Source organism: Peromyscus californicus, unplaced genomic scaffold (assembly GCF_007827085.1).
Source record: "Peromyscus californicus insignis strain IS unplaced genomic scaffold, ASM782708v3 Scaffold_11__1_contigs__length_118956290, whole genome shotgun sequence".
Classification (NCBI taxonomy): Eukaryota; Metazoa; Chordata; class Mammalia; order Rodentia; family Cricetidae; genus Peromyscus; species Peromyscus californicus.
Window position 1 is genome coordinate 91,205,433 of NW_026294402.1, and position 119,060 is coordinate 91,324,492.

The window sequence follows — 119,060 nt, forward strand, 5'->3', positions numbered from 1 at the left end:
GCTGTCCCTCACTCCGCAGCCCAGCCGTCCCTCACTCCGCAGCCCAGCCGTCCCTCACTCCGCAGCGGTCTGCACCGCTCCCTGGTAGCCACATGCATTCAGCCCCAGCTCCAGGTCTGCTTGCCCTGGCTAGCCTTCATCACCTTGACGATCTAAGCTCCAGCCTCAGGGGATATGGCCGTCTTTCCAGAACCTGGGGACAGAGTGTCTTCTTCCAGATCAGGTCTCTGAAACATCTCTGGGGTTGGGGCTCAAATGGGGACTGTGGACAGCCGAGGGAAAATGTGTATGGAGAGGCACTCCCGGGTGTGATGACTGTGGATCTCAGGACAGACCGGCCAGGTTGATGGTGCTGTCTCCACACCCCTGAAAGAACACTTTACACACAGCTCAAGGACAGAATGACAAACTTTATTAGAAATGTTCCTTGCTTGTAGGTCACATTCACATTAAAGTGGAGGCTGCGCTGTCTGGCTCTGGTATCCCATGCTGTGACGATTTCCAGTTAAAAAACGAGCCTGGGTGGAGAGTATCTGGAACCCATGAAAGTTGCTGAATGATGGTGCTGGCGGCGGCGGTGGCGGCGGCGGCGGCGGCAGCAGCAGCAACATTCTGTGAGAGGATGGGTCTCAGGGCCTCAGACTGTGTGTCACACCCACCCTTCCTTTCCCAAGGCCACACCGCGGGCCCCAGCTGATAAATAAACAGCATGTCGCACACATAATTGGAAACGAGAAATGAACTGTGGAAGTCTCCTAAAGTGAAAAAATAATTTGCTCCAAGAAAGCTCTGTGACAGCCAGGCTTCACCCTGAATGATGGCGGCCAGAGCCCTGGACACTCATGGTGTCTCAGACTTGGTGTCCCGAGGCCCCCATCCTCCTTAGCACCTTTGGGAGAAAGCCATCTTCACCACACTCCTCTTTCAAAATGCAAACGCTACCTAAAAAACGATCATACCAAGAATGAGCTCTGTCCCCAGGGCAAGTCATCAGACTAATGTCCCTGAATAGAGGGGTGGGGACAGCCAAAGGACTGGATCCACGATGGAAGAGGGCAGGAAGGGGCGAGGAAGCCGGCTCAGAGAGGAAAGCCCAGATTCTTTGCACTGCTGTGGTCCCTGGTGACTTGTCTCTCAAAGTGGTACTAAGTCTTAAAATGGAAGGACAAACTCCCTGCCCTGGCCAGGGGCAGGCAGAGAGGGGACCATCAAGGACTTGCCTCCCTCCGTCATTCATTATTCAGAAGCTATTTTCTCTCCACTGGCCAATTTTCCTGGGCCTGTCTGCAGTGAGGAACAGGACGCCGTCTCCTGTCAAATGTTTTATTCATTCTCTTGAGGAAGACATGGTCTCTATATTCTGGTTGACTAGGTGGCCTCCTGGTCCCGGTTGAGGGCAGCAATTTGGCCCTGGCAGCCACAGTAGCAACAGGTATTCCTTTTCCAAGTCAGTGACACATCCCGATGCTCTGGAGCTGGGCGCCATGTGACCAGATGCCAGCAGGCCTTCAGCACCGCTCACTGGTACTGCAGATAGTTTTTGAGAGACTGAGGCAGGGGCAGGGAGCCGATGTCCCGCAGGCGCTGTCTGCCCAGGGCTGAGCGGATGGATCTCCTGCACAGGTCCATCAGTGGCAGGGGTTCAGCTGCAAAGACAGCAAAGTGTGAGTGCCCACACCTCCTTACTCCGCCCAGGTTGCCCGCCACCTACCCTTGGCCCTGACCTAGCTCAGGGCCCCCTGTTCCTAAAGAGCCAACCCTGCTTGCAGTAAGAAGTCCTCAGCAATGTTTATGAAAGGGGGATGATAGCTGGTCAGAACAGAAGATTTGGAATAACCAATGGCAAACAGTGGCATTAAAGGATTAACCGTGGTATTCAACTTATCTATAGCAAGGATAAGTTCTGGTGTGGAGTGTGTGGTTCGAAAGTGTTTGAAAGGGATATCCTTTTAGAAACAGAATAATTTGTCCCAGCCACTCAGGAGGCTGAGGCAGGAGGATCATTCGAGCCCAGAAGTTCAAGGCCTGCCTGGGCAACAGAGCCAGACCCTATCTCAAAACAAGCAAGCAAACAGGTTAGATTCCACCAGCTTTTACAGTTCTTTCAAACCCTCACACTTTCCCTGTAGTGTCTATGATGGACAGTGGAAGGACACGTTTTCTCACAGCACTCGGGTTCTAGAAAAATCCATAAGTTAAAATCCGCCAGGGGCCTGGAAGGCGGCTCAGGGGGTAAAGGTGCTTTCCACACAAGCCTGATGACCTGATACGGATCCTCAGGAGCGACTTAAAAAGCCGGATGCAGCGGCAGTCATCTGTAAGACCAGCACTCCCACATCGAGATGGAAAACAGACGAGAGACCCCAACTCAACGTGGTGGAGGGAGGGAACCCACTCTCCGAAGTCGCCCTCTGACCTTCGCATGCACACCATGGTGCACCTACCCAACCCTGAAGAGTAAAAACCAAAGCACTGCAGCAGCACCTCTGGGTACAGGACAGTCTACTGAGTTACAGACTCACTGAGGGTACTCAGACTAACATTCATCTCCTCCAGGTTCTGTGGGTAACTGTCGGGGTACAGAGACAACTAAGCCGGGCCAGAGCCAGCCCTGGCGTGAGCCTGTAGGCTGGGATTTTTAAGTTGTTGGGATTTTTGTTGTTGTTTTTAATTTTGAATATATGGGTGTTCTGCCTGCATGCATATCTGTGTACCACATGTAAGTGAATTATTCTAAAAGTGTTATCCATGAGAGAGCTCCTGGGTGCACAGGGACAGAAACTGGCAGCTGCTGGAAAGCTCTGAGGACAGACCTCTGAATGGAATTCCAAGGATGAGCAGGAGTGTTCTAGGCACATGAGGCTGGGCAGTATGGTAAGCAGGGAGAACAGGCAAGGACCAGGAAGATGGGGAAGCTGAGCGGAACAGGGCTGGCAGCTCACACAGGCCAGCGGAGAATGAGGAGGACAGTGGTCCCATGTTACCCCATGTGGCTGACATGGGGCCGAGATGCTCTCATTGCAAATGAGTGTTCTTTTGGTAATGGAGCAGGTAGGATTTTTGAAGGCATGGTTAAATCCTAAGTAACAAACACAAATATGTCAGCTGTATATGGGAATGGTATCAGGAGCGATGGGGACGATAGCAGCTGGCATTTCCAGGGAACTTCTGCTAGAGATGCAGTGCTGATGGGCCGCCATCAGAATCCAAGTGGGACTCACATGAGCGTCAGAGGCTTTGTCCAAGGACAGCTCTTGCTATCCTTCGGTGAGGCCAGATTCCGGCACTAGTACCTTTACTTCTTCCTTGTCTTTTGATCCCCACACAAAACGAGGCTAGCCAGGGGACTCTGGCCATGCGTCCTGACCTGAGCTGCCCCTCACAGGGTTCCCACCTCTATTGCAGCAGCACCTCCAACTCTCCCTGCCCCTCGTCCTTCACAGCACCAGTCTACATGGTGCCCTGCCCTGTCAATCAAGCCCCTGCTCTAATCCCTCTGCCTTTCAACCCTGGCTGGTCACTTAGCAGGGACTGTGAGGTATAAGATATGCATGTAGCTGCTTTCTCCTGAAGGATTAGTATGTGGCCATACACATACTAAGCTCTTGTGGGGGCAGGGACTCAATTCACGTGAACCCCTGGGGGCAATAAATATTATTATGATTATCGTCTCTATTTTAAGGAGGCAGAAGCTGAAACAGAGTACACAAGCCCTTTACCTAAACATATTCAGCTGGTAAGTGGCAAAATCAGGAATCAAACTCACGGAACCACAAGTGGGAACTTGCCTTCTATCTTATCCACATTTACCGCACATCTGCTTGACCTATTGCTAGGCTGAGCGTATCTCACTGAGGTCCTAAAGCAGCCTTCTGAAGTCAATGCGGCTACTCATTCCTGTCTGAGAGAAGAGGAAACTGAGGTTGGGAGAGGAGAGACTTATCTAGAGTTGCAAAGCTTGCACATGAGTGTCATACTGCCCCTCCCCCAAACAACACTAAAAAAGGTGGACTTGAGGGGACAGTGAAGGTGACATCACCTGTCTTCTAGACCCCTGGCAGACTGTGCCATAGCCTCAGGCTCTTACTGTGCCCCCCATGGCCACTTTCCAGGTTACTGCTGCCCACCTCTCCCACATTACTGTAACAGTGCCGCTTGGAAGCAGCCAGGTTACTGCCGCTCACCAGTCGGGTGCCAAAATGCACCGCACCTGTTCACAGAATAGAAAACAAATCAGCTCTAGTCATGGAGGGGCCCCAAGTTCACGTGACTGCAGGGATGAGCCTCTCAAGCAGAGTATTAAGTGAAAGAAAAGTGTGTTGTGTGTCCCTCCTGAAAACCCTCTAAGTCTAAAAGTAGCTGATGATGTCCAGGGTGTAGTGACCGGGGTGGTGGTGACAGCGGAGGGGTTACTTTGAGGCTTGTGTTCGGCTCTCCTAGCCAGCTTGCCTTGACGCCAGCAGGCAGCAGCTTGAGATCCGGACATTTTTACTTCACCTATTACTCTTCAAAAAGAAGTTAGATCTGAAATAAAGGAGCTACTCACTGAGTCAGGCCTTAGTCCACCTGGGGTAGCAGGCAGCGTAAACACACACAAGTGCTGTGGGATGTTTTTCTGTATGCTATGAATAATGTGTTGCTCTGGTTGGTTGATAAATAAAGCTGCATTGGCCTATGGCAGGGCAGGATGGAGCCAGGCGGGAAAATCCAAGAGAGACAGTGAGAGAAGAAAGGAGAGTGGGGCAGACGCTGCTAGCCACCGCCAGGAGAAGCAAGATGTAAAAGTACGGGTAAGCCACAAATCACCTGGCAAGGTATAGATTTATAGAAATGGGTTAATTTAAGATATAAGCGCTAGCTACCAAAAGCCTGCCATGGCCATAGTTTGAAAATAATATAAGCCTCTGTGTGTTTATTTGGGTCTGAACGGCTGTGGGACAGGGCAGAACACAGAACTTCCAGCTACACACATGCCAAGCTGAAAAGGATAAAAGGGGTAGCTTGGAAGACCAGCTCACACTCAGCCCTGCCAGCCAGAGGCAGCTGGCTCCTCTTCTCCCAGTCCCACATTTCTCATCTGTAAAATGGGATGGGATGATAACATCACATCATGGACTATACGGTGATGATGCCATGCCATAGCCTGCCCTATGCCTTAGCATGGTCTTTGCTGAAACACACCTTCAAGCCATCAGCTCAAGAGGTATCTTTGAAAACAGTCACATTGTTGTTTGCACAGCATCCTTGAAAGCTGAACTTTAGAAGACCTGAGCGCTGTTTCTTTTTCATAAAGGAAATGAGGAGATACACAGGTGTCATGCCTGTGTGTATGGGCTTGTGTACCACTTGTACCACTGGTGCCCGTGGAGACCAGAAGGCACTGGGTACCCTAGAACTGGAGTTACAGACAACTGTGAGCCACCATGTGGGTGCTGGGATTTGAACCCGGGTCCTCTGGAAGAGCAGTCCGTGCTCTTAATTGCTGAGCCATCTTTCCAGCCCCATCCACTAGTGTTATTCAAGGGTGAGGATGCTGAGAGGAGAGGAGTAAGCTCTAGGGGGCAGCCTGGGCTCCATGTTGGTGCCCTTCCCAGCTGAAATGACAGAAAAGATGTGCACATGCTCCCTGTGTGTGTCTGAAGGACACCACATCAGAGCCGGAAACTAAGAGAGAGGCAGTGGCTGGCTAGACAGCTGGGCAGACTCTAGGAAGATGATAACGAGTGTGACAGGATGGAGAGGGTCAAGAAGAAAACCCGACAGCACTGTCCACTAAGGGTGGAGGAACGTTCAGGGAAGCCACGAGCTGTAGCCCAACACTTGGGGCAATGGTACCCCCATCACTGCCCCAGCAGAAGCCTGAGCCTGCTGTCTGTCTCAAGGGAAGTAGCCTTTAGGGAAAGCCCTGCTCAGTGTGCAGGGTCAGCTGAATGGAGCATGAGCAGACCCTTCACAGTGGATGGAGGAAAGGAAGGCCATTTCTACGCAGGTAAGAACCCAAGGGCCTGGGCTCTGTCCCCAGAGTGGCAGAGCAGCCTCGGTTTTCTCCCCCAGCTCTGCTGTCACTGTCAGAGCAGCAGGTGGCCTGGTATGACAGCCGAGGTGCCTTGACATGGGTGCAGTTTGGCAGGATGGAACCCACACTTGATTCCTGGCGGTGGAAAGCTTGACGGTACCGCATCAAGCTAGGTTTCAGGGGAACAAATGCACAGGACGGAGTAAGGCGGGGAATACCTGGGAGAGAAATGTGGGGTGGGCCTTGGAGACCAGGGCTGTGGTCACCAAGCCTCTAACAGAGAAGAGGCAGATATCCGAAGCAGGCCCCAGGGACAAGCTGGCTCGAGGCGGCACTCATCAAAGGCGAGGCTGCTCAGAGGACACACTCACCTTTCCACCCAAGGAAGACGCTAGCCACTGGTCTACAGTAGCATCCACAGAGGAGCAGGGATCTGTCTGCAGACCTGACCGTGCACCCCAGACCTCCTATCTGCAGACCTGACCCTACACTCCAGCTCCCATCTGCAGACCTGACCCTGTACCCCAGGCCTCCCACCAGCAGACCTGACGGTGCACCCCAGGCCTCCCATCTACAGACCTGACCCTGTACCCCAGGCTCCTATCTGCAGACCTGACCGAGTACCCCAGGCCTCCCACCAGCAGACCTGACCGAGTACCCCAGGCTCCTATCTGCAGACCTGACCCTGTACCCCAGGCTCCCATCCACAGACCCGACCCTGTACCCCAGGCCTCCCATCTACAGACCTGTGTACCCCAGGCCTCCCATCTACAGACCCGACCCTGTACCCCAGGCCTGCCATCTGCAGACCCGACTGTGTACCCCAGGCCTCCCATCAGCAGACCTGACCCCTATACTCCAGGCCTCTGTCCACAGGCCTTCTCTGCCTCCTGGCCAGGCTCTTGGGTGTTTGTCCACTGCTGGCTTTGCTGCATACCCAGCCCTGATGGAGTCAGATGCTGGGTAGCTACTGAGCCCTCTGCCAGCTCTAAGGAAGAATGAACTGCTCTGTGGGCTCTGGGGACTGCAGCCATACCCTGCTGGCTGTGAGCTTAGCCCTGATGGGCCTTTGCAATAAGCAGACCTGTGTGTTTGGGTTGGGGCGGGGAGAGACAGGGAGGAATGCCTCATTGCTTGTCTAGCCTCAGAGAGCTGGGCTGGGTATAGAGACCTATACTAGAGGCAAACCCCAGCTTAGCCTGACCTTGGTTCACAGCCAAAGACAGACTCTTTCTACAGCCAACTTGAAATGTCCCAATAACAAAAGATGCCATATATAACCCATGAAGAGACAGAAAAAGCAGTTCTTGAAATGAAGAAAAATTCTAAACACATATATTTTCCCTTCTACCTTTCTATTTCTAAATTCTGATCATAATGATCAATGCTGGCATTTCTGATGCTTGAGATGTTTCTGTCCTGGGAGGAATGGTGTCACATGTCTGTGGACGTTATCAGAATCTAAGGGAAGTCACCTTTGCCAAGTGGATCCCTGACCCACACCTTCAGACATGCTCTTCATGTTCTTGTCTTTGAATGGCGCCCACTCCTACGCCCCTTACCACCCACTTTCTAAGCACCTGGGCTCTCTGTTAGCTTCTGTGTTCACTCTGAGCCCTTCCGTCTCTTCCTGACTCCACCATGAAGCAGGCTCAGGTGTCCTTCTACCCTCTCAAACAGCTCCAACCTTCTCCCTGACCTCCTCATGTCAGTCCTCAGCAAGGCCAGCATCATTATGGTGACCGAACCCAAGAATTCAGAGACAAAACTCATTTGAAGAACTTAGTCGTACCCTCAGATCTTGTCCTAAGGAGGAGGTTTGGGGAAGGGGAATCCGTGGTCCCTGTCCCAGGCTCCCAGCAAGTCCTGAGCTCTTGAGTCGCTATCAAATCTCCTCCCCTGGGGACTGTGGCTCCCAAAGGAATGGGTGTCATCCCTGCCACTTAGTCCTTCCTGGAGATTACAGGGTCAATGGGATGGAGAAGTCCAGGTTCTGGGAGACAGAAGCAGCTGAAGTGAGCCCTCCTCTCTACAGAAGGCACTGAAGCACTTCGAGGCAGCGAATGAGTACTAATAATAGAAGGGAGTCCTTTCCTGGGAGATGCTCAGTGGGGAAAGCACGTGACACACACAAGAGGCAGGGCCTGGGTCCAGATGCGCAGAACCCATGTAAAGCTGGAGGTGGGAGGCTGCATCTGCCATCCCGGCACTCCTACCGGGAAGCAGACACAGAAAGACGGCCAAAAGCTCACAGGCTCCTTAGAGATCCTGTCTCAAACGAGATGGAACATAGGCACATGTGCATGCGTGTGTGTGTGTGTGTGTGTGTGTGTGTGTGTGTGTGTGTGTATGTGCGCACACACACACACACACACACATACAGAGGTGCGGGGAGAAGAGGGCGGGTGGGAAGGAGATAGAGACAGAAAGAGAGACACCAGAGAGATATAGAGATAGAGACAGAGATAGATAGATAGATAGATAGACAGACAGACAGACAGACAGAGAGAATAAGTGTAGGCCCTTTCATTCAGCCGTAAGCTGGCCGAAGAGCCTCTGGCAGAGCCGTTCCCCCTGACAAGCAGAATGGTACTGTACTGTGTTATGCCAGTTCTACAAACCAATACAGAAATGATCCTGACTCAGATGAAACAGTTAAACTTGGGTCCTGCCCCAGGAGCTGCAGGGTAGCTGGATGTGCTGGCCTTGGGCAAGGACATCCCTAGCCATACAAGGCAGGGAAACTGCCCTCCTGGTTTCCTTTCTGATACAGCCCTGGGGCTACCTGCTGCTCAGCAGATACTAAGATAAATATGCCCATTATGGGGCAGGGAGTCAAGGCTGTGTTTACAGAGCCAGCTGGTATTCAGGGGAGCACCTCAGGAATAGGGTTCCTATTCCCAGGATATGTCTTCTTCTAAAGATGAAGGGTGAGGTAGGTATGTGGGGCGGCCAGACTTTCCACTAAATGGCAGGCTAGTCAATGAATCCAGGGTGGTCCTGGTTCAGGAAGAGACACATAGGCCAACCAACTTGTAGGTGTGCTCATGAATGCTGAAAATCAGTATGGAAAAAAGAGATAGGAATCGGTACAGAGGCACTTGGTTGTCAATGTTCTGGTCTTCCAGATGGGTGGTGGATTCAGGCATGTGCATTAAACCTCAAACAAGTTAGCAAACAAACAAATAAATAAGCAAGTTAGAACAAAAGAGAGCTGGGCAGGGGACTGGTGATGACTGTGTCATTAGGAAGGTCACAGCTAAGTGGTGGAGACGGCCCTACTGCTATCAGGAGTTGTTAAAAATAGAGAGGAGGCAAGAGCAAAAGCACAGAAGAGAATTGGAGTCCCAGTCTCACTCAAACAAGAGCTTGGCCAGGAGATGAATGACAGCTAATTCTAGCTAATGAGTAATAATGAAGTCACTGGAGCCTGCACAGAACTCAGTGCTGTCTCCGAGAGGCGTTACTACAACGGAGAAACAGCCCTGACCTGGAGTCCAAGACCTAAGTTCAGGTCTGCCTTAATAAAACTGGCTGCTTTTGTTTGGTAAAACAGGGAGACTCCCTGCTTCGTGAAGAACAGTGGGAGGATCAGGTATGGGACAGAGTTCTTAGCTAAGGTCCTGGCCTTGGTGGCACTCAACCAGTGACAGCTACTATTAATATTCCAGAGCAGCCGGTGTCCTTGGGAACAAAGAGAAAATGAGGCAACTGGTGTAGAAGGCAGGCCATGCCTGGGAGGCTATGCCTGTGTTGAGAACCAGAGACGACTCTAAACACATCCGAGCAGGCCAGAGCAGCTAATGTGCGGGAGACCCAGGACTCAGCAGCCCTGTGACGGGAACCTCCTGCCCTATCCACCAGCCTGTTGGGGTTTAGGATCCACCTTCCAGTTTTTCCATCAGATACAGAAGCATGGAGAAGCCCTGATTGTTGACATCTTTAGGGCCACTGTGTGGACTCTCGAACTAAATTTCTGGCCACAGTTACAATGAGAAGAGCTGTACTAGGACTCACCCAGCACTTCCCATGTTACGGAACATTCTAGTGTTTTCTATTCCTTGCTGTTTTTTCACTCTCACAACAACCCGATGAGGCAGTTGTTTACGTATGCCCATCTACAGGTGTGGGGAGACTGAGGCAGAGAGGGGCCGTGTAACTAGCTCAAGGCCGCGGCTGAGGGATGACAGTGGGATTGGCACTCAGGGTCTGATCTGGGATGTGTGTGTGTGTGTGTGTGTGTGTGTGTGTGTGTGTGTGTGTGTGTGTGTGTGTGTGAATACAGCCTGCCTACCAGCTCTGAGGAGTCTGCTAACTGGTCAAGAGACTCCTCTGTCTTGCCTCTTCAACACCGCTTCATGCGGTGACATCATCTAGTGTGTTGTGTGTGCATGAGAGACCCCTGAAAGGACTGACCGTGGACCCTGACCCAGGCAAGCCCAGTCACAGGCTGGCAGGAGAGCTGGGAGTTTTGGGCCCTACTAAAGGATTTTGCCCAGTGTTAGACAGTTCAATGGGTCCAGTTTGCCAGGGTTCCACATGGGATTTGGATGCCATCTGTGGCATTGTTTCCACCAGGAGACCCAGCGGCCAGAATCTCCACCTTTAGTCTTCCTTCTGGAAGCAACCTGGGTGCTGCTGCTCACAGCCACTAGGCTAGCTGGCACTGCTACCTTCTGTTTTCAAACAGCCAAGGTCAGACAAACTTCCTTCCACTTGGGAAATGTTGCCATGTTAGCCTCTTACTAATCAGCCTAAACCCCGGGGGCTTAATACGAAGGCCTTCTAATGGATTCGCTGTGTTTATTTGACCTTTCCAAGTGTGAACTCAGAAACGGGCCCAGAGGAGATGGAGAGGTTTGTTTCCCTTACGTTCTGCAAAAGTGACGAGTAAATTGAATTCCTGGATACGGGCCGCTTCATTCTCTCACCCTCCTCCCCTCCCCAGCCAAAGGATTCAATTAGGCTCAGGAGGAACCGGTATTTATGGGACAGATAGAGCCAGAGGAGAAAGCGGGGTCTGCTCAGAAGTGGTGAGTGGTGAAGTCTGTGCGTAAGTGTATGCACCGCACAAGCACCACGATGCAGAACAAGAATCACCAAATTTGGAAGCGCTGACTCTGTTTCCCCTTCTGGCTTCAAGGCAGGTGATGTCCTGAGTTACTAATTTTAAAAATGTTAATGCCCAATGCATGGATGAGAACAAACTCCAGTGGCACAAACACTGTAGACTGGAGGCTGCAGACTCCCACCCTCTGGGGCCCGGGAAGTGCACCCTGAAGAGCAGGTGTGGAGAACAGCAGCCAGCCCAGCAGACCAGGAGCAGACACCAGGGGCCAGCGCTGGGTTCCAAGCAGGACTGTGGGTCCTATGTTACCACCAGGTTCCTTCCAAATGGAGCTAAGGACTTTCAAACAGAGGGGTCATGTGATTTCCAGGCTTACCCAGTCTTAGAAAGGGCAGACAGAGAGCTTTTGGGCTCTGGGACCTGAACTCTACAAGACACCACTCAATGCTGAGAAAGATGATATATTTGATGTAAAATGCCTGCAACATCTGTTTTCCCACAGTCCCAAACATCTTATTTCTTATTTTACTACAGACTAGGTATGGCAGACATTAAGGGTTTATGAGCCAAAATGTATTGGCAGGAAAAAAAAATTGACAGAGAAAATCAACTTTCTTTTTTTTTAAAATGTACTAATTAGGTAGTGGCAAAACCAGTTTCCCAAAGTTACACAGAATCCCGTTGACGTTGGTTAATCGTTGCCCAGGGCCTACAGCAGCTGCCCTTGAACCCTGCCAGCATACCACCTGGCCTGCCTTGCCTTATACTCTGCCTCTTCCTGGGTCCCACAGCTGTCCCTGACCCAGTACCACAGCCCTACCTGACCACTCAGAGGACTGAGGGGAACAGAATCTGGCACCTCCTAAGCCCATGCAGGGTCACTGACAGGATGCTCAGGTGAGTGGGCGGAGGACACATTTGGGAATTTAGTTGCACAGTTCAGTGGTGAGAGACAGGGATACCGGCTGTACCACAAACTCTCTGAGAGAAATACAGCAGGAGTCAGCTCCTCTAGTATATCTGCCGCAGCAGGGGCCACTCTAACCCTCTAGAAATGAACTTTTCTACTCTTCACACACCTTAGCATCTTCAGTTCGGGTAAGGAAGGTCCTGTCCTGCCTCCACACCTAAGGAACCTCTGGGCTGCAGAGGAGTCCCTGGGATGGTCATCCAGGAGGAAGTCTTAGCCCAGGTCCTGGTGGCCACACCCTGTGGAAGTTCTGGACTATGATTCTCCACCAGTGGAAAGGCTGGTGAGTCTCTTCTTCCAAGGGAGAAAAAGAAAGCCTTCTTGACAATTTTAAGAGTCCAGAGCAGTGTAGCATCTAAGGAGGAAGTGGCTTTGGACAGTAGAGTCCTAAGTTCCCACCATAAGGAAGGACCCCAAGGTCTTCCAAGGAACAAGACGTTGGCTCTGCCTTACCAGCTCCATGATGTGAGAAGTGAACGGAGACAGAGCTGAAGACTTGCCGATGGGAAGACCACACTCTTGGTTTAGGTTTAATCAGTGTGAGAACACCGGCAGTACTTATCCTTACAAAGCACTGTCTTTTCCAAGGACCTTTATAAACACTCCATTTACTGCGGGAGTGAATCATTCCAAAAACTCACTCAAGGAATAATGAGGCCCCAAAGAACCTCTCTACCCGAGGAAGGGACACTCAGGAAACTGGGCGAGCTGCTGACTGGGGTTTGCATGGGCATCCACACGCCTCTTTGCTCTGGCTGCAGTCCCCACAGCAACCTCCTGCAGCTGGTGCTCCTTCCAGGCTCATCGGCTCAGCCTGGGAGTCAAGGAGAACCATGTTTTGAGCATTCACCATGCAATGGACACAATGTTCAGAAACTCTGACACAGCATTTTCCTTAATCTTGTTACAGAGAAGTCGTGTAAAGACCGAAGTGAATACCACATACAAACTTCCAAAATAGCACATGATAATAGATGTCTGCTGACTTTCCTGGTCCCAGGCTCAGTTCCTCCAGTCATAGGAAATTATTTAACTTGCTTTGTTTTAATGGGTAGACCGCGTTAACCCTTCAAGTGTTAATGGAAAGGACTTTAAACAATCACAAAGATGCTGATGTTTCTTTAATATATTCAAGCATATACGTGTCTCATTCCACCCTGGTTTTGATGGGGTAATCTGAGGAGAGGTGGTGGAGACCGGAAATAGAATTCTGGCCCTTAGGTGGACAGCCTCCTGAGAACTGATTCCCGATAGACCTGTGACAGGGCAGAACAAATATTCCCAAAGGCTGCACTGCAGAGGGCAGGAAGGTTGGGGAGGTTACTGACAGCCAGTAGCCAAAAAGGAGGTGCTTCCCCTCAAGCAGGGAGATGCGGGAGTGAGGTTGGGGGAGGAGTCTCTGTGATGAAAATGTTCGATGCCATGGGAGCTTGCATTAAGACCCCATTTAGCAACACCGATTAAGGAGCTATAAATACCACCCGGCTTGTCTCGAAGGCCATAAAACCCACTTCCTTGCATTGCTCCCAGCCTTCAGCCTGCTCTGCTTAATTGAGGCTCAAAATAAAATACCTGGAAGGCCACTTTCTGACAGGGCGCCCTTGTTGTCATAGTGACCAGTCATGGGGACCAAGATGAGCTAAGGCTTGATGAAGGGCTGCTGGGGTTTGGGGGTGGGGCGGCAGAGGAGGAGGAAGAAAGGGTTGTTTAAAAAAAAATCACCAAGGAAGCCTGAAATAACAACTCTACAAAGAAAACTGTTGAGACATCAGACTACTGCCTGTAATGCTTACAAAAAACAGCAGCCTCACCTACCACCTTTTCCAATCCATGGCTTGACACACTGTGCTCAAGGAGGCAGGACATGGACCTGCCAGGCCTTTGAGGGGAGTTTGAGTTCTGGCTAAGTCCTTGAATTGCCAGGTGACCTTGGGTGCGTGCCCCACCAGCTCCGCCCCTTCTACTGTGCAAGAGTGACCTTCCGGTACAAATGAGAGGCTGAGTGAGGTCTCTGAGCTCCTGAGGCACAGTTCAGGCTCCTAAACCGAAGGAACCGCTGCGGGCAAAAGACAGTAGGCAGTCTCCGGGTGCTGAGTCACTTCCACATCAGGGTGTGCTGTGGACCCCGCTGCCTGGGTCTTTGGGAAATACCTGAGAGGAATTTTCAAGAATCCAACCGCCTCAGTGGTCTCTGGGGAGGGTGGCTGGACACAGAAGTGGGCAGACTTACCACTGTCGTGTTTTAATTAAACCTTATGGGTGCATTTAAGTAAGGAAATTTTGTTTTGTTTTGGGTTGGTTTTAGTTTTTCGAGACAAGGTTTCATTGTGTAGTTTTGGTGCCTGTCCTGGATCTCGCTCTGTAGACCAGGCTGGCCTCGAACTCACAGAGATCTGCCTGGCTCTGCCTCCCGAGTACTGGGATTAAAGGTGTGCGCCACCACTGCCTGGCCTTAAATAAGGAACATTTTAAAAATTAAAAAAAGCGCCGGGCGGTGGTGGCGCACGCCTTTAATCCTAGCACTCGGGAGGCAGAGCCAGGTGGATCTCTGTGAGTTCGAGGCCAGCCTGGGCTACCAAGCGAGTCCCAGGAAAGGCGCAAAGCTACACAGAGAAACCCTGTCTCGAAAAAAAAAAAACAAATTAAAAAAAGCAAAACAAAACGAAATCAAACCCCCGGCCGATTCCAAATTCCCAGGTTTCGGTGAGTAGAGTCGGTTACATCAGCAAGCTGGGCTTCTCTGAACTCCGGAGAGGTCTTGCTGGGCTCTCCCTCCCACTCCAAGCCCTGGCTCAGATCTCTTGCGCTCTGCAGTGTCTCTTTAAAGCCTCTACGCCTTTGTCGGCCTCTGCGCCTCTGCACACTCTGACCCCTCCTCTGACATGCCTTTCACGGCTTGCCCCACCTAGCAATCTCGTTAATGCTCACTCCGACATTCCTGCTGTGTGCCCCTCCACAATTCCCTCTCCCTCCCGGGCCCAAACGGCCATTCTCTCTCCACTGTACTTCCGACCCCTTATTAATGCTCACCTGACCAGTCCTAATCTGGTGGCTGCCCCAGTGATCTGGAGACACTTTGAGGCAGTCGTCAGTGTGAGTATTAGTGGCCTCTGGACAGAAAGCTGCTCTCTACCATCTTCTGCACAGACAGGCCATTGTTAGTTGGTTTTCTTGTCAATTGTCCACCAAAGCTCCGGGGTTCCTGCACTCATCCGACCTCTGGCCTCATTGGCACGCCAGCCTAGTTGATTATTAACATCTGGAGCCAAGCGCAGGGAAGAAGGGATACCCCCTCAGCAGGAAATAAACCCAGTGGATGCATGTGTGGGCTTCTCACTGCTCTGCCACCGGGGGCTAGCTCATTCTGTAGAATGCCCATGGAAAGGTGGAGTGTGGGTTCGCTTTGTGAATTCTAGGCATCTCTCCATCTAGTCAGGTTGACCATCCCGATCAGCCATCACAGGACTCGAAGTGATCTGAGGGGCCTAGGGTCAGAGGATAGCAGAGAACCAGCCCAAGTGCACTGTAGGAGGAGGAAGTGTGACTTTTAGGAAGGGCTTGGGGACTCGGGAAGACCCTCCACTGCCTTCATCCCCTGTGCCTCAAAACCCATCTGAGCATTTTTGTGTATGTTCACTGCAACATGTTTAAAGGAAGACTCCAGAAAGATCAGTCTTCAAAGAGCTGTAGAACTAAGGATCTGCCACGCAGGAAGCTGAAGGGGTAGGGTAGCCCCTCTCTGCTACTGTGGCTGGGGCACAACATTGTCTGGAACTCTGGGCTCCCACTTTCAAAGTGGAGTCTCTCAGTGGCCCAAGGCTGATGTCTAGCTGCCTTTGCTCTTATTTACATTCCCTGTTGAGCAAAAGTAGAGCCACCAGGGGGCAATGAGGAGTTACCTGGTGTGGTGTGGAATTCTGAGAGGACATCGTGGATTTGCTTTCACGCAAATGTAGTTTGACTTTAGCTCAAAAGGTAATTAGAATATACAGCTACGATCAATTTGATTATCACTTCAGTAGCAAACCACTGAATTATAATTGGGACTACAAACATGGTCTCTTCATCACTAATCCTCCTCTCCTGCTTTGGTGCTGGGGACCAAACCTAGGCTACTGCACATGCTAGGCAAGCTAGGCACCAAGCTGCATTCCCAGTCCCTGCCTGGTGTCCCTCTTTCTGATCCTGCCAATGAGTGACCAGACTCTGCCAGATACTAGCTGGGTGTCCTTGGCAAGTCAGTTATCTCTGAGCTCAAAGTATACATCTGTCATGGCAGACGCCACACACTCTGCACAGGGTTCTCAGGAAGCATCAGGAGGTGTCCAGTAAACCTCAGAAGAATTAATGCAATGAGGTGCCTAGTGAAATACTCGGCATAATATTGAAAGCAATCAACAAATGACAGGTAAAGGTAAAAAGGGAACAGATCTCACCAATAGAATGATAGGCCACAGGCAGTAAGAAAGGGGACTTGGCAGGAGATGATGGGACTCCCTGGGAGGCCAGAAATCACAGTGCATGGGTGGCTGGCCACAGACTCACTGCAGGGGACTAATCCTTTTCAATTTCAGGTTAAAACACGCCTTCCCTGCTGGGTATTTTTTGTGTCAAAGCCCTTCTAGAATGCTCTCTACCTTGTGGCAAAATTTGCAGGAGCATTCCCACTCAGCCCTCTGTGGGCCTCGTTAACGGACCTCATCCATGGGAAAGCGGGCCTTGACAATGTGATGCTAAAGTCGGCAGTTCCGCATTGGATGTCGCCTCCAGCCTCATGGCCTCATTCTCTGTTCTCCATCAGCCGACTTGGACAGCAGTGTCCCTCCAGGGGTGGAATCATGAGTCTGCCCTTCCCCCTAGAGCCACAAGGCCTGGTCAAGGGGCGCAGAATTCTCTGCAAGGGAGCGTTGGTTCACTTCAGACCTCCTCAACTGTAGCAGTACAAATTATGTGACGCTTTATTTTCCCCAGCTTGCAGGGGTAGAACTAGCACCTCATAAAGTGACGCGGAAATATGTGGCTGGTTTCGTAAACCAGGGCTACAAAGGCTTGCTTGTGCTGGGCCAGCCACGCAGCCTGTGTCGGCTCCAAAGATGCTTCACAGGCCTGCCCAGGTCTGGGCAGTGAGGTCCACAGACAGCATGGCCCGCCCGACACCGGCCACCTGTGTGCAGGCCACGGGACCTGGCAGCCCCTCAACCCTGCCACGCCATCTCCTCTAATGGACCTGCGGAACCTCTGTTGCCAAAAGCAACAGCCACCAGGGCCGGGCAGAGGGATCCTTGGGCTGTGCTTGGGAGGCCTCAAAGAAGCTTTGGTGGCTGGTCAGAGGGAGCCACCCAGGAGCTGTCCACAGAGTGGCAGTGTCCGGGTCACCGGCCAGCTTGAGCAGGCTCCCCTCAAAGAATCCACCCACAACTTCCCTCCTGCCAGACTCCTATATTTCTTCCTCTCCCCCAAGAAGTGAAGGCTGTCTGGCCTCACAGCCATTGCTCCTGCCTGGCGTGCCTAGAGCATCTTCTCTGTGGCCCACTCTTGCCTGTACGTACCAGCTCTGCACAAGGCCCACCCCTGTAACTCTGTACCACAGGGACTGATCTCACCCGTGAGCTGACAGCCCTCACTGCCTGTACCCCTCATTCAGCAGCTAATCATCCCCTTCTGGGTGAGGCTTATTATTTAATGCCAGGATTACTTATTTCATTGACACCTCACTTACTTAAAACTGCTGGAGAAAGAGGTCTTTCAAACATTGGTGAATTTTCCTGATCAGCTCTCATCTTAAGTGAACGGTGTATTTTTAGTTTGATCTCTCTGGGTGGGAATTTGCTAAAATGCCTATGCCCTTGTCTTAGACCGATCACTCTGAATAACTGAATCCATTTGGGATGGCTCAGAATTAGAAAAGAAGAAGGGTCACTTTGGTACTGTGTCTTGCTCTGTGTGGCTTCTGAGGTTGGGGCAGTGTGCTGCTTCTCCGGAAGGGCCTTCCATGACGATTCTCAGAGGGTCCTTGCTGTCTGTCACTGCCCTTCCTGGAGGCAGGTAGTCAGACCGTGGGGCGGCAGCAGTGGCCGGGCCCGCCTCTGGCTTCCCTTCTCACCTTCTGGTCAGAGGGAACCACCCAGGAGCTGTCCACAGAGTGGCAGTGTCCGGGTCACTGGCCACCTCAAGCAGGCTCCCCTCAAAGAATCCACCCACAAGTTCACGGACAAGCTGCTTCTACTCTGAGTACGAGAGGGAGGCAGCTTGTCCGTGAACTTCAGACTGCCTCTGGGAAGACCTTCCATAGACTGCAGAGTGGAAGCACGCTCTTTTCAAGGCCCGGAGGAACTCTCCCAGCCCTTCTAGTAGGCACCAGTAAATAAATCTGTTCCTGTGTCCACACTTTCTTAGTTAGGGCCCTGCTGTGACCACTCATGTCTGGACCTGAATAGCTCAGGAATCTGTCCTGAGTGACTTGCTTCAGGGGGTGTGGCTTCCACGGAGCCCTCTACTGTGGCATCCTGCTTAGGATTGATTGCATTTTGGAAGGGCACGCTGGACCAAGACTAGGTGGGATCAAAGCATGCGCGCCCTGGCTCCATCTGCCAGCTGCTGTCTTCAGAGGATGCCCTTTGACACCTGTGGGGACTCTAAAGCTCGTAGCAGAGTGTTGCAGTCCCTGATCATGGAAAGACAGAGATGTCAAGGAGACTTAGGTAACACGTAGGACAGGCACGGCCACTTGGGGTCATTTCTGGGTTTTGTAAGTGACCACATCTGATACAGGTTGAGATGGAGTCCTCCTTCTATGTCCCAGTTGAGGGGCTAGGCCAAGAGTGGGGCTGAGGACAATGAGCACCAGGCAGACAGGGTGCAGGGGCTTTGGGGAACCCCGCAGCTCCGTTGAGAGTCCTGTGGCAGGAGATGGATGAGCTGTGCCTTTTGGAGCGCTCCTTGGCGGTGCTCTCCTTGGGCAGTCACTCTGACTACGAGACACTCAGAGGTGCCGTGCCTGGTTCTAAGCAGCAATAATGACTACAATCCCATTCCTCCCCCAAAGCATCCTCACTGAAAATTCCTCCAAGCTGAAGGTTTTACTTCCTGCATGCTTGCTTTGACGTTTGGGAAGCAATGACTGTCTCCTCGGCCTCGCGTCCTGCCATGTCCCCTGCATGCCGCCCACCGCCGCCACTTCGGCTCTTCCACTGTATGGGCCCTTTCTCACCCCAGGGCCTTTGCCCATGCTCATCTTTCTACTGTGAATACCTTGTCTCTTCCCCTCCCCCTCACCAGACTCTTACTAGCTGAATCCTCCACTGTGTCTCCCAGGGTCCCTCCGCTAGCCTTCTATGACCCTCAGGATAGATCCGCTTCTGTCACCCTCCCCTCCCAGGCCGCTATTTCTCCCACGTGCTACCCACCATAGAAGTAACTACACGATAATTTCTGCAACGAGTTAAGGGATTTCGGTCCTCTGCTCAGTTTCCTCCTGGAGCTAGCATCCCTCTCTCTGTTCCCTGCATCTTCATCAGTGACAGCAGGGCCTGACACCAAGCATGCACTCAGTGACATGTCCTCTGCCAGCCAGTGACCGTACTTCTCACTTGGCTGGGCCACTGTTACCTGTGCGCAAGCCTTCTCCTAACTCTGATCCCGTGGTCTTTCTACCTAGACATGCCTTTTGTATTAGTTACTTTCCTATTACTGTGGTAAAACACCATGACCAAGGTGACTTAGAGAGAGGGTTGTTTGGGGTTTACAGTTCGAGAGGGATAAGAGGCCATCACTGTCACCAGCAGGCAGGCAGAGCAACTGGCACAGAAAGCTGAGAGCTCACGTCTTAAACTGCCAGCAGGAAGCAGACTCCCGAACAAAGCCTGCCTCTAGTAACATGACTCCTCCACCCAGGCCACACTGCCTAAGCTCCCCAAACAGAGCCACTAACTGGAGACTATGGCGGACACCCATTCAAATCACTACACATTCCCTGCCCAACTCTTGCCCTTTGAGGAAGGAATAAGTCCAATGAAAGCATAGAAGAGTTAGAACGCCAGGTCGTCCATGTGAAAGCCACAGGTGTCCTGCTGCCCAGCTGGCAAGACTCCAAGACACGCCTAGAAGAGTATCCATGGACCCCAAGGCTCAGGGGTAGGCAGGTTGCCCGCCACAGTACAGCGAGTTGGCGAGCATCCTCCTAAACACTGGGGGAGATCCTGAAGTGTCTCTGGTGAGCCACGGCCAATGAGAGAAATGAAGTCATCAGGGCTGACTGAAGACACACAACGCACTATTGACGTATTCCATGTTTAGCAAGTTTAGCTTTTCTAGAAAAGTGAAGAATATTCATATATTGCAAAGAACCTAGGTGTCCATCATTTGGGGAAATAGCAAGCAAGTTACAACAAGAGCCCTTAGCAGAGATCTCGTCCATGTGTTTGGTGGCCCTGGGCTGGCAGTTTATACCTGTTATATTATTTGTGCCTCAGGAGAACTTGGGCAGGTGTAAGTTGTTGTTGCTACTTTAGAAGTGAGACAGGGGCCTGGGATGGCTGAGAACGGGTCTAGGGTCCCAGAGCTAGCATGGCTCAACTAGGCAGTTGGACTCTCAAGCCTCTGTCACAGCTGCTAAATGAGATGTCGGGCATCTAGCCTCAAGTCTGAAGGTGCACGTGCTGCCATAGAAACTAGGAGGCCAGTCTCTGGTCCTGCCAAGTGCATTCCTCAGAGTCCTGGGTCAAATCTTCCCCAATGTCCCTGACCAGGGGTCTAGAGTGTTGAGGGGAGACAAGGAAGGGTGGTCCCTTGGGCTACTTGGCCCTGGGTATTCCAGAACAGCAGGGGCAGCCAGGAGGGGATGTGGCCATCTCCAAGGGACAAGGACTGTGCTATCAGGTTCACCTTCCCATCTACAAAGGAGCTCTTCTGGGTAGGATTTCTCTGGGTCAGTGCCCTTGACCTATAGGAAGCTGTTATAGTCAAAGGCTTTGGAGGAAGATACTCTTCACCCCCTGCTTGGCTAAGCAGGATCTCCTCAGCTCAGTGGAAAGAGGGCCCAGACCACTTCCCAGGGGCTTCCTATTGGGCTTGTACCAAAGTGTTCAGGGGCAGGCTACTATTGGCCGCTCTCCAAGTACCATGAGTACCCAGGCTACTTTCCCTTATCTCTTTATCCACTTATCCCCTTACCCACTGGCCACACTCAGGGCTACCAAGCCCCAGAACTTGAGGGACCCAGTCCACAGACTCTCCTTCTTCTCCACCCATACCCAACCCCAGGTCTCACCTATTCTAGCCATCTTGTCCACCTATCTAACCCTTTTGCTTATAAGGTTGAGTGCCCCACAGGCCAGTTTCCTGACAATGTCAAAACAGTGTCACAGGCTGGTACACATGAACATGAAACAACAGAAGTTTGTTCTGTTCCAGCTTTGGAGGCCCAAAGCCTAAGGTGAAAGCATGGCCAGGGGTGGCATCTTCTAAGGGCTGTGAGGGAGACTCTACAGTGCCTGGTCCCTGACTTCCAGTGCCTTAACAAACATGTTTAGTATAGCTTGGCTGGTGTATGCAAACTGTTGGTCTCTGGCCCCAGCCTTCAAGTTCACATGCATTACCCATGTGTGCCCAAGTTTCCCTGTCTCCTAAGGACACCAGTCACAGAAATTAAAGCCCTCCCAAGTGATCTTATCTTAACTCACTACAACTACAATGACTTCATTTCTAAGGAAGGCCATCTTTTTCGATACTGGATGTTAGGGTTTCAACATGTGAAGTCAGGAGGGACTTCAGTTAAACTCATAGCACCTCTGTCTAGGTGAAACAAGAGCAGATGTGGTCTTGGAACTCATGGGAGTGTGTGGTTAGGTTGATAAGATACCTCCAACAAATCACGAAGAGAAGAAGGAGCTAGGTGTACAGTTCGGAGGTGGCCGCAGAAGCCGCCCACTGCGTGTGGTCAGCACAGCCTCCACAGATGGTGACTTCTTGAGCCTGGACTATGGAAGACATTGCTGGGCACATGTCTGACTGCTGTTTAGTTCACACCTGTCCCTGACAGAAGGGGACTCTTGGAAGGAGGTTGACCAGGGCTATGTGTTTTAGACCTCAGCACAAGCAAAACCAGGGAGTCAGACTTGACCTTAGCATCAGCCAATTCTGATGCCATGCCTTGTTCTTAACTAAGTCTAAGTTCACAATAAAACCCCGTTCCAACCAAGTAAACCTCACAATTCTCAAACCTCAAATTCTACTGGAAGGAGATATTTCCCAGTCCAGAGATTCTGGAGGAGGCTAAGCACCATCTGAAGCTCTGAAGTGTACACTTTAAATTATACTACAGAAAAATCTTTTCTGGAATATCAGGCTGCATTCAGTATTGACAATCTTAAAACAGCTCATGGGCTTTGGCTCATTATTTTTACTTCTAACAACTTTACCATGCTGAGACAAAGTCAATAGAATGAACCAGAGCAAGAAAAGCATTCTGTGTAATGTTATTTATAAACCGGAAAGTTCGGAACAACCTCAGTATACAAAGTATAGGACAGTTAAGTTGTAGTACAACCAAAGAGTGACCTAGTATTTAGTCACCAAAACCAACATGATTCCATAAACATTACTATTACTGATCTCACTGTTGTAGAGTATCCAAACAATTAGGTAAGAAGAAGAGACAAAATCATCATTAGCTATAGACAATGCAACAGTATGTCTGGACCACCCTAGAGACCCCTAAGAGAGCTCTACTAAGGAAGTAAGGATTCAGTGAGGCCATTCATTACAGCCTGGTAAGATCTGCTTCCCTCTAAGATAAACAACAGGTTAGGAAATATAATGGAAGATAGGATTCCTTTCATAATAAAAACACAAAAATGAACTACCTAGGGGTAAACATGACAAGAATTGCCTAAGACTCATGAGAGTAAAAATGTAAACACACTCAAGGCCATAACAGAAAGCTTGAAAGAGGATGGTATATTTTATGCTTGGATGGGCATGCCCAATGACTGGATACATCACCTACCCCGCCCCCAGAATAACATATACAGTGTATAATCTCAAAATACCAACAGGACTTTGGAGACCTTAACCATAACTGATTAAAGTTTATTTGGAAAAGCAAACACAAAAGAAGAAACAGAAGAATGCTCTGAGAAAGGAGGAAGGAGGGATTCTACCAGCTATTGAAACACGTAATCATGGCATGACAGTAATTAAAGCCATTTGCTACTGAGCACTGGACAGGACTGGACAGACTCACCAATGGAACTCAGCCTTGCTACAGGAATTGGTAAATACCTCTTGGCTGGTGTTGGGGTTTGAATGAAAACAGCCCCCATAGGCACATATATTTGAATGTTTGGTTCCCATTTGGTTGACTGTTCAGGAAGGGTCAGGATGCTGGACAACACCTCCTTGTTGGAGCAGGTGTGTCATTGGGGGTGGTCTTTGAGGCTTCAAAAGCCCAATCCAGACCCAGTCTTTCTCTCTGCCTGTTGCTTGTGGATCAGATGTGAGCTATCAGCCACTGCTCCAGTGCCATGTCTGCCTGCTCAATCTCATGCCCTCCACCAGGAGGATCATGCACTCACACTCTGAAACTATACACAAGCCCCCAATTAAATGCTTCTTTCCATAGGTTGCCTTGGCCATGGTGTGTCTTCACAGCGATAGTAACTAAGACAGCTGCAAGAGAATAGCCTAATGAGGAAGAAAGGGCATGGTGGATTTGAGACCCAGCTCAACGACCTGGGGCATCTCTGCTATCTGCCATGGGTCCGTTTTTATCTTATGTATTATGAGGACTGCATAAGGGTCATGTATGTGAAATGCTCAGAAGAGGCTCGGGAGTGGGCATTCACTGACAGTCACTGTCCTCATCAGTGTGTTCATTAAGACCCCAGTGGGTGCCTGAAGCCATGAATAGAATGGAACCTGTATTAGCCACTTTTCTTGTTGCTGTGACCAAAGCCCTGGCCAAAACAACCTTAGGAAGGAAGGCTTGTTTCTGTCTTGCAGTCTGAGAGGACAGTCCACCCTAGTGGGAAGGCATGGGGGGGCGAGCTGTGCTGGAAGGAGCGGGAGGCAGTTGGTCACATTTCCTCAGTTTCCTTTTCTTTCAGTACAGGACCCCAGCCCATGGGATGGTGTCACCCACAGCTCTTCCTCAGTTACACCTCTCTGAGAACATTCTTGCAGACCAAGACAAAGTTTTGTTCTAAGTCCTGTTGGGTTGGCAGTTGAGATCAGCCATCACAGAACCCAATAATTTAATACCTTTCCCATTTCAATTGTCCACTGCACTGTGGTTCCAACTTTGGTAGTTTGAGGCAAAGCAGTCAACCACAGCGGGAACTGCTTCCTTCTCTTTCACAGTTCTACAGGTTCATCCACATGTCTTAGCAACCTCAGTACAGCGTTTGCGTTTCTCTCCTTATTCAGTAGAGCATGGTCGCTCAAATCAAGTACTCAACACATTCTCTTCAGCAAATCCAAATAGTTAGCATCATTTTTCTGACACTTTGGAGCCACTGTTCAGTGAAGTAAGCATTCCTTGAACACAGGTACTGTAAGAGCTGATCTGATGCTCTGACAGCTTCGGAGAGACTGGGGGAGGCAGGGGGTGGGAGGGCGGTATAGAGCATGGAGATACCAGACAAAGGGCTAACTCAGGGTCCTGGGAGATCTAGAGCAGACAGTGACAGATTTCATCACACTACTCAGAGTGGCACGCAATTTAGAACTTAGAATTTATTTCCTGAATTTTGCATTTGACATTTATGTACCATGGGTTGGTTACTTTTTTTTTTTCAAAAAGTTATTTTAATTATCGAATATCATCAATTTGCCACTTGATTGGAGGCTTACTGGCTGTGGTACTAGGCATGTGTCGGCTCCTTATCTGATCCTTCCTCTCATGTGCAGGCACCTGCAGATCCCAGAACCTACCATCCCTCATGTGACAGGGGGAAGTCAATTTCTCTCCTGTGGACAAGCAGCAGAATCCACCGTCCCTCACGTGACAGGGACGTCAATCTGTGTCCTGTGGACAAGCAGCTCAAAGTCAGAGGAGAGAATGGGCAAGAGCCCTGGAAGCCTGAGCCTGGGGTGAGAAACACGTCAGCAGCAGCAGCAGCAGCAGCAGCAGCAGCAGCAGCAGCATTCCTATGGTTTGGAGGCTATCACCACAGGTCAGTTCAGCCCCTTCTATCCCCAGGCCAGTTAAGAGTGAACAACAGGCCGGGCGGTGGTGGCGCACGCCTTTAATCCCAGCACTCGGGAGGCAGAGCCAGGCGGATCTCTGTGAGTTCGAGGCCAGCCTGGTCTCCAAAGCGAGTTCCAGGAAAGGCGCAAAGCTACACAGAGAAACCCTGTCTCGAAAAACCAAAAAAAAAAAAAAAAAGAGTGAACAACAGTGAAAATGGAAACCCCTGCATGGTGGGTCCCAGAATCAACAGAGGCCAAGGCTGACGGAAGTGATGGCCTCTGTGAGGACAGAAAGACCCTGTTTTTCTCACACAGAAGCTGAGATCTGGGATGGAAAGACACTCCCCACCCCCTGCAGGTAGCCTGGCTCCTGTCACCATCACAGACATCAAGGGAGGCTGGAATGAAGAGAAGTTTCAGGGTGATGAATCGGGAAGCCATTTACAGAAGACAAAGGACTAAGTAAGCATGGGAGAAGCCGACATAGATCAGTGGGGTGTGCATTCAGGTGGCCAGGAGTCAGGGGCAAGTGCTGCTGTCCACCTCAACTACAAACCACTCCATGCACACACAGGCCCCACGTGACACACTTCGCCAGGACTTTGAAACACAGTGAGATCTGGGGAGAACTGATGGGTTCAAAGCTACAAGAGGAAGATGCAAAGTTAAAATGAATATCTATCTAATATAATTATCTGCCTCCAAAGAGCTTAGGCCGGGCAGTTCAGGACAAGTCCACATGACTAGATCCACTGAGTTCACACCTACTCTGATCAGTCTGACATATTCTAACACAGTTCTTATGCTGTCACCAAATGTGTGAGGTGTGACAAAGCGTTGGTCTCTGTCTGGCCTCTGCCTTCATGTTCACGTGTAGTCTAACATGTTTGTCCAAGTTTCCCATCTCCTAATGACATCAGTCACAGAGATTAAGGCCCACCCAAGTGACCTCATCTTAACTCACCATACAACTACAATGACTTCATTTTTAAATAAGGTCACTTTTTGAGATCCCAGATATTAGGGCTTCAACATATGAATTCAGCACAAACTAGAATAGACAGAGAACGCAAGGAACATAGAATCAGGAACCCAGTGGTCTCCAACCTCTAGGAAGTCTGACCCCAGGCCTAGATAAAATCCATTAGGGATTCCCAGAACTTGATGACAGACTGGAGGCCAGACTGGCTTGCAGCAGTCCCCTGGCTGTCAACCAAGGGGACCCCAGATTAACACTAGGGTCACATGACACACCCTGGTCCCTCCCTCGGAAGAGTGGCTCTCTGCCCTCAGGGCCAGCTCCACCGGACCTCCTGCCGGCCCGGCCTCCCTGCTCTCCCTGAAGGGACTCTCTGCTTTGCATTGCAGGTCCTAGCTGCTCTTAGGAAAATGGGGAGGCCCCAGCCCTGTCCATCCACCACCACAAGCAGAGACAAGCAGCCTCCCCGCCCGGGGCTGTTCCTCCTGGCAACGGAAGCAGCGGCCTCGGGAACAGCCTAGGGTTGGACAGCCTGAAGTCTGGTAGAGCTGGGGGCAGGGAGCAGGTGGGCAGGCAGGCCTGGGTGAGTTCACTGGAGCCCCTGGCCGGCCTCATACATTATGCATCTGTATTCACTGTAGCCATGGCATTCCAGGCAGTGGCCCAAACAATACAGAAGACACAGCTGTTGAGGAGCTTATGGTCTCACATTTTCCCCCTCAGAGCAGCCCGGAAATCCCTTCCTGAACATGCCAGTGTGAGACTCCCTCCCAGGGTGCAGTGCAGGTCTGGTGGCATCCTTGTGACTAACATCAGACATGTGCCCTGCAGTAGTCCAGGGAGGGTTCCCGGCTCTCTCCTTCAACAGGCCTTGCTCCTCATCCTGTCCCTCTCATACCTCGGTCCTGGCCCTGGTCCAGCCTGTCCAGTTCCTCACCCTGTCCCCCACCTGCCTTAGCCTTTTCCCCAGCCTCAAAAATCAAATAGGAGCCACGTAGTTCAGCCTCCCATGCTAGCTGGCTAGACCTCGGCTCCATACCACCCCTCCCCTGTGATTAAAGACTTTCCCATCTTTCCAGGACGGGGCAAACCCTTCAAAGGCCCCAAATTTTCTGAAGAACATCCCCTCATAAGAAGGTGGAAGGACAGACAAACACAGGCAGGGGTACCAGGACAGCTCTCAGGCTAGCTCATGCAATGAATTTAAGGCCTGGGCCACTTAAGATGATGCCCTGAGGGGTAGGAGCTGGGGTATGGTCAACCCCACAGCGACCAAGGGACAATCAAGCTCTCGGGGACAATCACTGATGAGGGAAAACTCAAAAACCTTAGGCTGAGAAGTATGCGCTGGAGCCTGGCCACTGGGTGAGGAGGAGAATGTGAGTTGGCATGAGGGGCCCAGGGATGAAAGAGCCTCAACTAGCCAGCGTCCCAGCCTGGCAGGTAACTAGCTTCCTCCTGGAGTACCATCAAATGTTCTCTTTACAAGGCTTTGAGGGTAATTAAAAATCAAAAAGGCCTTGTAGCAAACACAAGCTAAAACCTGTCCTCATCCAGGCCCTCTCAAGAACGGTCTTCCAGCAGCCTCCTGCTCACCAGCCGTCCTCCGAACAGGGACGGCTCTCCCTGGGAGATCGCGGGAGCCAGCACAGAGATGGATACAGCCAAGTTCATGTTCACCGATGCATTCAGCCCGTTTCCCACATGCTTGCTCTGCTTACCCAGTGCTGGAGATCACAGGGGCAGCTCGATAAGGCTCACAGTCAAGGCAGGGTAGGAACAGAACAGGGCAGCCCGTGGCAATCAAGGAGGAGGAGGAGGAAGAGGACAGGGGCAGTGCCAGCCTGCAAGGGTGACCATAGGCACTGTGTCCAGGTGGTGAGGTTGAGGAAGACGCTGCTCTGGAAGTACAGAGAACATACCCAGCTTCCAACCAAGAGCTGGGCAGGCCAGGATGGCATGGGTCACTTGCCAATTGCCTGTTTCGTTCTGCCTGTACCTTTTACAAACACAAGATAGTGGTCCTGCTCACCTCTACTGCCCAGAGAGGAAGCTGAAGTACAGGACAGGGCTGTGACCAGAAGAGGATCTGTTAGAGGAGATAATCATTTGGTCCAGGTTCAGCAAGGCCTGGCTTGGGCTCTGGATGGCAGGGGAAGTGGGCATAGACTCTTTGTGTCAATCAACAAGGACATCCTGACTTCTGGTCTGTGCCTCTGCTCATAAAGCTATGTTCGGACCTGCGGAGTACACATGGGGAGGGCAGCACAGCCAGCCTGGTGGCAGGCACATGGCATCCTCCAGCAAGAGGATGGTGACTAATCCACTACGGTTCCTGAGCCCAGCCACACCTCTTGAGCCTCGTGGTCACCAAAGATGGAGTGTTCGGAAGAATCAAATTATCCCTCGGGCAAGCTGGAGTTTGGAATATGGCCGCCCTGGGTTTGGATCCTGACTCTGTTACTTATTCACTGGGTGACTTTGGGCTAGTAAGGTGTCCTCCCCCAGCCTGGGTAACCTTATCTGCAAAGAGTAAAAGAAAGGAATACCTACCCTTACCCTGAAGCTTTGCTGGGAGACTGACAGCAAGCAAATGCTCCCTACAATCCCCAGCGTCACTAGAGACATCATCACGGTCATCCCACCTTAGCTGGCATTTCTGGGCTTGGTTCTGGAAAGTCTTGATCCCTATAGACTCCATGAAAGGTAATTGTTCATCTCCCTGATGATCTGCGTAAGTGTTCCCATTTCACCTTGGCTACACCCTGCCTTCAGTCTCTGTTGTAAAAAACAGCAGGAGAGAGACCTTTGTGGGTTGGAGCCGAGGAGCTCCCCAGCGGGTGAGAAAGAGACATGCCACACAGACAGGGCAGGTGGTGGTCACGGCAGGTGGGAGCCTCGGGAAGGACATATCATGCAGGCACTCATGAAAAGTTTTATTATTTATGGGGGAAGGGAGTTTTCTTTTCTTTTTTTTTTTTGTTTTGTTTTTCGAGACAGGGTTTCTCTGTGTAGCTTTGTGCCGTTCCTGGATCTCGCTCTGTAGACCAGGCTGGCCTCGAACTCACAAAGATCCGCCTGCCTCTGCCTCCCGAGTGCTGGGATTAAAGGCATGTGCCACCACCGCCTGGCTGGGAGTTTTCTTTTAAAGGGGACTTTACATAGGATGACATTGTTAGGACGCCGGGTGGGCCAGGGGCCGGTTTGAATGCTCACAGCCTCTACATCCCTCCTTGGGTGGGACTCTTGTTTCCTTTTCGCTTTAGGCAGTTTAAGCTTGGCTCTACTGCCACCCCCAGCCCATCCCTGAGGTCTGTGCTGCAGGTGGTTGTGGTGATATTGTGTTCCCCAAAATATTGTGCACCCTAATAAACTTATCTGGGGGTCAGAGAACAGAACAGCCACTAGATATAGAGGCCAGAAAATGGTGGCACACACACCTTTAATTCTAGCATTTCAGAGGCAGAGATCCATCTGGATCTCTGTGAGTTCAAAGTCACACTGGAAACAGCCAAGCATGGTGACTCATGCCTTTAATCCCAGAAAGTGATAGCAGGAAGCAGAAAGGTATATAAGGCATGAGGACCAGGAACTAGAAGCATTTGGCTGGTTAAGCTTTTAGGCTTTTGAGCAACAGTTCAGCTGAGATCCATTTGGATGAGGACTCAGAGGCTTCTAGTCTGAGGAAACAGGATCAGCTGAGGAATTGTCGAGGTGAGGTGGCTTGTTCTCATCTTTCAGAATTCACCCCAATACCTGGCTTCGGGTTTGTTTTTATTAATAAGACTGTCTAACAATTGGCGCTACAGGTGGTGAGCAGAACCTTGTGGGGGTGGATGGACAGAGCAGAGCTGGAGCATCAGACTGGCTTGGGAAGAGCGTGACCTTGGATGCCTCTGTGAGCCTCATAAAATGGGGAGAATAGCCCTCCTGTGCTGCGGTCAGGACAAAGCAGAGATTAAAATACAGAGGGTGTGCTGTGCTGGCACTCCTGGGCTCCCTTCCCTCTTCCTTACCTTGGGACAATGCCTAGGCCATTCATTCTGCCTCAGTTTCTCTCCCTACTCTCAGGTGCCCGAGATGCGGTCACCAATTCTAGGAGGTCATTGGAAATGCTTCACACCCCACGGCAGGAGTCGGAGCCCTATCCTGTGCTGGGCATTCCTCTGGAGGCCCAGATGGTACAGCAGAGCCTGGAGAGGGGCCTGATTGCTCAGAATCACCCTCCAGTATCTGGCTGACCCCAGCCAAGTTTAGGCTGGTGCACAGGGGCATTTGGACCAGTTCCACCACTAATGAAGGACTCCATGTAGCAAGTTCTGACCAGGCCTCCTTGACTGGTCATCTGTCACTGGTAGAGAAAAACACACAGGGTGAGTGAAGGGAAATGGCTATGGCAAGCTCAGACCGATTACCTCTTTCCCTTGCTAATAATGCTAACACTGGTGGCACTGATGGTCTCCACTATTTATCAGGCCCCGTCACTCACTTTCCACGTGTCACTTCCAGTTCTCAAGCCACACAAAAGAACCCAGTGTTACCCTGGAACGCACTTGCATAAGAGGGTGGCGAAGTGTACAGAAACGCAATAATTTGTCCTGGGTCCCTGACCCGGAGAGAAGGGACACTGAGGTCCGAACACAGTTCCATCTATTTCAAAACTAATATCCAGCTTCCTGCAATCGCAGGCTTCACCTAACCCCATGCTGCTAGCTCTGGCCCCCTCAAGAATTCCCGAGTTCATGGCCCTTAATGCTTGATGCTCCATAGTCTGGACTGCGAAGGGCGGAAGTGCGGGGCGGAGGGGTCTGCAGGTCTGCTTTGGAAGAGGAAAGTGATGCAGAAGTCACTCTGCCCTGTCACCTTCTCCCTGAGTCTCAGACTGTGTCCCTCAGCCACAGAGAATGACCCTGGCTCTTGTGCCACCTACGGTAGGTATGACCACTGGGCATAACTGTAAGCAAAGCTCAGTCCACCCCTTTGCTGGTAAATGGCACCTGTTACCATTCAGTGACGCCATAGGTCAACGTTAATAGGCAGTGCAGGGACCAGAGGGGCAGGAGTGGAGAACCAGCACCTCTGTCTCTCTGAACCAAAGCGATTCACTGATTGGACGTGGGAGACTGTTATGTATTGTTGCTCCAGCAGGTTTGATGGTCAACAGTGTGGTAAATGGGTTTCAACGCCAGAAAGCTGAACTAGGAGGCAGCTTGCTTTTGAGATGGTAATTCCTCTCGTACACAGTAAACTTCGCTTAGAGAACTCAGCTCTGAGCACTTACTATAACACTCACGTATATAGAGTCACAGTGACACCGAGGGGGTGTTGATAGGGCCCGTCCTTGTTTTGCAGGAGTAATTGAGACTTGGGTTAAGCCTTGCTGTGCCCAAGGACTCAGTCCTGTGGCCTTATGTCTTCAGCAGTTTCTTTCATTCCTACCTGGGAACTTCAGTAGAGCTATGAAGCCTCTTACACTGACCCTGTACATACCCAGCTCCCTCTGGGATGCCTGGTTGCCTCCTGACCCTCATGTGTGCCTGCCCAGCTCCAACCCCTATGCCAGCTCGAAGTTCTCCAAGGCAACTCCATCCTGTGGGGGGCTTGGACCCAGAGTCTTGGGGTCAGCCTTGATTCTTCTCACCACAGCCAATCCTGCAGCCCTACTTTCCCATCAGAGCCAGCATCCAGTCATTTGCTCAGTCTCTTGACCAGCCACCACGATTCTTTCTGTATGGAAGCAGCCTCTGAGTTGGCCTCCCTGCGTCTCCACTGATCCTATACCATATATTTATAAAACAAAGTGACCCCCCCCAAAAAAAACTGAATGTATATTGTCACTTCTCATGCCAAAAGTTTGTGGTGACCTCACATCCCACTCAGAGACACTGCACCTGATCTGCCAGTCTCTGTGCCCAGCCCCTCTCTGGCCCCATCCCTCATCTCATCCCCACCTAGCACACGTGCCTCAGATCCTTTGCGCTTGCAGCGTCTTCTGACGTAATAGCCTTTTCCGGAGACAACCATATGATTCATTTCCTCTCTTCAGTTTGGGTTCTTTGCTCAAATGTTACTTTCTCAGTGGGGCCTTCCTTACTTAACTACTTACTTAAAATTGCCAGTTCCAGCAGCTCTCAGCTCTGTTCCTCTCCCTACCTTTTGTTATTGTTAGCTAAAGTTTTGGTGTGTCTTTGCACTGACTGCCTATCTCTACCAGTAATGGAAGCTTCCTGAGGACAAGCAGTTGTGGCTGACTGGTCCCCTGCTGGTCTGTATCCTCAGTGCTTGTCCTAGTCCTTGGCACATAGAAAGTGCTCACCTAATATCTGCAGACAATCAGGCATCAGTTCTGTCTTAATTTACAGAATTAGTTCAATACCTCTCAAAATTGCAATGTCATATTTTACTGAGTTAGACAAAACAATACAAGAATTCCTACTGAGCCACGAAAGACCAGAAATAGCCAAAGCAATCCTAAGGAGTAAGAACACTGCTGGAGGTATTACAATGCCCAACATCAAATTATACTCTAGAGCTATAGTGACAAAGACAGCCTGGTACTGGCATCAAAGTAGACTAATGCAATAGAATAGAGGACCCAAAAATAAATTAGCAAGCAAAGCTGTGACCACATAACTTTTGACAAAGGAGGTCAAAACAGATATCGGAGAAAAGAGAGCGCATTCAATAACGGTGCTGGCAAACCTGCATTTCTACCTGCAGAGGAATGAAATCAGACACACATCTTTCACCTTGTGCAAAAGTCAATTCAAAATGGGAAAGACCTTAAGTTGAAACTGGAAACACGGAAACTTAGAAAACACAGGGGATACCTTCCAAGATAATGGGGTAGGCAAGAGCCGTTGAAAAGAACGCCAACAGCACAGGAACTAGCCCAAACAATCAACAGATGGACAAGACGAAAAGAACAAGTTTCTGCACAGCAAAGGAAACAATCTAACACACAGACAACCCACAGGATGGGAGAAAATCTCCATCAGCTGCATGTCAGACAAGGGGTTAATGTCCAGAATTTACAAAGACTTGCAGACATTAAACATCAAGGAAATAAAACTGCCAATCAACAAATGGGCAAACGAACCGAACAGACAATTTTCAAAAACAAAGAAACACAAATGGCCAATAACTGTTTTTACAAGAGCTCACCATCCCTAGCCACCAAGGGCATGCAAATTAAAACCACTTTGAGGTACCCCAATCAGATGGCTGTCATCAACGAATCTGACACGAAGAGTTGGAGAGGATGTGGAGAGAAAGGGGCCAGTTGTTGTGGTGAGGGTGTAAAAATGAATACGCCGTTGTGAAGATCAGTTTGGAGATTTTTCCAAAAATTAAAAACAGAACTATTACATGTCCCAACTACTTTACTCCTGGGCATATGCCCTGAACACTCTGTCCTACCATAGAGGCATGTGCACTCTCGTGGGTTTACTGCTGCTTTCTTCACTAAAGCGAAGAACTGAGATGACTTAGTGGTCCACCAAAGAATGGACGGATAATGAAGATTTTGTGTGTGTGTGTGTGTGTGTGTGTGTACACACACACACACACACACACACACACACACACACTAGTCAGTTCTAAGGAAAAACAAAATTACAAAATTTGCCAAAAAAATGGATGGATTTATAATGTGTAATATTAAGAAGAGTTACACAGTCTGAGAAAGAAAAAACTATCATGCTTTCCCTCATGTAGACTCTAGCCAATACCACATGTATGGATGTAAACACACATGTGTGTGTGAACACATTATAACATGTATAAAGAGAACAAGAAACTAAAAAAGAAGGGATGAGGTGAGATGAGGGTAGGTCATTGGACACCAGTTTGAAAGAGAGAGTAAAACAAAGGATATAAAGTGAATTGTTTGTCTAGTTCTGATTCTTCATAGATTTTCGGTTTGGGTGATGAATTAAGTGTGTAAGAAGATATTTGACAGTGAAATTGTAAAACCCAGTGTGGAGCTCCATGGCTTCAGAATGCCTATTCTAACTGTATAGAAGTTCACTGAGATGGAAAGACATTGGGGTCTGGTTCATTTTGGTATGTGGTATTTATTTTATTTGCAATTTTTTTTCCCTTTTTAATACACAAGAAAGTTCAGTTAGAAAGTGCTGGTATACACCTTTAATCCTAGCACTTAAGAGTTACAGGAAGGCAGATCTTTATGAGCTCAAGGCCAGCCAAGTCTACAAAGTGAGTTCAGGACAGCCAGGGCTATACAGAGAAATCCTGTCTTTAAAAAAAAAAAAAAAAAAAAAAAAAAGTTTATATTTTTAAAAAAGAAAAGAAAAAATGGGTAAAACCCAACCACACAATGGAACCGGCTGGTGGGAGTAGGGTTGGGGGTTTAATTCTGGGCATCCTACCCCCTGCCCTGACTCCCACATGGGGGGGGGAGTCAGGGCAGGGGGTAGGATGGGAATTCCTGCTCAGCTTCTTCAGTTAGAAGCATTTGGCAGGGAGGCAGGTGTAGTGGCCAATCCTGCTCACCTCCTCAGGGCGCATGCTCTGGCCAGCCTGTCACTTTACAAGCAGCAAGAAGAGTGATCCCACAGTAGGGCCTGAAGGGACTCTCCCAAGGTCACAGTGCTGATTAACAGCCGAGCTGTCAACACCCACAGATTCTGGACTGATTCCTGTGAAATCCCTGAAAATTGGTTTTTCAAAGATAACAAGCTTTTGACAAATTCCCCAGAAAATAAGGTAAAGCTTGGTCCAAACGCATCCATCCCTCATCTGGCTCCTGCCCCTGAGGCTGCTAGCAGCCAGGGCTGCGGTGTTGGGGAGGTTGGGGTGACAGCCTGGCTGAGTGGCAGATCTCCAGCCTAGCATGTGAGTTCCATCTCACCAGCATTGGGAAAAGGAAGGCGATTTCACTGTGGTCCAGGAAAGGACAGGCAAAGGAGTATCCAGACCTGCTCAGACTCACTCAGATCCCAACTGAGACTGCTTTCTGCAGCTACCTCACCCTCCTGCCAGCCCAGGCTCTTCCCAACACAGCACCCGCCCCCCCCCCCCCCCCCCCCCCCCGGCAGGATGGACAACATCACCACCTCTGTCCACCCCAAGCCTTCTCTCCTTTGGGTGTCCCCTTTCTGAGGTCTGAAGCATCTGGTATCATCCCCCTAGACTGTTCCGCTGGACATGTGGGTTGGACTAGGGCTGTGGATCTGGGCACTCTGTTCAGCCTTCGTAAAAGAGGGGGGAAACTTGATCAAGGCTGGGCTGACCTCCCAGAAGGGACAAGGATTCCCCATACTGCCCCTCTTTTGACAGCCATCTTCTAGCTGGGCTGGTCTCAGCCACGGCATGCGAGGCCGAGGTTGTCAGAAAGGCCTGAGCATCAGCTTCCCAAGCTCCTACAGAGTCTCATTCAGCTACCCGGGAAGCAAGCTGCTGATGGGTGAGTCCAGCCTATGTGTGCCCTGAATACCAAGCATGGGTATGGGGACTGGCTCTGTGCAGCTCCGTGGGAAACGGTTTCACAGGGCCGATCTTAGCTTGGATTACCTCCACAAAGATCTGGGGAAAGGTAGTTTGGGGAAAGGACCTTAGGAGATAAAACTGAGTTGGAGAGATGAGAAAAGGAGGCAGGCAAGGGAGAGTGAATGAGCTGCCCACAGCGGGCAGCAGGCCCTCCCTTACGGTCCCTTCGCGCCCTGACACAGAATGCCCCTAAGAGCTGCTGTACAAGGCCCCCTGTGTCCCGGGTTGGGGGACTATGGAGTGTTAGCTTCTGTTAAGTCCAGGCTTCACCTTGTTGGTGAGGCACTGTCTGCAGAAGATGCAGGCCACAGCAGGGCTGTAGCCCCAGGGGTGAGGGCTGTGGTGCGGGCATACAGAATATGTTCCAGACATTAGATGTCTTGCCTTTGTATTACTTTGTACACATGGGTTGGAAAGTATTAAGAGCATTTAGAGGGCCTGGGAAAATGGTTCAGCTGTTAAGCTCCCATGTGCATATAAATACACACACACACACACACACACACACACACACACACACACACACATACTCACTTACATGTGCATGCACACATGTGAAAAAGTAGAAAAGACTACTTTCCTCCTGCTGCCAGAGACAACCTTAGCTAACCTGTCTGAAGTTGAGTAGACCCCCTTACTCACGGTTTCATTTTCTTCAGGGTTATGTCCTCTTGGTCTAAAAAGGTTGAATGAAAAACTCCAGAAGGGAACCATTCATCCATTTTCAGTAACACTTACTATAGTGTCTTTCTATATTGTCACTTATTTTATTTTGTCTACCTTTGGTTCTTGTCATCGTTAGACTGTAACTGTAACCCAAGCATGCCTGGAACTTGTGGTAATCCTACTGTCTCAGTCTCTGGAGTGTTGGAACTGCAGGTGGATACCATGACACCTGGCCCAGTTGTGTTGTTAATTCTCATGGCAACTATTTTATAAATTAATTTCTGTCATAAGCTTGTCTGCCTGGGAAAGAACACAGGACACACAGGGCCTGGTGTGGTCTTTGCATGTCGGCATGCTCCGGAATCTTGGGGTGCACCCCCCTGTAGGTAAGGAGGTCCCTAGATGGCCTAGTGCCAGGATTTTCTGTGACGTAGGCTTTTGTGGGACCTGTCACTCTGTGTGCTTTTGTGTCCCCCAGTGGCCTGATAGCAATTTCCAGGAAAGTCAGCACTAAAGGCAGGCAGTGTGAGTGTGAGAGCCCCCCCCCCCCGCAACTTCCAAGACAGGCCTTGGGGAGGGGTTTGGACCCTGAGGGCCTGCAAGCTGGGACATCAATGGGCCACTCCTGCCCCACAGCAGAAAGCAGGTTCAGCCCCCCGACATTGCTGCGGCCCTGGCTCTTCCCCAGTGGATAGAATAGCTTTAAATCTTAGCTCCGGGTCACTTCCATTTTCCTGCTCACTGAGCAGAACCAAACTTTTGCTTCTAAAGAAAAGCCTATCATTTAGAGTTGTAAGTACAAAAGTGTCCCGCCCCCACCTCTGCCACAGACATGGCCAGAGCCATCGTTCAGTGTGTCTAAGCAGGTGGCTGGAGACTGCCTGCCTCCAGACTTCTCTTACATGAAAGAAAAACAAACATCTAGTTTTGTTTAAACCTACATATTAGTGGTTTGGGGCATAAGCAACCAGACTCAATATCCACTGACACCCTTCAAAACTCCCAGCAGCTTCCTGGCGAGCTGATCTTGAACTCCACCAGGCTGCCTCACCTGGGCCTGGGCCCTCACATGCTGTGTCTGCTCTCTGAATCCTCCATCTCCTTGGCAAACACCAACGTGTGCACCCAGACCAGCCCCTGCCTGACACAATGGCCACCCATTATCCCCGCACTAGAGAGAATGAGGCAGGAGGACTGCTGTGGGTTCTAGGGTAGCCTAGACAGCCTGGGATATAGGTTTAGAGCCTGACTCAAAAAAACAAAACAACAACAAAGAGAGCCAGTCAACCTCAGGAAAGCTGCCCTGGATTCCAAGGTGGTGGGACATCTTCAGAGCTCCCACGCGCTTTGGGTCTCCAGGTACCCCCAGCCCCATCACTGTTCCTACAGTTATCCAATGTGCAGCTTTCTGTGAGAGTCCTAGTAACAATGACACTGCCCAGCCCTCTCCAGGGCCCTGGCAGAAAGTAGAAAGTAAATGTTTATAGAAAGAATGAAGCATAGAGGAAGACACCCAGAGGGACCAGGGAGGGTGTAAGGCCAAGGAGGGCATCCAGAAGGAGGGAAGAGGGCTGAACATGGGCCATGCCAGTTTGGGCAATGAGCCCGGCCACTGACTATGAAAGCACATACTGCAGACCCTCAGGAGATCTTGGCGTGACTTAATGGAGCACAGCCACAATGCCCCGGAGAATCTAAGAGTGGTCACGGCCCTCAGCCGCTGTTGGTGATTGACAGGGCAGCTGCTTACAGGAACCCCAAACCCAGGGCAGGGAGGGGGGTGACAAGCACTGTGGGCTGCTGAACTCAGCTTAAAGGATTGCCATCTGGTTTAGGTCAAAGGTCTCCAGGGACCGTTTTGATTTATAGGCTGGGGCAGCCACCTAGGCGGCATGAGGGGCATGTGGAGAGAGCCTGTAAAGGGGAGGGGGGAGGAGAAAGGAAGGACTGTGAGGGGGTTGAGGGAGTAGAGGGGAGACGTTAAGTTCTGAGCAACCACCTGTTTCTGAGTCCAGCTTCTAGCTGTTTTCAATACAGATCATGGCAAAAGAAAGTACAGGATTGAAAAAAACCAAGAGGCATTTATTGTGTGCCTACTGTCTACCTGCGTTGGTACTGGTGCTGGCACTGGAGAGAAGAAGCAAGCCACATGGGTTCTAGGTGGTAACACTTAGTCTTTCCTCCCCACGGCTCAGCCTCTCAGCCGTGACTGCCATATGTGACAGACGATACCGAGGGCTGAGTTCTCAGCACTGGCAGAGCTGAATGTCTGGCCCAGGCTTCCTGCCCAGCTGCAGAACTTTCCTATGCCCCGAAGGGCCTCGAGAGAGCTGGCACTCATCGGAGAGGGATGTGAGTGATGGCTTAGTCCCACCAAGAGGGTGTCAGACCCCCTGTATCAACTGCAAAAGTGTTCCGGCAGCTAGGCGGTATGGACTGGGTCATGAGAGAGAGCTTCATAAACATTATGCTGTCATCCCAGAGCCTCAAGGGAGGATGGTTTTTGAACAGATGGGGGAATGGAGTGACATCCAGGCAGGGAGCGGAGGCCAGGTTGGAGGAGGAGGTCTGGGAGGCCATGCTCCCGTTATTAAGGAGCCAGGGACACGGGCCCTGCTGAGGGGGACCACTCACAGCACCCATCCCCCTGGGTCTTCTCAGAGGAAGAGGCAGAGCTTAGGCAATGGCCTACGCCCCTAGCCACAGCCTTCTAGGGGCAGGAGGATCTAAGGGCTGTAGCCTTTAGTGTGTACCCTGCTGGACATGTCTAGGAACCATGAGAACTACCCCCAGGGTCATCTGGATGGGGGTGTAGGAAGCACAGAGATAGCAGAGATTGTCATAGACATCTAAGCCAGCCTTGGGAGGCCATGTACCTCTTAAACTCCCTGGATATGCAAAATAAGCCGGACAATCCATTGTCCAGAGAGGCCCAGGGTTCCAGACCTAGCTCTGGTCACACAGGTCAGCTAAACCCAGCCTTAAAGCTAAGTCCAGAGAAGCCCTGATTAGCATTCTAAGGCCAAAACAGGGATGGATGCTGTGGAAGACAGTGGGTGAGGAAGACTCATGGCCCAAAGCGGAGGATCAGACAGGCCAGAATCCAAACATCAGTTCTGATGAGAGACGAGCTAGCGTCTCATGGCCTGTGTTTTTGTCCATGAGACGGCATGTTAACACACCGAACCTGGAGTTATAAGCACATTGGTGGTCACTGCTGGTGTTGCTGACTTACCTATACCACCGGTTTCCCAGGCAAGAGTTAAACTCCCTCTGTTCTACCTGTCTGTGGTAAGGACTTCAGGAAAACCAGCTCTAGACCTGAGCAATAAACTCAGCAGGGGGTTGTAGTATATCCAGCACGTCAATAAATCAGGAAAACACGTCACCTCCCAACTAGGAGCACAGATGCAAGGCCTAGCTCAGCGTGGGGAGGGCAACAGTGAAACCCGATTCCAGGCGCTTCCCACCAAGACAGCCCAGGGGAAACGCTGGCAAGGCCCCGCTCTGGCCTCTGACCTCTGCCCCGGATTTGTTTATACAAGGCAGGGTTGGAGATCAGAGCTGAGATGAGCCATGGGCTTAGAAAATGACAACCAGACCCAGCCAGATGCTCAAATGTGTCACAGACAAGGAAAGTGTTCAGCAACTCTCAAGCGTGAATCCGAGGCTGGAAGGTCACAGGGTCAAAGGGGAAGAAGGCAATATGCCTCCCTGGGCAGCGGCCGGCCGGCTGGTAGTGCCCTCTGTTATGGTGGGACAGCACGGGCTGTGGGAAGCTGCTGGGTGTTCAGGGTTGTGGGGACAAAGGAATGTACTTGTCCCCTTCTCCAAACGGTCTTTAGCCCTACTGAAAATTCAAGACAGATATCACAGAACCCTAAAAGAGGAGTGTGTGTGACCCTAGAATGAAGTACTGCGCTTTGTGGTGGCCTAACCATGCACACAGGACTGCTGCCTGGGTCTCCTCTCACTCCCAGCCCAGAACCCATCCTGCTTACTCTTCTCATCCCACCTCCAAGGACAAGAGGCTCAGTGGGCTTATGGACTTAAGGAAATTACAGAGCTGGGTGGGCGAGCGGCAGATTCAACCTGGGTTCCGGGCAGTTGCAGCTATATTACAGCGGGGGGTGGGGTGGGGAGCCTCACTGCCCCAGACTGCCTTGGAATTCCTGGCATTCCTCCTGTCACCCTCTTCCCTACCTAGTATATTCTCCAAGGTTTCCTGTCCGGACTCAAGAATCTTCTAAGTCTGGCCCTCCTTGACCGGCTCATGAGCCCTGAAAGAACTCAGGTTGAGTGTGGCGTACCTAATGCCCACACTGTGCCTAGTAGACTCTAGGAAAACTGTACCCCTTGCTCTGTCCATGAGCCTCCAATCCTCCCCAGAATCTTGAACTCCTGGGTGGTGGGAACGACCCATATCTCCACGCTCTAATATGGTGGCTGCCTTCTATGCATGTTGGAGGACATCTGAATGTGAGCAGGGCAGTCAAGGAAGTAGAGGCCTGCTTTATTTAATTGTAGAAGCCACCTTTGGTCAGTAGCTACCTCATCAGATGGCACGGGCCTGAAAAGTGTTTATCAAACAAGTCAGATAGTGCAGACAACCAACATCAAAGATGACCATACGGCAGAGACCCGTGAGGCCATCTTGTCCAAACTTCTTCCCTGTGATGGGAAAACCGAGGCACAGACAGAGACCATTTCTCCTAGCCGGAACCAGCTGACCAGTTTCCCGGTTCCCAACCCAGTACGCTTTCCAGGACCTACTCCACTTCTCCTTCCTCCATATCCAGCCCAGACTCTGGGGAAGTCAAGTTAGTTCAACTCAAGAGCACATTTCAATTTTCACACATCTGTATAATCCGTTTATCTTTACCAGTCAAGGAAGGTTGCCTGTGTTGTCCAAAGAGGAAGCAGAAGCCCTCAATCCACTAATTCCACCCTGGGTAGCTGGAGGTGAAAGACACTCAGCCTCTCCTCGGGCGTCTCATCTTGGGAGACACGAAGTACAGGTGGAGGGTACCTCAGCAGAACCTTGCATGGGCACCGCCTTCCCAGGGTCTCTCTAAGAATGTAAAGGGTTAGGAGCGTGGTGGGACAGCATGGGCTGTGGGAGGCTGCTGGCAATGGGGTGGGCTCCATGCCCTGCATCACCTGCCCACTGTTCCAGATGGGAGAAACTGAAATGCAAGCCCCTGACCAGAGAGCAGCGCTGGCCGCGGCTCACACTCGGGGACCCTCACTCACTCCGCAGGGGCTTCTGTGGGCTGGACTCCCAGTCGGTTGTGAGCAAACCTAATGACCTTCGTTAAAAACAGAACAAGACAAAGCCCGACTTTTGCTGGGAGCAGTACAAAGTGAGAGAACAATGATCAGGGTTTCGGATCTGCTCTGTGGCTCGCTATGACCCCAACAAGGCTCTCACCCACTGACTCCTTAACCAGTTGGTGGGTAAAACAGAGAATCAGATGCACTTTGACCACGGCACCTCCTCAACATCCTTACCACAGGCTATTCTGTAGACTCAGGAGGCAAGTGCGGGTGGAAGGGAGAGGGGAGACACCGCTCTCAAATGAGATAATAAAACACCTTCCAATCAAACAGTGGACTAAAAGAAGTCCGAAAGGCAGTGTTGACCCCCCCGCCCCGAGGCTCATGGTGCCCAGTGTGTCCAGTGCTGTTGGCAACAGGCTCATTCATTCTCACTGAACTACTCTCCATACAACCTTCACTGGCAACCCCCACCTCACCGTCCGGGTTCCTCTCAGTCCATCTCCCCAAGGAGTTCCCAGGTGACAGTTGTCAGTTGCCCCTTCTCACTCACTCTGTTCTCATGATCACATTTCTCAATATCCAGATGGATCATAAACATGCATTTATTTATGTAAGTGCCGTTCAGTCAGATTCTTGCTCAACCTGGCATCACAATGTTCCCCTGGACACATATCAGACAATGGAGAAAAGAGCCAAGGAGTCGTTCAAGAAAACAACAAGAACAAAACCGATTCTCATCTTGAGTCCAAGCTGGACAGCGGTGGAAACCGGGTCTACACAGCTCAGTGTAGCAGCCTGGATCTGGCTGGTGTCAGTATAAACACCAGTACAGACAGATGATCAGGTGCCAAGCCACTGGGCAGCAATGACTGCCCGGATCATGTCTTTGCACCCATTATCAAGTTAGCAGCCACGTGTGAGGCACAACTAACGTAAACTTAGAATTCTTCACTAACCGGCAAGCTCTCCAGCTTCCTTCCCAGAAGCATCGGTGAGGAGTTGTGCACACTCCTGCTTCCTGTAAGTGCTGTGGAAAGGGAACATTCCCGCCCCGCCCCCCCACCTGGTCAGGGGTGCTCTTCATACCACTGTCCCAGTTCTCAACTAGGTATCCATTCATGCAACTGGCACTTACTGAGAACCCAACAAGTGTCAGAAACTGGGTCACAGGGCAACAGGATGGCAAGGAGATGCAGAGACCTGAGGGACTAAGAACGTACCTATATGACCTTGAGGGGACAGAAGGACACATGTGAGAATGGGATTGTTTCTGGGAACCTGGCTTTGGGCACACTGCCCATCAACCTAGAGGCCTTAAGGATGTCCTGAGGAGACATAGGTAGAGTACGGACATCTTTCCCAACAATGGTACCTTACACTTCACTTAGGCGGCACACCTTTCCCTTTGGGAAGGAAAGTAGCTGACCTGTGCTGTGGTTTGAAAGAAAATGGCCCCCAAAGGGAGTGGCACTATTAGGAGATGTGGCTTTGTTGGAGTAAGTATGGTCTTGTTGGAGGAAGTATGTCACTGCGGAGGTGGGCTTTGAGATCTCATATGTGCTCACCCAGTGTCTCAGTTCACTTCCTGTTGCCTTGAATCAAGATGTAGAATTCTCCAGCACCATGTCTGCCTGCACGCTGTCTAGCTGCCATGCTCCCTGCCATGATGATAATGGACTGAACCTCTGAAACTGTATGTAAGCCGTCACCTCAATTAAATGTTTTTCCTTTGTAAGAGTTGCCATGGTCATGGTGTCTCTTCACAGCAATAGAAACGCTAAGCCATCTGCTAAACATGTCTTTGGGCTCAGAGCTTTGGAAGCTGGACCTACACTTCCGCCTTGTACAACATTCCCCAACCTGCTTCTAGAAGCTCAGGATACCACTCCTTGCTCTGCTCTGCCCACACTATCCCCATCTGTCCCTTATCACAGCAGGGCATCCCAGATGGCTAGCTTCTAGCCAGTGCTGAACTTTTGGCACAAACGGACTGACATGTTCCAGGGCCACTGCAGGATTCCTGATCAGGAAGGTGATATCTAGTACAGTATTTCAACTTCTCCAAGAGAGGTGCCAAGTGACTAACTTGAGGGTGCCCACAATACTTCCACAGGTGACAGACCAGCTGAGAGACCCTCCCAGGGGAAGCCAATCAGAGAGCTGCAGAGCCAGGACCAAGAACTTCAGATCAAGACCCAAGAAACGATGAGTCACCTAGCACATATTAAAGATCTCAGGATACAAAGGAAGGGTCAGGATGACGGACAGTCAAGTGACACCCCAGATTATGAGGAAACACAGAAAAGACACTGGCAAGCTTGGCAATGGGTATGGGGTATAGTCTAGAGCCAATGTGTAGCTGAGTCTCTTAACAGGATGGCAGAGCCCCTTCCAATCCTGTGCCCAGCACCACCACCATGCAATTCTAATGTGATTTTATGCTCACGTCCCTAAGGTGACCGGGCTCTTCTGGATTCTAGATTTCCAAAGAAGTCTTGACATAAACATCCCATCTGACTCTTAGCACAAGGCCTAAGTTCACGACTCTAGCCCTTCACTGCTAGCAAGGCCCAAGCCTCAGGCAGGGGACTGTCCTCTACCTCACTAAACACCAGAAACAAATCTGCATCTGCCCTGGGGCACCCCTGTGAAATGATTTTTGAAGGGCAAGTTCTGGAACTCAGTCTGGGTCCAAATGGAGCTCCTCCAAAGCATGCACTGGGTCCTGGAGAGACAGCTCAGTGGTTAGGAGCATTTATTGCTTTTGCAGAGGACCTAGGTTCCCAGCACACCCATGGCAGCTCATGACCATCTGTAACTCCAGTTCCAGGGGATCACATGCCCTCTTCTGAACTCTGCAGACACTAGACATGAAAGTGGTACATATGCATACATGCATGCAGGCAACACACACACATGAACATCAAATAATCAAAAAAAAAAAAAAAAGCATGTCCTGAAAGGATTCTCAAGCTGGGAAAGGTTAAGTCTTAGTATATCTGTCCTCTACTGTTCCACAGTGGGGTTCCAAGCTTGGTGAGTAGGAGACAGGGGCCACGTGCTGGCCAGGTGCGGTCTCAAGGGCCTGTGGTGGGGCAGCCCTTGCCTGTCAGGGCTCCCAGCAGGCAGGTCACGAAGCAGGGTTCTCATAGCTCTATTTATAGAAGGTGGCCTCTGCACAGGATGAACCGGGAAAGCCAGCGAGGCAGTATTTTCCAAGCTCACACTGTCTTGGCTTAATTTCATCCTAGGCAAATAAATCATTAAGGAGGCCCAAAGCCCTGGAAGATCTGACGAAGAAGGCCATTACACAGCACAGCCTTCCCTTGAATTATGGAAGGCCTCCGACAGCAGCCTTATTAGTGTCTGGGCCAGACTGTAACTCATGCTAACCACCCCCTTGCTGTAACCAAAGGACGAGACAGGGCGAATCAGCTGGCTCCCTGATGGCAGGCAAAAAAAAAAAAAAAAAAAATTGCTGCCGCCAGCCTTGCAGCCTGCAGCTCTCCCCACTTACTGAAACAGCCCCTGAAAACATGCTTGCTCATTCATTGCTTTCCTAGCTCCTCCTACTCAGAATGGTCCCCAGTGCCATGGGACGAGCTGAGAATTGGTGCAGTGGACTGCCCTGGGTTTAAGAGCACACAGCAGTGCAGGTGACCAGCACCAATGTCAGCATCTTCAGGAAGCACATTGTAGCCAAGGCCTAGCTGTCGCCAGAAAAAACTGGGCGCGACCCTCAGTGTTCTAGTTTGTGAATTACAGGTAAGTACTACACAGCTCCATAAGCTGGCTTTTCATCGTCCTGAGCCTCCAACATCCTGTGTGCAAAATGGGTTTGTGGATGGGAGGGGAGTGAACTCAAAGAGGTTCAGTGAGGCACCAAGCAGAGGGCCCTGAGCAGCCCTGGACGTGTTGGGGAGCTAAGCAGTTTGTCTGTGATGCCTTCCCAGTAATCTCACGGCAAAGCTCTGCCATTATCATGTGGCAGATGGGGGAGGGGGCACAAGATGGAAAGGAGCAGGATAGGAGAGGATAAGATACCGAGGCCCTAGAGCGACAAGGTGCAAGGCCCAGGACCTGCCCTGGCATCAGCTGGCAGGAGAGACAATGGGTACAGTCAGACTGAGCAGCACCAGGCTTTGCTTTCATGGGCAAGCACACCATTTCCAACAGACCAAACTATGGAGGAACTGTAGACGAGCCTGGCTGCAGGGTCACCGGGCAAGGAAGAGGTGGGTAGGAGGTGGGTGTTTCTGGGGACAATGTGGTGAGGACTCCTACTCTATTCCACACCTGCAGCATGTGGTACCATTGGCATCAGCCCAGAGTTTGTTAGAAATGCAGAACCTTGGACCTCCACAGACCTAGTGGGTCACACATAATCTGCACTGTCAAAAGATCCCAAGGACAAATGTCATCACTACAGTCACACCCCAGATGAAGGCTCTGAGAAACACAGCGGTGCCAGGCGGTGGTGGCGCGCACGCCTTTAATCCCAGCACTCGGGAGGCAGAGCCAGGCCGATCTCTGTGAGTTCAAGGCCAGCCTGGGCTACAGGGTGAGTTCCAGGAAAGGCGCAAAGCCACACAGAGAAACCCTGTCTTGAAAAACAAAAACAAAAAAAAGAAAAAGAAAAAAAGAAACACAGCGGTCAGAAAGCTGTGCCTATGCTGCCCACATAGTAAACAGTAGGGTTCTTTCCCCAAGTATCTGGTTCCAGTGTCTGTAGAGGCTCTGGGCAGGATCCTTCCGTGTGTGTGTGTGTGTGTGTGTGTGTGTGTGTGTGTGTGTGTGTGTGTGTGTGTGTGTTAAGGAGAGCAGGAAGGGAGCGATGCAGGCCTAATCCCTTGCTCTGTGCCAAAGGCCTCCGCACAAAAGCCTTCCTGGTCCTTCTAGTACTCACTGACCTTGGCATCCCAACCTCCCCTATCCTGCATCATATACCAGCTTTCCAGTCCAGAGCCATGAACCACACTGGTGATTCACTCTCTCATTTCTTGCCAGGAACATCTTCAAAGGCTTTGGAACCTGGGTTTTGACTCTGGTTCTGCTGCTAACTGGTAGATGACCCTGGCAAGCCCTCCCAGTTCTCTGGACCATTCCACAACCGCCTATACAATGTGGCTACCGATTGGCTGCAGCACTCCATGTTTTCTCACCCTAATGCTTGGAGACACTCTGTCTCCTCCCCTTCCCCCCACAAACGTCCAGCAGCAGCTAGGCCCTCCACCTAGCATCTCTTCCTGACTGGTACACACACGGCCACGGCAGGAGTGGTACCACTTGTTCACACGGCCCTGCTGAGTACGTGTTCACCAGGCAGTTTATCACTAGGAGATAGAGCCTGTCAGAGAAACACTTGAACAAGATGCTCAGAGGGAAGCCTTCGAAACGGCTCATGGAGAAGGCTTCCCTGGTGTGAAACCCTCTGATTTCAGTGTGGACCAAAGTTTACTAACAGCCGCTGTCCACAGTGATTTTCCAATCTACGGAACAAAATTAGCACTTTTGTGTCTACTACTTTGTGAGTCCCTACCGTGTGCTAGAAACACATCATCCGTGATTCTGACACTTCACGGCAGAATAAATATTTCTCTTTCTCAGATGAACAAACTGAGCTTAGAGGTAAAATGACTTACTAAGGTGCCAGCTAGGTAGAGCAACTCAGACCTCAGCGTGCCGGGAGATCCTGAGGCCAGAGCTACCTCCAGACCATACTGGCCCAGAGTGACACTTAGTGTGACACCAGTCCCGCCCACTCCCAATTCCAGAGACTGGCATCTACATGTCCAAGCCCTTGGTGAAGGCAGGGCTGTGTGAGACTGTTCGTGACTATTAAATGTGGAAATTCCTTCAAAGCAGGGGCTGTGGCAGCTGAGTAAGGCTCTTTCTCAGCTGAAAAATCTGTTCCTTTTGTGGCGAATAAAAGGTAGGGGGCCGGTTCCTGAATGCCAAGGTCCTGAATGGAACTGCCTGGCCTATCACACCAGCTGCAGCTGGTCTGTTTGTGGAGACAGATGTGCCCCGCAAAGCACACAATGAGGAGTGGGGATGGGTCACAGGGGTCAGATTGCAAGAGGGTGGGCGGGCGTGATCGCAGGCCAGTTGTGACTCAGTCCCTGCTGTGGAGAAAAAAAGAAAAGCTATTCAGGTAGTGAGAGGCCAGTACATTCGTGTGTATACACAGCACACCTACTATGCCATCTGGGCATGGGTGCTACACAAGAGGTAGCTGTGAAGACTGAGATGCAGCACCCTGTGCACTTGTCCACGAGGTGCTATGTGGAGGGATGGACAGACGCTAAAGTAGATGCAGCAGATTTCAGAGGCATCTCCATTCAGCAGCAGCAGCACCATGAAACATGTATACCATGGTCTACTCCGTGCAGGCAAGGACGCCAGGTTCTTATGGCGCTGGTGTACACCCTACATTCGGATTGGCTGGATTGGACAGCTGAAAAAATTCTCAGCGCAATAAGGTGTCTACAGCCTTCTTGGCATCAGAGCCATGTAACTCTACTGTACTGACAACTAGAAACGAAATCATCCACAGTGCTCACTGGCTGCCTGAGGTGAGCTCCTCGGAATGATGGGAAATGCAAACGTGTGATGACAGTTTCCATGGGTACACTTGCAGTGGGCCACCTAAATGCTGGGCCAGACTTCACTTTTACATCACTTCTACAGCACTTGGCATGATCTTCCAAGTATCCCACTGCACAGATGGGTAAACTGTGCCTTGAGAATGTTAAGTAGCGGGAAGGGGGAATACGTGGAATTCAAATTAAGATTAAAAGTTTATTCTTAGAGGAAATTGCCTGGTTGTACAAAAATAGGGATCTGAATAATTAAATCATGAGACAGCCATACTATGAAAATACATGCAACTGTTAATAAGAAATGAGGCCATTCTACCATAACTGATACTTAAATAATTGCCAAGATCCATTAAGATGGGGGAGGGAACCGTGATGCAGAGCTCTGCTTACAGTATGATCTAAAAATTCCCTGTTGTAAATATTTCTGGAAGGCTACACAAGAGACTGCTGATGGTGGCTGGTGGTAAGGATGAGAGGGGGCTGGGACTAGAGAACGTGGTGGGGATGATGCTTCAGTACACAACTGTGTGTACTGTTGACGGCTGTTACCCAACCCACACCTTTACCTATTCAAAGGAAACACAGATGCATTAAGTCTTGACTCTTCCCACGAATGTCTCCCTGGCCATCATCCCTGCCTGAGTACTTCTCCGTTACTTAAGCAAAAAGGGCAAACCCTCTGAGTGGGGTCCGGGGATACTCACTGATGGTGCAGAGACAGGGTCTCTCTGGTTGGCAGTGAGCTGGAATGACAACTGAGAGAAGATGGGGAGGTCAGACATGGACCTTGGTGGAGGAGCCACATCCCATCATCAGGGAAGCTGGGAGGACCTCGCTGCCCACGCCAGACTCATGAGCGTTGAGCAGGGAAGGCGGTGGGCTCAGCACAGAGCACGAATGCAGTCGGACAAGGGGAGGGTGTCCTTGCAGTCATCCCGTGGAAAACCTCTCTGGTCCCCATCAATAGCCGAAGCTTTGGCTGGCTGCCAGCCTCCTCTGCTGCACGGTTGCACCAATAAATACTTGTTGGCAGATCGATTAAACCATCTAGGAATGACATCTGGAAATATAGCTTCTTCTGCTTGGCTCAAGTGGACGGGCCTTCACAGCCAGCTAGTCTCAGGATACCATACCTGGGCTTCCACTCTCTATCCAAAAGTCAGTCTTAAGCACCAAGGGGCCGTCTGTGCAGAACACCCCCAAAACAGTACAAACCAAACACCCCAGTAAAATGTTTAGCCTACAGTATAGCCCATGGGTTCCTCTGACAAACAGAACCATCAGTCCCCCTGTATCAAAGCTGTTGAGGCCCCGAGGCTGTTGGCCTCCATGGGGGCTCCTTTCTCCCACCTGCTGTCACTCATGCCCCATTCATCATTAAGGAACTCCAAGACAATGCCCTTCTGTTAGCACTCAGCCACCAGCATGTAGAAAGAGGAGCCTTCAGGCCGGGGAGCAATTCCAGACAAGACCAGGCCACCCCAGAGGTGAGTGTCAGAGCAGATGGGGCATCTTCCGTGATACCATCTGCTCGGTGATGATGCACACCTGATTCCAGGCAGCAGCAGGGCCATCCTCTGCATCCAGCCTAGCTTTGCAGTGCACTCTGCAGAGCTCTCTGTGGGCAGGGGAGGAAGCAACAGAAGGAGAGAAAGCAAGAGACAGTATGGCAGGGGCTCAGCTGAGTTCTCCACAAAGGGCCACAGTCAGGCGGAGCCGACTCTCCTGAGGTGTTTCCCCCTGCCTTACCTGCTAGGGCCCCCACAAGCATCTCACACCATTCGCCTCAGCCTGAATCCAGGTTCCTCAGCTATGAGTTGTGTGATTTTGAGCAACTTGTTCAAGCTCACTGCACATCAGTTCCTTCAGGGTGAATGAAAGATGACCATCCCTATATTAGCTTAAAGAGTATTTCAATGATCAGTTTTGTAAAGGGCTTAGAAGAGAGCCCAGCAGCATGAGATACTTCTAGCTAGTGTTACTATTGCTATGACTAGGTTGGCTCTAAACAACTGAGACAGCCTAGTCACGTGCCTGGCTTGGTCTGCATACATCTCAGCTACACACTTTTCAGCTCTCTCAGTTGCAGAGCTTTGAGCATCCTTCAGGTCTTTGCAGTAAACTCCCAGATGCTAAACCGTATCATTCCACAGCATAGCAAAAGAACAATTCTATCCACGAGAGGTTCCAGGGCATCGTGCATTTGCAAGAGGAAATTGCATTGCCAGGAGCTCTTGTCCCGTCAAACACGTGCTTCAGAGTTCAGTGTGGTAAGACCTTTTAGGGCTTGCTTTTACAGTCATAAAAATCATAAATTGAAAAAGAGTTATCCATTAACAACTTCCATTGCATTAGCGGAAAATGCTTTACAAAGGCCATTCTTTGCATTCCATTCATGACCCCCGGAACCTCTTTCAGCTCCGCTGGCTAATTGCAGCAGTGGGCTCCAAGTACTAGGTGTCTGCTTGGTGCTGGTGTGCCTGGTCGCCCCAAGCTGGAGAGGGGACACTGAGGCTTTGAGGAAGGAGGTCTTTCAGGGAAGTAACCCCAAGGGACAGCCCTTTTTTTTTTTTTTTTTTTTTTTTTTGGTTTTTTGAGACAGGGTTTCTCTGTGTAGCTTTGTGCCTCTCCTGGAACTCACTTGGTAGCCCAAGCTGGCCCCAAACTCACAGAGATCCGCCTGGCTCTGCCTCCTGAGTGCTGGGATTAAAGGCGTGCGCCACCACCGCCCAGCCGGGACAGCCCTTTTATTACAAACTATACTTTCATTCCAATCCCCCAACCCTAGACAGGTTACCATGTCTACAATCAACAAAGGCTCAGAATTCAACCCACGGATCTTCATGTTGGGCCACCTTCCCAACCCAGGGACTCTGGGGCCAAACTATTTCCCTCCCTGGGAATTTGTGGTGGAATTCAGTCCAGGTCACCCTCCACATACACAACATAGCTCTTTCCTAATCACCCCCCAGCTCTGGGACCCCACTGTAGCCCGGGCTACCACATAGTCAGGGCTTGAGCATCCCTCTCTGCCATCATACCTCTACCCAAGGTAGAGGAGGCTACTCTTGTCTGGAGAACAGGCTAGCACAATGCCAGGCAAACTTACCTGGTCATCAACCAGGAGCTGCTACAGGCTTGCATCATGACACCCTACTTCACCATCACACCCCCTACCCCATACTCTCCTCCACCTCCTGAATCTTGTTCCTGATTCTGCCAAGCTGAAGAACCCCAGCCACTGGAGAGGACAATGACAGCATCCAAAGGACCCATGAGGTCAAAATGCATCAAACACGGCTGCCTTTCCCACCCAGCCTCCTTCAGCAGTGCAGGAGATCCCTGATTCTAACAGCCACAAGAGAGCCACAGGGACATGTCAGTGCCTTCATTTTGCTGTTGAAGACCAAGCAATAGACCGGAGTGGTCAATAACCAAAAGGAAATATTCTTTTTCAGGCTTTCACAGCTCCCCCTGCTGTCGATTTCAGACATTTGATCCTGGCTACCATTGATGTCAACACTCAGACTAAGAAAGGGATCCCATGTCCCATTTTGCAGATGAGTAAAGTGGGTCCTAGGGGATGAGAGTGACTCACTAGAAACAGAAGCACTGAACTGGGGATGTACAGAGGTACAGGACACACCCTCCAGAGCTTTGGTGCAAGCCCAAATTAATTCCAGCGGTAAACGTCCCATTGGACTAATGCCATTATTTCCCATCCCTTGGGTTTGCCTCACCATGTCTATCTAAGAGGATTCCAGACACTTTCTATAAGGCACCATGACGGCCACCCTGCTCAGAGCAGACTGACTCATCTGCTCCAGGGTTTTACAGTTAGACAAAAACTAGAGCATCATTCCATCATTAATCTTAGTCCAACAAGCACAGAAACAAATCCCAGTGAAAATGTTGCCAATTATCCCAGAGCTGGGAGGTCCGGCCACTTTTGTGTTGGCCTGCCACCCTTGAACGGTCAGCTCTCATTCTGCTCAAGCAGACACACGTGTCAGGCCTTGCCTGTGGTTCCTTTTCTGGAGTGTTACTCTTGGGCTCTCAACTGAAGAGGGTGAACATGGGAAAATGGTTGGTCTCAGAGGCCAGCATACCTGGGTGGGCGGCGGCACGCGTGTGCGCATGCTCATGGGCGGGGGTGGGGGGGCTGTTTATGGTTCTGGAGTTCTATGCTTCAAGGTTTTTGTTTGTTTGTTTTTGTTTTCTCTGTCTTTCAAAACAGAAAAAGGGGTCTGGAATCAGCCACACTGGCTGGCAATTATATCTCTCATTTAAAATGAACCCGGGAATCGGGGCTGCGAGCACTCACTTCTGTAAGTTTTGGTAGGGGTGTGGGAGGAAGTCTACAGATGGGTGCTGGTGGACTGGTCCGTAAGACACTTTTCTCACTGCTATGACCTAACACCTGACAAGGAGGGACTTAAGGGCGAGCTCGTCCTGGCTTAGGCTTAAGAAGGTATAAGGTCCCCATGACAAGGAAAGTATAACAAACACCAGGAGTAGGAGGCAGCTGGTCACGTGACATCTGCAGCCAGGTAGCAGAGAGCTGACATAAAGTGGAGCCAGGCTCTAAAAACTCAAGATCCATCCTCTCCCACCCTCCATGATCAACTTCCTCCCCTAAGGCTCCACTTCCTGAAGGGGGCGAGAATTCAAACATGAGCCTATGGGGGACATTCATGTTTAAATCACAATAGCTGGTATGTGTGAGCAAGCCCAACCAAGTGCTGGGATTCAAGATGGGCCAAGTAGCCATGTGTGCCCTTCCTGGAGGCTACCCTTCCTTCCCCTGCCTCTGCCTCCCGAGTACTGGGATTAAAGGCATGTGCTGCCACCACCACCCGGCATTACTGTGACTTTTAAACCGCCTCATAGGTTATGCATTTTGAGTAAAGGAGGACTTCATGTTGCTGGGATAAAACCCAGCAGCCCACAGAGGAGTTTCACTTCAACCACACAGTCTTTAGCAGTTGCTGGGACAGTTCACAGTATCTAGATTTCTGGTTGTCTGGAAAAATGGCAAAATCCCATAGTCCAGGGCTTCGTGTCCACATGGCTATAGCCAGCTGGAGGTGAGGGTAGTTTACCTCCTTTGACAGCTGCCAGAAGGAACTGGGATTTGGGTGTTCGGATCTGCATACAGTAGGTGTCAATAAATGACAGTTGCTAACACTACTACTTGTTTAATAGCTGGATTCCCACCCAGGAACTGGGCAGTGGTGAGATGCTCTCCAGCTGTGACCAGGTTGGTCATTTCATAAATCTCTTTAGCACTCACAGGCTTTATCAAATGCATTGACTGTTCTGAATATGATCGATCCTACAGGACCCTCTGAAGTGCCCTGAGTTGGAGTACGGCCATGTGACCCTCTTGAGTGCCCTGAGTTAGATTATGTCCATCGTGCCAATTGCAGATGGGAAAATTGAGGCACAGCCTCTAAGCTGCCAAGACTTCAGCGAAGACAGAATTCAAAACCACGTCCTGACCACTGCTGAAAACTGCAGGATTCCCCAACTGCTGCTCTACCTGCTCTGCTTCCCCTCTCCCCAACTCTCCTGGGGCGGGAAGGAAGCCTCTACCCCTTGCCACCTAGGCCAGCACACTTACGGTCAAGGCCATTGATGTAGCGCATGGTGACTTCGCAGTGGCCCCACACGGCACTCACCACCGGGTACAGTTTCTTGCCCTTGAGGCCACGGAAGGCCACACCCAGGTACTGGCCATCCACGATGAAGCTAAGTGTGCCCTCGTCCATGTCCAGCACGACCAATAAGGAATCTGGCAGAGCGAAGGCCTCATCCGGTCCCAGGAAAGCAGGGTATGCCACCCCAGGCCGGTTCTTGCCGTCGTGGTAGAGGCGGCTGCGGCCCAAGTCCCAGCCCCACGACTCAGAGTCGCTGCCCACCAGTGCGGTGTAACCCACAGAGTGCAAAGGCGCACGGGCTGTGGCCACGCCCACCACAGCATGGGTGCCCCGCTGCCTAGCCGGCCAGTGGATCTGCCATGCATGCAGGCCCCGGGCATGGCCCACCTTGCCACGGATGCCATCCGTGCTCTGGGCCACCGGGTGGCGGTGGAAGGTGAGGCGGTCGTCGTCCTTGACGAAGACGTTGAGAGAGCGGTCCTCGGGGTTCCACGCATGTCTCAGTTGCACAGCCAGGCCTGCCGCAGGCATGTCCAGCAGCTGGTCTAGCCGCCCTGGCCGCCCAGGCTCTGAGCCTCGAAGCTCCCGCTTGGCCGGCCGAAGCGTTGGTTCTCGCACCTCCACGGACTTGAGGCTCCCAGAGAGTTTCTGACCCATGGCTCACTATGGGGAGGGGACCGCTGCGGGCCACTGCTACCTCGCCGGAGCCTCCACTCCCCGCAGCCAGGGATGGACCCCGAGGCTGAGAACCAGGCTTCCTGATGGTTGATCTCCACAGCCTCTGCTGGGCTGTGGCAGGGGCCCAAGCTCCTGGAAGGAAGCAAAGGGCACAGGTTAAGACAGAAGCATCAACACTCAGCTACTCATCCCTTCATTTATACCCAGGCCTTGGTAGGACCCTTTGCAAGGCCCTACCGCATAATTAATGTGCATAATAATTAATGATACTTCATATCTGGTACTTTCCAAGTATATGAGATATGGCATACACTGCCCTCAATGATTAAGGTTTCTCGTTCATCTAAATCTTAAAGAGGTCAGTGATTAGCCAGTCTCACAGGTAATAAGTGACTGAGCCAACCGTCAAACCAAGGTCCTTTGCTCTCAGAGTCTGTTCTGGGCACCAGAGCAACCGCTGGAAATCACTGTCGCAATAACAACTGAACCCCAAGACATTGGAGTGCTGAGACATGGGGCCATACACACTTAGCATGTGGCTCATGGGTTTGGAGCTCCAGTTGTCTGGAGCTTTAAAAAAAACATCTTAAAATGTAACCAGGTTTGGGAAGCAAGACACAGAGCAAGTGTCCAGCAGGGTCACCCAGGGACAAGGATTCCAGCAACTATTTGAGGACGGTGTGCTGTCACCACAGGAAAAGAAATGGCAGAGAAAGAGGAAAAGAGAGCTGGTCGGTCCAAACTGTGGAGCCGGACAACGCTGATACAAATCCCTCTCTATCGGAAGCCTCTCCTGGACTCCACTTTCCTCCTCTGTAAGATGGGATGAAACACCTCCCTCCAGGTGGTATGAGAATCTAAAAGATGATACGATAAAACTCAGATCTGGGACTCTGGAGGCAGGTGTCCTCTTGCCTCCAGGCATCCCACAGGGGATTATTTCTCTTGGATACACCAGTGTTTTCCCTGGGTATAGAAACATCATTGACAACATTAATCCCAGTCAGTATGCCTTAACGCAAGACGGTGGTTTTCCAGGAGGAGGAAGGACTGGCCACAGTAAGGTCACTCAGGCTCCTGGGGTCTTGGGGTGCTTAGATGGCCCTAAATGTGGGAAGAGGAAGGTTGAGCTTTGCCCCACCTGACTCCCACAGCTGGCAGAGGACAGGGGTGTGTCTTCTTCTTCTTCTTCCCTAGCCTGAGAGCAGCTTGGCTCAGGACGACTTCCCCAAGACAGACAAGAAGACAGGATGCTGCCACGCTCTGTCTTGCCTATCTGTGACTTCCTAATGGCCAGTCCTCACTGTCAACTCAAGAAGCACCCAGGAGATTAGTAAAGCTCGCCTCTGGGTATATCTGAACCAGGACATTTCCAGAAAGAGTTAACCGAGGGTGGAATGCCCACCCTAAATGTGGGCAGCACCATTCCATAGGCTGGCGATTCAGATGGAATAAAGGGAGGAAAAGAGAAAGCTGCCCACTGTAGCATGTTCTCTCAACCTTCCTGGCCGCCATCACCACGAAGTGAGCTGCTGTGCTGGGCCACGCCCTTTTCTCCATGTTAATCAGAAACCTCTGCAATTGCAAGGAAAATACATCCTTTCTTCTTTTTTTTTTTCTATTTTTATTTTATCTCCATTGGTATTTTGCCTGCTTGTATATCTGCGTGAGGGTCTCAGGTCCCCTGGAACTGGAGCTACACATAGTTGTGAGCTGCCACGTGGGTGCTGGGAATTGAACCCAGATCCTCTGGAAGAGCAGTCAGTAGGCTTAACCACTGAGCCAACTCTCCAGCCCCTAAAAGCCTTTCTTCTTTAAGTCATTCCCTCGGGCATTTTGTCAGAGCACAAAGGATGACAAACGCAGAAAACTGATGCTGAGATGTGGTACAGAAACGCACGGAACTAATTTGTCGGGAGAATTCAGAAGAGTTTGCAGAAGCCAGCCAGAGATATCCTAGAATGCTATAAGCACAGCTTAATGGGTGATTCTGGGACCTTAGGACACCAGGGTGCTGAGAGGAATGCCAATGAACAGTAAAGGCATCTCATCCAGTTCCAGGCAGAACAATGTCTCCTGGGAACTGAACCAAGACCATCTGTGTTACTCTCTGGCAAAGAAGCTGTGCACATTTTGCCCATGTCCTGAGACTTCACAGAGGCTGAATTCAAAGGTGAAGAATGAATGAATTTGGGGGAGGGAGTCTCAGAGCAGCCCTGTGTTCAGGATATGACTAAGTTTGGCTCTTCGACCAGATTCACAGTGAGGTCTGGGAGCAAAATACACAGCGAGAAGATCCTAACCCTTAAAAGGATACTGGGATGGGTACTACTGACTGTCAACTTGGCAGGACCCAGGGCCACCTAAGAGACCAACCTCTGCTCGTGCTGTGGGGGAGCTTCTGGGCTGGCTTGGAGTAGGAAGACTCACTCTCAAATGTGGGCAGCACCATCCCATAAGCTGGGGCCCTGGCCTGAACAAAAAGGTGAGCTGAGCCAGCATTCTTCTCTTGCTCATCTCTCAGCATGGGTGTGATCTGCCCCACAGTCCTGCCGTCCAGCCTTCTCCGTCATGACCAACTGTATCAAGCTGTAACAAACCCTTCCCTTAAGGTGCTTCCTTCCGGGTTTCCATAGCAACGAGAAAAGTAACAAATACAGAACCCCCAGCAGTGTGGCCTCTAAAGAGATCAGAGCAGCCGTTCTCAACCTTCCTAATGCTGCAACCCTTTAAAACAGTTTGTCATGTTGTGGTGACCTCCCCCCCAAAAAACATAAAACTATTTCCATTGCTACTTCATAACTGTAATCTTGCTACTGTTACGGAGTAACAACAAAAGTAAATAACTAATATGCAGGATATCTGATATAAGACCCCTGTGGGAAAGGCATTGCGACCCACAGATTGAGAAACACTGGGTTAGTACCATTAAAGAAGGGCATCAGGACAACTAGAAAGATGCCTTGAGAGCATCTGGGGAATTGGCTCAAGAGTGTGAAGGTTTTCACTTATTTGAAAGACTCTGCCCCAAGAAGAGAACTCCAGGATACCCTGCCTGCACCAGGTACCTAGGAAATAGTCTCTGTTTTCAATCATTAAGGCACTCAGGCCACTTCAGTCATGACCCAAGATGCTCTGGCTATTGCTTGAGGAGGTGGCAAATCCAGCATTATCCGCCATGCTGGTTTTGCAGGCATGCAGAATGCAAGAACTACTGGATCATGGAGGCTTAAACCTAAATTACAAAGGAAGGCCTAGGTGGCTAGACAGCCTATGACAGATGTGGAATCCCTGCAGGCAAGGGAGTCCCAGAAAAGTCAAGTGAACCTTCCAAGAGGGGGATGCATGAAACTGTGAAGGTGAAGAAGCCAGAGATGGCAGGAAGGTGGGATGTCTGCTGAAGAAGGCAGCGGGCACTGAGCAGAGACAGCCAACAGAGAGGCCAGGTGATCTACAAATGACCTGGTCATAGGACCAAGGGTGCTGGGGCCTTCCAGAGCTGACATTATGACGCCTCATACCCCACATTTTCCCTCTGAAGTTTCAGTCTTGTTTCGGTTCTGTCCTTCCTGTTCCCCAGCGCTGTCTATTGAAATGGGGATGTTTAGTCTGTGGTATCGTATCTTGGAAGCATGTGACTTGTTTTTGATTTTGCAGGGGCCCACGGCTGAATGTGTGCATGGGGGTTCAGAGGATAATCTGGACTTGAACAATGTTGCAACTGTTGAGACTTTGGGGATACACAAGAGCGACTAAATGCACTTTAGGACATTATGAGACAGAATTGGGCCTTTCGGGAGCCAGAGGTGAAACGTTGTAGCTGGCATGTTAATTGATAAGAGGTGAACTTGTGATAGTTAGTTCTTTTTCTTGAGTGTATGTGCACACACCTGTGTGTGTGTGTGTGTGTTTGTAGGTACAGGTGCATGTGTGTATGCGCGTGCATATGCACATATGTGTGTAAGTAACCCAGAAGGCAACCCTGAATGTATTTTTCAGGTGCCATCTGCCTTATTTTTTAAATAAGGGTCTCTCGTTGGCCTGGAAGTCACTGAATAGGTTAAGCTGGCTGACCAACAAATCCCAGGGATCCTCACCTTTTCCACTTCCCCAGGGCTGGAATTATATGTACAAACCACCATGCCTGGCTTTTGTACATAGCTTCTGGGGATCACGCTCGGGTCCTTCATTTGTACGGCAAACACTTTACCTAAACCTGAGCCATCTCCACCCACGATAATCTTGAGTGTCAACTTAACTGGACTGAGAAGTGCCTAGGAGGGTGGACAGGTGCACCTCCAGTACTTGTACAGGCATTCCCTGTGTGCTCCTGGCCTCTGCCATCAGATCTGCCACAAGGAACTGAAACTCTGGCACTGTGAGCCAAAACAAATCCTTCTCCCTTTAGGCTGTTTTCTCAGGTGTTTTGACACAGACAGGAACGTCTAACACCCCACCCAGACAGAAGCATACCCCAACGAAAGGGCAGAAGGGAAGGAAGGACCCCCGTGCCACTCAGCATAGACACACATGTTTTGGATTTCTTTTTTAACCCTCTGCTTTTAGTCTCGGCCCCCATGTTCCTCTCTTTCTGTTGTCAGGCCTCCGCTGCAACTGCTATCAACTCTATTTGGAAACGTTCTGGGTAATGTTTGGTCTGAGAGAATACTCGATCACAAAAATTCCCAACACTCCATAGTTTAAAGGCGGCAGAATAAAACTACTCGTGTTCTTATCTGAAATCACCCAAAATCAAGGAGAAACAGAACTAGAAATGCAAAGGTCCTCTTCAGCAAAACCGGACACATTTGTAACCCAAACCCCAGCTTAGGAGGGAAAGGCTGCCAAACACAGTCAGAGGCGGCCCGGAGCAGCCAAGATCAAAGCTGGTCCAAAACACCTCGAGAAGGCACCTTGCAGGTCAGGGCTGTGGGAAAGCCTGCAGAGCAGACCAGCGGCTGGGATTCCTGAAGGAAGAATCCAATGGTCTAAGTCAAGAGCGTTGGGCACAGGATGTGCAGTCTGGTGTCAGGAGCTGCCTTTGGCCTCTGAGGGAATGGGAAGGCAGGCTAACAGAGGAAACCACAACCTGCCTTCTTCACAGGCAGCAGAGGGGAGGCAGGGCAGGGAGGAGAGAAGCTCATAGCTACAGGTCTCTGCTGACTGAAAAGAAGCAACTTCCAAAAGAAATCATCACCCCTTGAACCAGCAATCCTGCGCCCTTTTTGTAATTTCCAGCACTTCTTCTGCACATACCGTCTGCAAAATCCTAATCCAGGACAGCGCGCCTCGATCAGCGAGAACCATACCTGGACGAAGTGAAGGAGCTATCGGAGGGCAGCTCAGCCAGTAGGGTGCTTGTCGCCAAGTGTGAAGACCTGAGTTTGATCCCAAGACCCAAGGTAGATGGAAGAGAACCAATTCCCAAGTTGTTCTCTGACCTCTGCGTGAACAATGTGACACTCACACCCTTCCCCTACCCCACAAACACAAAATGAGTAAATGCCATTTAAAAATGTTAAGATCCTATCAGAGAAACAAAGGAGGAAAAAAAGGCAACTCAAGAAAAGTCATGTCATTTAAAAATGCTAAGATCCTATCAGAGAAACAAAGAAGAAAAAACAGGAAAAAAAGGCAACTCAAGAGAAGCCATGTCATTTAAAAATGCTAAGATCCTATCAGAGGAACAAAGAAGAAAAAAAAGGAAAAAAAAGGCAACTCAAGAGAAGCCGTCATCTCAAGCAGCTGCCGTAAAGCAGCTAGAAACTGTGATCGAATCGGTAAACAATCTTTGCAGTTACTCATTTTAGAAGGCAGGCAGTCTAAACAAAAGATTAAATTCATTCTACATAGTTATTCTAAAGATAACTTCCCCAACTAACAATAAAGCACAAACCTTCTAAACTGTCAGAAGGGAGGCGGCACAAAGTAAAACAGACTGTACCCCGGAGGGTTTTGTTTTAAAAAGCTATTGAAGCAAGAAGACATAAAGACATAAGACGTGATAGTAAAAACTAAGACCAAAGTAGTAGCCATGTCAACGAACAGCCATAACAATCTACTCAAAGGCAAAGACTAAAACCAGGAACCAGACAAAATCCCCTGCCACAGACAACACAGGAGAGCCATCCCAAAACAAAGTGAGTCAGAGCCAGAAACAGTGGAAGGACAGACACACTGCCAGCTATGGGAAGTCCATACCTAGAATAGCCTCAGCACGAGGCAAGTAAAGTGGATTTCAAAGCAGAAGTTTTAAATGAAGCAAAGGAGAATGTCTTGCAGTAATGAAGGAATATGATCCACAGCTAAAGATCAAACACGTCAGATGGAGCCCATAATTCAGAGCAAAGCTAGAGGGACTTGAGGGCAGGTGATTTTAATTCCCATCTTCCAGCTAACGAGTGGTCAGTTGACCAAATGTAATATAGACAACGAAAAGGCAAAGCCTGCGTCATACGCTAGATCTAGTTGATGTGTGGATTTGTGTTCTGTGTCTCAAAAGCAAAGAATGCACGTTCTTTCAGGTGTTCAGGGAACCACTAAAACCTTTTCCTGCTTGGCAGCTCATAACTGCCTATAATTCCAGTTTCAGGGGTCTGACACTTTCACAAAGACATACGTACAGGCAAAGCATGAATGCACATGCAATAAATAAATTATTAAAAAACTTTTCCTGCATATTAGGCCACAAATAAAGCTTCAGAAAGTGAATATGACAGTATCTGGTAACAGGGGTGAGGTGGGGGATATCACAAAATCCGGTCACTGAGCATTTTTTAGATTTTCTTTAAACAATTCAGACTTTAACATTTCATATACAAATGTATGGTATCAAGAAAGTAACAAAAATCCGTCTATTAAATCTGTGGGATGTCTCTGACACAAGGAAGAAGAAGCCATAGATAATGTGCTAACAGTAACAATTTTTTTTTTTTACAGTTTTTCATTTATTTTGGGGTGAGGGGCATGCTCGCCAAGGTGAGAATGTGGGGATCAGAGGAGAGCTTAAGGGAATCAGTTCTCTCCTTCCACGACTTGGTCCTGGGATTGAACTCAGGTCATCAGGTTTGGTGGCATGGACCTCCACCTTCTGGGTGAGCCATCTCACCGGACCCCGCACCAGAATTAGGTAGAAAAATAACAGGGTTAAGAGAAAACCCAAGAGCTAGTTCTTTTTTGTGGAGAGAGGGATAGATGTCACAAAACTAAAAGTAAACCAATAACTAATCCAGTTTAATCACACTGTGATTTCTAGTAGCAATTATTACCTCTTACACAAGCCCGTCATATTGCCCTCAGTGTGCATAAGGAAGTGGCACTTTCTCTGTGCTTCCTTCTCCCCCAGCACAGAAGCACATTCTAATCGTAAAGATAACGGAACAAATTCCAGTAGGTGGGGCAGGGGACCCAAGATGCCCAACCAGCCAGCACTCCTCCAAACTGTCAAGGTCATTGAAAACAAGAAAAGGTCGAGAGTTGGTGACAAGCAAAGAGGAGCCCAAGGGGACATAAGGACCAAACAAAGGATGGGTTCCCTGTTGGAATACTGGAACCAAAAAAAGGACTGTAGGCAAAACAAACAATCATTTGGATAACAATAATGCAGCAATATCGGTTCGTTGATTGTGACGACTCTGTAATACCCGTGTAAGAACTATCTGTAAAGAAGGATGACTATGTCTGTGGCGGCAGTGAATGAAACCTCTCTGTTTAATCCTCCCCTCCCCCACACCGCTTTCTCTCTCCTCTCCTCTCATGCTGAAGACTGAACCAGGGCCTCATGCAGCCAGGTAAGTGTTGGTTTAGTTTTTCTATAAGTCTAAACTTATTCAGAAAGTAACACTTGTAATTAAATCTTAAATCGGTTTCTCAATTTGAGGAATACCAAAACTGTACACTAACCAAACTTTACCACTTACCTTATCAACTCCTAACCTAACACATTTAGATGCATTTCATTATTGTTGTTGTTGTTGTGTTGTTTTTTGAGACAGGACTTCTCTGTGTGACAGTCTTGGCTGTCCAGGAACTCGATTTGTAGACCAAGCTGGCCTCAAACTCACTGAGACCCGCCTGCCTCTGCCTCCCAAGTACTGAGATTAAAGGCCTGTACCACCACTGCCCAGCAAGAAACAACTTTTGACTGCAGTGGAAAGCCATTTCCTTTATGTATCAGATTATTAAGATCCAGAAGATGAATGGCTCCTTGCAGGAGGTGTAGAAAAGCTGACAGCCTGTACATCACAGAACTGAATGCATTGTGGTCAACTCAGTGCGTGGTAAATTAACTCCATCTTTCAAAATGGCAAATGTACCTAATCTAGCAATTTCCCTTTCCCCATGTATTTAGCTATATTCTCAATTGTGCACAACATTTTATACATTTGTTTCAACAGTAAAATAATGAGGAAAAGCAAACAGAAGACAGATTTAACTAAATGATCAACCTACCTGCTGTGGCTTGGATGTGAAATGTCCCCCATTCCTGTGTGTGTGCGTGAACACTTGAGTCCCAGGCAGCCCTATTTGGGAAGTGTGTAGAATCTTTAGGAGACAGAACCCTTTGGAGAAAATGTCTCGGGAGGTGAGTTTTGAGGTTTTACAGCCCGATTCCACTGCCTATCCACTCTGCTTCCCAACTACAGATGCCATGTGACCCGCTGGCTTCCTGTTCCTGCCTTCTCCTGTGTGACAGACTGTATCCTTATGAACTGTAAGCCAAATTGAACTTTTCCTCCCTTAAGTTGATTCTTGTTAAGTGTTTTGCCACACAACGACAAAGCGGAACTAATCCAGGACATTGGCAGTGAGAAGTGAGGCCACTGCTGTGACAAATCTGGCCGTGTGATAAATCAGACAAATTTTGGGATTTGTCTGAAGGAGAAAAATAGAAAAGTTTGGAAGGCTGGGTTACCAAAAAAAAAAAAACCACTTCAGAACACTATAAGCAGAACTTAGCAAAGTATTCTGGTGGGAGTTTGAAAGGCCAGAATCCTGAGAGAAATGTGGGCCGTGGAGGCCCAGCTCCTAAGGTGTCAGGGCAGAACAAGGATCCTATTGAGATCTGGGTTAGAAGTCACATGTGTGTTATTCTAGCAAAGAACATGGCTTCGCTATGCCCCTGTCCGGAGAACTTGAGTGAGGCTGATTTTAAAGTAACCAACTAATGCGTTGGGCAGAGGAAACTCTGAGGGGAGGTAACACTCGGGCTGTGGAACCATCACTACTAACTAACCAGTCTTATCCAGGTCTGTAGTGAAAGTTAGCATCTATGGAGCAGAAAAGTGGTTTTCAAATGTGCCATCTGGCTAGTAAGTGAGTGAGTATGGTAGATTGAATGAGAACAGCTCCCATAGGCCCATATATTGGAATGCTTTGCCCACCCTCCCAACCCCCAATTGTTGGAACTGTTTGGGAAGGATTAGAGGTGTGGTCTTGTTGGAGGAAGTATGTCACTGGGGGCTGGCTCTGAGGTTTCAAAAATCCATGTCATTCCCAGTCTCTTCCTCTCCCCCTTTCGGCCTGCTGCTTATAGATCAGAGGTCAGCTCTCATCTACTGCTCCATTGCCATGCCTGCCTGCCTGTTGCCATGCTTCCTGTCATAATGAACCAACTTTCAGGAACAGTTCGCGCCCAAATTAAATGCTTTCTTTCTTTTTTTCTTTTCTTTTCTTTTTTTTTTTTTTGTTTTTTTTTGTTTTTGTTTTTTCGAGACAGGGTTTCTCTATCCTGGTTGTCCTGGAACTTGCTTTGTAGCCCAGGCTGGCCTCAAACTCACTGAGATCCACCTGACCCTGCCTCCCAAGTGCTGAGATTAAAGGCGTGTGCCACCACTGCCAGCTAAGTGCTTCCCTTTAGTCACGGTGTTTGGTTACTGCAATTGAGAAGAAACTAAGACAATGAGGAGGTTGGAAGTTGCTTACCAGGCAGATGCAGAAGGGGAGGCTGTGATCGTGAATGAGGTTCACCCCATTAGAGAGAAATCCCCTGCTCTATACTAGGACAATAGGAAAGATCTATGCAGACAAGACCCCCCCTCATCAAACACCCCAACTTGAATTGAAAGGAGAGAACCTGAACAAAGAAGGCATCTAAAGGGATTCCCTGATCCAGACAACTTCCTAGGAAAGCAGTTCCAGATCTCACAAGGCATTACAGAGGCCGTTTACTTCCTAGGAAAGCAGTTCCAGATCTCACAAGGCATTACAGAGGCCGTTTCAGCTGTGACCAAGGTGACCAGGCTACATCTCAAGTTGGCAGTATTATTTGGTTCACGAGGTACTGAACCAGGCATTGAAGATCACAGAGGCTTGCTCTATGGTTCCAGAGAGTCACTGAAACCAGGCAACGCATGGGAGGGTCAGAGTTCCCGAAAGAAGGCCCTGGGAGTCCACCACTATGAAGCTTCGAAGGTAAAAAATCTATGCTGCCCTGGAGAACCCAGGATGTTAGAGATGTCAGAATTATGGGACATCTGCTGAGGAAAGCTGCAGGTATAGAGTAGATCTGGCCTAGGAGAGAGGCTGTGTGTGTTGAAGGTGGCAGACCTGGAGGGCTGGGCTGCCTAAGCTCTTTGGAGCCCAGATGATTTCAGCATGAGTTCCAGGGGCTGGGCCTGGAGCGATAGGATTTGGCATCTTCCTGCTCTTTCCTTGATATTTCCCCAAGTCTCTACTTCCTGGCAGCTGATGCAGAGTAACCAGCCCCTCCCCACTCCTGCAGCCTACTCTTCACCACCATGCTGCACTGTGGCCCCTGAACTAGAACCTCCAATAAACTCTCCCTCATGTTCCTTGTCAAGTATTCTGTCACAGCACTGAAAAAAAAATGTACACATCTTACAGAACACTATGAGGAAAAGAGTGCACTGGAATGGAAGAGACAGACGGAATCTAACGGACAAGGAATATTATTGTGGAGGGAAGAGTTCGAGGAGGGAGAATGGGATAAAAGATGGGCCCGAGCCGGGTGGTGGTGGCGCATGCCTTTAATCCCAGCATTTGGGAGGCAGAGGCAAGAGGATCTTTGTGAGTTTGAGGCCAGCCTGGTCTAAAGAGCAAGATCCAGAAAAGGAGCAACGCAACACAGAGAAACCCTGTCTCGAAAAACCAAAAAAAAAAAAAAAAAAAAAAAAAAAAGATGGGCCCGAGTGCAGCAAAGTAGATATCCCAGGGCAATTTTAGAAGCCAGCTTGCTTTTGTCCTCCCACTCTTCCTGTTGATTTTACCCAGCCCTTGAGCCCCAACCACACTGTAAAAGATAACACGGATTTTTGTGTGGGAAGCACGGGGCCTGAATAGGGGGATGTAATTCCTGGACCCAACACGGTCCCAGGACACATCTGTGAGTCTATACAGACTGGCCAACGGTGGAAGCTGGGAGGCAAGAGAGCTGCAACCTGGCACTTTTACAGTTCATTAGAAGACACCTTATGTACCTATAATAATTAGTCTAGGAAACTGAAGTGGTGAGGGATGCTGCCCAGTCAAAACGACACAGCTGAAAGATGGCAGAGCTGGTCCCATCCTGAACTCAGAGCCTCATCGGCTTCCCATCTCTCTTGCCTCTCCATCACTACCCTCAAATATCAGCACTAGGAAAGTGATTCCCGATCCAGCCACCATGGCATACAGAGGCCACCACAGCTGTGGCCAAGACCACCAGCTGTCAGCACCGCCTATTAGGTACTAGATTTGCAGGCATGAAAGATACAAGATTAAGTGGGTCATATACATTTGCTCCACGCTCCAGAGAGCCACTGAAATCAGGCAATGTGTAGCAGGATCAGAGTTCCCACAAAGAGGCCCTGAGAGGCCACTGAATGAAGCTCTGAAGATAAAGCCTGTGGATGCTGTGGAAAACCCAGGATGGTACAGATGCCAGTCAGTCTGCCAGCTTTCCCACAGGCACTATGAGGCAGACAGCATGCTCCTTCATTCAAAGGAGGACCCAGCTTCAGAGACACGGCATAATGTGAACCGAGGTCACATAACTAGTTGAACAGCAAGCCTAGGGTAGCTGGATGGGCAAGCCTGGGCTATCACATCGTCCTCCATACTGTCTAGAACAGTTTCCTCTAGGTCATTGTCACCATTCTGCATGACTGATCCCCCCCTCCCCCCAGTTATATCCACTTACACAGCATGACAACTTTGCAGATGTCCCAGAGTATTCCCTGGGACAGCTCCTTACCAGCTCTGGACTGTTCCATGCTGGGTCATTCTGGCAGAGTCTCCCTCCAAGTTCTTATCCCTGTGAGTGGCAGACAGGGCTCCTGACATTCGGGGTATAACAAGGTGGGCATATAAACAGACTGTCCCTTCACTGCTCCCCGGTGCAGGGTCTTCATGTGCATTAAGGTCAAGGCACTAAAGAAAACCAGCAGCCGTACGACATAACGCAGGCCAGGGATCTAGGTTGGTTGGATTCTGCCTATCTGGGCCCTGGGCAAGGACTTCACTTCTGAGACTCATCACTAAAGCGCTGCTGACTCCCTCTTTGCCTTTCCTGCCTCCACAACGGCGGCAGGAACTGTTATCAGTAGCCTCCTCATCAGGAATCCTGGGAAGGACAAGGGTCCTTAAGTTGTCTGTGCCCCCTGCCATTGCTGTAGCATTCTGCTAGGGAGTGAATGTCTGTTCTGAATGCCCAGAATTCACAGTGTGGAGGTGTTTGGAGGCGGGGTCCTAGCATGGTGACTTCTTCCACCTCTTTCAGGAAACCTGCCCTGGTCCTCCGAGTCTCTAGAGGCCTGCTCCAACTTCTGTACACCCCAGACTAGTCCGGAGGGACATCTTTCTGGACCTGGTCATCTGCTTTTTGCTAAGGCCACCAACCCAGAAACAAAAGCTATCTCTACACTTCTGTGTCCTCCGAGACGCACCTCCTGTCTTGAGAAATGCAGGGACCACACACAGGGCAGGAACACAGGTAGGCTGTTGTGAGGAGGCACCCAGCTCAGAGAGGCTCTCTCGGAGAATGGAGCAAGGAAAGAGCTAGGAAGGGCACCACGGAGGACACGGAGCACAGGACATGCCATCTTCTCCGAACAGCTGGTTCTTGACTATAATCTGCTGGTCTCCTCCACAGATACTGCTCTACACCTCCTCTGCTTCATTTATTCATTCAACAAACACTTGGGAAATGCCCGCTGTGTGCCAGGCACTCTGTAGCGGAGAGCTGGGGACACAGCAATGACTCTGCCACACTTAGTCCCTCCCCCCTCCCTCTAGCCAACCACATTTGTTCTCTCTTTCCTATTGCAGCGTGTGGCCCATGGCCAGGCACACAGGACGTAACAATAAACCTAACTTCCTGGGGTGGGAATAAGCCCAATAAGCAGCAGGCACACCGAAGCACACCAGAGAGCACCGGATCCACTTCCCAAACCAAACTGAATGTTTATGCCATGCTCCAACGGCGATGCTTAAAGACATTATCTAGAGCATCCGCTTGCTTCATTCGGAGGCTTCAATCATGACCGAGCAGGAAAACAAAAACTCAGATTGCTGATGGCCCTTTCCGGGACCCTGGTGGGTGTTACTACTCAGCAGGGCAATGAGGCACCGTGAAGCAGCCTTCCCACACTGCTCCAAAAGCCTCAGTGCTTTGCATATTATATCACACTTTCCACAGTCAAGTCGGTCTCAAAAGGTCTGGCTGCCTGGGCTTAAGAGGGGAGAGGTCTGTCTACAAGGACCCTAATGACTGTAGGCATTCGGTGATGGGGTGGCTGAGTGACATGCCCTCCCTTCAGTGTGGCCTTGGGGTTTAGCTTTGCTGAGGTCAGGGACCAGGGCAAGTTTCATACCTTCCTTTAACTAGCGGTAATGATGTCCCCCTAGGGATCCACAGCTAGAGGAACATATGCAATCCAATTACGCCCCTCTAGGGAAATGCACCCCAGAGGGGTCAGAACCAGTGACAGCTGTGAATGATGACGGACTGAAAGAGCGAGGCCATTTGACATCACTAAACTTCCTTTAGTAGATGGTAAGTTTCATTTATAATAACAAGCAAGACTGGACCGTGCTTTCTGCTTACACCCTCCTAAGGATTTTAAGAGACGGTTCAAACTTTCACCCTCCTGGGATGTTCAACGTACCTTCCCGGCCCACAACCCTCACTGAACCCCTTTCTCCATCTCCCTGTCCCTCCCTGTCTCTGCTTCCCTCCCCCATGTGCTATCTGAGAAATTCCACAACTCTTGGACCAACACCTCCCCCGACTGGCTCCAGGCTCTCAGAGGCCCTGTGCTTGTCCCCACCACAGCACCTAACATGAGGAGCCGGACTGGGACACCTCCAGAACAGGAGCTGAGGTGCCCAGGTTGAGTTCCTAGGACTTCATCTACAAGGGTCTGGTACAGAGAAAATGGTGGGTGGATGACTTGGCAATTGCAATGTAAATAAATGAGTAAGGCATCATGCTACCTCAGACTCTTCCAGACGGCCACCTCAGGGTTAATGAGACCTGCCTGGTCCAGGAGCCTATGGACTATTTGTAAGCTTTTCTTGCTACGGACACTAAATTGGATAGGTATTTTATTAAAAGATGATCACTCAGAATGAACCTACCAGCAGCGAATAAACTATGGAACCCCCAGGGCTTTAATCACAGATGTCCATTAGATTTTCCCATAATGCACACAGGGAGCTCACTCTACAACTGGCCAGGCCAGCCTTTCTCCCCCAGCACTCACAAAAGCAGCCATCTGTCCAGTCCAGGTGACTCCTGATTCCTGCCGCTCCCATCTTCCTAGAGCTCAATCAATGAGGCTTCCCCAGCCTCCCCTCCTCCTGGGGTTTCCATGGGAATCCTCCTCCCACACAGTCAGAGGCTCCTGGGATAAAAGCTCAGCTGTCAGCCAGCAAGGAGAGCGGGTGCTGGGAGGCAGGAGGCTTGCTGGGTGGTGGTGACCAGGCCAGCATGCTCTCCAAGGTCATTTGAAAGAGACATAGGTCAGATCCAGTGGGACCATGTGCAGTCCTGGTTAGTGGTGTAGCTGCCCTGGGTACCCGTGGTTTGGTTTGGTAATACAGCTGTCCTCTGTGAGGCCCAGCATTGGTTCAAGCTGGGGCAAAGAATGACAAAAGAGGCTGAGGACCGTCTAGGAAAACATCTTTTAAAAGAACCCAGTAGTCTGCATGTCTAACCTCTTATTTATCCCCTAAGGTGAGCATAACTCACTGGACATAAGCGCTTGTCTGAAAACAGGTTTCCTGAAAGAAAAAGCAGGACCATTCAAGCATCAGGGTTAGTCTAGAAGATTGCAGTGGGGACTTGGGAACTCCTCTGGTAAGCCTGGGGCATCTTTTTGGGTGTGCTGCATACACCAGTCTTGGAAAGAAGAAGGGTCTCAGGAGAAGGCAGACAGGAGGACTCTGCCTGTGAGAAGTGCTCCATCCCTAGGACTTGTATTATTCCCTCACGTATTGCAGAGACTGTGGCTAACAGGTGGGATATCTTTATAGGCCAGCTAACTGGGCCACGCTCACGCATTTCTGGAAAAGGCAGAGGTGCCGTCCATCATAAACACAATTCACAGGGTCATAACCCATGCGATGCTGGCACTGCTCTGCACTACTCCTGCATGTAATGAATGCATGGCACTCAGAGAAGCAGAGTGTCCACACCAACTGTCCTGCCTGTCTGATACATGCAACACCTCAAAGCAGCATCTTAGACTCTTTCCCCTCCTCTCTGTGCATCCTTTCTTAAAATTTGTCCTTCCATCCCTCTGCAGATGTCTCTAGCCCTGCTGCCCTCCCTCACCTAGCCTCTGGTCATTCTAGATGCTCCTGTGGGTGACTCCGTAGTGCTTCTTTCCATTCTAAGCTTTCCACTGAGCACACGTCCACCTTCCCAACACTGCGGCACATCTGCGAATCACATGTCCTGGGCTGAGCTCAGCCTCTTCCATCTCCATAATCCAGGTTCCTCTCTGCCTGTCACTCCCACTCAATGCCTTCTACTTCCCTTTGGTTTCCACCTTAGCGGGATTCCTGGAGCAGTCTCCAAGGGAGGGCCTGTGATTCTCATCTTGGAACTCTAACCCACCCACCTTGCTGCCAAGAGGCTAAATCCAATCAAGCTGCCCATCACCTGCTCATTCAAACATGCACCCCTTGAGCTGATAGCCAAGGGCTTCACAGTCAGTCAGCCTCTCCTGATGGTCTTTCTCCAGTGATACCAGGCTCTTAAGTCAGGTTACCCCTTCTTACCCCAAGCTTCGGGGACTTGCTCACCTACACTGCCTACTGACATTCTCTCACTCCTCTGTGCACCCACCATGGCACCCTCCCTCCAGCTCTCTGTCCCACGATGTCATCCGAACAATCTAGTCCCACGGATGTCTCCTGCATCATCTGCTACTTTCTAGAAGACTAACCAGTTCCCAGCTCATTGCCTCCCCCTCTCCCCTCCCCACTCCGTCTTCTAGACTAGTCCTGTGCACACTACCTGTCTGCATTAAGAAGTACCTATCAGAGCCAGGTGTGATGGCACACACCTGGAGGGGTCTGGAAGATTGAGAGTTTGGGGCCAGCCTAGGCTACATACACTATGAGTTAGTCCAGCGTGGGCTGTAAGGCGAGAGAGAAAAAAATTAGAAGAAGAAATGCTTGTTGGACTCAAGAATTTGTGTTTTTACCAACAAGAATTTTTTTTCACAGCTGACATATACATTTAAAATATGGATTAAGTTTCACATTCAACCTGTGAAACAAGAATCTTGTGCAATCAACGCTCCACAAAGTTTACGACAGCTCATTTGGGGTCTTTCCCAAAGGATGGGCCAGACAGCTGCTTCCTGCAGCCTCTGAACAGACGCCTGTAACTGAGCAGCAGCAGGAAAGCCAGTCAGCTCATGTAAGGACCATGTTTTATTTAAATGTGCTGCTAGATTTTTAATTTTTTATTATTGATCTTTTTGCCAAGTATGAATGATCATGCTCACACAAGTTAAGTGCATACATTAAGTATCCTTTTTTTTTTTTTTTTTTAATGATTACTAGGAAAGACTAGGTGCTTAGACCTAGGTCCTTCTACCCTCCTGATTTTCCACATCCAGTTTCTTGTTCTATCTAGGGAGCTCCTGGAGATCTTTTGTTACCGTGCCAACAGAAGAGGGCTCTTTCAGGAGCACCGATGTGTGGCAATGAGCCAGACAGCTTAGAAAAAAAATGAACAAACTGGAGCATGGTGAGTTGCACTGAGCCTTCTCCTCAAGGGGCAAAGACCTTGCCTCGGGCCTGAGCCATAGCCACATCCTGGGACATGAATGAAGTCTCCAGGACAGGCTTCCATGAAGGATGGCAAGGTTCCGGTCCTGTGACCATCTGGGGTGGGGTGGGGTGGAGTGGGAGTCCGGAAAGGAATAAGTCCCGGGAGTGTTGGAGCAAAACCAAGATCTTAGGCCAGGGTCTGGGGGTGGGGGAGACAAATGATGAAAGAGAAGGTGGGGTCGGTGGTAGCCAGGCCTGGAGGGCATTCTCAGCCTTCACTCCTGGCAGCCTTGAGGAAGTTCTAACTAGGGAGGAATTTGGTCTGTTTACATTTTTAAGGATAAAAGCTTCTTCCTGGGGAATGGTTATTACTATCTGCTGATCTGATGTCTGAACAGTTGAATTGTATGGCTTTCGCACACATTTTTCTTATTGAGTGAGGTAAGGCATACAGGTTTTCGTGTGGTTTCTCTTTCACTCTCTGTGTGTGAATTGTCTGTAGTCTTTGTCCTTGGGACACTTCCTTGTCTTGAAGATTCTTCACACATTTGGGGCTGAGGCTGTAGCTCAGGGGTGGAGCACTTGTCTCGCATGCACAAAGCCCTGGGTTCCATTCCCAGCACACACCCCAAATCTGTTCCAAATTGGAAGATATGAAGCCACTTCAATAAGCAACGACTCTTTCCCCAGTCTGTCACGTCTTTGGACTGCTTCTGGCAAGCGCTTTTCCTTGCAGATTTTATTTCTATATCACTGGATGCATCAGTCTTTAAAATCAAAGAGAAATGCAAACTGAAGAGACATTTGAGTGGCGTGACTGGTGATGCTAATTTTGTTTACAGGCTGCAAAGGCTTACTCTTTTCTTTTTTAACTGCCCTTGCTATGGAAGTTTAAACACAGAATTGGGGTGTGTATCTCAAGAACTTGTGGCCTCAGTTGGGTGGTGGTGGCTCACACCTTTCATCCCAGCACTCGGGAGGCAGAGACGGTGGTTCTCTGTGAGTTTGAGGCCAGCCTGGTCTACAGAGTGAGTTCCAGGACAGGCACCAAAACTACACAGAGAAACCCTGTCTCCAAAAACCACCACCACCACCAACAAAAAAACTGTGACCTCCTGTAAAGTATACTTATATTATACTTTTGACTTTTTTTTTTTCCTACAAAGTGGGTTTATTTGCAGCCCTAAACCAATATTGAATGGTTTGGGAAAGGGGCTGGAGGGAAGAGTTTGAAGGATCCTCCATCAGCCCGGGGAACAGAAACTGCAGGCCTTATTTGAAAGGCAGAGGTGCCAAAGCGAGGAGACAAACCAGAAGGCTCAGAGGTGAGGGCATGATCGCTTCCCACAGGGCACGGTGGGAAGAGTGAACTTTTCCCTTACCCGCTTCTTCTCTTCTAGATCTAGACAGGCCCAACAACTGTTGGGGGGCAGATGAGTGGGAGGACAAGAGGAGGAGTTCGCACCCAAATCCTGGAGGAGGGGAAGGGGGGGGAGAGGAGAGTAGGGAGAGAAGGCACAGAAGAGCAGCGGATCTTAGAGAACCCGCTCAAGGTCACACCCGCGGGCTGGTGCTGGAAGCAGAATTCGAAAACAAGCCCGGGTCTGCAGCACCGGGAGTTCTAGAGACAGCCGTACAAACGTGCCCTCTTCTCTCTTTTTGGCTCAGCAGCCCGCGCGCTTGGCCAACCGGGCGGTGGGAGTCACACTTCCTGGGCCTCACCAACCAGAGGTTTGGGGTCCCTTGTTTTTCCTGGTTCAATCAGGATGGGCATATTTGCCATACTCAGGGCTTTGGCTTCCTCCTTGCTTCCCAAAGCCCCTCGCCCAGGACCCTCTGAGCCCCCTATTCTCTCCCAAGTTTGTCTCCCAGTCAGGCTGGGGACCGGCCGCGAGCAGTCAGTCTTCACTGCCCCGGAGTCGGAGATAAACCATACTAATCACCACCAGCGCCTAGTGAGTGCGAGGCGCTTTACTTCCGCAGCGACGAGCAGACCCCCAGAAATTACTGTCCTCGTCACACAGATGAGGCAGCTGCTGCAGCTCTGGGAAGTTGGATGATGTGCCGGAGCTCACAAGGCTAATATTAATGCTAGCTAATGCCTGACTGAGTGCTTCCTGAGTGCCAGGCGCAGGTCTCCGCACCGCCCTGCAGTTCCTCCCCACACACTAGTAAAAGGGGCACAATTATCACCCCCATCTTCCGGATGAGGAGACCGAGGTTGTGGTGCTTGGCCCAAGGTCACCCCAGAGAGTGACGGATGTAGGACTGAAACATAGCCGGGTGACTCTGGGAGTAATTTTTTGTGTTGTCTCCACTACACGGAGAAGCAGCGGGTTTCAAACCTACAGTATCAGAGGCTGGCCTCAATGCCCCGGCGCAAACCAACCAGCTTGGAATGCCACAATTCGCAGAGACATTCCCCCGGACCGCGACCAGAGGGACCCCAAGAGCACCGGGTGTGACCGGTGCCGGCCGGCGATCACCCTTTAGTAGGAGCTGGAGAACACTTACCATAAACGAGAGGGCGAGCGCCTGCCCGGGAGGAATCCCCAGCGCTGGCAGGTCCAGAACTCCCGGGAGAGAGGTCTGCTGCCGCTGCTGCCCACTCAGGGGCGTCCGAGCGACCCCGCGGATGCTGGCTTCCCGGCCAGCGGCGCGTCCTCTCGGCTTGTGCCCGGCAGCAGCGCCCTCTCTCCCCGCAGGGTGCCCTGGAGTTAGGGACGTTCTTGGCGAAGTTGGCGCTCAGGCGCGGCAAGAGGGCTCGGAGGTAGTGAAGCGCCCGACTGCGCCGATCTCAGGGGGGCGCGGAAGCACGCGCCCCGGCCGCCCCGAGGGTTGGCGCCTGACCTGGAGGGCGGCGAGTCCCGCGCTTAGGGCGCACGGGCCGCACCTCGGCCGCCGGTCCCCGGAGCACCAGGTTTCTTCCCCAGCGCCCCGGACGCACGCCGCGATGGCTGCAGCGGTGGCCGGGGCCCGGGCTGCGGTGCGCTCATCGCCTTCCCTAGGGACTGGGCGCCTTTGTGCGCGGGGCGCGCCGACTGCCAGGGCCAGCTCTGGATGCTGCAGCCGCTGCCTCCCCCTCCTCCTCCACGGCCGCCCGCTCCCCGCCTTCCCGGCCGGCCCGGAGGCTGCAGCTGAAAGCCGATCCGGCTGAGCTCATCCCTGAAGGCCACTAATCCAATAGCCGCGGAAGGCGCGGCCGCCGGGAACGCCCCTTCCCCCACCATCCCGCGCCCGGGCCGTCCCAGCTCGGGCCGCTGCCGGCTCTGCCACCTTCTGGAGGCCACCAGCTGGCGGGAGTGGGAAGTGGAACCCGCGCCCGCGCCCTTGGGCCGAAGTGGCGCGGACGCCATTCACTCATCTGCCGGCTGGCGGGCCTGGACACTCGCTCATTCATGCGCATGGGTCCTCCCCCATTCATTCAAGCGTGCCTGGAGAGCCAGGGTGGGTGCCTCTGGGGGCGGGGGATGAAGAGAGGAGACACCACCGTCACCAGATAGCTTCAGTGTCTGTACTCAAGGCGTGTGGGAAACAGCGACGGGGAAAGAGAATGCTTTAATATAACCCCTTGCCTTAGGCACATACATGTCCACACTTTATTTCTGAAGCCAGACTCCAACTCGTCTTTCAAAGCCAATTTCAAGCCGCACCTGCTTCACGGTGCCTTTCCCCGCCCACCTGAAGCCAGAGGGAAGGATCATTGCTCAGAGGGCTCCAGGCGCTGATGGTGGGCTGCTCCCGAACTAGCTTGAGCTCAGAGATAAGGAAGAGGGCGTGGCCAAAGCGAGGGACTCTGTACTTCTCACATTCGTTTGAGGAAAGCGAAGGTTCCTGGCCAGGGCAACCTGCTTGCAATCCCAGAGTTGACATCAGGTCCATTCCACAGTCCTAGCTGACCTCACTTCTCTCTGATGGGCTTCGAGCAAAGATTCTAGATCAGAAAGTGTCCATTTTTTTTTTTTTAGACACAGAAGACAAGCACCTGCAATCCAATCCTGTGAGGGGAATGTGTTGACCCGGACTCCAGAGTTCCTTTCCCAGACTGGAGAGGGCAATTTGAGAATGTTTCTTTGTGGAAGTGGCTGCATGAATTAGCTGCTGGACGCAGAAGGCATCATAGTCTCACGTAGGTACCTGTAACCGCCTGTGTGGTGTGACTGGAGCCCAAACAGGAGGTAAGACAAAACGGGAGGGGTACTTAGGGTCTTGGAGACCATCCAAAAGGCTTGGCTTTTCGCCAAGATCAGTTAGGCAAGCCTTTTTGACCTTGACAGATTTGCTGTCCGGAAAGATAGTCCAGTGGCAGAGTGAATAGATGGATGAATAGCACAGGCCAGTTTGGAAGCTGCTACAGAGGTCTGAGCAATGAAAGATGCTTTACCAATCAGAACAGCTCAGTGGTGAGGCAAAGGTATACTGAGCAAGTGTTTATGGTGGTTATGATTTTGCTTATACTGCTTCATCTATGTTTGCAGTTCTGTCTGCTGTACCTGTATGTCTCTGGATGCCCTGGTGACGGCACAGAAGAGCGGCTGAAGGAATGTAACCCGTGGACACACTTGCTTGTTATCCCCTCCCTCTTCAGGATGTTTCTGGAGCATCTGCTCTGCCAGCTGCTGTGGTACTGACAGAACTGGATAGCATGAGAGGAAAACTCAGAAACAAAGGGAACTTTAGCAAGTCTTTCCAAGAACCAGAGAGATGACTCAGATGGTCAAGAGTACTTGTTGCTCTTGAAGAGGACCAGGGTTCAGTTCCTAGCACCCACATGGTGGTTCACAGTCATTCAGAACTCCAGTTCCAGGGGATCAGATGCCTTCTTCTGACTTCTACGGGTTCCAGGCATGCACATGGTACACATTCATTCATGCAGGCAAAACACTCATGCACTTAAAATATAAACCTGAAAACAACAACAAAATACCCAAGACTTTCCAGCTAATGGTTCCTCTATCTAGAAATGGCCAGCACTCATTTCTAATCCTCCTTGCTGGAGGACTTCCCAACCGCTTAAGAGCAAGATGGGGAGGGCTCAGTAGCTACAAACTGAAAAACTACCCCCCTCGCAAACACACTGGTGTGCCAGATAGGTTCACTACACAAGCCTTTACAAATGTGAATGTGCCTCAGGCGTCAAGAAACGGGTACAACAGCACCCCCAGGTGTCACTGAAGTTCCCCAAATCCTCCAACCCCTGAAGAGCATGGACATGGTTTGTCCCCAGGTTTGAAATGGGAACAAATGTCTGTTCATTCCAGATAGGGTATCCATGACAGACCAGAGAAATAATTCCACCCTCGCCTAGTTTGGGGGACCAGTAAAATGGTTGAAGTTACTAATAGGAGCATGGGAGCCACAAAGCTGTTACTAAAGAACCCACTCCCATATGGATGACAGCTCGGGAAAGCTGTATCGCTGGGGCTCCCTGCACAGCTTGTAGGCGGAAGAGTTTCTATGCCCCAGCTTTTACAAGCTTGAGAAGGGGCCTTGTGAATCTTGTAACTTTCATGAGCTTTCTGAGCCTTCTAAGTTTTATTAGCTTCTGGAGTCTTATTGCACCTTCTCTCCTCCCTCCTGGAGATAATGTTTCTACTCAGAGGAAACAGCCACACAGGAAGAGGAAACAGTTCGCCATTTGGGAAATTAGCTTGGATAACCTGATCAATGTTCTTTAAACTGAAAGTCTGCAGCCTATAAACTGCCCTCTGGCGATCTCTGACTTTGGATAGTCTCATCCTGCCCCTTTTCCTCTGAAGCGTAAGCTGGACTTGCTGTCTTGCTTTTCACAAATAGAACACAGTAGGGCAGACAGGATGTCCCCTCCCCGGATTGGGTAATAAAAAGACCATCTGCACTAGACACTCATTGCCTCTCTTGCTCTTTTGGCATTGCCCCCTGAAGGAAGCCAGGTGTTGTGCTGTGAGGAAACCTGGTGAGGGACTGAGCTCAGCCTACCACCATGGGAGCCTTCCCACCAGGGTTTTTGATGTCTTGACTACAACTCAAAGATACCCAAACCAGAGGTACAAACTAGGCTGTGCTGATTCTTGATGGGTGGAAACACTAAGAAAATGTTGGTGGTTTTTAAGCTTCTGAACTTTGGGATTGTTTGTTAATCAGCATCGCATAACTAATAAAAGATATTCCCAATTGCCAGGGAGTGGATCTAAAATAAATCCTTGATGAACTTGGCATAGTCTCGTTCCAAAGAATACACAATATGGACATACAGCCATGTAGATGAACAGTCTTATTAAATAAGAAACACAGAGCCAATTGCAGAGTTAAAAGCCCAAGAGGTCAGAGCAGTAGCTAAGAGCTAAAAACCCTTTCTTACCCTACTGCCGCTGCTGTCCTTCCCCTCAGCAAAGAGAGCTACTTCCTGTGTATCTGTCTTTTTATTGACTTTCTGTTCTGCCTTCTCATTGGTTGTAAACCCAGCCACATGACCTCCTCATCACTGCTTGTCTATACAGACCTCCAGGTCTTCTATGGTTAGTATTGAGATTAAAGGCGTGTCTCTCCATGCTGGCTGTATCCTTGAACACACAGAGATCTGCCTGTCATGTAATCTGGGTTAAAGGTGTGCCCCACCACCGCCCGACTTCTGCTATGGCTTGCTATTAGCTCTGACCCCCAGGCAACTTTATTTATTAACATTCAATAAAACCACATTTCAGTACAAATAAAATATCACCATACAGCCAAGCAGCCATGGGCTTAGATCTCAGTCTAGAGATGTTTGCTTTTAGCCCTCTCATTTGAAAAACAGGGACAGAAGAATTTCTTCTCCGTGTGGTTTTATATCGTAGCACATTACAAAGTAGGTGTCCAGTACATTTTTCCTATGCTTTCTATCGGGGAACCAAAATCTACAGCATTCTTAGAATTTTTGAATGAGGAAGAGTCATGCATGGGGCAGAAGGTCTATGAGATGATGTCCAAAACATTCGTTTTAGATTTTCAGTCGTGCAGATTTATGAAGGACAACGTCGTAACGGGACACGTGAAAACCATGAACTGGCCTTCTCTTGCCTTTGCTTCTCCAGGTATGGTCTGTTACCTGCTTCCCAGCTGTCAGCTGTCAAACCTGAGACTCTTGGTCTTGCAGAAGCACTCACTGTGGTTTCACAGAGGCTGAGGAAAAGCTGTGAGTTCTGTGACATTTTGGAGTGCAGAGCTTGCTGGAATGATGTTTGTGGGCAGGGCAGGAGAAAAGGAGTGTAAGTCTGCCTGCCTGTCTTCAACAGGAATAGACTGCTCAACTTGTTCTACAATATGGTATGACCCCGATGAGGGGGGGGGGGTCAACATTTAGATCCTGTTCTCTTCAGCTCCGGTGCATTATCTCTACTAGATGCCCAGGCAGTCTTCGTAAAAGAAATATTCTGACACATCCTTCAAGGCCACTGGCCTGGCATGACCCACTGGATGGTCTTTATACTTCTTAGTGGGGTCTGCGTCTGCCCAGCCATCTAGTTTTACCTCTCTCCGTCTGGCCCTGGACAGAGCATAACGAACCACGGAACTCCTGAAGTGTATCCGGCTCCTTCTCCCCAACACCGGCCTTGGCACATGCTGACCCTTTCGCCTTCTGTGGATCTAGCCAAGGTCGCTCTAACTTGCTCTCTGGCCTGCATGCCCCGCATCCCCCTCCAGGAAGCTTTCTGTGCCCCAGGTGACAGATGTCCTCCAGTGTGTCTTCTGCCTTTCCCACCCTCACAGCTGCTCTTGCCTCTCTTCTTGTCCTCACTCTAAGATAGGAGCCTTTCAAGATGTCTTTTTCATCCTTATACCTTTTGAAACAAGCCTACATTTTTTCTTGTTAATTTCTCAAGGTACAACGCTCTATATTTTTCCTTAGTAGCTCTGGCTGGGTAAGGGGCCTCTTCTTTGAAAATTCCACGGCACTTGATTCTGACATCTTCTGGGATTTGTCAGATCATATTCTGGCACTTGGCAGTGACTCTTTTCTTAAAAAAAAAATGAAAAAAACAAACAAAAACTAGAGTAGCTGAAACAATATTTGTAAATATTTATGGCCAGCATCGTGATAACTGAATAAGGTCTAACCTCTTCAGCCAGCTTGGCTGGTTTCTGCTGCTTCCAGGTAACTAGTCTGGTCTCAGAGTCTTCTTTGCCTCTTTTGCTGTTCTGAGATTCTTCTTTGCAGCTTGGTTTCAATCATCTGAGGGGGACGCTTAGATTTTATTGCTTACTCTGGCAGGGAGGGGTTTAGTGAATCTGTTGAGTTTCAGGGACTTCCTGGTGGAGCTAGAGAATTTTTCCAGCTACATCCTGAAGCTATTTTAAGTCGTTTACCTTTCAGTTTAAGGAGCTTCCTGCAGGATGGAATGTTTCACAACAATGCTATAAACAAAGCTTATCCAGTCATTCCTGTGGGAGTCTGGAAGACCAGAATAATGACAAAAATTTGAACAGTGAAGGTTCAGCTCATGAGGTCTCTGAGGGGAACAAGGTCTCCACCAGGAACTGGTGGAGAAGCCATTTAAGTTATATTCTGAGAAGACTCTGGTTTCATTCCTGCCACTGTCCTGAGATGTGATTGAGAGTGGGTCTGAAAGGGAAGGAGTGCTGTGTTTGGCAGAGGAAATGGCAGGGCTGACTGGCAAGCTGTCAGACTGGCAGTGCTCAGTGCTATTATTTAGGTTTGTAGTGAGAAAGAGCAGAAAGTTGAAAACTGTGAATTCCTGTTTTAGGAACAGCAAGAAAGATGCGCTGAGGGCAAGACCCCACCCACCAAAGGCTCAGACTTGTGAAAATGCAGTTATTTGAGAAGAGAAAGTGGAAACTGAGAATTCATGCCTAGAAAGCAATCCCCTGGGGAAGTGTTCTCCTCCCCCCCCCCCCCCCGACTCCCACTCCAGGTTTAGCACACAGGCTGCCACACCTGTGGTCCACGTCTCAAGCTACCTGAAGCACCTGGCAGTATTGGCTTTACAGGAATACAAGATGCAAGAGTGAGTGAGTCATGGAGGCTTGCATCCAAGTCCCCAGAAGCTGGTCGGGCCAGGCGATGTGTGGCAGGGTTGCAGCCCTTGTGATGAGGCCTAAGAGGCTAAGTGTGAACCTGGGAAGGTAAAATCTAAATCACAGTAGACACCCTAAGATGATGCCAAGATCATGCCCGAGGAACTCACCCAAGAGAGAGGTGATGCGTACTGCAGGTGGCCCGAGCTGGAGGGTGGAGATAGCCAAGCCTATTGGAGCCCATACGGTTGCTTCGGGAGCCCTCGATACTGGACATAGAGCTAAGAGAGTTGGAGTTTTCCCTGCTTGCTTTCAATCCTCTTGTTGGACCTTCCCTTGCTGTGCCCCCATTTCTCCATGGGAATGCTGATTCTGGTCCATTGCATTACAAAATCTCACAGTTAAGAGATTGCCTTGAGTCTCCAAAGAGAGTTTGTGAGGTTCAGAGGTCTCAGCATCTAAGAAGGACTTTGGGAACACCTGAGCTGGTCTCCTGTAAGAAAGGCCGGCAAGGTTCAGTGACAGAGGCACCCATTGATCAGTGAGCAGTGAACTTGATGCGGGCTGTATGCCCAGATCTACACACGCACTAGAGCACTCACACACATAGAGGCCTGGGGACACTGGGATGTGGTGTCAGAGTGTGGTCTGACCAGAGAGGGTGGCACAGGATATTCAGCTTTGATTTTCTACCACTTCCATTTTCCTCTTACATAAAAGGGAGGTGATGATACCCATGACACGGAGTTGAGAGGATTAAAGGGGATGTGTCTAATGACTTGCCTGGTGTTTCCTCTTCAAGCAGTGGTCTTGCATGTTATCAAATGTCCAGGAAGTTCAAAATGCAGCCCATAGAATGGAACGCATAGGTGTCCTCTCTCCATGACATTTGTCACTTTTGGGCATAGGGCAGCTGAACTAGGCTCCTTAGACTTAAGGGATTCCCTGCTGCTATCACACTGCTCAGTCTTTCTGGCAGTTTGGCCAGCCAGAACTTCCCTCTTGGGTCTTTGAAGCTGGAACCAGCTCTTCTACAAACCCAGGATATGAATGAATCCATTCTGATGGAGACAGGGTTGGCAATGTCCCCTCTCATTAGCAGTGATATCTGTCTCCAGTGACCAGAGGCCAGGGTTGGCAATGGCAGTCCTGCCCTCAACACAACAGGTTGGTCTTGAGGTACGTTGGTAGTTGTAGTTCTGTGCTCTGAATTGCTGTTCCTGTCTCACCCTCCCCCATCTATTCCTCCAACCTCCTCAAATGGTCCATGATTTCCTCAATTTCCTTTCTTTCTGAGTCTGCTCACAGAGTGAATCGCACTGATTGAGTTTTGAATGTAGAAGTCGTTTTCGGTTTCTGCTGTAAATCCCACTTAGTCATGACGCATTCATCCTTTTTTTTTTTCTTAAACTTGAAAAAATTTTGCGAATTTTCATGTAGGAATATTTGCATCATTTCCATCTTTCCTTCTCAACCCCTCTTCAATATCTCTTCTGCCATCTACCTCCCTCTCAAATTCATGACCCCTCTTGTATTATTACTGTTACATGTATGTGTATATACATACAACTTAGGAGGTCCTTTGCTGCATGGTTGGACTCCATTTGTCTGCTCATGAGGTTTTATGAGTTGGTTTTTAGCTCTGCTTTTCTGGTAACATCTTGTCCAGAGACAGCACCAACCCAGTCTGTCATTAAAGAATGAATATTCCTTTTTTCTTCTGTTTTCTGGAAAAGTTTGTGTAGAATTCATGGTATTTGTTCCTTAAATGTTTCATAGTCTGGACGTGGTGTCCCATACCTTTAACTCTAGCACACAGGAGGCAGAGGCCCACAGAAGGCCAGCCTGGTCTCTATATCTGGTTCTAGGCCATCATGGCTACGTAGTGAGACCTTGTCCAAAAAAGAAAAAGGTTCATAGAATTAGCTAGTGAAATAATTTGACCTTGGGGTCGTCTTTATGGGTCTTCTTCCTTTTAAAATAGAAGGGAATTAGTTTTAAAAGATAGATTATAGCTATTCTGGTTATCCATTTGTTAGGGGGCAAACTGTGGTAATTTATATTTTCCAAGAAATCGCTCCATTTCATGTCATTATAAAGAATATTAACATCAAGCCAGGCTTATGATTTCCTTATTATCTTTTAAATACATGCAGAATCAGCAGCCATGCCATTTCTCTCATTCCTGACTTTGGTAATTTGTCCTTCTTCTCCTCTTCCTCCCCAACCCTCCTCCTCCTCTCCCCTCTCCAGTCTCATTAAAAGCTCATCAGTTTTATCGACCTTTTCAAAGAATCAGTTTTTGGTCTAATGTGTTTTCTGTTTTCCTTGTTTCTATTCCATTAACTTTTAAGCAGAGATCACTGATTTGAGACTATTTTTCTTGTCTAATATAGGCACTTAGTTAAACAAATTTCCTTCTAAGTGTGATGTTCCTTCTAAGTGTGATGTTAGCTGCATCCCACAAATTTTATGCTGTTTTCGTTTTCTTTACATTGAAAATATTCTGATTTTTTTTTAAAAATGTGTTCTCTGGCTCCCAGTTGCTTAGAGTTGTGTTGTTTTATTTTAAAACATTCGTAGAGTTCCCAGAGAAGAGCATCTTTCTTTCTTTCTTTCTTTCTTTCTTTCTTTCTTTCTTTCTTTCTTCCTTTCTTTCTTTCTTTTTTTTTGGGGGTGGGTTTCGAGACAGGGTTTCTCTGTGTAGTTTTGGTGCCTGTCCTGGATCTCACTCTGTAGACCAGGCTGGCCTTGAACTCACAGAGATCTGCCTGGCCCCGCCTCCCGAGTGCTGGGATGAAAGGCTTGCGCCACCACCACCCGGCCTGCAGCATCTTTTCTAACTTAACTCTGTCGTCCTCAGAGAACATCTTTGTATGACCAGAATGGTCCTGAGTTTACTCTTTGGCGCTTACACTTCCGGTTTGTTATGTACCTTTATGATATGATCCTCTTTGTACCAGATATTACTCATCACTCTGAAGTCTACCTGGTTTAATATTAATATATCCATTCCAGGTGATTTTTGAAATTAGATTAGCATGGTATATCTTTTTCAATATGTTGGCTGTGGGTTTACATGGGTCCTTATTTAATTTAAAATAAATTTAGTAGCTCAGAGCTGTGACTTGTTTTACTGTCTTGTCAAGGGTGTTTAGAAGATTACATTTAATGAGACTGTCAATTATTGGGATAGAGTAATTGCTATTTGTTTAGTGTTTATGCATTAGTTCTTTGTTATTTTTCACCCTTCCTGACTTTTTCTTTTTCTTTTTTTTTTTCAGTTTCATGTAGACCAGGATGGCCTTAAACTTGCCTGTTAACCAAGGATGGCCTCCCACTTCCATCTCCTTCTAAGTGTTGAGATCAGCGGTTCTCAACCTTCCTAATGCTGAGACCCTTTAATACAGCTCTTCATGTTGTGGGGATCCTCCCATCCACATTATTTCTGTTGTTACTTTATTACTATAATTTTGCTACTGTTATGAATCATAATATAGGCAACCCCTGCAAAAGGATCTTTCAACCTCCAAAGGAGTCTCGACCCATAGGCATGGCATTTAATTTTTTTAAATATCCCATTTATCTTTATGAGTGTTTTTGTTTGAATGTATATCTGTGGACCAAATTTGTGCTTACTACCCTTGGAGTTCAGAAGAGGGCATTGGGTCCCCTGGAACTTGGAGTTACAGACGAGCTGCCTTATGGGTGCTGGGAACTGAATCCAAGTCCTCTTCCAGAGCAACAAATGCTCTTAACTGAAGAACCATCTCTCCAGGCCCTGACCCTTGCTGCATTTAACATTAGTTTTACTCATAGTGGTTTTGGTGTGTCTCATGTAGTTGTATGTGTTTCATATTTTTTGGGTTTCATTGAGCATTTTGGCTCTCTAAGGAAACAGTTTTCATTTCAATGGGAATTTTCTTCTTCTTCTTTTTTTTTTTTTTGGACAGGGTCCCACTGTAGCCCTGGCTTTCCTGTAACTCACTATGTAGACCAGGCTGTGGCCTTGAACTCACAGAGATCGGCCTCTGGTGGGATTAAGGGTGTATGCCACTGTGCCCGGCTTCCTTGGGAATTTTTGCGGTGGACATTATTTTTTCTGCCTACTCTATTAATGTCAAAGAACTGTTGTTACCTCATAGGCTGCCTGAAGTTGCCCACAGCTGTTAATCTGTGCCTTGTCATCCTTTTCTATGTGGGCTTCTTCATTTTCAATTGTTTCTATGTTTGTGTCTTCAAGTTCGCTTCTTGCTTCTGCAAGTCCAATCTTCATTAATCCCGTCCACTGTATTTTTCATCTCATGGCCTTGGTTCAATTCAACCTGGGTCTTCAATACATCTTTGTGTCTTTACTTAACACATGCTCGGTTCTCCCTCTAGCTTCTGGAATGTCTGGCATATAGTCCCAATACTGTTTTTTATGTCATCGTCTACTAATTCTACTTTCTGTGCCATCTGGGAATCAGTTCCAGTGGTTGGGTTTTCTCTTCATTTGGGGCTCTATATGCCTGCTTCTTTGTGGTTAGTAATCTTTTCCCACTGAGATACCTTGATTATTCATTTTACCCAAGGTTCAGTCTTGCTGGTGAGAGCTTTTCTGTCTTTAGACCTATGTGAGTTCCAGATCGATCCTCTGAGCTTCTTGGTCACTGCTCTCCAGGCCTTTGGTACTACTGATCTATACTGATCGGCTGAATCCTCCTGGAGACCTCTTGTAAATCTCAATGGCCCCCCGAGTGGCTTTTTCCTTCCTGGTATTCTCCTTTGCAAATGAAGTCGCCTTGGCCTTCTTGCTCTGTTCCGTATTCTCAAGTCAAGGACATAGCTGAGCTGGCCTGGCTTCCCCTATGACTTGCAGGTGCTCTGTGCACAGCAGGTTGTGGTCAGTGTAGAAGTCATCATGGTCGTTTCGTATCTCAGCTCTGTCTCACTGCCTATGGTCTAACAGCTCAAGGACTATGGCTTCATGTATTTATTGGCTTTCCCCCTTTTTTTTTCCCACACAGAGAGGCACATTTAGATTCTATTATTCTATTATTTTGGAGAGCCCAAGTAACTTTCTGATGATTACCTTGGAGAAGCCTGGCTAAAAGGCAGTTTACGTGACAAATGTGAAGAATACATGACAGATCACACACGGAGTGCTTGGGAGGGTCCCCACATTGGGCCAGTGCTTGATGAATGTGGATGATGGGCTAGTCTGCTTTTGCTGTGGTAACAGACCACCTCCACACCTCAGTGTTCCCAATTACAAACATTTCTAATTTGCTGCATCTGCCAGCAAAACTCGACATAGTTTGTCCCCAAGCACTGGGATTTCTCATTCTGGGACTCAGGCTGATAGTAGCATCGTCCAAGACACACTGGTCCTGTGGTACGAGACAGGGTACGGAGCCAGATAAGCTGTGAAATTCACTTAATGGTTTTGCCCCGATGGGGCATGTGTTGTGTTCTTTCATATGCCACTGCCTAAAGTAGGTTACATGTAGTCCTGAAAATTTGTGGGAATCTGCTGCACTCCACCCAGAGAGAGTTCTGGCAGGAAAAAGGATGTACACACCAAGGAGATGAGAATTGGGAGGAATAGTACCATCTACCACCGTCGATGATCATTGCTACTAACAGATGTTTCTACAAGTAAATTTCCCTACACATTCTTGAAAATAGCTGTTCTTCATTATGAGTACCAGAGCAAACATGTCTTTGTGCACTGGGCTTTTTTTAGTCCCAGGCATATAGTAATCAGCCCTGTACCTGATCTCTTATTGTCCAATGGCCTCTGTGGACCTATTCTGCAGTGAGAAGATGATTCACCTAGAATCGGCTGAAAGGCTACCCCAAAAGGTAGGTGGTGGGAACGCAGCTTGAGGAAGACAGTGTCTGTGGTCTGAACGTGGCGAGAAGACAGAGCTACGTTATTTGTCTTTCACTGTGGCCCTTTAATGGTGCTTGCCTGAGCCTTTACCTTTTACCATGGTGCAGAGAAGGGGCATGGGGCCAAGACTTCTGTGTTGCACCTGAGAAAATCAGCCCATCCCAGGAGAATGCGAGGCACTTCCTTTGCCATCCAGTCATCCCTCTGCCTCCTCCAGCGTGAGTGGCTCTGCCCTATACTCAATTCTTAGAGCCTTGTTTTGGATGGCATTTCACTTGGCAGTGAATTACAGGCTGTCTTGTAATAGGTCTCTTGTTATATTATTTAACTGCCGTGTGGCTTGATGATGAAGGAACTCAGATTTTCCAAGTGCTTGCTCTGTGCCAGGTCTCTAACATGAGTAGCAATTTAAAGCTCACGATGGCAGGGGTACCCGTGGCTCTATTTCTGCATGGGCTTGGAGAGACAGGCTAAGTGGTTGTTTAAGGCTGCAGGATAGTAAATGGCAGAGCTGGAATTTAACACAGTTCTGTTGGCTTGGCGTTGTGATCGAGGGCATTTTTAGTTCTTGGAAAGCAGGAACCAAAGATTCGTATCCTTTTTAAAAATATCACTAACAGAATCCAATAAGGAGACTGGGAACTGGGTGGGTATCTAAAAACACTTGTTAATTTTTCTTTACAGAGAGAGAAGCAGGTGGCTCAACGTTTCCTGAGTCCTGAAAAATATGCTGAGCATGAGGTTAGGGAAAAGTATAGTTCTTCTTGGCTCTCGTTCTCTGCTGATCTGATCCTCGACTGGCTGATGAGACTGAAGTCACCACGGGTAGTCATACATGGGTAGACAGGGTTTGGTTGGGAAACCATGAAGTCACCAGGGGAGAAGAGAGCCTCACTAATGGCGCCTGTCAGCTTGGCTTTCATCATCCATCATCCCCTCGAAGGCATGTCTTATCTTTGGGAATCAGAGTGTCTTACATTTAACGGCATCACACAGAGTAAAGACCTGAATTTCAGTTCATATGTGTATATATATATATATATATATATATATATATATATATATATGACTCTAAAATCTTGAGTGCAGCTGATACATCCTGCATAGCACCGCCTTGATGGGAGGAAGTTAGGTCATGCCCTCAGTGAGGAAGGCTTGAGTTGAGAACATTTGGAAATAATAACAGAGAATGTATTCCACTCATACACTGACAGTCATCCACACCACACTATCTGATCTATTGCTACCCAGACCTCTCTCTGCTGGTTATTACCCAAGAGGCAGTCAAACATTTTGTCTATTTCATTGAATTATCTTTGCTGTCCTTGACATTGTCATTCATTCTCTCCAAAACACCAAAGTGGCCTAAGGAGAAAGCTGCAGGGACAGTCCCATCTACTCAAAAGTCTGTGAATGCAGAATTGTCAATTAAGGAAAGCATGCTATATTGGCCAAAGCCACTGAGCAGAGGTAAATTTGGAATAATCATTTGGGCAACAGCATAGACAGGTCCATGTGCTTTCTCCTGGAGCCACAGTGGCCCCTGTGAGGCTCAGAGAGGTGGACAGTCTGTTCAAGGCCACATATCTAGTACTCTCCAAAAATGAAGGGTGCACATTTGAAATGTCTATCCATGAAGCTGGGATGGGTGAATTTGACAGGGGCTGGAAGGACTAAGCTGGCTTCATGTCTCCAGTCGGCTCTCCTAGGCTGGATATTTCCCCTACAGCTTGGGAGGCTCTCTCCTCTTCTCCCTGCCTTCTCACTTCTTCCTCCAGTATTCTCCAAACACTATCCAGTGTCACGTGACAAGTACCCCTGGCTAGCCGCTGAAAAGCTTTCCCCATCTCTTATATTAATAGAACAACAGCTCTACATTTCATCCCATAGCAGGCCACTGAACCCCAGGAGACAAATCCTGAGAGGTCTCAGCCATGCCTGCCTACATTTCCCTCTTCCAGTGATTGATCTAGAAGCAAACAAATGGCCAGTGAAATTGAAGAGGAAGTCTCCTGGGGCCTCCCGAGGAAGATTTTTCTCACGTGATAGAAGGGAGAAGGGGAAATTCCACCTACTTATGCCCTTTCCTTCCAATATGAGACTTTACCTTGAAACAATGTGAGGATTGAAGCTATAGACCTTTCTCAACTCTGAAGACAAGGCTGAGAGATGCCAGTTCAGTACCCTAATCATAGTGAGCCAAAGTCAGCCATGGCTATGATGCCTCCACAGCACCTCTCCTTGCACTAAGGATATGTCAAGGGACATCAGTGACTTTCAACTTCATAGAGTTTAGACACTAGGAGGGAGAGTTAGACAATCAGCATTACTTAAGGGGAAAACATGAGACAAGCACATAAGGACAGAGAAGAGCGAGGAGATTGCAAATACTGGGGCATCTTAGAGAAGGTGACATTGAAGCAAAATCCTAAAGGAGGTCACTGAGTGAGCCACTGGGTAGCTGAGACATAGGGTGGGCTTCCAGGGGGGCTAAGGTGAGGCCCTGTTTCGGTACTGTGCCAGTGTGTTTGACAGTGAGGGGACCAGCATGGTTGGCCATTCTGCTGGGACGCTGAACCACTCAGCACGGTGGAAACAAAGCCATGTCGTTACTACAGCTAGGATTCCAGTTATTGTGTGCTTTCAATACAAGAAGCAGTTACACAGTTTTTCTGCCTCAGCCATTAACGGGACTGATCGGCTACTCGATGTCAACAGATCCCCAATCATTGCCATGATCTGGCTGATGCATGACCTTCCACATAGCTGCCTTGCAGAAAATCGAACAAAACAAAATTCCTCAGCTGCCTTCCCATTGAATAAAATACAAACTCCCTGACATCACATAAAGATCCTCCATGAATGAATGAATACCCTGCCCCTGACTTAATGCCTTCACTCGGTTCTCTTGAATCCCAAGTAGGGAGACTGTCCAGCCTGCATATTAGCAGAATTTGGCTTTAAAGAAAGCTTGGCATGTTCATTTTAAATAGGACTCTGAGGTCAAGGGTCATTGCCACCACTCTCATACATCACTGGCAGGAACACAACTAGTAGCACCCAATGGAAGAGAGATGCGTAACATCTAGCAAAACTTCATAGCATTCACCCTTCAAAACAGATCATCTTTAAAAAAAAAAATTTACCCCAGAAATGATGCACCTCAAATGGTGTGAAGACACAACTGCACACAATCATTGCTGTAACCTTCTTTATTACTGCAAACTTGGAGAAACTACCAAAATGTTAGGACTTAGGTTGAATAAACTGAGACGCATCCACACAATAAAACATGATACAGCACGCCTTTAATCCCAGCACTTGGGAGGCAGAGCCAGGCGGATCTCTGTGAGTTCGAGGCCAGCCTGGGCTACCAAGTGAGTCCCAGGAAAGGCGCAAAGCTACACAGAGAAACCCTGTCTCGAAAAACCAAAAAAAAAAAAAAAAACAAAAAAAAAAACAAAAACCAAAAAAAAAAAAAAAAAAGATACAGCTGTAAAAGAAGAACTCAGGAGAGCTTTATAAACTCATAAAAGACAAAACGTTATCAGGAGGAGAAGCTCACAAGAGTGTGCCGCCTTTAAGCAAGATGCAGGGGCAATAAGAGACTATCCACGTATCTGCTCACAATAGAAGGGGGCTGGGGAGATGGCACCAGGATTAAGAGCACTTACCGCTCTTGCAGATTGGTTCCCATCACATACATAGGAGGCTCAGGACTGCCTGTAACTCCAGCTCCAGGGAATCCTGATGCTCTCTTCTGGTCTCCACAGGCACCTGCATTCACAGGCACATACCCAACCCCCCTGGCCCCCACATTCATGTAATTAAAAAGAATAGAAAACGAACATTTTTACAGAGCAGCACAGCAAAAGTCAGTAGAAACAATTGATACTGGTCACTTACCCAGGTCAGTGGGCAGGAATAGAAAGGATGGGGGGGGGGGAGGGTGACCCTTCACTTGAGTTCCACATGTGATATAGTTTTGGAAGTGGGCTAGTATTTAATATTTTTAAATTAACTCTAAATATTGGGGACAATAAAGTGGAATTAAAAAAAAAACAATTATACTCCAAAAGAACAAACACAGTGAAGGAGAAAAAGAGCTAATTTCAGTTAAAAAATAATAAGAAGTTATTGGGTTTTAATGAACTTGTAAACAAGTTCTACTAAAAATGTATTTTAAAATAAAAACAGTATCCCCAGGCATATATGTTTACAGTGACAGCATCTATACAAGCAACATACATAATACATAATACATACATACATGTTCAGTTGTAAGATGTTAAATAACCTTCTGTGACAAATATGCATATTTTTTGATACAGGGTCTTACTGTGTATTCATAGATGGTCTAGAACGCATGGTGCAGCCCAGGCTGGCCTCAAACTGTAGTGATCCTTTCACTCCAGTCTCCTTGTGCTGGCATTACAGAGGTGCCCTACAACACCCAGCTTCACATTCTAGTTAACCCAGAGTCCTAAGGATGTCTGATTGTCACTCAGTTTTTCTTAGGCCTTCACTTTAGATGTCCACCTACAGGGAAGGGAGCAGAGCCTCTCCTGTACTTGAATACCAGAACCTCTGGCTGCCTCCAGATCTGCTGGCTTACAGACAAGAACCCAAATATTTAAAGAATGTTTTACATGAACAATTTGCAAACTCTAGGGAGGAAAAGAAACTGTAAGAAGGCACACTTGTGAGTGCTCCCAACTGCCATGAGTGTGGCTAAAGACTGGTCCTCCACTCTTCTGAAAGGAGATCTCAAGTCAGTATGAACCATTTTAACTAAAAGTCACAGCACGTGCATGGTTTCTTTATCAGTTTGTGTCTGTGTAGCCGTAATTCTGTAGTTGAAGTTTTTCTGTGTCCACCCAGCTTCTGCAGCCTCTCAGACCCAAATAAACACACAGAGACTTATATTTCTTATAAACTGTATGGCCATGGCAGGCTTCTTGCTATCTAGTTCTTACATCTTAAATTAACCCATTTCTATTCACCTATACGTTGCCACGTGGCTTGTGGCTTACCGGTACTTTACTCTTGCTTGTCATGGCAGCGGCTGGCAGCGGCTCCCAACTCAGCCTTCCACTTCCCAGAATTCTCCTCTCTCTTTGTCCCGCCTATATAATTCAGTTAACTTTTCTACTTGAAAAAAATAGGATTTTGTACAATAGAAAGCATGATGCATTTCACTCTCTCAGTGTTCACAATTCCCAGCTACAACTTGGGTGCTGCCAGGAGCGGTTGAGACTCAGAGGAAGTTCCACACACCAGCTGAATGCTGTCTGCATCCACTGGCACGTGTACGTGTGAACTGAAATCTCTAGATCTGGACAGACACAAATGCCACTCCGATCCTCTGCTCTGTTTTCTAGGTTGCTCTAGTCATGCTCAGAAACAGTCATGTTCTCTTGGGTTGATCACTTTGCTTGCCTGCGGGCGTCTGTGCCTGCTGACCCTGGGCACTGGCCGAGGCTGCCCGAGGTGCTTTCTGCTTTTACACCATCTCACCAATGTGTGAGCATAGGACTGGCTCAGGATCCTGCTAAGCATGTGGAAGGGCTGCGTCACACACATAAATTGTAGCTCGTCATAAACAACAGTTTGCAACATGGGGAACCTCTGCAGGAAACCCCTTATGTGGAACTTCAACAGGAGCAGAAATCTTCCCACTTCCCTTCCCTGGGTTTGATGCTTTCATTGCATCCTTACCGCCTCTTTATCAAGGCAGGCTGCTTCTAATAACACACATCAAAGCACATCCCAATGATTCCACGTCATCTTAGCCACTCTGCTCAGTACCAGGCTGTGCACTGGTGCTAGCATATCCCGCAGTGCCCATGACGTATTTATCTTCTCCGTACCGTGTACATTGTCTCATCTTGTTATCTGTGTGCTCTTGGGACCAAACCAAAGTCAATAAGGAATTATTTACTACAGAGATTTCCAGTTCCTATCAGGTTTACTGTCTCTGGGCATCAAATTCATTGTATCCATATATTCACCTCTACTGATCATCTGGCCAGATAACCTAATTTCAGTTTCCACTGTAAATCTTTCTGAACAAAAATTGAAGAGGTCTTTAAGGGTGGTTCCTAGAAGATCCATGACTAACTCATTACAATCTTTTTTTTTCCCCTATCCATTCCATGGTCCGTCCATACCACCTTAAAGAATCTCGCATGGTTGGGAAGCAGTTGTCATTGTGGTTGAAAGGAGAACTGAATGAACAAGGCAAGCAAACCTAACTGCGGCTTGGACGAATGGACACCAGTGTTTCTGGTTTTGTCCAGTGGAAGGGCCCCAAACAACTGATGCCATCATGACAATGAGCACACACCAGCACACAATCCCTGGTTTCTGAGAACCAGTCTTCTCTGCTCTGAGGAACCAGGGATTCTGGGAGAAATGGCTGGTGCAAGGATGGGACATGACAGATACAAGACAAGCACTGAGCATCATGGTGTAACAAATATTAGCAGTATGCATGACCTATGACAAAGGGGACCCCTGAAAGCACTGAGCACCCAAATATATGAATGGATCTAAGCCAACTGAGCTCATTGAGAATTCATATCTAGACGCTGGAGACATGGTCCAGTGGTTAAGAGAGTATATGCTCTTACAGAGGAGCCAAGTTTGTTTCCCAGCACCCATGTCAGGTAGCTCATAACTGCCCGCCACTTCTGCTCCAGGCAACCCAAAATCTCTGACCTCGGCAGGCACTGCACTCATGTGCACATACCCTACATATATATAATTAAAAAGCAATAAAAAGAAATCTTTAAAAAGAATTTGTATCTACACAAATACACCCATACATGGAGGCCAGCTCTCCCTTACGGTAGAACACCAGCTAATAAGTGCATGGTATTAATAAGCCAACACTTCATTCTCATCCTTGTTGCAGATCCAGACAAGGCCTGCCAAGGGAACCAGCTATGCTGATGCTCTCTTGCAATCTAACCTTGCCTCCTGAGATGTGGTCCCTTCAGACCAAGCCACTTCCATGCTGGAACCATCCAAAACTTCTGTTTTGCTCTTAGACATCCTTTAGGATGCCATGAAGGAAGTTTTAAATTAAACTAGGAAAAAGTGTGTCAAACTCTGTAAGGCTGAAAACAAATCAATTGGAGGGAAGAATATTTATAACTCCACATGATTGAGGACTGTTCACTTTATCACATAAAGAGACCTCGTAAGTCAATAAGAAAAGGAGCAGGGCCGGGCGGTGGTGGCGCACGCCTTTAATCCCAGCACTTGGGAGGCAGAGCCAGGCGGATCTCTGTGAGTTCGAGGCCAGCCTGGGCTACCAAGTGAGTCCCAGGAAAGGCGCAAAGCTACACAGAGAAACCCTGTCTCGAAAAACCAAAAAAAAAAAAAAAAAAAAAAAAGAAAGAAAAGGAGCAGGGCAGTGGTGGCACACACCTTTGATCCCAGCACTCAGGAGGCAGAGGCAGGCAGACCTCTGTGAGTTCGAGGCCAGCCTGGTCTACAGAGTGAGACCAGGACATCCAGGATTGTTACACAGATAAGCTCTGTTTTGAAAAACAATCAAACAGAAGGAGGAGGAGGAGGAGGAAGAAGGAAAAGAAGAAGAAGAAGAAGAAGAAGAAGAAGAAGAAGAAGAAGAAGAAGAAGAAGAAGAAGAAGAAGAAGAGGAAGAAGAAAACAATCAACATCCAGTAACAAATTCCAATGTGATGGAGAAACATGGCACATAAGTACATAGAAGCACTCAATTGTCGTCATAATTAAATATGAAACTGAAAAAACCAAGCAAAACATTTGCCCACGATATGGTTATAGTTTGAAACTTTTGAGAATATGCACCATGATGAGGATCTAAAGATTCCAGCAGTTTCTTACGTGTTTGGGACAATTGAGGCCTTCCAAGATGCTTGTGAGTCCCAGGCTCTCCTTACTTTTGGAAATGAGCTCCTATATGATATAAAATATATATCCATTCACATTAAGTATAATTTTCACTAATATTGAAATATTGAAAGAGTTTTTCCAATTTCACTTTTAGAAATGCCTATCAGTAATTCTCATGATAGGCTATTTAATTTATTATAAGCTCTGTAATTTATAATAGACTACTTGATTTATGATGGGCTATTGCTGAGCAGTCATATATACTTGTGAATTCTTATGAGTGAACAAAATATAACCTACAAGTTGTTTTTTAATATAACAAATTTTCTATGAATAATAACATTAGAAGTAATACATTGTAGAGACACTTAATTAAATATTTATTGATCTCAAATGCTCAGTTTCTGTTTGAGTGGAAAGCTAATATGTACTGTTCAGCGACTGAGCATGCTCACAGACTGCTGAAGACAAATTGTGCCTGTGGAGCGAAAAGGCCATGCATAAGCACATCACGGAGCACAATTAGGCAGTGTCTATCGAAGTTGTAAATGTCCACATTTTTCACCAGGAAATTCTAGTGAAATAAATTTGTCTTATGCATGCTCTCACACATGTAAGCAAACATGTCTTTTACAAGAGAGTTCATCTTCACAGCATGGTTTGTAGCAACAAAAAAAATAAACTTTAATAACTCATCACTAGGAAATTGGGTAAGGAAGTCATGGCACATGCCTGTATTGGAGTCCTGTGTGTTGTCTGGGAAACATGGTATCTCTCTAACCCTGTGATGTAGAAGTCCACACATATCATCAAGTGAGAAAAATGAAACAACACTGTCTGTGGAATCCCAAACCCTTTCCCCACACATGACAGCTCTGTCCTGTCTTAAGAAGCAGCTACACACTTTTTACATGTGCTTGTGTTTGTGAAATAGTTTCACAGTTACACACAAGAAACCTCAATGGCAGTTGTCTCTATGGTATGAAACAGGAATCAGGGAGGAGAAGCCAGTGAGTTCTCTATGAGTTAAATCTACGAATTATTCTCACAATAATTTAACCAAGAAACGAGAGGCAGAGGAAGATGAAATGGAGGAGGAGGAGGATGGAGGAGACAGCTTAGTGGTTAAGAGCACGTGTTCTTGCCCAGGGCCCAAGATTGGTTCTCAGCACCCACATCAGCTGTTTCACCTGTGATGCCAGCTCCAGGGGTTCTGACATCCTCTTCTGGCCTCCAAGGGCAAGTTCCTCCACATATGCATAAATAAAAATGAAAAGAAACTTTAAAAATATAGCAGGCAAATAACCACTATCATAAAACCAGTGTCCATATTAGTGACAGTAAAAAAAAATAAGACTTCAAGATAGAAATACTGAGGTAAAAGGACATAATTATTAAATAATTATAAAGGGGCATTAATCAGTTAGACATATCAATGATATGCATATATATATATACACATATGCTTAACATCATGGCTTTAAAATTTATGGAGCAAAAGTATTAATGAAGAGAAAATACCAACAATTTTAAGGTTGCAATCCAAGGTTTTAGCACCACCTCTTATTTCATTTATGAAAGTGTTACCGAGTGTACATGGTCCCAGTGGAGTACGACCTGGGGGACTGGTGATCTGGGTCAGAACGAGGAAGCTAATAAAATGGTTGGAACAAAAATGACTTCATCAAGTCTAGAATTTAACTTCTGAGGGAGGAAAGAGATCTAATCAATACTACTAGCAATATTGATCTGGGGATAGCTATAGAATGCCTGCAGAATACGTGTTTCTTCTTTTAAATTTTGTAACATTTATTTATTATGTGTTTGCAAATGCACATGTGCCCTTATGGGCCCCAGGGCAAGTCTGTAGAGTGTGTTCATCCAGACAGAATATAAAGGCCTTCCAATAAACATAATACATTGAAATCACACAGGTCAACCGACGTTTAATTCTACCTTCAAAGAGCAGAGCATACACGCTAAGTGGACCTAGAAAATGAAAGTAGGCCATACACTGAGTCCTGAGACTAATCCAATCATGTTTAAAAGAAGCTGCATGATGCAAAGTCAGATCACGTGAGAGTGACAGAATTAAACCAGAAACCACTAACTGAGGGATGCCTGGGGCATGTACTATTTGGAAATGAAGCAACAAACCTCTTCATACCTCACTAATTAAAGAGACAGGAAAATTAAATTTATTTTCAGTTGAATGATAGGAAAAATAACATAGGGGGTGGAGATAGCTCAGTAGTTAAGGGAAATAATAAACAAGTGTTGTCCAAAAGAAAAAAATTAAGCAAGATAATAATATAAATTAGTGAACATGAAACCAAAACCAAATATTTAAATCAATGAAACATCAGGGTTTTTTTTTTTAAGAGAAATAAAATGGATAAAATTCTGGCCAAACTAATCAAGAAAAATAATCACTCTCAGAAATGAAAGAAGAGATGCTATGCTAATTAATAAGACCTATAAGCATTATAAGGATAATAATGGAAAACTTTTTATACCACTGTCACTTATGTTCTGAATATGAAGTGCTCCCTTGTGTGATTTTTTTTTCCTTTGTGAACAGAGGGCTATCAACCCAAAAAGGCGTCAACAACAGACAGGAAACAGTCGAAACAGGCACCATCTTGCAGAGTGACTCAGTGAGCTTATTGGGAATCCTTACAGGACTACAGTGAGGGGTTATTTACAGGGATGGACGTGGTTAGCCGTAGTGGCATCACGGGAAAGCTCACCCAGTTTATGGTGCTGACTCACAGAAGGCGTGTCCCTGGAGTGCCCTGAACGGCTAAGCCCAGCTTCTCTCTGCAGAAACGTATGTAACTTGTGAAGCTTGTAAAGTCTGTTAGTTTCCTGGGGCTTGTAAGTTTTCTGATCTTCCTGAACCTCCTGAGCTTCTGTCTGGGAGAGAACGCTTAATTTTGGGAAAACAGTTACACAACACCCCTGCAGATTCATATGTTGAAAGTGTGGTTCCCACCTATGGAGCTATGAAGGAAGGTGATAGAAATTTTGGGAGGTGGAGCCTGGCTAGAGGAAACAGATTTGGAAGCACTTCCTTGGGGGCCACATCTTGCACTGGGCTGTGTTTGTCTGCCTGTCTATCTGTGCTTAGCTGTCATGAGGCTTTGCTCCACCGTAGCCTTCCACCGTGATGGAAGGTCCTACAGTTCCCACAGGCCCAAAACAATGGAGACAGAAATGCTGGGCTGAAAGATTTGAAACCGTGAACCAAAATAAATCTTCCCTCCTTTAAAATGTTCCTCATGCCAGGCGGTGGTGGCGCACACCTTTAATCCCAGCACTCGGGAGGCAGAGGCAGGCGGATCTCTGTGAGTTTGAGGCCAGCCTGGTCTCCAAAGCAAGTTCCAGGAAAGGCACAAAGCTACACAGAGAAACCCTGTCTCGAAAAACCAAAAAACAAAGCAAAACAAAATGTTCCTCTCAGGTAATGGTTGCAGCGGAGAAAGGCTAACATATGACCCTACCAACCCTTTGCGTATTTGACAACTCGAAAGAAATAGCAAAGTGCCTTGAAAGACACCACTGAGCCCAACTCCATCAGTAGGAAGCATAGATTTGAATTCTGAGTTTAAAATATTGCCACAAAAAATTTTCCAGTTCCAAATGGTTACAGTTGTGTTTTCAACTAAGCCTTTACAGAGGAAATAATGCCAGCTCTACGCAGCCTCTTCCAGAAAACAGAAAATGAAGGAAGTCCTCCCGATTCACTCAGAAAGCTGGAGACACCATAAGAAAAGAAAAACACAGACTGTTGTGAACACAGATGCAAATATCCTTTCTAAAGTTAGCATATTAGGGGCTCAGTGGTTAAGAGCACTTGTTGCTCTTGTGAGGACCCAGATCTTGTTCCCAGAACCCACATGACAACTCATGACTGTCTATAACTCCAATTCCAGGGACTCTAATGCCTGGCCTCTTCTGGCCTCTGTAGGCACCAGGCACACACGTGGTGCACAGACATACATGCAGGCAAAGCATTCATACATATAAAATGAAAATCATTTTTTAATTAGCAAATTTAATCTTCCAGTGTATTTTAAAAGATAGTAATATAATATGACCAAGTAAGACTTATGCCATCAATGCAAGATTAAGTCAACACTCAGAAATCAACCCATGTAAATCAGAATACCAACATACAAAAAACGAACTCTGATTATCTCATAACTGCAAAGAAAAACATTTAATAAAATTCATTTTCCACTTGAGATTTTTGAAAACTAAGAATAAAAGTAATAATCAAGGGCAAAATTCTCCACTTGATAAATGACACCTACCAGGAAACTAGAAATACACCAAAAGCAATGCTGAAAGACTAAAGGCTCCCTCCAGAGAACAGAAGAGCAATGTTCAGTCCCAGTCAGTACCACGCTTGTAAGTGAAATCAGACCATTGGTGTGTATGTGTGTGTGTGTGTATGGACATGTATGTTTGTGTGTGTATATATGTGTGTGCATGTGTGTGTATGTATGTATGTATGCATGTGTGTATGTATGTATGTATTGTACCCAGAAGGTTTCTCTGGTCCTACCAAGCCCCACGGTCCCTCTGCTGCTTATAAAATAACCATTCCAGAGGCTAAATATTAACTATCAACTGTATGGCCTATGGCAGGCTTCTTGGTGGCTAGCTCTTATAACTTAACCCATAACTGTTAATCTATGTATCGTCACATGTTCTGTAGCTTTACCTGCATCCCATTACATGTTGCTCCTTCAGAGGCTGGCTCGAGTATCTCTAGACCCCGCCTTTCTCCGTGGATTTCCCACCTGCCTCGAAGCTGCCTTGCCATAGGCCAAAGCAGCTTATTTATTAACCAATGGGGACAACATATATTCACAGCGTACAGAAAGACATCCCCCAGCAGTGTGTTTCCTTTACTCTTACTCTGTCTCCAAGGTTCCGGTCGTTCCTCTCCCTTCCTATGATCACCTCTTCATTTCCTCCTCTTCACTGTGTGGCCTATTTTCCTCTTCTAGGAGCTGTCAGTCAGCCTGCTGCTCTCAGGGCCAGAGTTGTCCCATGCTTCCCTTCTCTACCAAGGAGATCCCTGGTGGAAAAAAAAAAAAAAGAATACCAGGCTATTGTCTCCATCGAAACATCTCACTTAAGGCTCAAAATCACCTTGAATGATCGAATGCGTGGTGCACCCACCTTACTGGGAAGAAGACTGAAGCCAAGTGTGCCCACTACCCTGAGGCCCACAGCGAGTTCCTGAGCAAGCAGTGAGCACCCCATCACAGGGAACGGGTGCCTGCTGAGGTGAGCAGAGGCTTCGGAGCCAGGCAAACCTGGGCCTGAGTCAGCGCCCACCACCTGCCACCTGTGTGATTGTGGGCAATTCCCTTGCCTTCTCTTGAGTCTCCATTTCCTGTTCTTTGCTGTGGAAGAGACTGTTTGCCTCACAGGGCTGTCAATGACAATCAGATGTATAAAGTCTGCAGCAATCTTCTACAAAGTGTTCATTTGATTTCTTTCTCAGGAAGGCAAATTTGCTTAATGATTTTTTGTGTGTCTTTCTTTACTTGTTCGAACTTGAAACATTAATGCCTGAGTGTTCAAAGTCTTAGATGTGCATATAAATTCACACGGAAACGACCACTCGCGGTATTTAAAACCATTCTTTTTCCTTGTGTTTCTACTTTCCTTCCTCCCCCCATCTTCCTTGTCCTCTGTACATACACACACTCCATTCCACAAGTTCTCCCTGGACAGAGCCTAATCCTGTTACTGCAAGAGTCAAGAAACTTCTTAACGAATAGCCCTAATCACAGTGAATAGTTGATGCCTAGCAAGGAGGACACAGGCTAGCTGGAAGGAAACAGAACGAGCCGTATGTGAAGCAGATCCCAACACACATAGGACTCTGTCTGGGCAGTCCCCACATGTGGTGAGAACCACCCTGTAAGCAAACATTGCCAAGACCTGAGCTCAACAGCAGGGTCAAGGGAAGGAGAGTCCAGGCCACTGTGGCAAACCCTGTCCTCTGTCGTCTCCCACATCCCTTTCCACTCGGGTCCATCTGGGCTTGGCTCTGAGGCAGAGAGGCCCACAGGCATAGGCAAAGTCCAGGCATCCTGGACATTATTTTGAAGGAGGCCCTGCCCAGCCCCCAGTGGCGGTGGGGTAGGCTAAGCTCATGTGGCAGCTGGCCTTGGCTCGCTGGACAGATGGTGAACAAAAGGTACGCACAAAGGAGGTAAGTCATGTAGCTCAGTCCCCACAGGGAGTCCTGCCCTGCTGTCCTTGGAGGCACACTATATTCCGGAAACAACGGCCCACAGATGGGAGGGGAAATGGCCATTTGTGAGAAAATCCGATTTCTCCGTTTAATTGCCACAGCCAAATTCTATCCCCCTTTTTATAGTTGTGGACACTGGGTCTCAGAAATGCTTAGCACACTCAGGATTTAGAGCAGGAGGTCTGCTTCCCAAGTCCTCCATGTCTCATTTACTTCACCAGATTATTTCTAGCTGTCAAATGTTAAGCTAGTAGCTTCTTGCATACCATTTAGATCCAAAGAAAGGCGAAATGCTAAAAGTCCCTTACCCTGCGATATCCAACGTGGGGACAAATGAAGCCAGATGCCACATTACTTGACTAGCCCCAGTCACATCACAATAGAAATACATTAAAAAAAAATTTTTAAAGAGAGTTTTGACCAAGCATACTTGGATTGAAGCACAGCCAATCGGCCAGGTTCACTGGATGAATTCTGCAAACACCTTATGGTGGCCTACTCAATTTCCATGTAGGAAGAATACATCGGCCTCCTAATTTTATTGTTATAATTATTACTGCCAATCCAAGGGCTCCCTGACACCAGTGGCGGAGAATATGGTGACATACCATGGCTGTTCCAATGCACGCATGTGCAGGCTTCAGGAGACTCTGAAGTCTAAGGTCTCTGTCTACAAAAGGGAATGGACATAAGACAGAGTGGAAGAAGACAGCTCCAGTCATCACCGGCTTGACTGACAGGAGCTTAATAGATCTCACGGAGACCTCAGGTAGGCAGCAGCAGCTTTGTTTACAGCCAAGGCAGTGGAGACAGGTGGTGAAGTGATAGAGTGGCCTCTCGTGTCTTCTTTGTCAAGGATCAAGTCCTTTCCACCACCCCCCCCCCCCCCCCACCGCCCTGTTTGGTAGCAATAGAAGGCGGTGTTACTGCCCCACTCACAGCCTGCTTTGGTTCAGGGGATGCTGCTAGCTCCTGGGATGGATGACTGACCAAGCTACCCCCTCACGGTATTCAATCCCTGAATCACAGGGATAGATAGGCTCAGAGAGTACAGGTTGATTGAGTCAGCCAAGGGCACGGGTTTTCTGGGACTCCTGCTAGCACACGGGAAAGGAGAGCTCACTGGAACAGAAAAATGACAGAGGGGTAGTAGCCTCTAGAGGTTCGGCTTTCCGATGAATAACTTCACAAAGTAGGGGTGAGAGATCAGTGTGCTCAGTTGGGGGGCTTTTCAGCAATCCAGTTTTGGGTAAGCCCATTAGCCTTCTTTTCCCACTGTTTTCCTTTATTTCCCAGAGCCACCTTCTGTTCTTTGTAAACTCCATGAGGTGGGAGGGCTCACCGTATTCCTCAGTCATGACCCTTGATCATTAGGCCCAGGTAGGCCTTGGAGGATCTGAGCATACGTGTGCAGGCCGCTTCCCGACTCCCCAGTGGGAGGTTGTACCCGACTTCTGGATGTTCTTTTATCTTTCTTCTATTCTCTCGCTCTTTGTTTCTCTGGAGCATTTTAAAGTGAACCCGGACATCACATCATTTCACTTCCAACAAAGACTTCAAAAAGAAATGAATGAGATTGGCCTGATAACACCACCAGTTGACATGCCAGTGTGGACAGGGGGAATTTCCCATGGTCCTACCTCTAGATAAAGAGCTACAGGTGGTCAGTGGCTGCAGAGAGAGGGAAGAACGGTTTCCTCCAGGGCTAGCGCCCACATAGGTGTTGTCCAGTCCCAAGTGGTCAGTCATGGACACATGTGCATATGAACAACACTAAATACATGCAGTAGGCTGTATATTCATGTAACAGTAATAAAGAAGATAGCAGGAATTTGGAATTTGAAGGGGGAGCACACAAAGGATTTTGGGGGTTCATGGTGGTGTAGATGCATCATTCATGTGAAGGTATCAATAAAATAATAGAACTTGGAGCCGGGTGGTGGTGGCACACGCCTTTAATCCCAGCACTCGGGAGGCAGAGCCAGGTGGATCTCTGTGAGTTCGAGGCCAGCCTGGGCTACCAAGTGAGTTCCAGGAAAGGCGCAAAGCTACACAGAGAAACCCTGTCTCAAAAAAAAAAAAAAAAAAAAATAGAACTTGGATAAATCTATATTTAAAAATAAAGGAAAAAATGAGAAAATATCATTATTGTACTTCACATTATGGTGATCTATTAAAGTCATCTCTTGTTCATTCCACATTCATGTTTCCCCCTTTGTCCTGACTGTCTTTCTGCTGTTGGTTTTTCCAAATCAGAATGTAGTTATTCTCCTTCTCTGGCATATGGCTTAGATGTCCTCAGTGCCTCTCATTTAACAGAGATTTCCAATGGATATCCACAGTGCCATGTAGTAGATTCGTTGATATACTATTTAAAAGGTAAGAAACATTCAATGGCCGGGCAGTGGTGGTGCATGCTTTTAATCTCAGCACTTGGGAGACAGAGCCAGGCGGATCTCTGTGAGTTCCAGGCCAGCCTGGGATACAGAGTGAGATCCAGGACAGGCATCAAGTTACACAAGAGAAACCCTGTCTCAAAAAACCAAAAAATAAATAAATAAAAAATAAAAAGAAACAAGAAAAATAAAAAGAAACATTCAATGAAAATGCAAATGAAAAAGCATGGTAACCTCACCCATCAGGATCTTAGGCATACAACTTGAGTAGGCCATATGGACTACCTGACCCCTGTTTGATATAAACAAAGAAATAAGTAGATAAGTAAGTAAGTAATCAAACCAACAGGCCCAATAAGGGACTGGCCTTGGCGCTTAGCTCTGGAGTTTGTCTGGCATGTATGAGGATGAGCTCCTCCAATTGGGGACAGTAGAGACAGAGGAGGAGGGAAGACAGAGAGACAGCCATAAAGAGTAAAACTGGTTTCAGGTGTCAAAAACAGAATATAACACACATGCACACTTGCACACAGGTGGGTTCTTGAAGGTCAAAGGTCACACCTTGCCTGGTTTCTGCCCTGCGTGGGCGGGGCTTCCTTGGAAGCAAGGCTTATATAGGGAACTGAGATCCTCTCCTGATCACATCTCCTCTCTCCCAGAGGGTCCACTGAGTCTCTTGCAGAAGAAGCCAGACGACAGCTGTCCCCGAAGGAAGACCTCGAGCACACAAGTCCATCAGTTGCATCGGACCTTGTCTTGCACCTCTCCTCAAGTGCCAAGCCCCCATTGCCACCATGATGCCAGGAGTGCAGCCCCGCAGTCCCACCGACAACCCGCTGCCCTGCTGGGCACCACAGCCAGAAGGACCCAAGCCTGCCAAGTGCCGACGCCTCCACGAGTGCACCTGCCCGGGGTCGCAGGCACAGCCAGACCTGGAAGCGCCCACCAGGCCGGCCAGCGAGCAGCTCACCAGCACCACCTTGTTCCTGCCTGCTGGCCTTGCCCTGAAACTCCATCTGGAAGGTGGAGACCTGCTGCTGGAGCCCGAGCCAGATTCGGTCATGAGAGTGACGCTCCCTGGACACACCATCATCGTGGTGCCCGAGGATCTCCAGGACTCAGACCAGCCTGGACAGCCTGGCTTCTTGCCTGCCAGCCAGCAGGAAATGCCCCAGGACCACCGGGGCATCCTCTACCAGGGATCCTCCAGTGCATCTCTATCAGACATCTAAGGCTGGGGAAACGCCTCTGACCCCCATGAAGACTCTCAAGGAGGCTTAGGAGATTTCCTGAGGCCTAGGCCATGGATGAACGCTCCAGCCCGCATGGTCCCGGGGCTGCTTCTCCCCTTCACCAGGGTGTCCAGCCCCTTGTTCCCGCGCCAAGTGCCACGTCCCTGGGGACCATCAGCCCCTCTTAGTGCAGAGAGCTATGCTTATTCTATAAAGATAAAGTAAGCATCAATTATTTGATTACTTTGATATGTAGTCTACCCATTAAAGACAGCATAAGTATTTCTACTTGATTAGTTCATTTACCTTTTCTCAGAATAATGACCTTTCAACCTTAAACAAGAAAACCACAGGAAGTGTTCACTGCCATCTAAAACATGTTGAAACTGGAGGCCTGAAGGGACAGCTTAGTAAGTAAGGCGCTTACTGAGCAAGCATGAGGATCCTCGTTCAAATCTTCAGTACCCATGCAAAAAGTCATATTTGTCCACGTACACCTAATTTCCACGTAATTTCAGTTCGGGGGAGGCAGACGGGGATCTCTAAGCTCATGGTCAGCCAATCAGGCTGAACTAGAGAGCTCCAGGTTTAGTTAAAGACTCCACCTCAAAAACTAAGGTACAAAGCAATGAAGACACCTGATGCTGAATCCCGGCCTCCATATACATCTGTATGCTTACATGCACATACAGGCGTACATATACATGACATACATACATACACTGCACACGAAGCAAGCTAAGAATAAAATATGTTAAAACTATATGTTTCCATATATTCTGTTCATTATTGTTTTTGATGCACAAGTCACCTCATCTTTGGCCATCGGAAGGGTTGGCCTTCCTGTTGGGCTCTATGTCCTTTCTGGATGTGAGCTATCCCAGGCTTATCTTGTGTATAGATCCTGCCCCCTGGCCCCGTTTCCGAGGAACCTTGGTTCCTTTGGTGGCAAACGGTGCTTGAGGAAGAGAACTCCCTTTAAAAGCATGCGTCTAGACGGGAAGGGGACGAGAAGCCCACACAGTCACCAGTCAGAGCCTTGCTTGTGTAGGGGAGGCAGATGCTGCAGGAGACTAGACTACGCTCAGGAGTCTGGCCTCTGGCTGGCCCTGCCGGAAAGGATAGTGGAGAAGAGCCCAGAAAAACCAAACCCAGCTGTCTCCGAATCCATCCCGCAGAGTCGGGGGCCAAGAGCTGACAGGTGTGAAGCGGGTGTTTTCCTAAAGACCCGCTTCCTCTGCTCACCGAGCTGGGTGTGGGACAGCGCAAGGCTTCCTCGTCACGGAGGGACCAGCCCTGCTATTGTTCAGTGTGTAACCGGGCAGGAGGAGGCAAATGGATACTCAAGGCTTTGGCAGGGCCTCCGTGAACCATTTTTTTCTTCAGAGTTCATGGTGACTCTAGAAGGTAGGTTCTATTTCTGTCCTCTGTGTACAGCTGAGGGAAAGGAAGCTTAGAGGCTGTCGTTTGGCTCAAGCCAGCAAACAGTTCGGTAGCGAGGCCACGATTAGACGTTATGTCTCTTAAACGGCACAGCCTTTGTTCTTTGGAAGGTCAGCAGCTTTCCACATCTGGGGAGGGAGGTATGTCTACATTATCAACACTCCGAGCAAGTCACTGAGATCACTAAATGCCACACTAATGTCCTTTCTTAATCACTCCTGATTTCATCCATAGAACAATGCATGCCAGCTGAAAGACGGCGTTTCCCAGCCTCCCTCACAGGAGATGGGGCAAAGGGATGTACAGCAGCTGTTGAATGGGGCTTCTGGGTAAGCTCCTTAGGCGGGGACAGACAGCTGCAAGGTACCCCATTGCCCTCCTGCCATGCCTAGCTTCCTGCATAGCCTGTGATTGGGAAGACCAGCGCTCCAGTCTCGGACCCAGCCTTGAAAACGAAAGCCTGACATTAAAGATAAGGGAACAGAGGCACAGGAGGAGGCTGGGCCCCGGGGACTGCCAGGACCGCTGTGCCAGCTGCAATCACTTTTCTTTGGATTTCATTTATGAGAAAGAGAAACAGACCTCTGTCTCAGTCAGGCCATTTATTAGGGTACTTTGCTGCAGGGTTATAGATAAGCATCAGAAGCAGAAGCAGGGCTAGGGACTTCTCGGCAGACGACATGCTTGCTAGCCTGCATGAAGCTCAGGTTTGGTGTCCAGGACCACAGAAAGCAGAGCTTTGGAAGCCGAGGGAGGAAGTTCAGAAGTTCAATGTTCTGACAGCCCATCCTCACTGACCTTCCCCCCCCCCATCCATCCATCCATCCATCCATCCATCCATCCATCTATCCAGCTATCTAGCTATCTAGCTATCTCTTTCTTACTTAAAATAGGGTTTCTCTGTGTAGCTCTGGCTGTCCTGGAACTCGCTCTGTAGACCAGGTTGGCCTCGAAATCAGAGATCTGCCTTCCTCCCGAGTGCTAGAATTAAGGGCATGTGCCACCACACCCAGCTCACCCTCATCTTTCAACAAGGCCTTGGCTGTGCAGAACTTTTTGCAGGTGAACTTATCACACATTGTGGTTTTGCTCTCCTGTCCATAGATACTAAATAGATACTCAATTAACTGTCTTACTTTCTCATGGTTTTTATATATATACATTTCATTTTCCAATCAAGAAAAATGCTTTCTTTACCCAATTCTTTCCTTTCTAAAGCTAATTTTGTCTTGTTTCTCGAAACAACAAAGACTGAGGCCAGAAGGTTCTCTAAGCATGTACACATGGTTTGGGGTTTGGAGGAAGCTGCATCCAGCTCTTTCCTCCACATGGGACCATGAAGGGTGCCATTCCTCTGTGCATCAGGCCTTTGCACAAGTGTTTGTCAAGTGCTATGCTCTGAACAGCCCTGTGGTGTTCCATCATGTAGTCTTATAGTGGGGGGCGGGGGGGGGGACAGAAAACAACTTACTCAAGTTCCCAGAGTAGGTGATGACTCTGGGTCTGAAGACCTGTTGGAACTGGAAAACCACGTGATCCAAGATACCAGTGGGTCCTTGATTGTTTGACTGCCTTTGTCCCCTTCCTCATTTCACATAGAGTACACTGCCTTATTGAATATAGTAGTTTGTGGGGAGCCATGGGCCAGACTTCTTGTCCTTGGTATCTGTCTCATTTCCCAAATATGGAACTCCAGGAACACAGTGTAAATCTAGACTCTCCCTGAAGGCCTTTCTAGTCAAGCTTGCTGGCCAGAGCTGGCTCTCTCCAGGATATGGTGTGAGCATAGTTTAGTGGTCTTTCATCATATGCATACAGAGCTGTGGAAGGAAGTTCCAGATGCCAGCTAGCTCTTCCAGGATATGTCTAATTCAGCAGACACTTGCTGAATATAAAGGAATACACCTGAAAGCTGAGGAGTGCCTCCCATACTTCCCCAGGCTGTGAACAGTCTCAATGAGTTATGGATAAGGGAGGGGCTGGGATGGCTACTGAAGGCCTGGGTTCTTCTCCTTTGTCCCACCTGCTTTCAGCTGAAACCCCCAGGGAATGAAGAGGAAATTGTACCAATAAACACAATATTACTTTAAATCCTTGGTTTCCTGAGTGACATGGTAAAGTATTGTGCTAATGCCGCTCAAGTTGGTGTAAAATCCCATCCCAGGAAAGAGAAAGAGGCTTAGCAGGAGATGAAGGGGGTACTTGTCTGAGTTGCAATTAGATAAGAATTAAACTGCTTTTAAAGATACAATGTCAATATTTTGTAGACCCTTTTTCTGGGAGATGGGAAATCTGGGAATACTTGGTTGCTATTTCCAACACTACAATCTCATTCTAGCTAAATTACAACATTCAATCATAAACTAATTAATATGCCACACAAAATTTGGATATACTCAATAGTACTAATAGTGTGGGGTTTTGCTCACTGATTTGTTTTATGACTCAGGGTCTCATACTGCAGCACAGGCCAATTTGAAACTCACTATGTCCCCCAGGCCAGGCTACCCTCAAACTTCCGGCAATCCCTCTCAAGTCCTGGGTTTACAGGCATGAGCCACCACACCTGGCCTAAATAGAATGTTACTACTGGGTAAATGCCCAATGGTAAATATATGCATTCAAACTACATTTAATTGGCCTTTACTACACAAGGCTATAAACTAATTTCTTATTCCCTCTGTGTTTCGTTTCAATGAGTACCACTTATCAGACTCCTGGCATCTGGAGCGTTTTCTATACTTTAGGGACACTCCTCTGTGCATGCTGCTGTGCCCAGGTTTTGCAGGCTCCTGGTGCCTGCTCCCCAGAGGGCAGGAAGAATGTACTTAGAGACCAGACAGTGGCTCCATGCCCCACAGCAGGCGCTGGCACCCCCTAGAGACTGAGAGTGGGTGGCGCCTACTCAGTTCGGTTCTGAAAGCCCTTCTCTGAATCATTCTTCACTAAATTCAGAAGCTGAGATGCACTGGTAATTATTTTCTGATTGCTTCAGGAGTGACCGGCTCTTTACATACCTTACAATAGGGCCACCGAGATGGCTTAGAGGACAAAAGCCTTTACCCTGCAAGCCTGACAACCTAAGCTAGATTCTTGGGACCCACAGTGGAGAGAAAGAAATGAAAGTTGTCACCTGATCTTCATGCATGCATGCTGTGGAACATATGTTCATGCACACATCATATGCATGCAGAGACATATGTGACAATAATAAACAAAACTTAAAATAAAAATACCCTGTAACTCCCACAGTAACAACATGGTACTGTTCCTGTAACACAGTAAGACATACTGTAAGTGTGGGTCATTCTATGCAAGAATTAGCCTGTGCACTAGAAAATATCAGTGTCTCAAAGAGATGCGATAAGTATGTGAGATTGTGAACTGGACTGTGACTGTGAACTGGACAGGCACAATTGAGTGTGTGCTGAACACTGATAACAGGTGTACTGCCCGATACAAGTTTTCCTGAACTGGACCATTACATTGTGACTATATAGAATAAATGTCCTCATCCCTGTGAAACGATCAAAAGTGAAACAAAAGAAGAAACTTAGAAGGAAAAAATCTGAGTAAAAATACATACATGACCTGCCCACTGTGTAGCTACTTGGACAAATGCTGTAGTTGGGGTCTTGAGGGACTCCCTAGGGCCCATGTGTTAAGGGTTTGGGTTCCCAGCCTTACTGCTATTGGGTGGCAGTGGGAAGTTAGGTCACCGGGGAAGTCCTAGTCACTCTTCTGTTGCTGAAAGAAACCACTCTGACCTGGGCAACTTGGGGAGGAAAGGGCTTACTTGGTTTACATGGTGTCGTCCACTGTCAGGGGAGTTGGAGCAGGAACTGGAGCGGCGAGCATGGAGGAGCGCGGTGAAAGGAAAAAGAGAAACAAAGGAAGGACGTGACTGCTCCTAGGAACGGCAGAGGAGGAGTTTCTTATAAGTATGCGGGAGAGCTAAAGGCAGGGACAGCTGGGGCAGCCCAGAGTGGACATGTCCTGACTGAGCTGTGTGTCCTGTGAGGAGAAGGGGGAGAGAAGAGGGGAAAGAGAGGATCCAGGTCCAGCAGCCAAGAGGCCCAAAGAGTAGACAGAAAGGCCAGGGAACCAAAACGGTTGAACTACATGCGGAAGAGCAGCTGGGGGAAGGGCGGCTCAGCCCCTGGACTGGAGAAGTTTAGGGTAGGGGCAGGGTACGCCAGGCAGGCGGGCCCTGTAACAGGTCGGGGTGAGGGATGCTGGGAGAAGCTGGTGGCCAGGGGCCGCTGTGATATGTTAAATAGGCACCTTAGCCATTTGTCCCAGGTTTGAGACCTAACACACTGTTTACGGGCTCACTTCCCCTGGCTTGCTCACTTAGCTTGCTTACCTAATTCAGGACTACCTGCTCAGGGGTGTGTTGCTGTCTTTTACTCTTTTTCCTGTTTTGGCTCTTTGCTCCTTTGGGGGCCTGCTGTGGGATGTCCTGTATGTTGTGAATAAATAAAACGCTGATTGGCCAGTAGCCAGGCAGGAAGTATGGGATAGGCGGGACAAACAGAGAGGAGAGACAGGGAGGTGGAAGTCTGGAGGAGATCCCAGTCTGCCGTCCAGGGAGCATGATGTAAAGGCAGCAGGTAAAGCCACGGAACACGTGGCGACCTATAGATTAACAGAAATGGGCTGAGTATAAGAGTAACAGCTAGTCAGTGGTAGGCCTGAGCTAATGGCCGAGCAGTTTAAATAATATAAGCGTCTGTATATTTATTTTATAAGTGGGCTAAGGGACTGCCGGGGCTTGTCGGGACCCGGAGAGAAAAACTCTAGCTACAGGGGCCCACCACCCAGCTCCTAAATAAATCACACACAGAGGGTTATTCTTACTTATAAATGCCTGGCCTAAGTTTGGCTTGTTTCTAGCCAGCTTTTCTTAAATTATCTTTTGCCTCTGGGCTTTTACCTTTCTCTATTTCTGTATATCTTTCCTTCTTATTCCATGTCTGACTGTGGCTGGCTGGCTGGCATCCTCCTCTCCTCCTTTTCTCATTCCTTGATCTCCTTTCTTGCTTTTTCTTCTTCTATTTATTCTCTCTGCCTGCCAGCCCCATCTATCCTTTCTCCTGTCTAGCTATTGGCCATTCAGCTCTTGGCCATTCAGCTCTTTATTAGACAAATCAGGTGTTTTAGACAAGCAAAGTAACACGGCTTCACAGAGTTAAACAAATGCAACATAAAAGAATGCAACACAGGGCTGGAGAGATGGCTCAGAGGTTAAAAGCACTGACTGCTCTTCCAGAGGTCCTGAGTTCAATTCCCAGCAACCACATGGTGGTTCACAACCATCTGTAATGAGATCTGGTGCCCTCTTCCAGCCTGCAGTCATACATGCTGTATACATAATAAATAAATAAATCTTTAAAAAAAAAAAGAATGCAACACATCTTTGCATCATTAAACAAATGTTCCATAGCATAAACAAATGTAATACATCTTAAAAATAATATTCTACAATAGGGGTGGGACTGCCCATGGAGATCTGAGTCCCCTCCATCAGTTTGCAATCAAGAAAATGCCCCCACAGACATGCCCACAGGCCAATCTAATGGAGACAATTCCTCAATAGAGGTTCCTTTTTCAGGTATGTCAAGATGACAACCAAGATTAGGGTGTGTCCTTGTAGGGGGATGCTGGGATGCTGGCCCCTCTTGTGACTCCAGCTGCCATGCATTGAGCAGCTTTCTTACCCATGTGCCCTTGTCCAGACATTCTGTCTTGCCATTGGCACAAAAGCCACGGAACCAACCGACCGTTGACCAAAGCCTCTAAAACCATGAACCAAAATAAACCTTGCTCCATATAAAGTGATTTTCTCAGGTACTGTTTCACTGCAAAAGAAAGCTGACTAACACACACACACACACACATACACACACACACACACACACACACACACACACACACACACACACACACACAAACCTACCACCAATCTAGTGGCTTTACGGAACCCAGACTTACTGTCTCAAAGTCATGAAAGCCAGAGGTCTGAGATGGGCCCCACTAGGCTGCATTCCTTTCTGGAAACTCCAGCAGAAAAATCTGTGTGCTTTTTTTTTTTTTTTTTTTTTTTTTTTTTGCCTTTTTCAGCTTCCAGAATTTGCCTGAATTCTTTGGCTCATGGCCTCCCTCATCTTAAAAACCAGTAAGAGCTGGCTGAATATTTCTCACCCTCTCTTTCCCTTCCTTCTTCCCAATTACAAAGACACTTATGATTGAACTGGGCTTGCCTTAATAGCCCAGGATAGCCTCTCAGTTTAGGTCTGCTGATTAGCAGCCTTAATCCCTCCTTGCCATATACACAACATGTCCTGAGGTTAGGATGTGGATATCTTCATGGACTCTATTGCCTAACACATGTGTGTGCTGTGTGTGCACACACACAGAGTAAATGTATCAAGATGTTAACAAATGAGTTAATAAATGAAGGACATATATTAAGCAACTTTTGTAGGTTTAAATTTTTTCAAGATGAAAAGTCTCATTTGGAAAAAAGAAACGTCTCCCAAAAATGAGTTATTTTAAGCAACCACAAATATACAACCCATTATGTGAAATTCAAAAGCTCTTAAAAGTGACTCCCCTCCTCAGCTGTTCTTTATAACCCCACCCAGTTGGGAACTTTACAGCCCTTTACTCCTTCTCCATGGAAACCACGTTTCGCCACAAACGCCTGCATCCTTCTGCTCGGTCCACACTGCTTTACCTGTTCATGTGCTGGGTCTCCGGTCAGGTGCCCGGATGTAATTAGAGACAAAGCCCTGTCCGCTTGCAGCTCCGTGAGCCAACCAGCCCAGGAGATGGGTAGGGTGAGGAAAGAGGCGGCACTGGAGAGAGCGGCTTCCAGAAATGCCACACCAGGTTGTTCCTTCTATGGGCATCATGGGAAAGTGTTTAGGGGTTTAGAGCTTCCTTGAGCTCAGGAAGTCAAGGACAAACTACTACAGATCCATAACCCTCAGCCCAACAATGGCGGGACCAGGCTTGGCAGTTCTTACAGGAGGGTGTGGAAGCAGATCCTTCCTCAACTGCCTTCCAGCCCCAGGGGATACCATGCCACTCAGAGTCCGCTCAGAGTCCTTGAGATGGAGGACCCAGGCTCCTGGGTCTCTAGAAATTAACTGATAGTAAGTGAATATCTTATTATCTAATATCTGAGTGAAGTCTGGGGTAGTTAGTTGTGTGGTGATAGAAAAGAAATATATTCTCTCCTGCCTAAGATGACTATATCAAGAATTTTTTGTTTATCATTCTCTTGGCTTTCTGTACCATACTGACAGGAACCTTGCTTGCCTAAATACATTGTTGCATTTTGTGGGTTTGATCTTTCAGCAGTGGCTTACTTTTCTGTTTACTGATATGATTTAATTTTCTTATTCAAAATCAGGTCCTGAACTGAGTCAGCCTCGTCTTGGAGTTCATTCATTTTCCCTCATGTGAATTTCTCCATTCTCCTATTCTTGGACACAGAGAGTGTTTTCACTGTTTTGCTATGGCAACCCGGCTGCTATGAACATTCTTGTGTGACTCCTGGAACATCTGAGCTATGTTTTCTCTGGGGTCTGTGTCTAGGAGCGAACTGGCCAGCTTCTATGCTATTAGCATCAACTGTACAACACATATTTTTTTCCAGTGTTGACACAGCCTCACTGTAGACAACTGCAGCACCTAAGAATTCCTTTGTCTCCCATCCATTTCATACTGTCTGATTTATTAATTTGTGCATTTCTGGAAGATTTAAAAATCAAATTTCATTGCAATTTAACTTGCTGTTTCGTAATTGCTACTAAGATGAACTCCCCCACCCCCCCACCCCCCGGCATTTATCATGGTTTGATTCTCCTGTAAAATGCCTACTTAGGACTTTTGTCCAGATTTTTATTGGGTTGCTTTAGCTGACTGATTCATAGAAGTTTTTTATGTATTCTGATTCTATCCCTTGACAGTTATATGTATTGCGAATATTTCCAGGCTTTGGATTAGATTTTCCTTTCTGTGAAGTGCTTTGAGGAAAAGGAGTTCTGAAGTTTAATGGAGACTAATTTACCAGTCATTTCCTGTCTGCTGTGCACTTAAATATTGTGCTCAGAAAAACCTTCCTCCCACCAGTCTACATGGACTGTTCTATGATTTCTTACACTTGTAAAAGGTTGGCCTACCTGCCCTAGTTAGGTCTAATCCACCAGGGAGGGATTCTAGGGCATGAGCTGTGCACCAACTGGAGATGAATGTCCAGTTTGCTTTCTTCTCACTTGGATAACCACTGAGCCATTACCATTTTGTTGGATGGTCGGTCCAGTTTTCGTCATGCTATTTATGACCCAAATACATTTTCTTGTTTTTTCTTTTCTCCTTTTAAGTGTTTTGTTACGTAGTCCAGGCTAGCTTCAACCTCTCAATCTCCTGCCCAAGTCTTCCAAGTGCTGGGACAGCGGGCATGCACACCACACCCATCTTCCATCAGGATTCTGTGTTAAGCACGCGTGCCTGTTCCTGGTGCCGCCTCCAGCCCCACTGCTTCCTCTAGATCAGCTTTCAAGCCGCATGGTCTCTAATTATCCCAAACTTTGTAAATGCAACACCACTTGCCTCTGCTCGCTTGACAAGCATCCAGGCTATTTAGGCCTTCTGTTCTACTGGTTATTTTGGATTTTCATGTGTTCATGGGGGCATGCACTCATATGCCTGAGTGCTTGTGGAGGTCAGAGGTCAACCTCAGGTGTCCTTCAAGGAACACCTTGTTATTTGAGACAAGGTCTCTCACTGGATCTTGGTGACTAGGCTAGGCTGGCTAGTCAGTGAGGCTCAGAGATCCATCCCCCTAATGATAGGAAAATATTTTTAAATCAAGGAAAATTGTCTCCTATCTCTAGTTTGATAAGTAATTGCGAGCAAACACCAGGTTTTGCTGAATGCATTTCCATGAGGATCACATGCTTTTCCTTCACTAAACTTCAGATGTGTTCTTTTTTTTTCTTTTTGGTTTTTTCAAGACAGGGTTTCTTTGTGTAGCCTTGGCTGCCCTAGAACTCATTCTTTATAGACAGCCTGGCCTCAAAATCAGAGATGCACCTGCCTCTGCCTCCTGAGTGCTGGAATCAAAGGCATGTACCACCACCGCCTGGCCAGATGTGGTAAATTTAACAATAAATGAACCTGGAATTCATGGGATTAAGCCAATTTTGTCACGACTTGCCATCTTTTTACAAAAAACGCCAGGAACAGAGCTGACAAGATGGTTCAGTGTTTAAGTGTGCAGGGGGTCTGACACCCTCCTCTGACTTCTGCAGGTATATACATGCATTCATAGACACACATACATAATAGACTTTGTTTAATGTCATGAATGCCAGGCATGGTAGGTCAGATTTGTAATCCTACCATTCAGCAGACAGAGGCAGGTGACTCTAAGTTGGAGACCAGCCTGTTCTGAGTTACAAAGATCCTCTTTCAAAAGAAACCGAAAAGACCTGTTTTTTTTGGGGGGGGGGGTTTCGAGACAGGGTTTCTCTGTGTAGCTTTGCGCCTTCCCTGGAACTCATTTGGTAGTCCAGGCTGGCCTCGAACTCAGAGATCCGCCTGCCTCTGCCTCCCGAGTGCTGGGATTAAAGGCGTGCGCCACCACCGCCCAGCTGAAAAGACCTTTTTTTTTTTTTTTAAAGATTTATTTATTTCTTATGTATACAATTTCCTGTCTGCATGTATCCCTGCAGGCCAGGAGAGGGCACCAGATCGCATTACAGATGGTTGTGAGCCACCATGTGGTTGCTGGGAATTGAACTCAGGACCTCTGGCAGAGCAGCCAGTGCTCTTAACCGCTGAGCCATCTCTCCAGCCCTGAAAAGACCTTTTAAAAGCCAGGAATCACTTCAGTTTGCTCCAAGTCCATGAGTGAGATCTACTTGCAGCTTTTCTTACCACTTTCATATCAAGATATACTAATCCAAAGGATGGCCTTGTGCTGTGGGATGGTCTGTATGTCAAATTGCTCTGATTGGTCAATAAATAAAACACTGATTGGCCAGTGGCCAGGCAGGAAGTATAGGCGGGACTAACAGAGAGAACTGAGAGAACAGGAATGCGGAGGGAGACACTGTCAGCTGCCGCCATGACAAGCAGCATGTGAAGATGCCAGTAAGCCATGAGCCACGTGGCAAGGTATAGACTAATAGAAATGGATTAATTTAAGATATAAGAACAGTTAGCAAGAAGCCTGCCACAACCATACAGTTTGTAAGCAATATAAGTCTCTGTGTTTACTTGGTTGGGTCTGAGTGGCTGTGGGACTGGCGGGTGACAGAGATTTGTCCTGACTGTGGGCCAGGCAGGAAAACTCTAGCTACAGCCTTGTTTCATACCCTCTGGTAAAATGTGTGTATTTGGAATGATCTGGTCCTTGTGTGGCTGGTAAATCATGATTAAAACCTTCAAGGATGCTTGTAGGTGCAAGTATTAATAGTTTTGGTGATCCTTATAATTTGCAATTTTCTTAACATTTCCATGATCATACAATTAGCATCTTGCTTTTTCTTTTTGCAACAACAATCCAAAATCTAGTGACTTAAACAGGTTTTATTTTTCTTGAGTATCAGAAGTGGGTTGTTTATGGAGTGCTGTGGTAGCTCCATTGTGCTCTGGCACCCAGATTTCTTAGTCTTTCTGCTCAGTCCCAAGGTGTATGTTGTGACTGCCTTGTCACTGGCTGGTTGGCTTAAGGCATGATGTTCTCATTCCTGGCAAAATGAAATAAAGGGAACAAGATATGGGCAGTGTTGAGATACATTGTTTTGTTTAATAACATTTTTATTTATGTTCATTGGTGTTTTGCCAGCATGTCTGTCTGAGTGTGTCAGAAACCCTGGAACTGAAGTTACAGACAGGTGTGAGCCACCAAGTGGGTGTTGGGAATTGAACACGGGTCTCCTAGAAGGGCATTCAGTATTCTTAACTACTGAGCCATGTCTCCAGCCCAGACACATCTTTTTTTATTCATTGTCGAAACTGTGGAGACAAGCACACTAGATGGGTATACAGGATACATTCAAAAGGCACAAATAGCCGGACGGTGGTGGCGCACGCCTTTAATCCCAGCACTTGGGAGGCAGAGCCAGGCGGATCTCTGTGAGTTCGAGGCCAGCCTGGTCTCCAAAGCGAGTTCCAGGAAAGGCGCAAAGCTACACAGAGAAACCCTGTCTCGAAAAACCAAAAAAAAAAAAAAAAAAAAAAAAAAAAAAAAAAAAAAAAAAAAAAAAAAAAAAAAAAAAAAAAAGAAAAAAAAAAAGGCACAAATACATGGACCTGGATGGCTGTTACTAAAATCTCCAGTTGCTCTAGCCAAGGCTGCAGTGATTAGCAGGCAGATGAAAACCAGAGAGTAGCAGCAGCAACATGAAATGAACTGTCTTCCAAGACTAAACGCCTAACCAGATAGGTCTAGTATGTCTAGGATCAGAGCTGTGACTTCGTAGGAACAGGATGGGTCATCTAGCAGTGATGCGTCTGAAAAACTTTAATTCCTACCCTAGTGCTCCAAACAGGTACTGTAGCCAAGTATTCACGCCCATACAGATGAAAGAATCCCTGGGTCCAACAGTATGGGCCTGTCAGGTCTGATGTAGCTAGTGCTGCCACCCAGTGGCAGTCTTCCTTTAATGGAGGCTGAAGCTAAGTGCCAAGCATGGTACTATTTCTTGAGACCAGGAAACCACTTACAGGGTCTTGCATTTGAGAAGGTTCAGGAATAACAGAATTAGACTTGAATTTCATGTTTGATATTTCTGCTTGCCTCACCAACACCACCATTTGAGAACTAAGAATGCAGTCTCCATGTCAAACTGGGGGCCACTTTACAGGGAAGGAAGTGTGGGAGATGGGCCCATGACCACAGAATCCTTGTATCATACAATGTACCACCTCAGCTTCTGGCCTTAAAGGTCATTGCAATGGTCTAGTGGAGGTCCATCTGAAACTTTAACCCATAAGTAACAGTCTACTACATGAGACACCAAAGTGGCATGTGCACACGGAAGATCAAAGATGATGTGGTTCTTTCTGCATGTCCGGTTACGGCAACCTCATCATCTTTCATCTGGTGTGTATATATGCTTTCTTATCAGTCTCACTGATATTTAAAAAATGTAGCTGTTGATGTTACAGTTCATCTTCTATTTAACTGACATTACGATCACCTTTCTTTTCTTCTTTTTAGGAATTAATTTCATCTTTTTCTAGCTTAAGGTAGCATCATTGATTCTGTCTCACCTTTAAAGCAACAGTTTAAGTGGTTCTCTACCCTTTGGGCATATTTTCTGAAAATTCATGTTTTTACTATTGTTTACTTCAAAATTGTTTCCTAACAGATCTCATGACCTCTTCTTTGATACATGTGTTACTTAGAAGTATGCTGTTTAATTTCAAGTATTGGGGAGGCTATTCCAGGTATCTTTATTCCTTCCTAAAGTGATTTTTTTAAAATTTATTAAGACTTCCTGTGACTACCTTGGTGAATACACTATATATTCATTTAAAAGATGTTTGTTGTTATCTAGAGTATTCTATAAATGTTGACTAGATCAAATTGCTTGAGTGTTGCTTATAACATCAAAATACTTTACTTAATTAAGATGGGGCTGATATATTCAACCTTTAAATTTTCTTTTGTTTTTATTCCTTTTAGATGTTTTTGTGCATGCATGGTTGCTTGCATGTATGTGTGTACTACATATGTGTCTGCTGTCTGTGGAGGCAAGAAGGGGGCACTAGAACCCCTAGAACTGGAGTCATATAGACTGTTTTAAGACACCATGTAGGTGATGGGAATTGAACGCAGGTCCTCTACACAAGGGTAGCCAGTGCTTTTAACTACTGAGCCATCTCTCCAGGCTGACATTTTTATTCTTAAGAGCATATTTACAGAGATATCTTGACATTCACCACGTAAGGTCCCCACCTCAATCCACATGACCTTGGCTGAGTTCTATGGCCCCACAGGACAATTCATATTTGGTCACAAAGGGAGTTTGAGACCCATGGGACGAGGCTCAGCATTCACCACCTGAATTGCAGAAGTCCACACTG

At 48.3% G+C, this 119,060-nt stretch overlaps 1 protein-coding gene and 1 long non-coding RNA gene across 4 annotated transcripts; one reads left to right on the forward strand and one right to left on the reverse strand.

Moving 5' to 3' along the window:
• Positions 1-390: 390 nt before the first annotated feature.
• Spsb4 (splA/ryanodine receptor domain and SOCS box containing 4) lies at positions 391-74,958 on the reverse strand. 3 transcript variants are annotated; one of them, XM_052717595.1, is made up of 3 exons: positions 74,358-74,958; positions 53,903-54,749; positions 391-1,646 (listed from the first exon to the last, which is right to left on the reverse strand). In XM_052717595.1, exons 2-3 carry the CDS (start codon positions 54,594-54,596, stop codon positions 1,519-1,521), a joined length of 822 nt encoding a protein of 273 aa, XP_052573555.1. In that variant the 5' UTR covers positions 54,597-54,749; positions 74,358-74,958; the 3' UTR covers positions 391-1,518. The 3 variants fall into 3 exon arrangements, with proteins under 3 accessions (XP_052573555.1, XP_052573563.1, XP_052573572.1); XM_052717603.1 differs by lacking the exon at positions 74,358-74,958 and adding an exon at positions 69,320-69,396; XM_052717612.1 differs by lacking the exon at positions 74,358-74,958 and adding an exon at positions 69,195-69,293.
• Positions 74,959-75,178: 220 nt separating this feature from the next.
• Positions 75,179-78,006, forward strand: LOC128097247 (uncharacterized). Its single transcript, XR_008213823.1, has 3 exons — positions 75,179-75,290; positions 75,812-75,972; positions 76,322-78,006. It is a non-coding gene; the product is annotated as an uncharacterized LOC128097247 (long non-coding RNA).
• The last annotated feature ends 41,054 nt before the right edge of the window (positions 78,007-119,060 follow it).

What these genes read in the sequence shown, in the direction of transcription:
- Spsb4 (XM_052717595.1), bottom strand. Translation starts at nt 54,596, where the DNA reads ATGGGTCAGAAACTCTCTGGGAGCCTCAAGTCCGTGGAGGTGCGAGAA. An exon ending in CTACATCAATGGCCTTGACC is followed by an intron (nt 1,647 to 53,902) that starts GTAAGTGTGCTG and finishes CTGTCTTTGCAG; the next exon opens with CTGAACCCCTGCCACTGATG.